We start from the raw sequence: 144,179 nt of genomic DNA, 5'->3' as shown, positions 1-144,179 counted from the left end.
AATAACAATCGGTATGAAACACGGCAAACAGCATTTGACCCAATGCTATGTTAATATGGACAAACTAGATCATTATAACGGTATGAAACACGGCAAACAGCATTTGACCCAATGCTATGTTAATATGGGCAAACTAGATCATTATAACGACCACAGAATTTGCGAAATGCTGACTAAACGATACTGTTAAAACCCCTATAACATCATCTTCTTTGCCAGTAACCTGCTTCGATTTAAAAACTGATCATACACAGAACAAACTCTTGCGTAGTGAATCAGTTGAGAACCTCGCATTGGGTCAAATGCTGTCTGACGTGTTTCATACCGATTGTTAAGCCGTTCTTGGCACACTGATTTTGACTGCGGATACCTCCGTTTACCTGATCAGGATATGGGGCTCACGGCGGGTGTGACCGGTCAACAGGGAATGCTTACTCCTCCTAGGCACCTGATCCCACCTCTGGTGTGTCCAGGGGTCCGTGTTTGCCCAACTATCTATTTTGTATTGCTTGTAGGAGTTATGAGATTGACCACTGTTCGTTATCTTCACCTTGCATAAACAACATATGGAGGTGATAATGGTATATTGAATTTGGCTCCACTTGTTTGGCACGCTGTTTTTGGCTATATTTAGATCTAAAACTTCATAGTTATTTCGGATTTCAAACATTTTGGTTCAGCATCACTGAAGAGACATTATTTGTCGAAATGCGCATCTGGTGCATCAAAATTGGTACCGTATAAATTTTACATATTTATGGAAAGTTGACGATGGAGAAACTGAAATAATTCCTTTTGTCATAAAGTTGAGTTGTTATTTTGCCATTAATATCAATTTTCAATAAAATATATTATCTAAGTACGAAGAAAATGTGGATGACTCCGTTGTGTATTTTAGCTCAGTATCACAGGAATATGTGGAATTGATAGATTGTATCTTGTTTAACGTCCCTCTGGAGAATTTTTCACTCGGAAGGAGACGTCTACAAAACCGATAAAACTGTCACTACCTATTTTAACGACTTGGGTCTGTCGCGGCCAGGATTCGAACCCCGACATGCGAGGCGAACGCTCTACCTCCAGACCACCGCGGAATGGACATATGAATGAATATGATTATTGTTAACACCGAGCGAAGCTTCGGTCCGTCCGTGAAGCAAGGCTCTAAGGTAACACATATGTACAAGAAAGAAGTCAAAACCAGCAAAAGAATAAGAGATAATCTCTATATACGTTCACTGAAATTTTCATTATCCATATGGGAGTCACCATTTATTTTTTCATTACCTGCCTCAACAACTATTCGTGTTTTAATTTTGAATGCCAATAACAGAAGTCTCTGACGTGCAATTCGTAATTTAAACACTCAATTTGTTCAAAGGGAATAGTATATTAATAATTATCATTGTAACAGTTTTTAGCAAATTATTGCATAGAACACCTTTGTCTGAAAATAATGAAAATATAAATACGCTTAATTTTTCACCAATTTAAAGTTATTGGTTGATTTTTTAAATCTTACAAAGATCTTTTAAATTGCAAAATGGGTGTCAATACAAATACTTAAGATATTCCGTAAATAAAAAAAATCATTGTTTTACGATCCCTTTTGGAGTCTCTCTGTCTACGTACATGTAGCAGACATTGGTAGAATCATTTCTCATTGCTATATTTAGGTAAGCGTAAAAGTTACGAGAGATTATACAGTTGAAAATGAAGACTGTACTGAAAACGAAACATTCCAGGTTGTAGATGTCCCTGGAGATGGTGACAGATGGTTTTTCTTCATTGTCTTGGGTTAGGACTGGGGGAAAAGAACACTCTAGATCTAAATATTCTATTCTTCTACGCAAAAATATTTGATCACACATTTTCCAACATTGGGATGCTTATGAACATAATTTTCCCCTTACAAAACCCCTCAAGAAGTTAATGAACCTGCCCAAATATTTCCTCGACTTCCGAGTGAAATATACAATCTTCAAGTATGCAAAGAAGGCAAAAACGATACTTCCAAAACATTTAAAGTAAGGCGTTACAAAGTTCAAACTGCCATCGTGCTTGAAAGCACACACTCCTGCTTATACTGACATCATCATTTCAACTAAAAGATTAAATGATCTTCCAGTTGATGAAGAAATTAATTAGTTCCACCGTCCTGCGACGTCATAGTCAACGATTTGATAAGATTTATGTATGAGAAGACCATAAATTTTGTTGGGAGTCTTTTTCCAGTTACTGAAAAAAAAATGTAAACCATAGAATATTTCAAAAGTCTAAATTATATATGAATAATTAATTATATGTTTCACAATATTGAATTTAAGTGTTATAACTCTCTTTTCATTAAATTACAAATGTATTTATCAAGTCCATTATGCAATATATTTTCTTTATTTTTCACAAACATTTTGTATATCTTTAGAGAAACAGTTTCATGAATTTTTTATGAATACTATTATACCGTTTTCTGCAGTTTTTGTGAAATTTTGATAATGCTTAAGGAAATGTATAATTGATAAAAAAGAATTATTGATACGGCAACATACTCATTTTATCATTTTTATTTGTTATTAACATATATTATTTGAAGAATCAACAATCAAATATAAGATTGAACCTATAATTCTAGGGGTGGAATTATCTTAATATAACATCTGTTCACTATCAAGAAAATGCAGCTCATATAAATCAAAAAGGTCCTGCCCCTGACGAAACTGAGGCTTCATTAGACGATATTAGATGAAGAAACTGTGTCCAGTGTCTGTAGTTAATATTCAAGACAAAATTCAAAATATTCTCCATCACTTGGCCAAAGAAAAGGAAAACAATTTGAAATCGGTAAATAAAACCCCAATCTTTCCATGGTCTACACGGGGTGATAGTCTCGTTTCAGAGTTTAACACCAAATATTTGTTTACATCAGCTTTTCCAGCTCTTTTCCCATATGGCACCAGGGACTTTTTCATAAATCGTCAGATCGCCTATCATTTGAAGATGGTAGGTTTGCTCAACATCAGATCTTTAAATTTGTGATTAATAAAATGATAATGAGGAAGATTGATTGCATCTTGTATAACGTCTCTCGAGAATTTTTCAACCATAAGGAGACGTCACCAATACCTCCAAATATTATCGTCCAATTTCATAGAAAATATCCTTTCTACGAAAATAAAATATCACCTGTTCTCCTTTGTTTTCAAGAATATATGAAAGAAATAATGCCTGAAAGAGTATAGATCGTGCGAACAATAAAATAAGTCGTGCAAACGAGATAATATCTCGTGCGAACGATATAATAAGTCGTGCGAACGAGATATTAAGTCTTGCGAATGACATAATATCTAGTGCGAACGACATATCTCATACGAAATTGTATTTCTACCATGAAAAGTGTGTGATTGCATAGACGTAAAGCAGAGTGACCACCGAGTCTCTGTGGCGGGAAAATATGTTCCTAGTAAGCGAGTGGGAAAACTTACGGTATTATATATTTGCACAGTGATTGTTGACGTGCAAATAAACTTTCCATGCAGAAGTAGCTGTATATCAGTACTGTAGATCGTTAAAAACTGTAATGTAATATATGTTGTAATTTTTAAATCAATATTTCATTAAATGTTTTGAATATATTGAATGTCTGAATTTTTAAACCATGTTGTAGTAGACTGAAACTTTAACTAAAGATCGAATAATTTGGATAGTACAAAGCATGAAATGTGAAACAAAACGTTTCGGCGTACTTTTAATGAAATGCTCGATATCGTTGAATAAACTAGGCATGGTTTATAATTCAAATGCAAATGTTAAAACAGTCTGATTACACCCCCCCCCCCCCTCCCAACTTTCTCGTAATAGGCCTACTTGTCAGAAGTCATGTATCAATGTTTTAAAAAGAATTTACATGACTTCGATAAAAATGATTAATCCCAAATTCTTAAAATCACCCCCCCCCCTTACATAACTGGTACCGATAAACGGTACCATTCCCAAGCTTAAAAAAAACCGTTGATTTTTCCCAATTTTGAAACTAAAAATTCCTAATTCACTTACCGAAAAATAGACCGCTGACATCGTAATTTACGACGACGACGACGGGGGGGGGGGGGGGTGTCCATACCGCATAACAAATAGGCTAGCTTTTTAAAAATTTAAAGTTTCTTCGTGCGTCATTAATCAAAATTTTGATAAATAATTTTAAAAGCTGTCACAATGGGATTGGTAGTACCGTTTGGACAATTCATTGATCTGAAATACACATGTTAAGAGACAAAGAGTGATGCATCATGAGGGGATCAACTTTAGCTTAAACCTCCGGCTGCGAAGACCAGCAATATTTATTCCTTTCGACTCTTATCTGTCCGAGAACTCTCCAATGCCAGTTTAGAATTCTTTTATTTTATTTCTCATGAATCAGCTGCAGTATATAAACAAGAGGTCCAAAGGCCTGATCAGTCACCTGAATACTAGTGAAAAGGTATCACTACTTCCATGGGCTATGAAATCTTGAAAAAAAATTCTGTTCTGAATATCTAAGCTAAATTCTAATATTAGTTCAGCAACAGTATAAAACAAAATGTGTTCTTAAAACTTCAATGCCATCAAAAGTGCATACACTGATGAAAGGCTTTAAATAATAGGTGTATTAACATTAAAAGAATTGGCATGATAGTTATCAAGAAGTTAAAAATGTGTATTGTTCACAAATTTAATAACTGACCATTTTGGCCCCACCCCGATACCAAAACGCCTACCCCTGGGATCATCAAATTTACAATTTTGGTAAAGGACTACCTGTTCTTTCTAAATATCTATTTACTTTCAATTTAGTATCAATAGCACCAAATAAGATGTTATTTAAGTGTTTTACACATAAACACTATATACCAAGTTTGGCCCCGCCCTGGGGTCAGAACCCCTACCCCAGAAATAATGTTAGAGACCTTCCTGCTCTACATCACCATGCATTTAGTTTTTCATACACGTGTGAGGTTCTTGAGAAGATTTTTGAAAATTTTTCAATTTTGGGACAGTTTTTGCCCCGCCCCTAGGGGTGCTGGAGTCCTGAAATTTACAATTTATGTCCCCCCCCCCCCCCCGTCCCAATGATGTTTCATACTGAATTCGAAAAGAATAGGAATGGTGGTTATCTAGAAGAAGTTAAAAATGTTCAATTGTTAACGCACGACGGACGAAAACCAATTGCAATAGGTCACCTCAGTTTACTCAGGTGACCTAAAATATGGGGAAAAAAACCTACCAAGAGGCATTGTGAGCAATGCTCACTAAGAATACCCGCTGCTTACCCAAATCTCCAAAAGGGTGTTGTTAATAGGTATAAATTACCTCTTTCCGAGTGTAACTAAGAAAGGGCATGACAAAACCTTCGATAGTCTCTTCTCTAGGAGTGTGCTTGACCTTTGACCCCAAAATCGATAGGAAACATCTTCGTCCCATGGGTAGTCCATATGTATGATATGGTGACTGTAGGTGGAAAGGATAACTCTTTAGAGCCGGTAAACCATGTTGCTATTTCGATATAGAGTGTTTTTGATCTTTGACCGCAAAATCGATAGGGAACATTTTCGTCCCATGGGTAGTTCATAAGTATGATATGGTGACTGTAGGTGGAGAAGATAACGCTTTAGAGCCCATAAACCATTGCGTCTAGACGGGCAACCTATTTCCAGTATAACCCCCACAACTTTGTTACGGGGGGGTGGGGGGGGGGGGGGTGTGTGTGTTATAATGATAGTTCGAAATTCACTGTTTATATTCCAATACGAACTATTCTGCCAAGTAAGGCAATAAACCTCGACCTAATAAGTCCAAGTGACTGTATTAGTATTAATTTCTATGAAAGGCTGGCATACCTAAATTCCTGCGCCTGTATTTTCCTTGAAATATACGAAACAAGTGTTTTCATACAACGGAAGTTGCTTTCTATAAATCCCGGTGAGGGCGTTGAAATCGAGATACTTTCAATAGAAATACAAGGATGACGTCATCAGTCGGCGGTCCCTTTTGTTAACGTCTATGGTAATTGTTCAAAAAAAAAAAAATAGATTAGGTGTAAATTGTAAATGTAGTTACGTGTAAATTGAAAATTTATATTTTAAAAGCAATTTGTATTTCATCTGTTTTATGACGTTGATTTAAATCAGTTGCATTTCATTGGAAACATTTAATTTATTTTTTCAATTTAAGAAGGAAGTCGATATTAAGATTTTATTGTATTCATCTAACAAATTAATGTGCGTATGTTGGTTACTGTCGTATAATTTTATCATTAAATTCTATTAATTTATTTCCTGTTTATTTTTTCATTCCTCTTTCCCCAGTTCTGCTGCTTTCATTTCTTTCTTTTTTCCTCTGAATTCTTTTCTCCTCTTTGAAGCGTTCTGCCTCATTTTTATTTATCATTCTCCTTTCCCTCCTGAAAAACCACGTCTGGTGTTATGAAAAACCGTCATTCAGTTTTTGTCTTCCTTTTCTTTGCACCCTTTAAAAGCTTTATATTAGGAATTGGAAACATATCCTACAGACAGGTCCGATGGTTCTACAGAAACGTTGTTACCATTTCAAGTTCTTTTACCTGTTCCGTAATATTGGTTTTTTGACCAGACATGCCTGCTGATTCGATGCTTCCTTAGAAACGAAGAAACAATGGCAAGTCTGTCTCACAGATTCCTGTATAGGGACAGTTAAGATAATGTTAATTGTCTCAAGGCTAGCAGGTAAGCTTTCATCTAAGCCTGTATCGAGCAAAGGCTCTAACGGTAGTGTTTGGAAGTCGATTGCGTATCCCATCAGATTTGGTCCGCTGATGTTAGGAGCTGTATCAGTTTCAGGTGGTGATGGAGCCACTTCATGTGTGGTGGGGATGGTGATTATCTCGACAGGGTTACATGAAACTGGGCCATTTTTGGGTAACCTTGTCATCTGCGTACAAACAGATGGTATAAATTCCTCTTCAAGAATTGCATTAGATATCTTTGTAGACAAGACCAACCCCCTACAAATATTTTCAAACACTTTTCATGACCAACCGCTACCCCCGTAGTGTGGATGAAGGAATCTACTTCTTTGTTCCATGCCGATTTCAAAGATTTGACAAAAGAACGGTCTAGTTGTTGAGCCCAGTTGATGGTATCACTGGTTAGCTCCATGATTACAATTTGTTTAAACGTGCTATATCTATACATTCCATGTTGTGTGACCCATGTCCATCGCACATGAGTAATTGTGGTCTTTTATCTCCAATGTTTGATAGAAATCAGATGTCTGTTCAAACCTACATTGTAAGGCGGTCAATTCCATCCTTTGTCCAGCCACTCTCTGAAAATGTGACATTTTTCAGTGTCCAATCTTCTAGGATGTTTTCTAAGCCATATCCTTGTAGGGTGCGCCTGGTCTTCCCTGGCCTAATGATATGGGGAGGAATAATCGTACCGCTTGTGTTTGCAGCTCCAATAACTGACCATTCCTCTAGACCCCCCCCTCCCCCTTGCCATGTTCAACAACCTGTAATTTTCTCAAAAAATGAAGAAAATTAAAATCCTTGCCGCATGCATACTTTCCATACCCAAACAAATACTCTGTGAAATAAGAAAGAAAGTCCTCACTTGAAAACTGTGGAAGGAAAAATAGACAAATCATGTAATAATTCCTCAAAACTGACTAAGTTCAATAACATGTAATTTTCTACAAAATTGAAAATAGAAATCCTTGCCACATGCACAATATCCATACAAACTCTCAGTAAAACAAGATGGTCCTCACTTGAGTTCGGCGGACAAATTATGTACCCTCCATAGAATAATAATTTTCAAAATCAAGGGGCAAAACTCCTACAAGAGGTAAAAATGTAAACATGATCTAGACTGATCCACTAAAAAGCTTCAGCTTGATATGTGACAGTAAAATTGCAATTAAAAAGAGAAAACCCAGAACGGACGGGCGCAGGTAGACATCGCTGTACTATAATACGTCCCTTCAAAAGACGAACTTATAAATAGCCCAGAAAACTATTTGACCTCCTTAGGGTCCATCGGGTTCAGTAGCTCAGTGGAAGTGTTCGCTTTTTAACCGAGAGGTAGTCAGTTTGAGCCCCGTTCGTGTCAAACCCAAGACGTTAAAATGGGTAATCACTGCACTTTCACCAAAAACTGGGAACCGCCGCGATGGACTAGAGGTTAGAGCGTTCAAAACAACTTACGGCAAAGTCGCAAGTCTTAAATTGTATTACACAGTTATTACTTTAAGTGAATGAAGTAAAACTTTTCTGAGGCTTAATTTTCAACAATTTAAAGAAACATTTTGCATTTGGAGTGAATGACCTTACAATAAACCGGAAAATTCCAGTATGTAAAGTTTGTCGTAAGTCGTAAGTTCCTTTGTAAAACGCGCCCCTGGATTCCAATCCCAGCCGCGACAGAGCGAAGTCTTTCAAACTGATAGTGACAGTTCCATCGCCAAACGCTCGGCATCAGGTGCGAATGTCACGGGTCCTCGGAGATTACCTTAAAAACGGATGTCCTGTGTCACAGTAGGTGTGGTACGATAAAGAACCCCCACTGCTCAATGGCCGTAAGCGCCGGGCAAAGGTCTAAAGAAGCCCTTCACTGATCAAGGAGACGTCTCCATATGAGTGAAAATTCTCGTGAGAGACGTTAAACAAAATACAATTAATCATTGAACCAAACGCTCGGTATGAAGAAGCGAGAACCACGGGTATTTCGGATATGACCTTAAAAACGGAGGTCATGTGTCGCAGAAGATGTTGGCACGCAATAGCCCTCACTGCTACGGCCCTGAGCGCTATTGATTGATTGAATAGTTTAACGTCTCTCTTGAGAATATATCACTAACACGGAGACGTCACCGCTGCCGGTGAAGGGCTGAAAAATTTAGGCCTATACTCAGCACTTATGGCCTTTGAGCAGGGAGGGATCTTTATCGTGCCAAACCTGCTGTGACACGGGGCCTCCTCGGTTTTTGCGGTCTTTTCCGAAGGACCGCCTCATTTAGTCGCCTCTTACGATACTGAGGATCTCCTTATAACTCGGATCTCCACAGGAGGTCTACATTTGTGGTACTTCACCTACAGCTAATAATTTCTCAATGTGATTAGAAAACTGTCGATGGAAAGTAAAACAAAGCAAGTCACGGTTCACCAATCAAGTTAAAATGTTACCTGATTATGAATTCCTTTGTGAGGGAAATTGTGACCAAATTACAGGACAATACCTGCATTCATAACGGAATAAAATTTGGGAAACTATCTGGCCAATTTTTACCCCTTTAGTAGGTCAAAGTGCATCAATCCAGCTGAAATGAAAACTAAAATTCCTACGAGAGGATCCTTGTGACTAAAATTAGGGCAATATATGTATCCATAACAAAAACAAAGTTTATCTATCAAGTGATACTACGACCGTGAGAAATAAGAGGCATCCTCCGCTTGGCATAAGGTGTATGTGTACCAGGTTTGACGGTCTTAGCCCTTAAGGTTTGATCTGTATCGCGTTCTCCACTTGTCATGAGGAGTATGTGTACAAGTCGGACGGTCCTAGCTACATTAGTTTGGCCTTTATAATGCTTACAAGTTTTTCCTACTAACTGATACTACGACATTGACCTTGAAAAGCAATAGATCTACACATATTCCGCTCATTGGTGATAAAATATACCAAGTTCGAAAATCTTGGAGTTTACGGTTCAGTCTGTATCCTGCCTACCAAGTTTTCCTACTAAGAGATACTACGACCGTGACAAACAAAAAACATCTTCCACTCACCACGATGATTAACTGCACAAAGTGCATACGGTTTGGTCTGTAATATACTACGGCCTTGACCTTGAGAAAGAAACAATGGGCATTATCTATCATGATGGTGATCACATGTACCACGTTGTAAGATATTTGGTTTGCATCCATCCTTACAAGTCAAGGTTTTGTGATTACGTATCCTCGACATAAACCCTTGACAATTATAGCTATTTCAATTTCGGGCTCAAGATTTCCAATGATTACATGCAAGGTGAAGATAACGAACAGTGATCAATCTCATAACTCCTACAAGCAATACAAAATAGATAGTTGAGCAAACACGGACCCCTGGACACATCCCCTGTTGACCGGTCACACCCGCCGTGAGCCCCATATCCTGATCAGGTAAACGGAGTTATCCGCATTCAAAATCAGTGTGCCAAGAACGGCTTAATAATCGGTATGAAACACGTCGGACAGCATACATATAATATACTAAAAATATATTGTCAAATGAAATTTGCATCGTCTAGAGAGAAAACGGCGGTATTTGCTTCAGTTGATATCATTACATATGCGACAAGAAGTTGAAAAAGAACTTGCCGTCTTTTGTTCACAGTCATTGTTATCGTCTACCACGTGTTTATATCCGAGAACCGCATTTTGATTGGCCACTGTTTAATTAGAATTGCACCCGAGGTGTTGAGTTTCTACTCACCGAGTTATTCGTCGGACAATATGGCGGAAAACAAATCGTTACACGGTACTTCCTTTGCAGTTCGTACAGAAACTGAAAAATAAGTGACCAGAAAATATTCAAAATGTTAAAAATAATTTAAGAATATTGGACACTAAAAGAAATGACATACTCATATCGATTGTTAGGCCGTTCTTGGCACGCTGTTTATGACTACGAATAACTCCGTTCACCTGATCAAGATATAGCTAGGGCTCACAGTGGGCGTGACCAGTTGACAGGGGATGCTTACTCCTCCTAGGCACCTACCTCTCGTATACCCAAGGGTCCGTACTTGCACTGTCCAACTCTCTGTTTTGTATTAACGATATGATTTATGAGATTAAATTAATATTATGATATTGATCACTGTTCATTATCTCCACCTTTCATTAATCACTGTTCGTTATCTTTGCCTTTCATTCATACTTGCTATTGAATCAACAGATTTCAAAGAAATGGAATTTTATCATTTCACCACATTTACGTAAAAAAATAGATTAGGGACACATTCCAAAGTCGAAAATAAATATCAATATTTTCACTCAAGTTGTCGCCCACAGTAATACAACGTGGAAGATAGTATTCAGGGAAAACATACAGCATAAAGATATAGGTATCAAAGAGAATTGTCACGTTTTGAATGGAATTGAAATTCAGTTAATGCAGTGAAGCAATTAATAGTTTGTGAGGGTTCTACCCTCTGGACACACACAGTATAAGCGAAATGACACAAAACAAGACTATTCCACACAAAGTTGGGTCAAATATTGTTTAAGGTGGGTCGATCCTCATGTGACTTATCAATATTAATGGTTAAAAGTGGAAAAACTGTATAAATTTCCACTCAATATAGTTTAATCTAACCAATAACCAAAGAAAATGTGTATGTTGCCACCCTTTTAAAGATGTCAGACATACAAAAACAGAAGCATACATCAACATAAAAAAAATCGCACATTTTCGTTATACAGAATGATAAAAATTAATAAAAACTTATTGAAATGACGTATTTTAAATGTCAACAGTTTACGAAATCTGATAATTCATAGATATATAAAAATTCATTGTGGATATTAGTGAAATCATTGTGTCATATACATGCAGTAGAGGAAATTCCAGTATAGGAGTTATTGCCCTTGACAACACTTTTAAAATCATAAATAATTGATTAATTATGGAAAATAAAAGCTTTTTCAGTATCAAAAGTTTACCAATTTTTTTTATTTTATTCAGTGAATAAAATTCCTCTGAAAGATACATTTCAATCATGCGAAAAATTTAATTTAATAAAGATTTTGCAAAAACCTATGACATCACATGTGGATCGATCAACCTTAACGTGTTTCATACCGATTGTTGGACCGTTCGTGGCACACTGATTTTGGCTACGGAGAACTCTGTTTACCTGATCAAGATATAGGGCTCATGGCGGGTGTGACTTGTCGACAGGGGATGCCTACTTCTCCTAGGCAACTGATCCCACCCCTGGTGTGTCCAGGGGTCCATGTTTGCCTAACTATTTTGTATTGCATGTGGGATTTAAGAGATTGATCGGTGTTCGTTATCTTCACCTTTCATTGAAAGTAGATACCAACGGCAAACTAACAACTTACCTTTATGACAAATGAGTTCAGCTTCTTCATCGTCTCATCATGACAACCCAACAATTCACCAGTACGGGTATTGTGCCAATTCTTTGTCTTAACTTGAGATAACATTAAGGTATTCAATGTGTAATGACCATATTTCATATCTAATAAATGGATGGTGGAATTTTTGTAATCATGGTATCATTTTGAAGGGTTCATCAAATAAAAATAATCCACCGTAGGAATTTTCAAAATTTTGTTTACTGCTTGATTTATTTCACCTAGGATTTAACATTGAAGTATATGGGAAAAGCATGTTTTATTACAATATTTTAAAAAGAAATTATATTTTCACACAAATCTCTTGGTAGAAAGTTACAAACACTTTCTCTTAGTGAAAATATGAAATAAAATTAATCATTGACTACACACATTTTTAGAAAATTAGATTTTTCTTGATTTTACAAAGGGCAAACAACTCTTCCAAAAAGTCTTAAGTGCAAAAAGGTCAGCTTCTAATCATTTACCAGTCATGTGAATTTCATCTGCTTCACTTTCATCATTATTTAACAATAAACATTTATGTTGATCTAAATCCTTAAAAACTGTTCATTATCCTTTCATTATACATGGAATACCTTAAAATCAATCCTAATATACATGTATTTGCATAGTACATTTTGTTTACCAACAGTCTCTTGTAAAAATTAATAAAAGTTATTGTTGAAATTTGACATACCAACTGTTTATTTTACAGTTACCGAGAAAACCGACTTAAATGTTAATCGGTCAATACATTTGCATATAGCTTTTTTGTTCTCGAGTAGTAATTTTCCATGAGTTGTCACCGCCGCGGTGGCTTAGAGGCTAGAGCATTCGGTCCGCGGTGGCTTAGAGGCTAGAGCATTCGGCCCGCATGCGGAAGGCCAGGATTCGAATCTCGGTCGCGACAGACCCGATTCTCTAATACAGGAAGTGGCAGTTCCATTGTCCAACGCTCGACATCAGGGCACTTATTCACAAAATATCTTACGACTAAGATGAGAAAAAGAATTCTGTCTGATAATGAAATACTGATCACAAGGTTATAAGTATGTATTCAACTATTATAAACCATGGATGTACTTTACATATTAATTAAGAAAGTCTACAAGGAATGTAAAATAAGGAAATTACAGTGTTTGTAAATTTTGATCTTAGTCGTAAGATATTTTGTGAATAGGTGCCCAGGTGTGTATGTCATGGGTTCTCGGAGACGACCTTCAAAACGGGTGTCCCATGTCACATTAGGTGTGGCACGCTAAAGGACCCTCACTGCTCAATGGCCCTATATTGGTGACGTTTCTATATGTGTGAAAATCTCTCTCTCTCTCTCTCTCTCTCTCTCTCTCTCTCTCTCTCTCTCTCTCTCGGTTCAATCAATCAATACAATCCATGAGCTGTCTGCACCTTGCATGACTCTTACTCTGTGAAATATGAATAACATTGTTAAAAATAAATTCTCTTGCATTATTGCATCCGATTCTGAATGATAAGTGCGATCTTAGAACAGGGACACAGCATCATTTTCTCGACAAATCAAATTGTATTGTTTAAGTGTTGAAAGTGACACTGCTGTGCACGAATTTCTAAATACAAGTTTCAAAACTACAAAGAAATCTATCACTTCAGATGAGGGCTGGGTTAGACCACTTCATGGAAATTAATTTAGTGTTTCCGTCTGTGTCAATGAGTTTGATCATATGTTTTTTAATATCAAAAAAGGACAATTTTTGTTTGCATCGAAACAAGACGAAGCCTGCGATGTATTGCAATAATATCTCTCCCTAATTCTCTTTTTCTAATTAACAGAAGAATTGGAAGATGGTGTATTTTCTCTAATACTTTCTTCAGCTGTTCTAAGTGAAATGAAAGTTGACAATTGTTGCTTGTTTACAATGGTTTGGAGTTTCTGCATAACATCTGGCTGTCTGAGATGAAAATTATGCCAGGCCTTTTCCTTGACTGCGTTAGAGAAGACTTCATCATGATGGTTTCTCTGCTGAAGAGCTGGAACCAGTCGGCAGTTGTAAAGGACAGTTGTTATGTTAATTTCATACAATAACAAAATTTTAACATTCGAGTTTTAATAAATCGTGGTTTATAACTGTTTGACATTTTAATGAATTATGTGTAAAATATTTACAACCATAAATCATATAAGTATAACAATAAAGATTTGTTATTTATTTCAACTGGTAAAAAGGATACAGAGATTTGTCATTTCCTGCATGTTATTATTCACATTCACTAAGATCAGACTATGTAGATCATTCAAATTTGTAACCATTCCCCATCATGAAGTATAAAAATTGTAGTCAATGATCAAAGAAAAAAATTTAAATATGAAGTCAATTTCTGTACTTTTCTCAGCTACCACATATAAAGAACAAAAACACTTACTTAAAAGGTGGCATGAAAATGGTTGAGGTGAAAATTTTTATAATGTCTTTAAAATGTTCTTGGATTAAAAGATTAACAAACAGTCACAAACCATGGGTGGATATTTTTTTGGCAGTACATGGCAATGAGGTGGTAAAAAAAATGATAGATTTTGGAGATGAATATATTTATCTATTATAAACCACAGCAATGATTTTTGGCGTGATGTTTTTCAATCATGGTTAGCAATGATTCGAGTAATGGATGAAAAGTATTCCATGCAAAAACTCAGTTCTATTCCAGTATGGCATAACACAAATATGTGTGTTGGTAATAAAGACATTTATGTTAAAACATGGTATCAACATGGTGTGAAAATAATTGGAGACTTATTAGATGAAGATGGAAATTTTTTATTACTACAAGATTTTTCACAAAAATTTAGACTAGCAAATGTATGTACAATGCAATACAACAGTATTACCAGTACTATAAGTTTTTAAAGACTTTGTCTGTTAAGAGATCAGATGTTAACAAAAATTGTACACCATTTATTCCTTTTTACTTTGAATTTATACTGTTGAATGATAAATGTTCCAGAGTGTTATATAATATGATAAATAGTAATGATCTCATACCCAAATCAATTCAAAAATCGAACACTGAATTATCTGTACATTTAGAAGGCAATGTTTCTGTCAAAGAGCTGTTTAAAGTGTTTGTTTTAAAACAAGTATTGATACCCAAGTTCAGTGGTTGCAGTACCGAATTCTTTACAAGCTTCTTCCTACGAAATATTACCTCAAGAAAATCAGTATAATTTCAGATGACTGTTGTTCATTTTGTAAAGATAATGAAGAAACAATGCAACATATGTTTATGTCTTGTTCTTATACTTTAGCACTTTGGAATAATCTTATCATGCATATTTTCAGAAAAACATCAAAAAGAATTGGTTTTAATGTTAGTAATGTTATTTTTGGTGAAACACCTTTCAGTTTGTGTAATAAAGTTGTTAATTTCATAATTCTGTATACCAAACAATATGTTTTCAATTGTTCAAAACAAAACAAAATTCCTCATATTACTGGGCTGATACATTATCTTTATTTCAAATACAAAGTTGAAAAATTTGTAGCAATTAAATCATGTGAAGTTTTGAAATTCGACAGACTTTGGGAAAACTGGAAAATTATTTTTGATCTGTAACCTAGAATAAGAAGTTTTCTACCAATAATGCTGAACTAGTAGTGTGAAAGAGTGTGAGAATGTATAAAATGATTAATATGTATCGTCATTACTATTACTGATGATTATGTGAATATGAAAAAAGAATAAATTATAAAAAAAAAAAAAAAAAAAAAAAAAAAGAACAAAAACACAAAGTTAAAGAGACACTACAGCTCATTTTGCGCAAAAATCATGAAATGACAATTTTCCCAGCGCTTTCTCAATTTTTGTTGCATTGTTGAAAGTATGAACTTTGCGAAAATAACACTTATCTAAAGTTAAAAATTATCGTTTTAACGTAAAAATTAATACTTTTTGATGGCCTATACACAAAATATCGAGTCCCCTCCTTTCAGTCTTCAGACGCATAGACAGTAAACAGTGCAGCATGTCGTCCAGAGAGAGAAAGTGTAGTTGATAGATCTAGAATTTTGACAGATTCTGTGAGAAAAGAGGTAAAATTAGAATGAGATAAAACTCATACGTGAAATAAAGTTTACCTTGGTATCAGTTTGACCGTTGGAAAACAAAGAGCTCGGAGAAACACATGTAACTCAGTGGCGGATCTAGGATTTCCGAAGAGGGGTGTGAAAGTCAAAGATTAGCCAAAGTAATCGGCCATTCTGGTGCAAAATTTGGATTTTCATTCACAATCTGTGGGGTAAAAAGGGAGGGGGATCCTGGCCCCCTAAATCTGTCATTGAGACTAGCTGCGAAGACACCACGTTTAAAAGTAGGTGCTATTTTTATCTGAACACGACACGTGTTAGTTGTAAAAACATCGGTCAGTGGGAACATGGAAGGTTTCTGTTGAAATAATGATTTATAATTACTTATTGTAAGAAGCAGGAAATAATCTTATACTTGAAAGGCGAGTGTGGACCCCCTTGAAGGGGAATTTAAATAATTTCCTACAGAACACCTTTGCTGTCATTCAAAACCACGTGATGTGAATAAGCATTCAAAAGTCCGAGTCAGCATGAAGAAACCTTTGAATTCCGAACGATCTTCAAAGCGCAGTTGAGAGTAAATTGATGCATCCCAATTGTTCAAAATTGTCAGTATCGATATGAAATTTATCATTTTATCAATACATGGTTTTAAAAACACTTTATTAAAATGTGGAAAATGAGCTGTAGTGTCTCTTTAAGGAAAAACCACCGGGGAAAAATACAACAGAAATCTCGCAACATCAACAAATAGACGCAATAAATGCAAATTCCAACTAATAGATTCAAGATGTTATTTTACTTCCATGGGCAAAATCATGTCACTGTTAATCTCGAGAATGAAATTGTTGATCAAGTCTAATATACAAGCAACTTTTATTTTCTCCGGAACTGTTGGCATGTGAAGTTCTTGGAAAGTATCATGTCCTGAACCAGTGACAATAATGTTAAAAGAACACTGAGTGACATGATATTGCGTCTTGTCTTCCTAGATATATCGTTCTGTACATGATCAATTATGATTACGATACCAGGGACGCCGTGTATTGCCTATAGCCCTGTAGGTCGTGAACTATTCAACTAGGCCTACTGTATAGGCCTTTCTCTCGCCAGTCATGGTATGGTTGATCGTTGCAATTTCTATTATTATTTTGCTTAGGTGAAATTTAAATATACATGTACCGGTATATGATCATGATTTTGGGTATGTTTTTACCTTGAAAACATCGTCCAGATTTTCGTCACTATATGTCATTTCTTTAACAAGATTGATTGATTGAATATTGTTTAAGGTCCCTCGAGAAAATTTCACTCATATGGAGACGTCGCCACTGCCAGTGAAGGGCTGCAAAATTTAGGCCTATGCTCGGCGCTTCTGGCCATTGAGCAGGAAGGGGTCTTTATCGTGCCAAACTTGCGGCGACACAGGACCTCGGTTTTTGCGGTCTCATTCGTAGGACCGCCCCATTTAGTCGCCTCTTACGACAAGCAAGGGTACTGAGGATCTATTCTAACCCGGATCCCCACGGGACTCTTTAACAAGAAGTTTCACTTATGACTCCCGGTGAGGCCGCTGCGAAAACAAGTAAAGATAATTTGGCGCGTAGAGAAGTCAGCGTTTACTATGTTATAATGTCTATCTCTTCACCTGTCATGATTCTCCTATCTTAAAGAATATCCCACAAGGCCATGAAGGTCTACTGGCAATCAATGAAATGTCCAATTCAAACAGGAAAATATCATATTTCAGGCTTCACTGACATTTCCAAAGAATCAGATTCATTGAGATCTAGTAAAAGAAACAAGAGGTACTGTGAACAATGCTCTCTAAGATTACCCCATTCTCCCAAAGGGTGTTGTTAATAGGTATAAATTACCTCTTTCCTGAGTGTAAAAATATGGTATGACTTTGTAGAAGAAAACGAAGGATAGAACACAAATCCATGGCATAAACCTATAATTTTGACCTTGATATCAAAGGTCAAGGTCATAAAGAGGTCATGAATGTACATGGCACATAGTCTCATGGTGTTACACCTATATCTCATGGTATGACTATGTCAAAAGTTCAAGGTCATATAGAGGTCATGAAGGTACTCGACACATCGTCTCATGGTGATACACTCGTGTGTCAAATATGGTATGCCTAAGTCAAAGAACAAAGAAGTTATGACCCGGACACGAATCTGCACAGACAGACGGACAGTTATTCCTATATCCGCCCCCCCCCCCCCCCGAACTTCGTTTGGGGGATGTAATAAAGACCGGAAAATGTGAAATAAAAACTGGCGACACGTGTGTTACAAATTGTGTTCCTTGATTTATTACCCAACTACATAAGCATCTGTATGTCAGTGAAACCTGGAATACTTTTGGATTTATTGTCAAATACAAAAGTGTAGATGGGACTGAAACCAACGGAGACCATTGCAAAATTTTGATCGGGGATTTCCACTCGTCATCAAAATCTATGAAAATTCAAAATGTTTATACTATGTTGTTGCATAATATATATTTCATCATGGATTACTCTCGTATTATCAAAAAGGTCAGAAATGATATTAGCAAAGGTGGCATGGTTGCTTATAAAAAGAAAAATCTCCATTTCATTAGCTTGAACCATTTGTACTCTGTTCATGGATGGGGGTGTAAATTATAACCTTTCTATGTTCACAAGAGATACAAGCATTTCCCCCTTACAGATGAGATTAAAACGAGAATGACATTTGGCGGAGGAAGTGCTTAACAAACAAAATGTAAATTTGTCAGGAGTGTGGACTTTATAATGGAAATAATAGTGAAAGGTGAAGAGAACAAACAGTAATCAATATCATAACTCCTACATGCTATACAAAAACACGGACCCCTGGATATATCAAAGCTGGGATCAGTTGCGTAGGATGAGTTAACATCTCTTGTCGACCGGTCACACCCGGCGTGAACTCTACATCTTGATCAGGTAAACGGAGTTATCCGTAGTCAAAATCAGTGTGTCAAGAACGGTCTAATAATCGGTATGAAACACGTCAGACAGCATTTCACGAAATGATACGTAAATACCAATCCAAATTCTTACCTTCTGCCTAATAATAAATGCGATACGTCTAGGGCAGCCTAAGGTGTCTAGACAATATAATTCTGGTATGGCAATGAAGGTAGGTGCTGCTACTTATTCCAAGCAGACAATTTCACATGAAAGGTGACCCCTGGACATACCAAACCGCCACCCATTTGCACCTTGTGCAACTTTTACAGACCATACCCTAGTCAGTTCTGACAAAATATGAAACGGTCATTCTGAAGAGCGACCCCAGACACCGACGCTCATTAATTAATTCAAAATAATTATTCAATTACATTTCTACTTTGGCTATTTTAAAAAAAAAAGATATGCCAATTTTATACGTATATTTCGGACCATAAAGACTGAAAACAAATGATTTGTGGATTTTTATGTGTTTGATAGAAAGTTCGGTGAGGCTGTATGCTGGTAATTAGGGAGTATATGTTTCGACTCTTAAAAAGATTTCGTCTCTCTGAATGTATGTTATTTGAGGCATCTTTTCGAAATATTTCTGTGGCCCTTAAAAGGGCCGGTTTTCTTCTCGAGCTTTACTTTGTCAGAAGAGCTCTCCTTATCTGTGCGGCATATTTCCATAGGTTTCCCTGGGAAATATGAACACCATCAGCCGCAAAGTCCTGGGGATATTTCAGTCGAAGTAAAATAAATCTTTTTCCGAGCTTTGCTCGCAGAATTGTGTTAATCCTGTTCCTCTTCCTCCTGAAGATATCCCTTGTCAGACCAGGGCTCTTCTTGAAAGTACCACCCCTGTCTAGAATCTGTCCCACGAGAACAGTTCCAACTCCGCTGTCTTCTAGGACCTGCACCAGTTGTAGGACGTTTTCAGCCACCTTCCTAGGTTGTCCGTCAACGCTAATGTCGTTTCCACCGAGATGAATGAAAACTCGATCAGGGGAATACTGAAGCAGGTTTTGCAGGCAGGTCATGCTGTCATGCCACCAACTCCAAAATATTTTATTCTCGGGTCTGCTTCGGTAGATCTTCCGAGACGCGAGACAAAAGACGATCCAAAGACAGCAGCTTTCATGATGATATTAAACAACTGGACGTCGATACCGTGGCTTTTGTACATACTCGTGAAGCCAGTCCTATCATATTATTGGCTGACTGCAAAGAATGAGATTCACTTAAAGTACTGCTCATTTTTACGTAGTTCCTTGTCATGAATTTGATATAAAAAAAATTGTAATTTTATGATATATAAAAAATGATTCAAATAAATGTTCCTAATTAGAACCAGGATCATGAAAATATTTCAACTTTTAAAGTCATAATTAATATATACATTGTGCTGAAATTATGTACCTTTCAAACCATTTACAGCTTTACAAATTACAAAAAGACACGGCCAATATGTCCATGGGCAAAAAGTTACAATAAGAAATTTTATGAAAGTAGGACAAAATGTCACAGGACAAAAAGTCACAATTTTATAAGAAAATAAGACCAAGTCACAATTAGAATTTTATGATAGTAGAACAAAATGTCATAGGACAAAAAGTCACAGTTTATAAGAAAATAAAAAACTATTGATTTTTTATATATATTTGAAAACATATCTGTTCTTTTTGTAAAGTTTAAGAAAATATATATGCAAACTTTATATTTTCTATGAGATTTTGATAATAATTATAAAATTGTTATTCCTTTTATCATATTTATTGTAAAATATCATTTTGATTTTTAAAAAGAGAGATTTCTTATTTCGATGAAATAAGCTTGATATGATCATTTGGTTTAGTATACTACATATTACATGTAATGATTGTCAAAACAAAATCTGATGACAGAATTATGGTTGGCTTCCTTTCACTCCAGATCATTGTCAAAACAAGAAGTAAGTGAACTATCATATAATAATTGATATATAAACAAGTTAATGATTTTTCCTTTCTTATTATCTGATAATGAACATTTAATAATGAACTGAAGGTGCTAAATGTGGCAAAACAAACATCAATAATGATGACATGTATTCCCTTGTACCTCCTATCCACTGTAAGAAATGTCTGGTGTCTGAACAACAGCTTTAGTGAGCATTTGGGTACCACCTGTTATTATTATCTTAAAAGTATATATGGGGTCTCATTTGCTAAGTCATTTTTGTGACTTTTCTACATATTTTGTGACTTTCTGTCCAGTGACGTTTATCCTGTGACTTTTTGTCCGTATACCAAACATGAATCCTATTTTGACTAATTTCGTGAAACTGAAACGTGTCCTTTGTAAGCAATTATAGTTGGGGCATAAGTGAACAGATATACGTTGACCTTAAAAATAAATAAATAGATATTAGGTAAATAAAGACGAAAAAAGCCGCCAGACGTTAGTTTTGTTGTCTTATGGGTTTTTTTTTGGGAATAAGAAGGATGGCACGATCCCTCATGCCTGCTGGTTCCTATACACGATCCTGCTATATGTACATGTATATAGAGTCTAGTTGGTTAAAAGAATTGTCTCGTAATAGGAAAGTCTTCCACTTTTGTACAAAAACACCCAAAGTAAACCTCCAAGTTGTATACAGTAGATGTGTGGTTGTTCGCATATCGGAGATAATTTGAATTCAGATAATCAGAAAATATATTTGAAATAAAAGAGGGTGAAAGAAGAAACATACTATGCAAAATAGATAAATAAATAATAAAACAATGTTGAATATGTGCCTACGTATTGTTCGTAAATTGGGCGAGTGGTATTTGTACTTATGATTACGAAGGTTGGTCACGGTAGAATAACCTGGTGTTATTTTATTTACAGATAATTGTTTACACCTGCACGTTAATCCAAGTTTAAGGCGTCTAGCTGTGCCTTGTTCACACCTGTTGTCATGTGATTAAAATATAAAAGATGACTTAGGAATTGTTATGGAGACAACACTATTGTAAATATGCTTTGAATAAACAGCCATTGTTTTCAAGTTGTTTATTCGTTATTAGATATCTTAGACATAATTCAGAAATCTTATGCATTAAAATATCAATTTTGGAGTTGGATAATACAAGTTAATTTGTATCTTTCAAGTTATGATGTGCATACGAAACAGAAAACTGAGAAGGGGGTTTATTATTACTATGGATTTAAAACCAGTAGGGCACCGCTTCGAGTTAAATACCACGCATGCGCAGAAGCCGGTGATCCGAGTCGTTCTTTTCCCTATATATTCTATTAAGAGCGACCCTGAACACCAGCGACCGCCACCACGGTTACACCGGGCGCTTACACAAAAAGCAATGCGAGTGGCTCTTTGATGTAGATGGTATACACAACGAGACAGATGGGGGACTTGTGAGTACACTACTAGATCTAGGACGTTTCGGTGTTGGGCAGTAGTTGTCAGCTCCTTCTTCCGATTTAGAATTTGTAGATTTTCTGTCCGAAGCGTAGTATTTGTGTCTACATGCATTGCACAATGTGTCATGTTCATGTTTGACAGAGACAAAAAAGTGTTTTTGTAGAAAGCGAATTTCAGGTTTAGTTATTTTCCTTCTTTCTCGTGGCTTTGTTCTTTTGTTGCATAAAACACATGGAAAATACTTAGGTCCTGTTCCAGGCATTCTAAAATAAACGAATATTCAACTTTATCTATATTTTATGGTTTACGCGGTTTATAATATCGTTCAGCAGCTGTCTTTACATTACACGCATTTCTACACATCTTCGTAATAAAATGTTATAATGATTACTTATAATTAAGCTCAGCGTTTAACATTATATCGGATATACATACTGAAATGTACAGCTTAATTTACTGTACTGTGTACTAATCAGGGAAAGGAGTTGTCACGCGTAAAAAAAAAAGGGGGGGGGGTGAAGAATTTTTACCGGTGGGGTGGGGATTGCAATCCCCAAACAAATCTACCACTGCTTTTGAATTCATTAATCAAAACTAATTAACCAATTTCATACACAGAAAACAATATCATATTTTTCGTAATATACAGATTATTTTGCGTGGTAATCAAAACTGATTTCTTGCTTCTTAAATAACTTTATACATTTCTGGTTACGCGTATATATTGGGGGGGAAAAAAAATTGTCAGGGGATTCGAACTACGGACCCTTCCCTTGTAGATCTAGTGCGTTAACCACTGCGCCACTGTGACTTACTTTTTTGCACTGATAAGTTATATATAAGTCTTTATTAAGCTACAATTTATATATAATATGTCTGTAATATTCAACAAGATTTTTTTGTATCATAAACATTACGGTGTAGGTAAGTATTTTGATATTATCTACGAACATACAACATTAATTTCATATTTATATTTATCTGCACGGCTTAGTTATAGATCTAAATAGGCTCGTCTTGTAACAAGAACTTCAATCGTCTGCGAAATCCTATAGGCCTATCTTTAGGTTCACTAACTCGTTTTAAATGTTATATTTGGGGGATGGTTATTAAACATGGGAAAAATACGATACTGTACTTTACTCAAGATATCAAAGTATAATTCGATGATCATAAAACTAGCCCATGTACTGAGCACGGCATGTTGACGCCCAGTCCCAGCCATTTGTTTACATGTCAGATGTATACATCGGCGATCTGTCAAAACAGTGGCAGATCTGGTATTTTTTTTTAAAGAGAGTGAGTGTTTAAAGGCTTTAGAATTTTATTTCACACCCTTTCCGCAGCATTTCTTCTAAAGGTTGGTAAAAAAAAAAGTTAAAATGGGGGCTAGTGATTCTTGACCAACACTCCAAATTGCTATTCCTAAAACCTAAGACGAAATCTAGGTACCGCAGTATACCGTATAGGCCTATCTAGAGCAAAAAGGGACTGAAATGTTGATCATATGTTTCTATATATAAAGCCAAGTCGTTAAATAATAAATTTAGGTAACAAACTGTAATCACTTACCTATTAACTCTGGAATTCTGGAGGAATTGTTGTTTTAAAAATTCGTGCCGCTGAATCCGGTCCGTTTACGGTTTTGATTTTATAAATTATAACGACAACTATTTAATTAATTTCGATATGAGCAAGATTACAACCACGAAAAGTTTTATACAGAAAAATATTGTGTATTCAGACAACTCATTGTCCAAATATCGTCATGGTTTACGTTATTGCTCGTAGTAAAATAAGCTCAATACAAATGCTATGTTGATCGAATTATCTCCCTATGATTGTAGAGCGCTTTCATGTTTACATTTATGTGACAGTTAAACATCAATGTATCGGCGAAATAAAAGAACACAAGAAGATAATTGGTGTCTTTTAATTATTTTATTAGCATATTCAACATTTGAGATAAATTGGACCTAAAAGCAAAGACATACACTTTCCAAATATCAATCATGTTGAACTGATTATTGTCATCACATAATTCGACGATGATCATCCGAAATCTATATTTCATTCCTCGATCATAGATGTACATAAAACTTTTCAAAATAATTGGGATATAATTATGCTTTGAGATCCTATATGAAAATCTATCATTTTATAATGTTTTATAAGGACACGTCTATTTTTTAAATGAGAAACTATCATCATTCGATAAATTATGTTTGTGAAAGACCTAAAACAAGAAATTTACGTATGGCCACTGTCATCGAACAAATTGAATCCAACATTCATTTGTGCAGTTTTCATTTCTTTACCCATGTCAGAATTTTTAATTTGTTCGTTGAATGTGGCCAAACTGAAATTTTGAATCAAAGTTCCAAAATTTGTCATTTTTAGAGAAAAATGTGCAAACGTCACGTGTTATGACATCTACGGCACAGTTATGACGTCACATAATTAACATTTTGATATGAATATATTTACTACGATGTATATTGACAATATTTAGTGCAATATTTATTTGTTAAGTTTCAGAGAATTTTTCATAAAAATACAGGCCGATTTTGACCTTTCGTGGCTCTAGCTCTTTATGGATCCGAAACTAATTGCGCATGGTATTTAATCAACTTCGGATATGTACCGTTTGCTTACTACCCCCTTCCAACTTTTAAAACTTTGTATCAGTCAAGCCGAAAGCCTACATCAAAGGGGAGGCGAATTTTATTTATATGTGGTAACTTTCACAGGGGCTTAAGATACCATTTTTATACGCCCGTCTTTAGACGGGGCGTATTATGGCACAGTGATGTCTGTACGTCCGTCCGTTCGGGGTTTTCTCTTTATAATTTCATTTCCCTTTCACATATCATGCTGAAACTTGCTGTGTAACTTCTTTGTGGGTCACTCTATATCATACTGCAATTTTGACCTTTTTCCAGGAGTTTTGCCCCTTTATTTGGAAATAATTATTATATGGAGGGTACATGATTTGTCCGCCCTACTCCTCCCACAGTTTTCAAGTGAGAGCCTTCTTATTTTATGGAGAGTTTGTAAGGGTATCGAAGATGTGCATGTGGGATGGATTTTGATTTTCTACAATTTTTGAGAAAATTACAGGTTGTTGTACTTGGTCCATTTTGAGGAAATCTCGTTTTTAAGCTAAGACCCTTTGTTCATATGAACGTTTGTCACAGCCTCATGATGGCTGATACTACCTGAAGCAAAGTTATACAAATTATAGCACAAGAAAAAACACCCAATGTACATGTAAGCATTTCGCGGGCGTATTATGTACCGTTTGCGGTACTCTTGTTAATCAACATAATTGAAAGAGTCCCGAATCGGTTAATACAATCTGTTTCGTTTCGGTAGATTTCGTTTCGTTTCGCATTTTACAGGTACCCAGTATTGAATAGTATACATATGTACTTTAAAAACTCAAAGACAGTTACATTTTCTACAGTATAGTTTAGTATATAAAGAGGGGATTTAAATAGAGATTGGAAAATTCTGTATACATTCTTTAAATATTTACATACATATCTATACTATTAATTACAGTTATGATTTCATAATCTCTGTACAACTTCATAGTAAAGACAACTTTTGTCCTAATTTAATCTAAAGTAAAACAATTTTCAAAATAACATTTCATAATAATGAAAGAATATTTTAACTTAGAAAATATCACCCAATCACACAAATTGCATTATTAGACATGACATTCGAGGAGGGAACATCAGGATAGACAACAATTTTTAAAAATTCAAAAATACCCCAGTAAAAAAATTCCTCACATGCTAATAACGTTCATTTTTTATATTTCTTGTGAATTTTTTTTAAACTTTCTAAGTAATGTTAATATTTTCATGTACTGATTTAGCCAGTCTAAAATCACCCAAAGACTGTATATATGTATAAGAAGAAAGTTGTAAATATTAAATACTTATGACTCTACTGACATGTGAAACTCTGTCTGTATCTTTGTCTGAATGTACAAAGTCTTTGTCCTATAAAAATTTGTCTCCACTGTAGGTTTCTCTGACTCTTTCTGTAATTTTGCGATTTCCAACTCCAGACGCCTGCTGTCCAGCCTGATGTTCTCTAGCAGGGCCCTCTGTTGCTCTTTTGTGTCTGATTTCTTTAGCTCTGCAATAATATGACATGATTGTAGTAATACTAGTATGATGTAGTTGCCTTTCTCATATCAACCAACTGCTTTTTGTTTCAGATCATTCTTATGAAAATATTTTTATATAAAGCAAATAATAAAAATATTAATGTTACAGAACTGATGCAAAGTCTGGGGTTTTTTATGTGCAGAGAATGCAAACACTTGCTCAATGTAAACTTGACACACAATTTGTTGAGTACTTCTTAATGCAAACGTAAGTTACTAATGGCAGACCTCACGTCACACCCTGCATGTACCGTCTCATCGAATGTTGCAGGGGACTCAGCTGCAGCAGGCTCAACACTGTCTGTAGATGTACTAGGGGCTTCTGCATAAGATAACATTATGCATACTTTAAGAACTTATGTTTTGAAAGAATAAGATGTGTTTGTGAAACAATATGCTCCATTTGGTGCACACACACACACACACACACACACACACACACACACACATAAAATAAATGAAAAATGTTCAAAAACTTGGTACGGAATGAAAGGTACTAGTATTGTCACAAGACATTTACATATGAACTACATGTGTAAAGATTTTGTCACTCCCCATTAAAAAAAATATGAGGAAGGTTAAAGTTTCAGAAGGATTGAGAAACAGACTGGACAGAAACAATGTGTCCCCCTACTTTATAGATATATGGGAGCATAGAAGTAAATGTTCTGTGTAGCCACATTAAAAATGTATAATGTCACTGAACAGTGTGATTGTAAAATGTCATTTGGAATTAGAGTTTTGGAGACTAACCATTTCCATTCTTATGTCACCGTATTATACATGATCAATATTGAGACACTGTGTGACATTATACTACTTTTAGTCAGGCATATATTATAGTAATCCACATTTTGAATAAACTATTGCATGCAACCTTTTGAGCTGTTTACAATCACTAGATCTTCAATAAAGCAAACATATCTTAAAAGTAAGTAGAAAATTAGGTACATGTACCATCAGCATCTATCCGTCCTTCAATTCCACCTGCCACGGGCCTATTCTGAAGGGATATTGCAACAGTTTCCTCCCCAGCTGTCGAGGGTGGTGGAGCAGAACCCACTCCAGTGCCCTCTTGATAAAATCAATCTTCTCCTTTGCTGCAATTGGATGTATTATTTTCACATTGATAAAAACAGATACATTTTTAAAAGGAATGACATGAATATTCCCTAGACTAATCTATAGCATGTGTAGGATAATAATTTATTTGTTCAGGATGAGGATGTATTTCAGTGAGATATAAATATTTGCATAAATTTTGATACCTCTCTGCCTCAAGTTGACGAACTTCTGAATTTCCTCAGGGTCTCTTCGAAGACTTATGAATTGCCTAAAATAATACTCATAAAATAAGGAAATACACAGATGTAATCTATATTATATATGTATTTTCTAAAACCTGAGAAATGTTTCAAAAATATATACTACAGCCCACTTTTGGTTTGTTTTTTTATGGAAGTATAATTGGGCCGCAGCAGTATTCTCTTTTTATAACAAATTATCATTCTGTTATAACAAAATAATAATCTGTTATAGCAAATTAATAATTTGATATTTCAAAATACTAATTTGCTATATGACATCATAGACTGAATATTGGAAGACGTCAGTATCAATGCAATGTATACGCAATGAGCCTAATTTTATATAAAATAAATGTCGATATAGAAATCCTTAACATATACAGTGTATGTGTGTATACATACATGTATGTCTATAGTAAAACATGGAGAGGGCTTATATAGGCATTGTGCCTGCTGCCTAATCCTATTTATGTATGCATTCTCTCTCTCTCTCTCTCTCTCTCTCTCTCTCTCTCTCTCTCTCTCTCTCTTATCTATGTAAAACTTATACAGTACCAATTTTGATGCACCAGATGCGCATTTCGACAAATAATGTCGCTTCAGTGATGCTCAACCGAAATGTTTGAAATCCGAAATAACTATGAACTATCTATCTACTTAGGTCTGTAACAGATTGATAATCTAGCTCTTAAAACGAATTAGTGATTGGAATTTACAGATTTAACGGTTTGTTTTAACAAGTTGATAATCTGTTAAAACAGATTATTTTAGCAATTTGAAATAAGAAATTAATAATTTATTATAACAGATTTATTATTTCATATAAGAAAGTAAATAATTTAAGATGCTGTTGCGGCACTGATATTGTGAAAAATTCTTATCTTTAATGATAATTTCAATAAGCTACTAATCAAGAGTAAGGGGAATTGTTTTTAGTTATAGGTTTTTTCTGGATCGGATTATTGCGGACACAAAAGAAGACATGTAAACAATATAACGGCTACATATGTATTTATAGCAACCACAATCGCTGATTGTTTTGAAGAAGTGAAATCGCAGATGTTTTAACACATGTTATAAACACATAACTTTAAATGATAGGTAAGCATATTAAATTAATTATAAAATTAAAAGCATGTAAATATGCACCATATATACATATATAATATCACTGTATCTAAGTCTATGAAAAAAGTATAATTACGAGTTTAGCATTTGACATTTCTCGCCCCATCCCTCCCACTTTAACGCTACCTTTTTCTTTGATCCCACCCCTTTCATATCTCCAAACAGCTCTTCTTTCCTCTCCAAAACATATTGGATGAGGGTAGTTTCCTCATTTTCCATCCACTTACGTCTCTTTTGTTTTTCTTCCATTTTCCCTAAGCCTAATTGTAAATTGCTAACAGCAGACGATGATATATTGTGACGTTATGTTATATTGACATGTAAATTGTAAACATGTATCAAATGTATATGAGGCCCCGCTATAGTACTTTGCGTTTACATGTAAAACAATCTTGCCTTAAATGTCTGAAGATTTCCAATACCGGTTCTTGAGTACAGCATCAATATCCGACTCGGTGGAGAACGTACATGTACTCAAAAAGTTTTAAAATCTCCGTTTAAAGAACGGTACTCAGCGGAGCACAGAGTACGAATTTGAGTATGAGTACGGTAACTTTTATAAACTCCAGGCCTGATCAAGATTATGGGCTCACGGCGGGTGTGACCGTTCGACGGAGGATGCTTACTCCTTCTAGGCACCTGATCCCACCTCTGGTATATCCAGGGGTCCGTGTTTGACCAACTCAATTTTGTATTGCTTATAGGAGTTATGAGATTCATCACTGTTCGTTATCTTCACCTTTCATTCATTAAACCAATCACTAATCTATTTTGATAATAATTTTCTTACACATTTAAAACATTTGCCACTTCTTCACAACCCTGTCTCCTCTTTGCAAAGTCCGATTTCCCCCCTGGACCCTTAAAATCCCCAAACAGGATGTCCTTTCGCTCTAAAACAGCTGATATCAAGGTTGTTTCTTCATCTGAAGATCTCTTTGTCCGTACTTTCTTTTCGCATAAATCATTACCCTCATTTGATAATAATAGCTTCTGTATTATATAATAAGTAAAAAGAAAAAAAGATTTGAAATATTAATAAATACAGTCCAATATGTTCAAGAAAGTAAAAGTTTAATAATAAATAATTCAAAGGAAAATGGTAAACAAACTTCAAATCAATAGTCTTATATTTTAGAAAGATACTTGTTACAAACAATTTAATTGTTTCTAACTCACCAGAACTGGTTTTTTCCTAAACAATAAGATTAATGTATAGTGAAGGTAATTATATAATATCTACCTATAGATATTTGTAATCATTATTGAACTTACATCCATTATTTGGATTTCCATGGATATGACTGTAAGCCATAATCGTAGAGAAGTTCCTCTCCCTGCTCAATGTTTCTATAACAATTAAAATCATCTGTTGAACTTATGAATTGATATGAAGATAAAACCATTTCAAAAAATATTTACATGTATATTCCTACTATAACATTTAAACTGAATCGTTCAAAACAGTCTTTGCACTGCATGAAAATATGCACTTCTTTCATTAGACACATTGTAGACAAGGTCTAGTTCCATGTGTTGTGAATTAAATTGGCAAAATTTTGTATAGGCAAGGTAATAAGTGGCATGATAAATTATTTGACAATGAAATTTTCTTATACTTAGTAAAATCTTAGCATATACGGGGGCCTGAATACAATTATGTCCAAATCACGTGCAAGATTTCAACTGTTTTAAAGACATTTAAGCAATCATGAAATAAGGGGGAAATAAAAAATTTAAAGGCAAACATTTGCATGCAGGTATTGCTGACTTACGGTAGCATCTAGTTTACATCTTCGCTAGTTAAGATGCTTAGTTTTGTGTTACGTAAAAAGATTCATCAATTTTTGGGTTTTTTATCCATTGAATAAGAATAATGTGTTTTGGTGAGAATGAAATTCTGAAACCCAATAGTGTATCTACATGATATAACCAATCATCTTCAAAAAATGCTTTACTATTGTGTAAAATGTACACGGAGTTCTGGGAACAATGTGGTTATTGTATTTTTTAAAGAAGAAAAAAACCCACCAAAACACCCACTTTGCATTGAACATTCCAAAACCTTGATACTGTACATCAACCATGTCTATCAAATGCATACAGATTAACTGGTTGCTACTTAAAATGAAAGAGGAGTTTGAGGAAGAAAAAAAAGTGACAGACAGATGGACGGGTGACACCATTTTGATTCTAGCATCTGAGAATGCTGGATCTTTTATCCTAAAAGTTTTCATGTCTGGATAAATATTTGTGGAATTTCGTATTCACAAACAAAATGGAAATTGTCAATTTGTGGAATTCGTGGTATAATAACAAACAATTATGCAAATATATATCTTGGCTTGGTGACTTTTCTTAGTCACAATACATCTGTCCTGTAAAGGTGCAATGATTAACCATGAGACGGTATATCACGGTAATATTATGCTACAGTTCGATTTACAAATACTTTACACTATACCGTGGTTCGATATTCTCAGTCCAGATTAATTTGAACCGTCCGATTTGTCTTTAAAATTATGTGGTAAAAATGATTTCCGGTAATAAAAAACATGATGCTGACCATGCTGCTGAATGAATTTCTCACCCTGCGACCCACAAATCTCCAATATGGGAGCATTCTGGATTTTGTGCAATGGAAGAAACGGTAGATCATGTTCATGGTTTGATCTTTTTTTAAAGAAAAATATGCAGTTGTAACATAAGGTGCAATTAAATGATACCAAAATCAGTATAATTGTTCATTTGTTATTATACACACCACTCTTAAAATTATCATATTGTCAGGTTTGTATCATGATACATATCGTATGCCAAGCGTATCGTTGCACACCTGCTGTCCTGACAGACACTGCGTTGGTTCCTAGAAACAAGTTTTTCAAGAAGTCTTGCATTATGCTTGCTCAAATACATTTATCCTAAATAAGCTCAAGAGGTACCTTGTAGCAAAAAGACATAGGGAATCGCCACATAGCTTCATCTTGCAGTTTATCTCTCTTTTATCACCATGATTAACTAGCCTGCCTAATCTGTCATCTTCCTGAGTTGCATCAATGCTAGAACATACGAAGTGTACTGAATTGAATATCAAAAATAAAGAGAAATATCAATTTTTATGATATTTAAAAAAAATTTATTATGGTAAAGAGGGCTATTTTTATATTGAAAAGTGCTACCCTACATCACTTCATGGGACAAATATATGACCTGCTGCTTAGCTAGAGCTTTATAGAAAAAGACACAACTAAGTGGCAAGAAAGAACAACAAACAAGATCAGAAACTCTGATACCAAAAGAAAGGTATGTAAGTTTTGGAAATCATTCGATTCAAATTCTATATAGTTTAGGTCACATTAGGCCTAATCAAATGCATTAAAGGATCACAGTCTTCACGAAAACTCAGTGGTCCGAAGATCAAGGCCATTGAATTTTACGGCCGGGTTAGTGAAAATAAAATATCAGGAAGTCTGATGGGCTTGTAGACTTTTTGTAAGTCACGTTATTAAATGTAATGTTTTATTTAGATATCTATTTAAGAGGGTGTCCATTATGATATCAGGCAGAGGTCGGCACATGCTATCTCTCAGATTTTCATGAAACTTTGTGCACAGGTTCCTACTGACCCCAATATGAAATTTGCCAAATAAAAAGTTTCTATCATGTTTAGTTTGGGTTCGACATGGAAAAACAACTTTGAGATAATTTTCGGTGCAAAAAGGTCACGAAATATTGGAAAAAAGTGCTATGTTTGAACAGCTCTAAAATGTCATATAACTAAAAAATAGAGAAAAGCAATATTTTATATGTTAGATATACACTATATGCAATAACTAAGAGGGTTTTTGTGTGTATATTCATCCAATGAATGAATTTATTAATTGTTAAAATTGCACATATTTCACACCAATATATTTTACAAAATAATGATCAAAATATAAGATCTCACAAAACCCAATACAATGTCTCAAAAGAAATAGATTATGTATAACCAGAAACTTGAAGAGGTGTATTTCAAGTTACAAAAATAAATTCAGTGGGAAAAGCAAGGTTTGATGGTGAAAAGTTGAACTGAAATCTCAAAATTTTCAATAAGTGCAAAAAGGTCAACTACTTAAATGAAGATTGTTGAACTACATAAATAGAAATAAATATGAAGTAGATATAACAAATCAATGATTAAATGATTAAAATTCATGAAAAATTACTAGAACATATGAACATTCAGAAATAAATTTCATGTCTTTGTATACATTCTATATAATAAAGGCAAAAAAAATGCCTATGTAATTCATTGTATAAAATTTTACAATGTTGAGTTTTAGAGGTCATTTCTGACACAGGATTTGAGATAATAGTCAATTAATTAACACACATATATGAAGTTAAAATTATCAGTAAATCAAATTTTAATAAATTGCCTATCATGAAGAATCTAAATTCATTCACTCACATTACAAACTTGACATTGGCAGATCCCGAGGAGGTTGGGGGGGGGGGAGGGGTAGAAAACACACCCTCTCCTGGGACATCTAGATAGTTATTTAGCATTAACCAGAAATTTTTTGACTCTCTTGTAAAGCATTTCCCTTTGCATTCATGAAATAACATGTCATATTCCATTTTCTGCCTATATCAGATTGGCAGACTTGCTTTAATGCATGTTTACTCTGATGTTGAAATATATATTGACCACTTCCAGATACACAAAATGTTTGTTGAATTTTACCCAGTGACAGAAAATGTTCATAAAGTATCTTCAACTGATGCATAAAAGGTTACATGTAACTAGCAATCAATAATAAACATATTTACTTTATCAATTCATCGGATATGACCTAATGCAGATTTTAGATCATTTTTCTGCCCCCCCCCCCCCCCCTTCAAATCACTGTCTCTGTCTCTGTTTAACAAATGACAATAAACAAATCATGTCTTAATGCCTGGTACTTAGTAGCATGGTTTGCAAAGTAAGAGCTAGTGCATATTTCTGACATTTGTTACAAACTTTTCCCCTAGAAATTATGAAAATTGGCACTGAATTTATATTGATACATGATTGTATATTAACAATTGATACATTTCACAGTATGGAATCTTATTTTGCCACCCCACCACTCTCTTCTAATTTATGTCTAATGCCATAGCAGTGTTTCTTTTGAATATTGGTTCACAAACAGGAATAAAATTTGTCACTTCAAAAATTGAAATATGCTGCAACCATAGAGTTAAAGTAGTGGTCATCATTTGATTATCTTTGTCAGCTGCAAAGTGTTTCTGTGAAATAACTGTCAACATATCTAGATTGAAGTGGAGCTATGAGTTCTGCAATTCCCCTTATAACTTGACAAGTCTTTTGTCTGTATTAATTCTGTGTTCTCTCTAAAGCCTCTTCCTATCTTGGACTCAGCTGAGATCTAAATAACAACAGTTGTGTAAATTAATGGAAATAAAATGATGAACCTGTTTAAATAGCACTGTAAGCAATGCACTAAGAAAGTCAAGATCATATGTTTGATATAGTCACAAGGTCAAAGGTCATGATATAAAATAAATTCTGGTCATTAGGCATTTCATGTGAAACAAATTAACCCAATACCTATTCCCTCAAGATATAACAGATCTGGTAATAATGAATGTTTTTCAAAAGTAGTTCAACATGGTCAAAGTCAGAAGTTCAAAAGTAAAGCTCTTTTAATCAGTAATCTATAATATGTGAAATCTATATCAAAGCCCAATCCAAAGTGGCTGAGAAACTATATACCAATTTAAAGTTTTTGAAAATCATGCTATTTTAAAGACTAAGGTCAGGTACTAAATTAAAAGTCTGGTAATAAAGAATATACACATTTTGTATATCTTTATGTAAAATATCAATATAATAAAATCTGGGTTAAACTTCAAAACCAAGGTCACAATATCAAACAGCATGGTATCAAATGAAAGTTCTTGCCATAAGATATCTAAATACTAAACATAAAAGGCTAGACTATCTTATATATAATTCAGGAGAATTGGTTATATTTTGTTAAAAGTAGGCCAAGCACAAAAGTAAAAAAAAAAATTGATATCAAAAGAAATGTCTTATTATAAGGAATAAAAATATGAGAGCCTTATTACTAACATGAGCAAGTTCCAGACAGATATTGCCCACCCCCCCCCCCCCCCCCCCCCGACTCAAAAAATGAAAAATGAATCAACACAAATTAGGAACATTTGCAGTTTGAAAGGATTTAGTGTGGCCCTGCTAACCTTGAAAAGAATTTGTTTTAATTTCCTGTATATTCCCACATCATACTTTGATCTCCTCCATACACTAATTCTTTAGCCTCTTTAGCCTTCAGATCAGGTGAGCTAAAAAAAAAAAACAAAAAAAAAAACTATATATTCATTGATTCAAAAATTAAACCACATTCTGATTTCAAAACATCACCTCTGACTTATATATATATATATATGTATATATATACGAGCTAGTATTTGAAATTATCTAAACAAGAATTGTCTGAAGAGAGTTTAAAACTTGTCGAGTGGGTTAAAATCTTTGATAAGTCATGAATTAAAAATGCATGTATGTGTTGTGTGTGGCATGGTGACATCACATAAAACTTCAATATGAAGGGTCAAGGTCGTAAGGTAAAAATGTTACTATCATATGACATGAAGGAACACACATTTCTGAAATATCCAACCCCCATCTCTAACCATTCTTATGTTATTGTCAAAGTTAAAGTTTTTATATTCTACATGTATGTCTGTCAAGTGAGGTAAAACAAAAGGATTGTGACATCATAACATTGGATGCCTTTGGTCAGGATTTGTCTCAAGAATTATACATGTCAAATGTGGAATTAAGCTCATATCTGTAATAGTTCTAAACTTACATAATTTATGAATTATGACAATATGACAAGGTCAGATGTACCATTTTCTGAATTTAAAATCTTTTGATTGAAATAAATAAATATACTCACTGATACAGTCTGATAATTGGCTTGCAGTAGGGGTGATTTGACTATAATTATTTTCCAAATCTGTAATGAAATGGGCGTTGTATTCATTATCGAGTTTTGGTAATTGGTATATACATGTATGTCACACTAATACACTTTAGTACCTGTGTGCATGCAAATAAATCATCAGATTTTGTGTCATGTTAAATCATCTGAATTCTATAATCCATTCAGCTTAAATTTAGAGAAATTAATGATATACATCAACCTGTAACACACACCCCACCCCCACCCCCACACACATAATGGTTCTTATAGTTGCATAATTACATGAATAAATATATATCATTATTTTTTTTTTATATTTATTATTCGGTTTTTGTCACATATATACATGTACATATACTACCCTCTCACACTGATTCATTCATCCTTTAATAGTTATTAAATCTAGGAATCCAAAAAAAAAAAAAAAAAAACACATGTGGAAAGTAGCTAGTAAAAAAAAATCAGTCAAAAATAATCTGATATAATTTTAATATATATTATTTTTTATGCATGCATGCTGATATGTACATAGCTTGCAGGACAATAAATACTTTTCACCACTTTCATCTTGTTTTTGTGTGATTCTATTGTTTCTTAATTCAATGATTTGTGGATAACATTGTGTTGTAGTACAGATTTTTAAAATCCCTACATTAACACACACCCCCTCCCCACCCTCACCCCCCCCCCCCCAAGATTGATTTAATGGTTTTTTTACTGTGGGGATTTATCATTTTAATCATTATTATTTTAAAAAGAATAATTTCATCAAATGAATTGTTTGCATTGACACATCATGAGAACTTGCATCAAAATTGTCTAGCAATCAAAGAAAGTTTTCAAAGAAAAATAACAGAGAAAATTCGACATTTATACTTACCACTTCCAACGGGAACAAATATTTCCCTTGAAACATTGAAGTTTACTGCTCTGTCTGCTTTACACTTTCCTTTGTGTAGTAGATAACTACATTTGGTGGTGGTTGCCTTCAGTAAATCCCAAAAGAATCGCAATGACCTCGGCATACTAGTAAGCATCTGCACCGTGCACGATAGTTTAAACAGTTAAACTTTTACGTTGAATTCGAAGTACCCCGATCTGTACAGCAGGGGGTCAATCTCGGTTGAATATTACACGCAGTTCCAACTTTAAAATATCTTGAATATCCACTTATGTCTTTTGAACAATTATTAAGGATCGACAAGTCCCTAAAATAAGAACCACTCCTAGAAAAACTTCACGTTTCTATCACTTGTCAGCCATATCTGTTTACCCACGAAACTTTGATAAGGTCCGGGCTGAATATTTATTTTTCACCATCAAATTAAAAAAAAAAAATTAATTCCACGTTTACACTTGATAAAAAAAATCGAGATAAGTGAAAATGTTCTAAATAAATACTGTTTTCTTCGAAAATTACAATTTATGCAAGTTTCGGATCATTTTACATTTTTTACGCCAAGGGAGGTAACTCAAATTACTGGCTTTTCGGCTACTTCTGTCAGTAAATGCTAACAACAGCATTGTTTCCCAGCAATTTTATTGTTTCATCTTAATTATTAAGGAATTTCCTTCAAATATTGTTTATACTTTCTGGACAAATTTTATTGTATTGGGTATTATTTAACTTTACAAAATGATCATTTTCTATAGATTATATAGTGTCCTCGAATTTATGAAATAGGCCAAGTTTTGGCATCTAACAATTTTTTTGTGAAATTCACTTTACATACGATAAAATTGGCGTATGACCTTAACTTTTATTGGGTATGAATAAAATTTTGGGGAATTGCATGTGCCAGCCGTATTATAGCTACTGCCTGATATCTCCGTGGACGGCCTCTTAAAATGTCTTATTTGCTTAAATTCAACATAAAAATAAATCGATAAATAGCACATAAAGTAAGTGTTTGAACATCGTGGTTTGTTTATTTTTTAAAGTAACGAACGATAATTATACTTATAATTGTCACGATAGCTTGTACATACGTTAATTACGTGAATATTCAACGAACAACTTGTTGAAACAACAAATATGGTTTTGTTGTGTATCACACTGCACAAAGGTAATTGCTGCTTTATTGCATTGCCCAATTAAAATGAATTTCGTCAATTGTAGTTATCTATGATTTTATGCAATTTCTATAGTTTATATAATAAATCAAATCGTTTACATTTGATGTTGGTAGAGAAGACTACTTCCTAAGGTGCACTCAAGATGTTTTCATGTTGTGAGAAATACATTGATTTATAGTCTTGTTTGTGGGTGAAGAAAGGGAGAGAGAGAGAGAGAGAGAGAGAGAGAGAGAGAGAGAGAGAGAGAGAGAATACCGTGTACAGTGTTGTTTTTCTTGTATCGCCAGAAAGGATATGTCTTAGGGTGGATTCTTTTATATTTACAGACATTATATCTAATTCAACGAATATTTCTTTTTAAAAAATATCATTTAGAACGTTTTAGCAATAACTGGCACTAACTAACTGTTACATGGACTGGAATATTGCTGTGCACTGTTGTCAACTTAAAAATATTGGCGTCGCCATTACGGAAGAAGTAGAAAAAGAAGGGCGGGCGCTTGTGCAATTAAAAAAAAAAGGTTCGAGTACTAGCTGGAAAATTGAATAAGTACTCCTGGGAGTTCATACACGAAATGTTTTAGAATCTGACCACGTACTCCCAGGAGTATGATTTTGAATTCGAGCTAGAGTTGGAGCTGGAGCCCGAGCTAACTTTTATAACCTCTTAGCCCGACTCCGAAAATCGGGAGGTCGTGTGTTCGAGTCCCGTTGTGTATGACCGCGTCAAACATAAGATGTAAACATAAGTAGTAATTGATCCTTCGCCAAATGCCCGGCATTTCGAAAGTGAAAAGTCCTCTTGGGACGCAGGTTAGAATAGGTCCTCTGTACCCCTTACTTGTCATAAGAGGCGATTAAATGGGGGCGGACCTTCAGATGAGAGTTCAAAATAAGAGCCCACGTGCCACAGCAGGTGTGACACGATAAAGACCCCTCGATCCCTGCTCAAAGGCCGTAAGCACCGAGTACACAACCAAATTTTGTAGCCCTTCATGGGCGAAAAATTCTCGAGCGGGACGTTAAACAAATTACAATCAGCCACGTATACATGTGAGAATCACATGTCTTTCGGATATGACCGTAAAAGAGGAGGCCCCATATTGCGGCTTGTAATGACACGATAAAGAACCAGCTGTGCTACAAAGCTGAGCGCTAAGCATTGGGCTAGATTTGTGGTACTTCACCTACAGAGGGTGACGTCTCAACTCAATTGAAAAAATACTGGTTGGGACGTTAAAAAATCAACCAGCTAAAACCAACATCATACATGTATATCAGACGGTTGACCGATGTACATAAATGTAACCACAAGCTGCACTCCAGACACTGTGGTGACATTATGACTAGGGTTATACCTGGTTATGTATATTGTTTGGTGATTTTGATTAAGTTTGGCCGAGTGATTAAATTTACAGGCTGAAGGAACTATTTTCGTATGTTCACCTGTTGGCCCTGAAGTATGATTTAGATTAAGTACGCATTAAATTCTTGATTTTTATACGCCCGTCTTTTGACGGGACGTATTATGGTACAGCGATGTCTGTACGGACGTCCGTTCGGGGTTATATCTTTATAATTTCATTTCCGTTTCACATACCATGCTGAAACTTGCTGTGTAGCTTCTTTGTGGGTCACTCTGGATCATACTGCAATTTTGATCCATTTCGACCTTTCTTCAGGAGTATTGTCCCTTTATTTGGAAATAATTATTATATGGAGGGTACATAATTTGTCCACCCTACTCCTCCCACAGTTTTCAAGTGAGAACCTTCTTATTGTGCCCCCTTCAAAGAAGAGGGACATATTGGTTTGCACCTGTCGGTCGGTAAGCTCAATAGACCGGTCGGTAGACCACATGTTGTCCGCTCAATATCTTGAGAACCATTCACTTGATGATAATGATATTTCATATGTGGGTTCGTTATGAGAGTAGAAGAGGACCCCTATTGTTTTTCAGGTCAAAGGTCAATCCACGCTGGACATAGGAATATAATATCCGTTCAATATCTTGAGAATCCTTTGCTTTAAAAACATCAAACTGAGCACACTGGTACATCCTAAAGAGAAGATTACCCCTATTGATTTTGAGGTCATAAGGTCAAGGATCAAACTGGGCATAGAAATATACTGACCATTCAATGTCTAGTGGACCCTTTGCTTGAAAGACATCAAACTTGGTACACCAGTACTAGTACATCTTCAGAAGATGACCCCAATTGATTTTGAGGTCACAAGGTCAAAGGTCAAACTGGACATAGGAATATACTGTCCGTTCAATATCTTGAGAACCCTTTTTTTGACAGACATCAAACTTGGTACACTGGTACAACTTCGGGAGAAGATGGCCCCTATTTATTTTGAGGTCGCATGGTCAAGGGTCAAACTGGACATTGGAATATACTGTCTGCACAATATCTTGAGAACCCTTTGCTTGACAGACATCAAACTTGATACACTGGTACATCTCCAGGTAAAGATGATCCCTATTGATTTTGAGGTCACATGTTTAAAGGTCAAGGGTCAAACTGGACATAGGAATATACTGTCCGCTCAATATCTTGAGAACCCTTTGCTTGACAGACATCAAATTTAGTACAGTGGTGTATATTCAGGAGGAGATGACTCCTATTGATTTTGAGGTCACATGGTCAAAGGTCAAACTGGATATAGTAATATACTGTCCACTCAATATCTTGCAATTGATAACCCTTTTGCTTGACAGACATCTAACTTAGTACACTGGTACATCTTCAGGAGAAGATGACCCATATTGATTTTGAGGACAAAAGTCAATTGTTGAACTGGACATAGTAATATATTGTTTCCTATATTTTAAGAATTATTTGCTTGATTGACACCAAACTTGGTACACTGGTACAGCATAATGACTAGATGACCCTTGTTGATTTTTAGGTCACATGGTCATTTCACTCTTGACATAGGAAGATATTGTCTGCTCAATATTTTAATTGAATCGATGATACTACTATCAATTAAATAGTGTGTGTATAACCCTTTTCAATTTTGCACCATGGGGGGGATGTGTTTTACAAACATCTCTTGTTTTGTGGAGTGTTTGTATGGGTATTGAAGATGTGCATGTGGGATGGATTTTGATTTTCTACAATTTTTGAGAAATTTACAGGTTGTGGAACTTGGTCTATTTGGAAATTAATATTCTATGGAGGGTACAAAATTTATCCGCCCTACTCCTCCCACAGTTTTCAAGTGAAGACCTTCTTATTTTGTGGAGTGTCTGTATAGGCACTGAAGATGTGCATGTGGGATGGATTTTTATTTTCTACAATTTTTGAGAAAATTACAGGTTGTTGAACTTTGTCTATTTGGAAATTAATATTCTATGGAGGGTACATAATTTGTCTGCCCAACTCCTCCCACAGTTTTCAAGTGAGGACCATCTTATTTTGTGGAGTGTTTGTATGGGTATTGAAGATGTGCATCTGGGGAAAGATTTTGATTTTTTTCCACTTTTGAAAAAAATACTTGGTTCATTTTGAGGAAATCTAGATTTCTAAGCTAAGACCCTTTGTTCATATGAAAGTTTGTCACAGCCTCATGATGGCTGATAATACATGAAGCAAAGTTATACAAATCATAGCACAAGAAAAACACCCATGTAAGCATTTCACGGGCGTATTATCTACCGTTTGCGGTACTGTTGTCTTTTGTGGTATTATCGAGATGTTGAGATATTTCAATCGTGACAATGAGAGCCATTTGAAAAAAACCAGATCGTAATTTCGAGATCTTTGATTTTTCTTGTTATATCGAGATCAGAATGTAAGAAAGCTGGGGATTTTCACATCTGTGGTGCATATCACCTGAATGATTATTGGTTTTTGGTATCAAATGTTTATACAATTATAAGCAAACGTTTTTCCACTAAATAGAAGTTGGACGGTGATTATTTTTTGTTATACTAATAAACTAGGTCTAGTTTAAATTTTTGTTTTTTTGTTTGTTTGTTTTTTTGTTTGTTTGTTTTTTGTTTTTTGTTTTTTTTTACATGTAATGTAAGATATAGTAAGATAATATTTACTTCATGTTTCATTTCATTTATGGCATTGATACTTTCCTATAAAAGATACAATGTACATATATATCTTAGATTTTAATAAGTGATTTTTTTTCCAACCATAAGTATTTGAAAGTAGTATAGAATGCAAGGTTTATTGAAAGAATATACAATTTTAGAAAAAAATGCAATTTCCTGTTGGTTTGTTTAAATGAATAAAAAACTCTACTGATTTGAAAAGGGTGGGTTTATTACAAGGACATAAAATATGAAATACTTTGCGCTTCATAAACTGCGAAGCAGTAGTCGGTGAATATCTTTTATGGACTCGGGATTTTTAAATAAAATGAGCAAGAGGTTTAATGGCTCACTTCGCTAACCCGAGGAACGTTTCTACCTGGTTTTTTATATACTTGAACTGAAATTAGCATAATGACTTTTATATTACAGGTGATAATTATCGCACATGCATGTATCATAGTCGCTGTCGCTTTTTACTAATTACCCTCCGCCGAACCCGTGGATCAGCCCCATCTACAAATGAAAGCGAAGGAACATACCGCGGTATAATTCGCTAAAAAGCGTTTTTCTAATTATTTTATGTCAAATGGTGTTTTTCTCTTTCTGATATATTTAGAACTTCCACAACGAAGAACTAATCTCCAATGTATTCACGACGTCATAGTCTATTGTTATTACATGAAATGCACCATTAAATGACATTTTTGAATGATTTCAATTATTGGGCAATGTTTTATTGAATTTTCAAGTAAAAATTTTCAAATAATACAAACATAAAGGTTGTTTCATAGGTAATATTTAGGGGTAATTATTGACTTTTTTTTTATAGCAATATTCAAACATTTACAATGTTTTGCAAACTTCTATTACATTCTTGTTTTTGTATTCTATGTCCTTGATTAGGTTCTTTGCTTTTCAATCTAATGTGCACGTCAATGCCTAAATAAGTAGGTAAATCCTAAATAAGTGGGTCAATCCAAAGATGGGCGGTACGATTGCAGATTGATTTAAATTATTAGAAAGTCAGCCATTGGTTTTTATTTCAAAGCATGTAGATTTTAAAGCAAGACTCTCAAGTAGATCTAGGAATACTTTGTTTCATTTTGTATGTAGGATATTGTTACTTGCATTGGATGGCCGAATTTCCTTGGTTCAATTTGTTTGTGATGTGTGTGTTTTTCTTCTTTTGTTTTTTTTCCCTTCAGAATATCGTTTACCATTCTCTCACCAGAGGGCGCGTTATGCAAGCTTTTATTACTTATACCTATTTCAACACTTGGAATCACGTGACATTGTAATCACATGTCTGATATAAACAGACATTCTCGTTTAATTTTCCTCTAAAAGTTCTGGCAACAAGTAATACAGCAGGTTCGTTTCGTATAGCCGAGTGACACTTTGTTAAGCAAATATTACCATTTACCCGTTTGTCTCCTATTAAACAAGTTTTATCGTATTTACAGCCTTTCTTACTTTTGATTCCATGTTTATATTATATCTCCACCATGTGAATGTCCTACATTCATACGCATTTTACGAAGTAGTTCCAAATTTAGGATCAGAAAACAGCGATTTTAAATAATTTACAGTAAGCATCAAATTAATTGCAACAAAGACATGTTATGACATGACTAAATATTTTAATCCAAAACATAAATGTTGGATATTAGAGACTTGCACATGATTTCTGTAAATTGAGCGTTGAATGAGGTATAAAAGAGCGAGCAGCACACGGAACTCTGGTTAGAGAATGATCGTTTACATCTCTAATCATGCTCAATATTTGTAAATTTCTTGGGAGCTGATTGCCGGGGTAAGTAGTCGTTTTTTAAAAGAATGTTTTCCAATCTAATTAATTATACTGTACATGTAGAATTAGATCCTTTGATCCGCTCACGTATATCGCTATGCATATTCATCAATAACAGAAAACTCTTCATATTTGCATAAACGTTTGGGAAAACAACAAATACGGTGAAAAGAGAGGAACAGAAAGGTGTGTTAATAGCTTCCTGAAAAGTGAAGTCTATATGGCAGTTTTTCCTACCCTCCACGCGCTGTGGTTAATTAATGACCTGTTGAATCACATCAACATTTTCCTCTGCAAGTTTTAATTTCAATTCATATAACTCCTTGATTGTTCCGAATTTACACCGTGGATTTTTAATAGCCAATGCGCTGATTGGTTAGGCTAAAAGGTCACTAGATTTGACCTTCGTATGCGGTTTCGTTAGATTAATTAGATTGAACGTTTTCCGATATAGTGCGATGTAAAAGTCTGGTAAAAAATACCTTAACGTGGATTCATGCTTATCCTTAATGTGTAACAAACATCTACATGGCATCATTTAGATACCCCTGAGAATCTGCAAGGGTAATTTTCATAAAAAAGCAACCGTTGTAGAAATATACATAAAAGTAGTTTCAAATACGATCTGTGATTTGACGCACTTTTCCCCCAAACAAAAACGAGTGTTCATCACGTGATTGTCTTACTTAGTGCTGTTTTCCCACCAATTCTTGGATCTGTACATATCTAACTACCTTTAGTGTTTTACACACATGATCTAGCACAATGAAATTAGTCTGAGGTCCTTGTTCTGGTGATATGGGTGTTAAAACTCACCGCAGCCATTGTTAAAAAGGTGCGCGCAATGCATAAATTATATACTACGATCAACAGAAGATGTCTGAGACTTGAATTAGTCAAGAATTTACTTAAAATTTCGATGACGTGTGCCTTTCATTTGGGATAAAATCAAATACTTAATAGTTGTTACATATAATGTTTTTATAAATACAATAATCATTAGTGTATATAATTAAATTCTGTGTAAAACTTGACAACCTTGGAACGGTTTCGAAGAACAAACTTGAATCTTCATTATGTAATAATTTTCATAGAATTGGCTATTCTAGTTCAGTAATTACCACCGTCATACTCTTGGGAGGGGGGGGGGTAAAAAGATCGATTGAATTTGGTCCTTTTGTACATGTAAGGAGGTCGAAAATTTGAAAATCTTACAGCAGGACAATATACACGCTTCAGAAAAAAAATCTTATTTCAACTTTCAGCTCAGGTAAGCTAATATCATATAAATGAATGTTATTTTGATTAAAGCGTTTTTAAAGTTTAACCCTTTGATGTGTTTAAAATGCAGAACTGGTCGATTGTATATATTTCTTTTCATCTCTGATGCATATTTAACTTCAATGTCTAATTACCATTACCTGTAATACATTTGTACCATAACACTAGTCATATTGACTTCCATCGTGGGTGAACAGATGGTCAGATAAATCATTTACCATTCATTACTTTAATACCATATTAGGAAATATGATTGTACATGTGTAAGTGTTCATCAGTATCGCGCTCCATCTGATTTTCAATATGAAAAACATTGATAACGTCAAATAAATCCAGTTCTTGTTTATTCGTGCATGTACATGCAGCTTTGCATTAATTCTTGCGCAAGTGATTTAGCACAAGTATGCATAATAATAATTACTTAGATCCAACTAGTTTCCCCGTTCTATCAAAAATAAAAAGTAATCGTTTATAAGTAAAAATGTCTGATCTCATACTTAGTCTACAATGTGATACGTTTTGTGCATGTGATACAAATTCTGACCAGGAGGTTATGAAACTTTGAATTGTATTTTGTACCCAATATCGTTCTCGGAAGTTTGTGAATTTTCACGTGTTGTAATAATACTCCGATTTATACATACTTAGGTTCTTTTGAGTATCTTCAAAATCGTACTAGAATATGGCTGCGATCAAAAGCCCTCGATCACTTGAAATAGTTTTTTTTTCTATTTTATAAAGATATTTATTTTCTCCCTTAAATACTCAATACATTGAATACAATTTGTACATGTACCATCAAAAATTAGTACGTTTCACACCTCGGTCAAATTGATTAAAAGATAAATATACGGGAAGGTAATAATGCATTAAACAGAAACTATAAAGAGTTTTGATTTTTCAGTATGTTGATCAACTTTTAGGTACTCGAGTACTAACATACATATTCCGCTATATTCCGTTTGGTTATATATATATATATATATATATATATATATATATATATATTTACTTAGACTTACTCCTCCTAGACATCTGATCCCACCTCTACTGTGTCCAGGGGTCCGTGTTTGCCCAACTATCTATTTTGTATTGCTTGTAGGAGTTGAGATTGATCACTGTTCGTTATCTTCACCTTTCATACATGTAGTAATACATTGAGGACGAAACACGAACACTGCGTTAATAGTAAAGGTAAGAAACACTATCTAATCAAAATGAGCTTGTTGTAAGAAGCAGTGGCGGGTTAAAAACAGCTAACTTCAATTTGATTGAAGATATACACCCAGCCAATATCTAACGTCCATCTCGAAAATATTTCACTCGTATGGAGACGACACCATTGCCGGCGAAGGGCTGCGAAATTCAGGCATATGGTCGGCGCTTACAGCCTTCGAGAAGGGAGAGTTCTTTATCGTGACACAGGGTCGTCTCATTCAAAGCCCCCACCCCCTATTATGTCGCCTCTTACGACAAGCAAGGGGTACTGAAGACCTATTCTAACCCGAATCCCCATGGGACGCCATTTTCTGAAACCGTCTGGATATTTTCGCAGTGTACGCGAATGATTTTTAATTTTATCAGACATTCGGTCTGGTAAACAATCTACCTTTACCAGACCTAAAATAATTTTACAAGACCAAATTTTCTAATATGCAAAATCAGTCTGCGCTTAACGTTTCTGACTACAAGCCTAAAGGGTAAGTGAGAGTGCAAAATTTGGTGGCCCAAAGAAGATTTTACTAGCCCAAATGCTGTGTAGGAATGATTCAACATGATTCAAAATTTCAAGTTGAAACATTTTTAATAAGTATAATAAAATAAGTTCAGCTTTCTTTCAACTCCTAATTCTGTCATTTCACAGTCAGTATCTTCAGAATCCTCCAATTCTGATTTTTCTAGTTCTTCATAATCACTTTCATCCTAATAAAAGTAAAAACAAGGGTATATTCACTAGCTCAGTCACATATTATGAACGTCTGAGGCGGTCACTTGTAGTTATCAGCTGTTTATTACTTTGGCGCAAAGTGGTTACACCATTTACTACTTTCGTGTTCTTTTACAGAATCAATTCTATAATTATCAGAGCCAGACACGAACTTACAATTTGCAGTGTTTTTCTTTCTGCACCAAATGAAAAATATGAGACCATTGTATTCAAATCAGGACCGGTTCTCCTGCCAAGCACGCTAACATTTTCTTTGTCGCTTTGTTTCCTCACACTTCTTCTTAGCGTCAACTTTCTCTGTAAGAACGGGTTGCTTCACGGATTTCCTACCAAGAATCGCACATTCTTTCTATTTCAGTAGCCGAGTAGGGGATCATAGTCCCCGCCGGAAATATATTACTGGCTTACAGGGCATGCGCGTCAATAATACTTGGTAGCCCGATTCCGATTTTACTAACCACGGTTATTGACGGGCCTACTGCTTTATTTCGAAGGCTGAACACATTTTTTTATCGACTGAAATTCATATATTTACCCTGATTTACCTTGCGTACACGTTTATTTGGAAAATCTGAAGTAGTATAATACCGGAAATACTATAAACAAAACAAAAACACAATACCGGACATTTGCTCAGGAACTATAATACAAACTTTTACCGGACCGATCCATTTTTTACCGGAAATGTCCGACGTATTTCGCGTACTCTGTTTTCGCTTAAATTTTAGATTTCTTAAACAATTTGGCGGGATAAACTCGATGTACATATAGTGTCGTGTGTAGATCATCTGTTATATGTGCAATTACTTTAAATTGCTCCAATCCCCAATTAGACTCAACAGAGAGCCCAGTGGCATAAAAAGAGGGGGTCAGGAGTCATGACAGTCCTCTAAATAAAAACGCTTCTAGTTTTAGAAAGGAGTAATCTAGTATCCTTGACAACATAATAATTCTGCAGTTACATAATGTATTGAATTGTAAAAGGAGATTGTCTTGTGCTTTTATTGGTTTTAAACAGGCGTTTTACACTGTGTGCCGTAGTGGTTTGTAGTGTAAAGTTGTTAAGAGTGATATGTTCTGGTAACTTTTTATACACCCGTCATTAGACGGGATGTATTTATGTTATGGTGCTGTCCGTGCGTCTGGCTTGCTTATCCGTCCGTCAGAGTCATGTTTTGGGACTTTTTTCGGAAACAGATGCATGTTCAACTTCGAAATTTTGTCCCAAATTCTGCCTCCAGAAGTGTAAAGAGTGAGTGTGCTTTTCAGCTGGATTGGTCCGTCCTTGACCTACTTTAGGGCTATGATTAAGTCAAACAGTTTTCCGGACTTTTTTTCTGTTACAGACACACATATTGCCCTGAAATTTACACATAATCTTCCTGAAAATCCTCTCAAAGCAATACAAGTTCAGTTTGCATTTCAGCTGGATTGGCCCATGACGGACGGTCCATGATCTACATTATCTACCTAAGGCTAAAAGTAGGTCAATCAATTTTTCATTACGGATACAGATATTGTCCTGATATTTAGTCAAAGGCTTCCTCTCGTAGGAAAACAAGTGCAGTTAGCATTTCAGCTGGATTGGTGCACTATGACCTGCTTTAGGGGTAGAAGTAGGTCAAACAGTGTTCCAGATTTTTTTTTATATGGTCACAGGTATTGCTCTGAAATTTTGTCACAACCTCCCTCTCAGAGAAATACATCAACAGTTCACATTTCAACTTAATTAGTGCTCCATGACTTACTTTAGGACTAAAAATAAAACAAATGGTTTCATGGACTTTTTATCATCATAAACAGATATTGCACCGACATATTGATAGAACCTCACTCCGAGAAATACATATAATCAATTCACATGTCAGATGGATTGGTGCATCATAACCTACTTTAAGGCTTTTCTGTTCAGAATTATTGATTGAATGTTGTTAAACGTCCCTCTAGAGAATATTTCACTCATATGGAGACGTCCAAACTGCCGATGAAGGGCTGCAAAATTTTAGCCTATGCTCGTTGCTTATCGCCTATGAGCAGGTAGAGATCTTTATCGTGCCACACCTACAGTAACACGGAACCTCGGTTTTTGCGGACCCATTTGAAGGACCGCTCCATTTAATCGCCTTCTTCGACAAGCAAGGGGTACTAAGGACCTATTCCCCACGGGATTCTATTCAAAATGTGTATTGTATACACACACACACATACATCTCTGTGTGTGGGTGAAGTTAACAATATGAAGGAGTAATAAAACCTCAGTTGTTGTCTTTTGTAACCTTTTGTACGACAAGGGGATTTTATTCTTTATTCTCCAGATAGATAAATAGATTGATTTTTATTTGTTTGTATCACTTCCCTTTGAGAATATTTCACTGATATTGAGGTCACGAGATGTAGGCTTAGTACCACATATTTAGACCTACATGTATGCCTAACGCCCAGCACGTATCAGTCGGGTGTTCTTTAACGTGCCAATTCAGTGAGTATCCGGATTAGAAAAGGTCCTCAGTACCCCTTGCTTGTCGTAGGAGGCGACTAAATGGGGCGGGCCTTTGGATGAGACCACAAGAACTAAGGCCCCGTGTCGCAGGAGGTGTGGAACGATGCTCAATAGCCATAAGCGCCGATCATAGGCCTAAATTGTGCAACCTTAACTTTATTTTATATACACTTTTTTACATTTTACTTTCATTTCTGTGGGAATATTCCGATCCCTTAAAATAGTCGTACTATATATACCAAGATTCATACTCCCATTATTCGCATTGATGAGGAAATTGTTGTCATTTCAATTGGTGAAGATATCGAAGGTAAAAACATTAGAAATGTAAATACACCACTAAACGTTTCAATGCTCTATTGCTCCTTTTGATTATTTACAGGCACAGGTACGTGTATGAGTATTTAAAGCTGACATGAATTAATAAATACGTACACCTTTTTCATCTTATCCGCCATATTTCTCTCAGGTAGCCTAATTTACTCTACCCGTATATACCCCAAATGTGATTGTCACACCTGAGTGATTTTTCTAGGTGGACTCGACCAGTGCACATCTCCGATAGTAATATATAGGGAAATGCGAAACAAATAAAATCACATTTTAAAACATTATGCTTTGCTCAAAATTACAAAATATTTATTGTATACCAATGCAACATTCCGAAAGATTAGATAATTTAGAAAAAAAATGCAAAAAAAAGTTTTTCTTGCATACTTGCAAGTGCAAGCAAGTATTTGCAGTTTCTTATGAAATAAATGCGAAGAAATCATTTGCCAATTACATACTGATAGAATGGAATAAGCAAAGAGCATAAAATATATTATTTATATAAATTCTTGCAAAATACAGGTCCATGCCATATGCATAATATGTAATGCACATGGCATATTCGCCACAAAAAACACCGTATCAAATACGGACGTCTATTCAACAGGTATCGGAGATGTGCACTTACCGAAAATATTAGATTCTCTTTATTCTGATAAATCCACGAAACAAAATGATAAACTCCATTTGTAACTCGTTAGAACTTTACAACACGTTGTCATTCCATTATACAGACTGCGACACACTTCACCCGTGCCAAATAGGGTGTCTTCAATCAGGGGAGATGTCAGAGTCGAAATTTTTTCCTGCATTGAATGCTTGTCTGGTCGAGGTTATGCAGTTGATAGAAATCGGGAATCTAATCATATACACTGAGCATCTGGTTGGATATATTGCGTGCTCAATTCAAAATTTATCGATGATCATATACAAATTTGGATATACAAATAAGGGAATAATGATCGAAAATATACATCTGTTTAAAAATGCGGGTATTACATTTGCAATCCATAATAAACAGTTGATTACACAAAGACACATATAAAAGGAAATGTATAAACGAAAATATAGTTTTATTGTTTCATTGGGAACCACATAATTATTTACGGTCTCTGTATGTCCATATTCATTGATTGAACAGGAGAGAGAGAGAGAGAGAGAGAGAGAGAGAGAGAGAGACTGTCCTACATCGATGTACAATATCATTTCACAGAAGGAAAGAAAATTGATCACTGATATAATGGTAAGCTTACAAGCATTAAAAAAATTCCAGCTATTTAAAAATTTGTTATTGACAATATATTAAAAACTTACAGGAGTTGATGCTTATAATTGAATTCATTACAAATTTAAAAAAAATATATAAACCAGTTTAAACTGCATGTAGAAAATACTGACTTTGTATGTTAGAATAACGGGGAAAAGTAAATTGTCAAAAAAGTGGGGAGAGCAGACCAGTCCAGCCTCCCTGCCCACCCCAACCCCCTGTATACGTGCCTGAAACAACATATCAATTCGTGTTGAAAGAAAGGAGCATATCTGCATTTCATTAAATTCCAAAGGAGCTCGAATTTATGTGTTCCCCTATTAATTATTTTGTATGCAAGATTCGTTCCCGATTTTAGAATCATGCCTTCAGTCAGAGCAGAAATGAATTAATTTTGAAGTACATCTAGTTTGAATGCAAATGTGGGGTTCCTTCTTTTAATTTCATCAGACTCATTAGAACCCCCTCCCCCAAACTATGCAGCTTTGTTTTTATTGATATCTAAACGGCATATGAATCCGGATACAAATTATATGATGTTTTTTCGTGATCATATAGATATCGATACTAGAAAATGTTTATACTCTGACTTTTGCATATCCTACTAATGCATTACAGTAGATTGACACTGTACCATATCAAATAAAACCTCAACGCGAATTTTACTGATTTATGAATACTAACATCTTATCGAATACATTTGGATATGAAATTTCGACGTACAGCGGTATGTCTATTTTCAGAATATATCCATTGCGCCAGATCTACGAAATGAAAATAATCATTATGGCATGTTACATAAACGTTAAAACACACATGCTATAGTCCTGCAATGCATGCATGCGATTTTTCTGAATACATGTATTTTTGAATGAAGTTCCTACGCTTAAAACTATCTTGGCCTTTATGCATTTTGTTTTGTGATTTTGGTTTACCATTCCTTACACTGTGTAAATGAAGGAAAACTTGGTAAAGGGTGCAATTCTACACCATACAATTAGTATGCATGCATGTGTTGAAAAGTAAAATGTACATGTAATAACCAGATATGTATCGTCATTTTTCATGGGGGGGGGGGGGGGGGTACAACAGGATGAAAAAAAAAAAATGGAAAATTGGATTCTTCAAAATTTCTTGCCATTCAAAATAATAATTAAAAAAGATGAACGAAAACAGCAATAAAATAAAACAAAAAACCCAAACAAACCAAGACGTTTTATCCAATGTTCAAAGTCCTAAAGTGTGGGTGAAGGGTTAAAAGAGTCTTTTACTTTGACTGCCTCAATAATTTCCCCCTACACTTCATTTTCTTCCATCGTTGGGGGTGGGATGGGGTGGTTAGAGTCCTCTACTATGAGTGCCTCATAATATCTTCATTTTCTTAATTGGTGGTGGTGTGTGTCTTCTACTATTATATCAGAACTTTCAAGCTGGGGTCAAGTTTGGGGGGGGGGGGGTTGTCACCCAATATATTTTTTACTTGCATTACAAAATAACGGCCTCTCACTTCTGTCGGCGCGGGTTCGAAACCCGCTCGCGCCGGTTAGTGAGAAAGTTTCCCAGTTTACTTTCGGAAGGTCGGTGGTCTCTTCCCAGGTACATTGTATCTGGTTTCTCTCTTCCACCAACAAAAACTGGGTGCCACCAGATAACTGAAAAATTGTTGAGTGTGGCGGAAAACATTAGAAAAAAAATGGATATTGTTATCATAAGTGGGGGACAGACACTCTTGTCCCCTCCCCTTGATTCTAAGTACTTTGTACTTGACCTTTGTATTTGGGAGAGGGCCTACATAGGCTATGCCTGTTGCCCAATCCTGTTGAGCTTCTCAATAAAATATGTTTAAATAAAAAAACAATTCTATGTGCTTGATAACTACGCATATGATAAACTCTCAATTATTACATTTTGCATTACTACAATTTGCATCGAGTTCAACGCAGAATGTAATAAAGCAAAATGGCATAGATATATAAGATCTATTGAGCGCCGAATTAGCATAAAATGAAGTAATTGAAAATAACATTATTTAAAGATATGTTTAATTTTTAATTATTGCGTGCTTTAAATGAATCAAATAAATCTGTATTATCAATTAATGAGAGCAATATTGAGTTACTGTTCTCTTATATTGAATTAACGATATCATTTGTCTTAATAAGAGCGCGATTATTACAAGATCATCGTTTGAATCTCTCTCTCTCTCTCTCTCTCTCTCTCTCCATACACTCATGCAGTGTTGTATATGCAAATTATCTATGCACAAAGGATTTATGTACCTAAATGATATCCTGATTTATAAATCTGCAATACTCTGACAAGTAAATTATACAGTATAAGGATTCATGCACAATACAGGGTAACTATTCTACTCTGATACTTCCCCTGATTGAAGATAGCTGATCGGCACGGGCTAAGTGTGTCGCAGTCTGTACAATGGACAATGTTGTTTACTGTTGGAATACAAATGGAGTGTATCGTTTTGTTTCATGGATTATGCTAATAAAGGGAGTTTTACTACTACTTTGAGTATTTTCGACAAGTGTACACGTACATCCTCGGTCCTTTACAGATATTACGAGTAGACCCAGGTAAATAGTCATCCGCATTCGATGCTTTTTCATGACGAGCGTACATGACCATGTCTTCTTTATACGTACAGTAGCATCTATGTATTTGCATTTTGCTTGAAGTAAGTGTGAATGGTATAGATTTTATACTCTTTGCTTATTCCGTTTCATCAATAGATCTAGATAATAGATGAAATATTTCTCCGCGCTTTTGTATAGTTTTGACATATTTATTGCAAATGTACGCACATTCACGTAAAGAAAAGGCATTCTATATCTATTTATCCAAAGCTTTTAGAATGATTTACTACTGTACGATATGTTTATTGTAATTTTGAGCACTGCATGGTGTTTCAAAACGTGATTTCATTTCTTCTTGATGTCCTATAAATTAGTATCGGAGATGTACGTGTTACCTGTCGAAGCTACCCGCACAGGTAAATCGAAGACACTGATGTGAAATGAAGCGTAGCAAAACTCGTCCCCTTATTTACCATGCGAACCCTGATACATATAACAATAGAATATCCAACTAATATGGCGGATTAGCAAAGAAATATGGCGGACATATAGAATTATACTATATTTATTAATTCATGTCAGCTTTAAATATTTACGTATCAATGAAGCGAGTCCTACCCTATAGCTTTCATCCAATACATTTTGATTCAAGAAAGTTTAATAATTTATGTACACATCAAATACTTATGATGAACATTATTAAAGATCATATGTTTTATGTTTGTTTCACTTTAAAGAGATTCAGAACATGTGGGCGAATAGCAAAGCACTTTCCCATACTTTTGCACTAAAACATAAAACCAAGAGGACTTTAAGATCCGCGGTACTTTTTTGCTATACATGTATGTGATAAATATTGAACTTTAAGGAAGCAGTTGGTTCTTGGTGTTTATTCTGCTCTGATTACTGGGTGGGTTTTTTTTCCATTATTAATTTTTTTAATCAAATACAAGCTTCATTGCGCAGATGACTTTGACCTTTAAAACTTTTTATAAAGGCTAATCGAATGAACACATTTTTCAGTGCATATTTTGAGAGGATCTACGAGAGGTAAGCGACATTGCTTTATCTATACAATTGATGAAGACATAAATAAATAAATGTAATTCCAAAAATCCCATAAACAATGCGTGAACCAATCAATTAACAAGACATTAAACTGATCAGATTATTATATCTAAGACCAATAAAATAGGAAATGATATACAAGGCATTTATTTAGTTGCGGTCCTTCAAATTGACTTTTGTCATGTTTCATGATCTTTGGTAAATTCTTGATATTAGCATACTTAAATAAGAAACGGAAACCAAAAAAAACAAAAACGTATTTCATAGAAATAAATCTGTTTAAATTGATACAGTGAATAAAGAGGATCCGTATTGACTGGGCAGAATGTGGCTGTTATGATTCGTAACGCATGCACAAGCTAAAAGCCTTCATTACTCACTGAGTACCGGGTATGTGATCTGCAAGTCACATTTCTTGTTGGCGAAAATACACAAACAAAATATTTTGGAAAGGACTACCAGATCCAGTTGTTGAGTGTCTGTGGTGTTAAATGTCGGAGACTATACTTTTACATGTATTTTACAATCGTCGAAAAGCGGAAAATTTCCCCCCAGAAGCTGTCGACATTTTAAAGGGACTGGTATTATAACTCATTTAATGTTGACAACCAAAATTTTGACCTTCTGAATGCAAGAATAAAAGCTATATTTTAGCCTTAAATATGTGTTATGTAAACAAAGACTCGAGTCTTTTTATGTAAACAAATAAACAAGTGAAATATTAATTTTGTAACATAAAGCATCTTAATTTTGCATGGTTGTACATTTTAACTTTTAGATGACACATTTTACCCGAAGAATGCTTGAAATGTGAAAGTTATAATAAACTTAGATCGATATCCATTTCTTTTGAAAATTTCGTAAACAATAACGTACCGCAATCTTTGTTTACAAAATAAATAATGAACTCTCTAAAATGAGCTTCTGTGATAATGTATAACCTTAATTTTTGTGTGTGAAATTTTTAAAACATATTAGACAGTAGATTTTGATCATTAAAAGTGAAAAATAAAATTTGGGGGAAAATCGTGAATCAGTCCCTTTAACAACGTAAAAGGTGGGTTTTTTTTTTTTTTGGTTTTTTTTTACCGAGGCAGCTGCCTCGGTTGCCTCAATGGAAGCTACGCCACTGCATGCAATAGGATCCATAAAAAATAATGTAGGCCTAGGGCCACACCAATTTGTAAAATAGTTCTTCGGATTTTCAAACAAAAAAAGTGAGGCGAGAGGGCGAAATTATTTTACAAATATTATTTTTAATTTTGGAGATAAAAATTATGAGGCGAGCGAATACAAGAAATATAAATATTTTTAATTGAATTAAGTGTGATTTTAAAAAGCGGGCGCCTAAAAATAAAGATCTAAAATCATCAGATATCATTTGTTTATCACATAAACTTAATATTTTTCAACTTTGTTGATATAGTTTACAATAAATAAGAAGTATTTCAGGTTTCAAAGACTTATTTTCTTTATACCTAATACATGTACTTTGCAACATTAAAGTAATTCCACCCTCCTGTGATGTCATCAGATTTTACAAAATCAATTATTTATTTAGATTTATGCATGATAGGAACATAAATTTTGTTGGAGTATTTTCCAATACTTATTGTAAAAAATCTTGTTAGAAATAAACTATTTCAAAAGTCTAAGTTATAAAGGAATAATCAATGATACATGTCAAAATATTGAATCCAAGGGCAATAACTCTGTTTTATTGATTTCTTATCTAGTCTATTATGCGATAGATTTCCTTATTTTTTTTTACAGACATGTTGTATATTTTTGTGAAGATATAGTTTCATGAAATTGTTATGAATGTTACTATATCGTCATAACCAGTTTTTATGAAAATTTGATCACGTTGTTTAAGGAAAATAGCAATTTTCTGACGGTGATATATGATTCTGTTTATGTACGTCTTACATCTTAAAGTGTGATGACATATGTATTTTATTTGATAATTTGTTAGTTTTAACTCTAATGAATGGAAATAAATACACTTTTCAAACTTGTATCAGATAAAACTGTGAGTATAGAGTCACCTTAACTGATAAGGTCTTTTTGAAGAATTTTATTTAAGTTTCATTTCTACAAACTTTCGATTCAGAGATATGCATATTGCTAGGGACACATCCAGTTTTGACATTCATTGCAAATGCAATATCCATTGCATCGCTTTGAGCATTTTCTTGAATTTTGATATGACATCACCAAACCTTTTGTGAATTTGTCATTAACTGTCGGTCCGGTTTAAAATAGTCATCGATCAGTACCCCTTGCTTGTTGTAAGAGGCGAATAAATGGGGCGGTCCTTCAGATAGGACTGCAAAAACTGAGATCCTTGTCACAGCAGGTTTGGCACGATAAAGATCCCTCAGTGCCATAAGCGCTGAGCATAGGCCTAAATTCTGCAGCCCTTCACCGGCAATGGTAATGTCTTCATGTGAGTGAAATATTCTCAAGAGAGACTTCAGTCAATATATAGGCTAATCAAACAATCAATCATACGCTATCAATGTTCTCTAAATAGTGGCATCGAATAGTGCTTCAAAAGTTTCATCGGCTTCCGGTTCGATTCCAGCATAAGGAACAACTTCCAATCCAGTGTTATGAAGTATCGTACATATTAAGATAGACATCATGAATAACTTAACCGTATTACACTGTTAGGAAATTTCTCGAGAGCCCGCGCTTCTGTCATTTGTCAGCATATACATCAAGGTTATTTGTGCGCTTGTTGTAAAAACTAAAAAAAAATATTTACGGATATTTTTGAACACGCGGGCGGGTATTATTTTTTGATAATATTATAATTTGGATTTGTTACAAATAGAAGCGGCGAATCCGACGAACTAGATTACAAATTGGCATGGCCTAGAATTATTATGCAATATTTTAGTATTTTTATTCTTTTTCCTCCGAGATCATTGCCCCAAACGATGCTTCGTTTTGTTCAGTTCATGCAATATAGCATGACTGAATATCATACACAAGCTAATTCGTAGTTCAGAACGACTGTTGTAATTCGAATCATTTATATCAATACAAAAATAATCTTTGTTGAATATATGAATTTACGTCATCTGTGGTTGTCTAAAGGCGTGAGGCTGTCACTAGATCACCGGACACTATCATGGTATATTCCTTATGCTTTTCAAACTTGAAAAATATTAATTTTCAGGTTAAAATTCGTGGTACTTCACCTCAAGCTGATGACGTCTCTACACGAGTGAAAAGTTTTCATAAAACTACATGTACAAACAAAACACAAAATTTATCTGGATTAGTATCGTGATTTTCTTGGAAGATTGTGCTTTTGCTTCCTTGTTCTTTTACGTCCCATTCCAGAATTTACGAAGACGTCACCAGCTTTAGGAGATATTACCTTTGACCTTTGCATGGCGTTCAAGGTCTAACAGTTAAGAATATTTACCTGGGCGTCCGTGGGGATCCAGGTTAGAATAGGTCCCCAGTATCCCTTGCTTGTCGTAAGAGGCGACTAAATGGAGAGGTCCTATGGATGAGATCACAAAAAAAAACCAAAAAACCCCGCGGTCCCGTGTCTCAGCAGGTCTGGCACGATAAAGGTCCCTCCCTGCTCAAAGGCCGTAAGCGCCGAGCATAGGTCTAAATTTTTCAGCAATTCACCCTCCATATGAGTGAAATATTCACGAGTGTTCCGCAATACCTTAGAAAATAATTAATCAATTTTACCTGTGAGACGTATTTGTATATCCATAATTACTTAATGTTTAGAATGGGTGTCCAGAATTCCAAGGATGGGGATGTAGAGAATAACTGCAGACCAGATGATGACAATACCAAAAGTAAACACATTGAAGAAGCCCTGCAGCTTGACGTCGAAGATAGCGAAAGTGATTGTGACGGAAATGTCGAAAGTAAGAGGAATGCACATGCGCAAGATATCGCACTTTGTAGTCTCGCTTTTCTTAGATTCTTGCTCTCGAGACTTTGCACGAGCGAGAGTCTGGTATGATTCCTATTTTATTTTTGTGATTTCAAATCGTGGCTTATCGGTATTGTTTCTGATTGGCTGATAGAGAAACGTGGAGTGACTGAAGTTCGAAGCAACTGACAAAGTTTGTCTAAGGTAGCTTACTACACTAAAGCTTATATTCTGTATGACACCACGTCACAAGATGGCGATTTAAATGTGTTGTGAAATTATTGGTATCGATCGATTTGTTTGTCTTTCATTGTAACTCAGTAGTTAAAGCATTGGGTTGGAGAACCGCAGATCTCGAGTTCAAATCTCCCAGTGTTCTATTCATATGTGTTGAAATATTTTTTTTTGAAAATCATATTTTAATCCAAATTTGTATATATTGTTTGCCTTTTTGGCATATATCTTTATTGTATATCATCATATCTTTTATAATTAAATCATTTGAACTGATTTGAGAAACTATTTCTGGGTGTAGGGAGCCACCTTAATTACAGTGGCGAAATTTAAATTTTCAACTGGAAGACCCTCAGTTATCAATACCAAGATATTATGGTTTAACACAGTAAATAAAAATACCTTTGTTTGCTGTTTGATTTATAAGGAATAAAAACAGCATTTTTCTTTTCTTTCTTAGGTTTAACGCCCTCTACTGGTCACAAAATTGAAACAGGAATCAGACTTGAGCTCGTACAAAGTGTCATGAGCGAAAGTCTAGGGAAAGTGAGACTACACACACTTTGATATAATTTCGTACACTGTGACATCATCCTAAAAATCCAATAAAGATATCGCTATTAAACTTTAACATAACACTTATAGATATTATGACTTTGACCTTGGTTCATTGTCCTTTGACGAAAAAATTGATTAGAAACTTTTTATACCCCAGCATGTGAGGCAAAAACTTGGTAGATCTATGTTACTTTCGATATAGTGTCCTGGATAATATCAATATCTGGACACATACCCATACAAACACATTACATCGCCAAGTTACATGTGAAGTACTTGCATCATTGTTGCGAGAGGATAATTATATTAACTTCGATTTTTCCGTATGAATTACCATTACCTTTGACCGATCACAACACAGTTTTCATGAAACGTGCGTTCTGATAAATTTTATTAATTGTATTGTAAAGTAGAAAATGACAGCAAAGAACAGGTGGAGTGAAAATTACGATGCATTTGCTCGTAATGACGCATGCAATGCTTCTTATATTAATAGTAACATCTGAAATGGAGCAACTTGCCGAGTCGATGGATCCAAGAAATTACATCGAGAAATATCCGTTTGAAAACCTCGTCTTTGAAGGAGGCGGAGCAAAAGGAATAGCCTATCCCGGGGCCCTCAAAGTGAGATATTTTGATTGAGTTAACATCTGGTTATTTGTAAAATACTGTTATTATAACATTACAGTTTTCTTTAGTCATCCTTTGTTTAGTTTGTAACTGCCCGTCCTCGAAAATTTTACCGCGAACCAGAGTGTAGCATATAGGGTTTCACACTTTACCGACTACATGTGGTGTTTTTCTCCATACGACATACATGTTTATTTTCAAATCTTGAGTAGCATACCTTGATTCACGGCATCGGTTACTGTCGAAAACAATTTAAATCATGAACGGCATCATCAAATGTAAGAAATTTTCGACGGTGAACACGAGCACTAAAACGTTTCATTGTGAAATACCCCGAAGTTAGGATTCAACGTCATCCGTACGAAACTTTGAGCTAATTGTTTTGACTGACTATTGTCCAATCCAAACTTCAGGGTATTTCAGAATACATCTTAATTTGAGTTATTGATGGGATAGATTATTTCTATATTTGTAATCCCAATGCCGAACAAAAAATGGCATTGACGTGACATTTGCACACTAAACAATAACGTTGAACTCCTAAAATAATTCCTTTAATTTTGTTGAATAGAGGAACTCTGGATATTCCATGACGGTAACAATTTGATGACTAACCGGAGTTCTAGGAGAGAAGGATTTACTATGATACAGTTTCTGAAAACTATACTATGTACCAATATAAATTAAATTTAGCTACACATCTAAGTGTATCAACACATATTCTTTGTGAAAAAGATATTTGTTATGCACATGTAAATTGAACAATGGAATTGAAAATATGGAATTGAAAATAAGAAATGGAAAAACTTCTGATTTTTTTTTTAAAGAGTCGAGTCTCTTTAAGGTAAATATAATACATGTGGGTTTCTTCATCTATTTTACAAGGCTTTAGAAGATATAGGTATTCTCCAAAATATAAAACGATTTGCTGGCACGAGTGTTGGTTCTATAGTAGCTCTCATGACGGCCCTGGGATACAACAGCACTGAAATAAGTCAAATCACAAGAAGAGATCTGTCCGAGTATTATGGTACGGTATTAGTGGGTGATAATGTTTGATATATAGTTCAGGGTAAAAGATACATATAGAACTCAAATTAATTAAACCAGCTAGCTTTGTTGTTATCTCTTTTCCCCTTCTCTCTTCTTCTCCGTTTGTATCTAGTTTTATATATTGTGAATAGACGCCAGGTGGGGTAAGCTAAGTTTGATTCCTAACCTGTTGCGGTATTTGGGCTGGCAGCCATTCCACTCCTTGTATGAACACCTAGGGGAAATCATCGAACGGAAACTGGGCGACAAGGATGCAACTTTCGAACAGGTATTTATCTAAATATACCGAGTCAAAAGAAATTTATGTATGCTTCAATACACTACAATGAATATCTATCTAGAAATTAGAGAGATATTTTCATACACCTTCCAAAGTCCTAGACAATGTCGATAGCTTATTGAATAAACAAGAATTTTTTACTAATTTTTGAAATAAATGTTTCTGAACGTTACCAAATTTAAACTGAATATTTTCATGGAAACATGTTTTTATGACGATTTACTAGATATTAATGATGAATGCTTATATTTGTCTGAAATAAATTTCATTCTCCTATGATAGGTCGGTAACTATCAAAGGAATCGGTACAACTTTTCGCTTAAAATAGCAAACTTTCACATGCATGACGTCATATACGGGGGAGTGGTGACATAAAATTTTAATAATGCATACCAAAATTAAGATTAATTAATTGTGGCAGCATGTAACGATTATTTAGCACATACGGATGTTATAAAATATTTTGTTGAAGGATGACTTCAACTTCTTTGTCGTCTATTTCTCATTTTAATGTAGCAATAATCCATTATCTCCTGCATATGGTGTTCTACCACTCAACCGATTCAATGCGTGAGAGTGTGTCTGCGTATGATTAATTTTTAAATCGAGGCAGACTACTTACAAACAATTGATGTTGCAGTGATTTCAACAGTCTAGTTTATAAAGTCAACAATTCGCAAATCCTATGGCTGTTTTAATTATCTAATTTGCAAATACAACCTGTCAGGAGATTGGATGCTGTCTGACTGGATTCATTCCAATTGTTAGACCGTTCTTTACGTAAAGAATTTGACTACGGATTACTCTGTTTATCTGATCAACAGATAGGATTCACGGCGGATGTGAGCGGTCATCAGGGGATACTTACTCCTTTTAGGCACCTGATCCCATCTCTGGTGTTTCCAGGGGTCCGTGTTTGACCAACTCTCATACTGTTGTATTCTTGATGGGTTGTATGAGATTGATCACTGATCGCTATGTTTACATTTTCAATGTTCAGAATACTAAAGATGGGGTTGTTCCTAACACAGCAATAGAATTCGAGACTGAGAAGACGAATATAGCGCTGTTTGATGCGACGATAAATTAAAGACGTTTTTGTTGGCAGATGATCGTCGACATGCTTTGAATTAAAATTTAAGAAAAACGCGATAAGATTAAAATTTTAAGACTGGGCATGATCCTAGCAACGTGTTTAGATATAATAAGTATGTGTATTTTTTTCAATCGTGCATAAACTATTAATGTTATATTTTGCACACAGATAGAATAATAAGCAAACTACTTGAACTGAGGATAACACATGCACTGCTATGAAATAATTACAGAATTCTATTTTTATTTTAAATTGAGAAACTGAGTTGTATCATGGATCCGGTGTGTTCCTTGCATAAAAAGTGTAAAATAACGAAAATTTCACCAATGGGTGGAGCTAGCAGTTGCATGACACACTTTTACAACTCTATCGTGTAAATTAATTATTAAACACTTAGTATAAAACTCTCCGAAGTGTAATTTTCATTTGAAAAAGATTTACTGACAATATCTGTGCTTGCAATGATAGTCTTCCAAATTAACCCGGCAATGAACGTTGGAGATTTACATGATATGGACATTTTATCTCCCGCGGAGGACTACATTATCGCACGTGTGTGATGAAAGTGATTGATTGATTGACTGTATCTTGTTTAAAGTCTCTCTCGTCACTCATATGGACACGTCACCAAGACCGGCGAAGGGCTTCTAAATTAGGCCCTTACTCGGCGCTTACAGCCATTGAGTAGTGATGGTTCTCTAGCGTGCCACACCTACTGTGACACGAAACATCCGTTTTTAAGGTAATATCCGAGGAGCCGTGATATTCACTCCTGATACCGAGCGTTTGATGATGGAACTGTCACTACCTGTTTTAACGACTTAGGTTTTTCTCCGCAGGGATTCGAACCCCGGCCTTCCGCATGGGGGGCAAACGCTCTAACCTCTAGACCAATGCGGCGGTCTCTTAAACGACCAACTTTGTTGATATTAATGTAGATAATATTTCCGATATCATGGATATTACCTAAACACGTTTAATGATTATATCTTTTACTTCAAACCAACATGTGTCCCTTTGGGTGTAACGTGTGTCCCCTTGGGTGTTCGAACAGATTCGGTCTCAGTACGTCCAATTTAAAATTAATATTAGAATTGTATGGAATATCATTTAAATCAACTTCATCAAAGATGCGATTCATTTCTGTTTCATCATCACAACGCTGCGATCCATAACATGAAGTCCTCCTCGGTTGATAAAATCTCCAAATCATTGTACAAATCCATTTCGTTTTGAAGACTTGCACAATACGGCTAACAACGGTTAATGAAATGTTCCGAGTGTTTTGTGACAGACGGTTTTTCAACTGGTAAGATTTACAAACCGAACACGTCTTCTCAATGTTTGCATTTACATTTGCTCGACAGTAACCGATGTGAAGTGTGGCGGTCGCTTTAGGAGCACTTTAATCGATTTACATGTATTTGATTTGCCTTTTTGGTTTCCACAATCCGCACATGTGACATCGGTAGGGCTAATCATTGTTTTACATCTCATAGGTAAAAATCTTGGTCAGGCCTCCGTGGCCGAGTGGTTAGACCATCGCGCTCAAAATCACACGGCCTCTCACTTCTGGTCTCTTTTGAATCCCGCTCACGCCGGTAAGTGAGAAAGTTCCCGAGTTTACTTTCGGAAGGTCGGTGGTCTCTTCCCAGGTACATTGTATCTGGGTTCTCTCTTCCACCAATAAAAACTGGGCGCCACCAGATAACTGAAGAATTGTTTAGTGTGGCGGAAAAACATCAATCATCAATCAATACAGAGACGTCACAATTTTAAATTAAAGTGCTACAAATTAAACGATCATGGTATTTTTAAGCAGTGAGGGTTCTTTATCGTGCCAACGCCTACCGTGACGTGAGGGCTCACTTCAGCGAAGGAACAGTAACTACATGTATGTTAAACGCCTAGCGGTGTCGCGTCAAGAATTGAAACCGGGAACTCCAGGTTGCGAAGCGAGTATCCTAACCTGGATTAAATTTGGAACACCGTTACTTCTTATTATGGAAGCTGTTGTGGTTTTGGTTTCTTTTGTTCTTTAACGAAGGTGTACACAAGTTCGTCTTCCATGTTTTAAAAATATCTTTGAAGCTTTACAAGAAAACGGGAAAGGAATTGTGTGTCGTAGTGACAAATGTGAACAATATGGAGGAGAACTACCTACATCCCAAAACTACGCCTAAAATGCCGCTCAGAAAGGCAGTTCGTATGTCTATAAGCATTCCAGGTTAGCACCAGTACAGTTTCTAATTGTATGTACAGTAAAATGTGGTTGTTTTTTAAATTGGCGGTATGATACGCAGGACTTTGAGGAGGGTGTTTGTTATTCTTTTGAATGTTGTAAATTTGCCAGGTTTGATGCAACCCATTAAGCATACGGAATTCGATGTAGAAAATATATATGTAGACGGTGGAGTACTTTTCAACTACCCTATAGAATGTTTTGATGGTGAGTATGCCTGCGCTTTTGGTGAATACTAGTAAACCATTACTTACTTAAAAACAAATACATATACCTATTTTATATTTCATGACTATTCACGATTTAAAATCCGTACAGACAGTTACTGTCTTAAAATGCAAGTGACATGGACAGAGGAAGTGTCTCGCCGTATTTCTTGTTTTCGACCGGATCTTGGGTATCATTATTTTATTTCAAGACCGTTTTGATGCAATTTACTGACCTTACTACAAAATGTAGCTCTGTCTCTGGCGTTGCAATGCCAACTTTGAATAAAATCCGTCAAAGAATACATGCGATTATATTGTGGTATAATTTTTATTATGCCCCCCTTTGAAAAAGAGGGGGCATATTGTTTTGCACCTGTCGGTCGGTCGGTCTGTCTGTCGGTCGGTCTGTAGACCATGTGTTGTCCGCTCAATATCTTGAGAACCATTCACTTAATGATATTTCATATGTGGGTTAGTTATGAGTAGAAGAGAATCCCTATTGTTTTTCAGGTCAAAAAGTCAAAGGTCAAGGGTCAATCTACTCTGGACATAGGAATATAATGTCCGCTTAATATCTTGAGAGCCCTTTGCTTGAAAGACATCAAACTTGGCACACTGGTACATCCTAAGGAGTAGATGACCCCTATTGATTTTGAGGTCATGGTTAAAGGTCAAGGGTCAAACTGGGCATAGGAATATACTGACCATTCAATGTCTAGAGAACCCTTTGCTTGACAGACATCAAACTTGGTACGCCAGTACATCTTCAGAAGAAGATGACCTCCATTGATTTTGAGGTCACATGGTCAAGGGTCAAACTGGACATAGGAATATACTGTCCGTTAAATATATCGAGAACCCTTTGCTTGACAGACATCAAACTTGATACACTGGTACATCTTCAAGAGAAGATGACCCCTATTGATTTTGAGGTCAAAGGTCAAGGGTCAAACTTGACATGAGAATATACTGTCTGCTCAGTATCTTGAGAACCCTTTTCTTGACAGACATCAAACTTGGTACACTGATACGACTTCAGGAGAAGACGACCACTATTGATTTTGAGGTCACATGGTCAAAGGTTAAGGGTCACACTAGACAGGAATATACTTTCCGTTCAATATTTTGAGAACCCTTCGCTTGACAGACATCAAACTTGGTACACTGGTACATCTTCAGGAGAAAATTACCCCTATTTATTTTGAGGTCACATGTTTAAAGGTCAAGGGTCAAACTGGACATATGAATATACTGTCCGTTCAATACCTTGAGAACCCTTTGCTTGACAGACATCAAACGTGGTACACTGGTACGTCTTCAGGAGAAGACGACCCCTATTGATTTTCAGATCACATGGTCAAAGGTCAAGGGTCAAATTGGACATTGGAATGTACTGTCTGCTCCATATCTTGAGAACCCTTTGCTTGACAGACATTAAACTTGGTACACTGGTACATCTTCAGAAGAAGATGACACCTATTGATTTTGAGGTCGCGTAGTCAAAGGTCAAGGGTTAAACTGTACATAGGAATATACTGTCCGCTCAATATCTTGAGAACCCTTTGCTTGACAGACATCAAGCTTGGTACACTGGTACATCTTCAGGAGTTGATGACCCCTATTGATTTTGAGATCACATGGTCAATCCACTCTTGACATAGGAAGATATTGTCTGCTCAATATTTTGAATTGATGATACTACTCTCAATTAAATGATATGTGTGTGTATAACCCTTTTCAATTTTGCACCAGGGGGGGGGGGGGGGCATATGTGTTTTACAAACATCTCTTGTTATTTATTGGATTAACTTTCCTTGGATACACAAAGAGGGTGGTTGCAGGATGAATCCATATATCATGATATTCATTTTCATACAGAACAATGAAATTGTACACGTACCTTTATATATATGAAAAATAATGACACTGGGTGAATTGTAGTAATTTAGATAGTGAGATAGTGGATGGAAGGTCACCATACATGGTCAGCCATGACGGAAGGAAGCCTGCTGCTAGTAATTTAGAACATAATGTAATTAGATCCATCTAAAGGGTTTTAAAATCTTTAAATTATAAAATATACATGTGTAAGAATTCAGTAGGATATTTTAGCACCGATTTCTGTTAAAGACATTGATTCAAGTACGAAATAACTGTATGAGCAGGATGGTGGCTTTCAATGGAGAAGGAAGACTCGTTTTTTGCGAGATTACAACCTATTGAGAAGCTTCCTGTGATACTGGACAGACGAAACCGATTTGCAAGTGACGAGAAAAAATCAACGAAAACTCTCGGATTTTTATTGGTACCTATAATTAAACAACTCCAAATGTCAACTCTAAAATCCACTTTTGGGTAGAATTCATTTTACACGAGAGAAAACTGTAAGCTGCATGTATGTTTGCTTCGTGTAATTTGAATAAAGTTTATATTCTGAATAATAAATCATAACTAATATTTGCAATGCCAAAACAAGGCAGAATGCGTTATTGTCTTGTGGTTACAAAATTTGATAGAAACGGTTCAATTCTTAAGGAAGAGAAAATTAATCAATCTTCTGTAATATATTTTTATTTCTTTTTATGATAAAAACTGTATTGTGTTTATATCTAAAGAAAGAAATCAATGTGTTGTTATGGTCACATATTGGTAGATATCGCATGCACTATGTAGTACAAGAAACCTTGTTCAGTTATTTATTTTTATTTTTAATTAGTATTCTGATGATGAGCTGGAGACATTTAAGATAGCATTTGAAAGCAGACGGAGAACGAAGATAAAGTACCCCGACACACCGTTGGGAAGGTATATACAATAGATACATGTATGCATGTGTTGAGAACATATGACCAGATACTGAAAAATTGTTGAGTGTGGCGGGGAAAAAAGCATCAGAGAACATATGAAGAGCAAATATGAATATAAATTGTACTTCATTCTACACATCGTTTATGTTTCTTCTCCATGATTTAATTAAACCATCTCTATAGCTGCTTATATCGATGCGAACGACAATGTCCCGGTAACACGATGCAATATTATACAATTATTGATAGTCAGTACGATGCTTTAGTAACCTTCAAACTACACATTTACCCGCCTTCTCTGGGCTTCATATTGTACTTCGAGGGTATTGACCGAGAAAATGTCAATAATTATTTTATATATAACTTGATAATTCCAAACATTTAAAACGGGCTACTAGAGCCTTGAAAACGGTACCTGTTCGACCATGTTTAATTACAGCGTGAGTGCAAGACGTATACGAAAGTCATAAGGGATGCAATGTTTTAGGAAGTCATAGGGATACAATGTTTTTAAAGGTGATAAGGGATGCGATGCTTATTATATACCGAATAATTCAAAACATCGAAACCAGCTTTTAGAGCTTATCAAACGACACCTGACCGGTGGTGATAAATGTTTACAGTTGGAGTGTGAGATTTAGCAAAAATAACCACATATTCGAGTTTTCATTAGATGCCGAAAAATGATAGCCAATCTTATGGATTTGGGAATTCTCAATTCAATTTTTGTCTGATGTTGGGACAAATCAAATGTTACTAGTTACCGGGGCAGGCTACTGACAAATGGGTTGATGTTACAACGGTTTAAACAGTCTCGGTTAAAGTCAGCTTTTTGCAAATTATGTCTGACGTGTTTCATACCAATTGCTAGCCATTCCATACATACTAATTTTGATTACGGATTACTCCGTTTACATGGTCAAGATAATAGGACTCAGGGCGGATGTGAATTGACCACAGGGGTGCTTACTCCTCCTAGGCATTTCTCTGGTATGTCCAGAGGCTCTTGTTTGCCCTACTCTAAATTTTTTTTTTTTATAGAATTTAAGTGATTAATCATTTTACCTATTTTTTTTTTTTTTTTTTTTTTCATTTTAAAGAAAGTCGATTGACTTGTTGTCCTTTTGAAATATCGTCTAATCTGGTTTGATAACGACACTGTATATTCCCTGTATATGTTCAATATTCCATGATAATAGTACATGTAATTACATGTATGATCACGTAATATACCTGTATAGATGATTCTACCGGTATATACATCTACATCTATCTTTTTCCCCCGAGTCCTGAATATTTTAAGAGAATTTCAGGCATTGTGTTGTTATTGTTGTTCATATTCTTTATCTCATTCAAGTTGCAAATATCATTACAACAGAAAAGCTGCCCAAAATCAGAAGGACCGGCAGAAATTGAGAAGAGAACACAGGGCTACAGTTACGTCTGTAAACAAATTTTTAAAAGTATGTACACTGTGAATATGCATCCTAACTTAATGTAAAATATTTTATTTAAACACATTTTTGTAGAAACCTTAGAATAAGACCGGCGAACATTAAGTGGCAAAAAATGAAATATACAACATTCTTGATGTTCATATAGATCTGTTAAAATATTTGACGTCACAATGCTAACGCAGCAGTCTAGGTGTTTCGACGCGCGCGGATGGGAAATATTTTCAGCACGAACTCCCTTAAAATTGAAATTTCCAAAGTGATTTTCAATCAATTTACTCCTATCGTATTAATGAATTAGAATGTAAAACGTTTAGTAAAGCGTATTCAAAACGAAAGTATGAGGTCTATAAGAGATAAAATACACGGGAAACATAATTATTAGTTCCATTTTAATAATCCATTTAGCTGATCACAGAACAATGAGCGGGTAATAGAAAAACTGCAATTCCTGATTTCAATCAACAAGTGGCTTCCACTTCAGGTGCAAAATATTTATGTAAGATCAACTTTTTAAAATTGAATTCATCCACACATGTACATGTAACTCGTATACTCATTAAAGCATATTTGTACGGTTAACATTTCTGTAAAACGGTGTATGTGTACATGTATATAACACTCGATTTACGAAGAAAGCTGTCCTCCTTTCTCATCCATATAAAATACATATTTTATTGCTATCGCAAAAACGTTAATTACTAGCAGCGCTTTCATAGTTTTGAACAAGACTGCGTTAAATTATATGTGTACATTGTATATATGATATACATTAAATTTAAAAAATAAAACCCACAAAATCAAATTTCATTGCAAGCGCGTTGTTAGTACAGTATGTTCTCACCTGTGCGCGGCGATACGCTTTGCGCTGAGTTAGCATCCGCTCATTGTATTGTGACATAAATTGTTTTGATAAGGAACAGATGAACATGATTCATTTATTGCTTTCTTTATTCAAGTTATAATACATTAACAATATTAGATGATTATTCATATTTGTATTTTCTATATTTTCAACAGATATTAAGTGAACACATCTTAGATAAAGATGAATTCATCGACAGAAAGGAATTGGAGAAAACACTTGAAAATGTATTCAATCTAATACTCTCTCTCTCTCTCTCTCTCTCTCTCTCTCTCTCTCCGACCAAACCTACTACACTGTAAGTGAGGACGTCCTCACTATGTGTAGAAGAGAATACACACATATATTATTCTAAATGCAAAAAAGTACTATGTTAGGTATAGCTCTAGGGATATCTATAAAAGTTTATCTAATACTCTCTTTCGAATTATGAAAAAAACTGTTTTTGAGAGAGAATATTAGTAAGGACATGTCTTCACACCACTTGCCCTCACTAAGCTAATATTTTGTATCTACATCTTTCACTTATGTAGGTCACATTTATGAGGACATAATTGTGAGTATTTTTTTTTGGTGTCCTCATTGTGCAATTCTGTCCTCACAACTTCTGTCTATTGGTTGAAATTTGTTCTCACTTTACACGTTTTACTGCCCCCATATAAAAGTGGAGAATGAAATTTCTATTCACATCAAAGCAATATTAGCTCTAAATCTTAATTTTATTTTGTTTAAAAATATGCTTTTATGAATTTTGTATGTAAGTTTAACCATGTTCATTAATAAAATGAAAACTAAGTTTAAAGTTTAAGATATTATCAAGATAAAAATTTCAGTTCTATTGAATATATAGCAATAATGTAATTTTGTTTCATTCAGAGCCTCTGAGTGTTTTTTACACGATTATTACTACCAAAAGTTTATAAACCTTATTTGGGGTGGGGGCAATAGCACGCATAAAACGCAAAGTCCATTCTTTGCCGCGGAATTAATTCAAACTTTGTATTGTCCATTCTCACTATTCAAAATCATTACTTTTTTCTAATTGAATTTGCAACACACTACACCATAACATTTTTGAATACTTAAAACGTAAGATTTTACACATGGAGTATTCTCTTTCCAAGGTAAAAAGATCGTACTTCTAACAATAAAACTACATATAACTATTCTATCATATTGATATATTAATTCAACATTATATAGATAAAGAGAGACTGGTACTATAGGTTGCATACCAAAGAAACAAATTTTACTTGTAGTTAATTATAAGTGCAACCTTTTGATAAGGGATCAAAAACCACTAATTTTCGGCTATTGATCATGTGTTATGGGTGCTATGGTGATTTGTAAACATGTGATCCAGTAACATAAATCCAATCTATATTTTAGGAGAATCTTACTGACTGTGACAAGCATCGCCTGTTTGGGAAAAACGTGACTTTTGACGAAGTGATGACGAAACTAGACAAAGACGGAAATGGAAAGGTAATTAGAATAAACATACTGCTTGGGTGCGCTCGATTGAGCTGTTCTGGAAACGCTTCGAACACACTGTTTACTATGCTTTTATTGTGAAGTCGTGGACTTTGAACTGTCATATTGAAGTAAAAATAAATATCCAGTAACATCATTTCTATAGTTCAACATAGGTTACATTGAACTTTAAAAATAATAAACAATTCAGATCAGTCCCCTGAATTCCAATATCTGGAGTAGACTGTAATTCCGATTATTTCCGTAAATTGGGTGAAGCATGTTGATAAGCATGGCAACACTGATCATGTATTTAAACGTTTTAAAAAATGATGATAGAAATACCAATGAAAATACAAAATTTAAAAAATTTATTTCCCCACTGTGCACATTTGGAACAATTAAAATTTCATAGTCGCAAATACCATATTATTGATTCGTCTGCAACACCTATTGGACGGGTACTCTTCACTTGTTTTGGGAATTCCGATAATTCTCCCAGAAAAAATGCCAATGGGGTGCAGAGATACATGTATTTCCAAGGATTATTCAAATTGCGAGATGAAACTTAAAATCCAGTTACTGTACTTTATAAAAAAGAAACATTTAATTCAGAAAACAAAACTATTAGACTACTTTCCATGTAACATTCTTTCTTTGTTTGCTTTTCACTAGATCAGTTTTCAAGAGCTGGTTTCATTTATCGAAGAGAAGGGGATTTCGGTGTTCCATAGGAGACTGGGATTCCGCAGGCAGAATGTGGACACAGTCCTGTCACTTTTACAAACCTTGTACACGATGTTGTCGATGAATATCGTACGAATATCAGCCAGTGTAAGTTTTCTAAAGGGCTTACAAACAGTCCCCTCGACAAAATGAACAAGAACCCCATGGACCATATTGCTCATCTGAGTCACCTTGGCCAAGCCATTGTTCAGCTGTTGTGATTCATAAAAGTTTTTCTTTTATATCAATCTTTATTCCCATGGAAAAAATTTAACCCCATATTGTCGCCCCAACCTATCACAACATAACTGAAAACGAATTTACATAACACAGAAATGCCTCAACACCAATATGACTAACATGATCTTGCTGTTCTGGACAAGACCAAGGTTAAAATGTGATAGATCATGATATGATACGAAAGACATTGTCATAAGAAAGAAATCTATATAAAATATGAAATCTATATCTTAAATAGTTCAGGAAATATCGAATAGGTCAGGCTGTTTAAGAAAGTAGTTCAAGTTCACAAGATCAAATATGATTGTATCAAAAGGTCTTCTTGCCATAAAGAATATATACTGTATACAAAATATGAAAGTCCTACCTTGAATGCTTCAGATCTGCAACTATTTAATGTGTTGCATTATTTCAAAGATAGGTCAAATTTCAAGGTCACAAGGTTAAAGTTTATAGTATGAAATGAAAGGTATTTTTGTCATAAGAAATTTATATACACAATAAAGGTTTGACTTGAATGGTTCTAGAGATAGACGTCGTTCCATTTCATACCAGACGTACTCGATCGGCGATAAATCGGGGGAAACAGCTGGCCAAGGCAAGACATCGACATTCTGTTGAACAAAAAAGTCCCTGACTACACGTGCAACATGTGGCCTTGCGTTGTCTTGCTGCAGAGTGATGTGATTTTGCTGTCTCTGTATGAATGGTATCACATGGCGCTGAATAATTTCGTCTCGATAGCGTACGACGGTGAGATTTCCATTGACAATTTGTAGAGGGGTCCTCCACGTGCTGTTATTCCACCCCACACCATAACACTACCTCCACCTAATTGTCGACGTTGTACAACACAAGCGTCCTGGTACCGACCCCCCCCCCCCCCCCCAACCAACGCGACGATACACTCTACAACGGCCGTGCTATCCAAATGAAATCTGGATTGATCAGTGAACAGAATATTGGCCCAGTCCTGTATTCTGAATCACAGATGTCGTTTGCACCACGCTAGTCTAGCGATACGATAACGTTGAAGCAGTATTGGGCGCACCGCTGGACGTCTTGGTCTGATGTTGTGCTCGGGCAGACGATTACGCACAGCTCTTGGACTGATTGGTCGAAGTCCAGGATTGCTACGAACAGTCAAACTTGCTGTCTGGAAACGATTTCTCAAGTGCACAGGTCTAATGTGGTTGTCCTGTCGACGTGACGTCACACGAGGATGCCCAGAACGTGGTCGATCCCGAGTGTTACCAGATTGTTGGAAACGTCTCCATAATGACTGGACGGTGTTCCGATGAACTCCAAAGTGTCTTGCTAAGATAGTTTGTGCCATTCCAGCTTGAAGCATCCGAACAGCACGATTACGTTGGTTTTCGCTGAGTCGTGGCATGACAGAAGGATAAATTTTACAAACAAACCTTTTACACTTCTTACTCCAAACAGTATTGGCCAGTAAAACTCGTGCGTGCGAACACTTCAATAAACAACATGTGTTCACTAACCATGAAAAAGTCTGTGCATCTGAGTCGGGTACTATCCGATATTGTTCAAAAACATCACCTTTATCGATTGTTTACATTTTATAAATATAAACAGTAAATAAAGAAAAATTATACTAATTTTTTTAATGCAGTTTCTTTTTTCCGCTAATATACATGTAGATGAAAAGGAGAAGAAAAACAATGATATTCAAATTTTTATTCTTATATTAAAGGGGAAGGATTTATCGCGAACGGTGGGCCTTAACACTCATTTTGTGGAAACTTTGACAGTTGGCTTAACCGAAGAGGACATCAAATTCATTCAAAAGGTATTATTCTCATCATTGAAATTGAATAACTAGTCGCAGCAGCCAAGTATCTACGGTGCTAACTATACAACCAAGAGGCCTGGGTTCAATTCTCGAACCCGGCGATCTTCGGATGAGACCGTAAAAACCGAGGTCGCGTGTCACAGCAGGTGTGGCACGATGAAGATCCCTCCCTGCTCAAAGGCCGTAAGCGCCGAGCATAGGCCTAAATTTTGCAGCCCTTCACCGGAATTGGTGACGTCTCCATATGAGTGAAATATTCTCGAGCGTGACGTTAAACAATATTCAATCAATTGAACCCGGCGTGGCCTGAAACTTAAGACGTTTAACATAGGTAGTGTCTGTTCCTTCGCCAATCGTCCGGTATTACAAGTGAAAATTACAGGTCTTTCAGATATGACTGGCAACAGGTCTCATGTCACGGTAGGCGTTGGTACGATAAAAAACTCTAATTGCTACGGAATTAACAATCATACATAGATCAAAATTTGTGAGACTTCACCTACAGCTAGTGACGTCACAATATGTGTATTAAAATTCCAGAATTTATATGTAACTTATTGTGATTGCATACAGTGTGCATACTCATTTTCGTAATACCAATAACTTTTTTTGTAGGACAGTTACAATACCACGATGACATTTTTGAAATCATTTGCCGCAAAGATGGAAAAAAACACTTGAAGTTTTCTCAGTGCCGTAAAGAACGAAGAAATGTCTGTCTCGGAAGAAGCATGTCATACCAATTTTCCGGAAGCATCACAAATGAAAGTGTATTCTTTATTCTATGTTCGTATTTATTTCACCGTTATACAAACTAAACGAACTATGAATATATTTAAATGTGTTTACTACTATATCACGTATTTTGTGTAACATGGAATGGCTGCATCATTACAAAAGTTTGAGAGTCTCTATAGGGTGTCCTGTATTTTTAAATCTACGACTGATTACAAAACAAATCCATACAAAAGATCATGTGCAACTTCTAATACAATATCCAAACCTATCTACATGTAAATATTAGTTCGACAATTTATTTAAGGAATGACTTTAATTCTGGGGCAAGTTATACGAGTACAACCTGGTTTGGGTCAGTTTACGCTTTATAATCCGCGAAGCGGATTATAAAAAAGCGTAAACTGACCCAAACCAGGTTATACTCGTATAACTTGCCCCAGAATTAAAGTCATTCCTTATAATTTAATGCAAGAGACAAAGATGCTAACCTTCGTTTATCAAAATGTACATAAACTCGGAAAAAATACAAGTCAACCAAGCAGCGCAATGATTTACTTAACAACAGCGACACGAAGCGTCTAGCTGCGAAGCCAAAAGTCGCCATCTTTAATCTTAGTTCTACGGACCCTAGCCATTTATCAAAATATTGTATCGAAAGTGAAGTTTATCATGATAGAAAATATGTGTAGACTATCCATGTAATGCGTATTTCGCTGCCCTTTAGAGATAGAGATCGACTTTCAAGTCGCTCATTTCCGACAGATTGAGAAAATACGGTAAATTGCATTGTTTAAGCCTACCCAAAATAAATCTTCAAATATCTGAAAATGCAATCATTTACGGCTTTCAACTCTGTGAAAACTTCTACTAAACGAAAACTTACCCTTGTATGCAATGTTGTCGCTAATAGTAAATCCGACACAAGAAAATATGTAAGCAAGTAACAAATAGCGATCCACATGTCAAAGTGTCTGACGTCATGTGATAAAATGTGATGTATGAATTTTTGTTTGCTTTGTTGAAAGACGGATCAAGGAATGAAACAACGCACCCCCTCCTTTTCCCCAGTGAGAAATGTATTTCAAAATGAACAGGGTAGTGATTACTTGGCAAATCATTAATTCGAATATAATATCTTTGTTTTAATCTATTAATAGTATTATTCGACCATACAATTAGAGAAAGATGTTTTACAAAAGTGATTTGCGTACAAGTAGGCCTAGTTGCTAATATTGACAACGAGAAAACAACATGTGTATCAAACCGAAGTATCTTATTGTGCACGTTGATTTTCTATTCCACAGAAGGCTGAAAACAGTGCTGCGATATAAATTTAGAGAGAGAGAGAGAAAAAAAATAGTTCCGACATCTGGTTGTCAAGGGGGTGTGTCCCCATACCAAACCAGGTTATACAAAAATAACTTGCGTTCCTCAATTGGAATTTGACCAATCAGAGACAAGGATACAATAAGAATTAAATTATTAGACAATAGAGATGTTGTCAATAATTACATGAGAATTAATTTACTGATTGCTGGAATACTGGTCATATTTGTTCCTTTTGAAGAAAACGTAAAAATAAGGAAGATATGGTCATGTTCTTCAATAGTCAACATTGTTATGGAAAAAGAAAGAAAATACGCTTTTTAACTACATCAGAAGTAAATAAAAATGTTTTAAAATTTGTGCTATTTTTGTTCAATGTTGCGGTCTATGCCAATTCGATGAGGTCTACATCATCTTGTTTTGGCATAGACCCATGGTCTATACTAAGTTTTAAAACAGTTTCGAACACTGCGTTTCTGTTACTATAATTCAGAAAAATATACTGACACCAGTATATTTCAGTGGCGGATTGTGTGTGTGTGTGTGGTGGGGGGGGGGGGGATCGGACCCTCCCCTCCCCCGCTCTTCTTTTTTTTTTTTTTACCACACCCGACCCTATAAAAGATGTGTTGACTGCAAATGAACGGAAGAAAGAACAAAAATTTCAGTCGAAAATGCAATAAAATGCACCATTTTAAATCATTCTTTTTAGATGGGTTAACCCCCTGCCCTTTGGGCCTCAACCCCACCCCCAGTAAGGTATAGATCCGCCACTGTATTTGAGTTCACCCTGGTGTGGAAAATAGAACATATGTAGCTCAAAAATTGCAAATTCACATGAAATTATGCGACTCTAAAGACTTCTTCGAAAAAATGTATAATTCAAATACAACAAAAAATCAACAGACTGATTGAAATGGATCGCAAATTAAAATGTATCACAATGAGGGAAATTGAATCATGGGTTTCAGATATTTTGGAGAATTGACAAATTTCAATGCAGAAACAATTAAAAGGATCAGTAAATGATGTCATAATACTTGCCTTTTGACCTCTAAATTTCGCATTAACCTTTAACGGTACATAAAGCATGGAGAATCCTTATACACATGTCCAAATATCAGGGCTCTACAATAAAGAAATCTAATGCAAATGATTAAGCACATTTTAAATGTCGGCTCGAGAATGCCCAATATATAGGATGTTTCATTTTTTTCCACAGAATAGGGTAAATAATTCATATTTTTCATTCCAAAGAAAATTGATTATTGCATTAGTATAATTTCATTTTTTTTCTGGCATGTTTTCGAAGAAATGAATTTAAACTAATTTCACGTATTTTGTACTAAGTTAAGTAAATTACTTTAATGGAGTACGAACTCCCCATCTCCGCTCTTAACAATAATTAATCATATCCACATTTTCGAATACTGAATGTCTGATATCATCATCGAACAACACTAGATATCTATAGATACATGCATGATGTCTACCTAAAATGTAAACCTGAGTCGGTCAAAACGGGCAGTTATCATCTTAGTCAGGTTAGTGTTACAATACTATGATAACATTATTGGATTGTCTAGTTATGATTATGATTACAAATGAAAATTAGTCATGGGGCATCGATTATTCTGACCACAAACTATGTTGAAAATCTGCTTTGAATTCATAACTTAATTGCGCAAAAAAATTAAACCAAATACCTAAGTATTTGAACACCTATATAAAAATATCTCATCGACATAGTTGATATGAAAAACGTAGGCCTAATTGCTTTTGGATATTAAAAAAAACCACAGTAGAGGAAATTCGAGTCACAACTTTCGTATTTATTCATACTAACAATTAAATCATCAACAATAAATACAATAATTTTTATTTTATGTTTTTAAAACTCTATCTTTTAACGTATTGTTAATAATCATAATAGTCGAGACTCGAGTGTCCAACACGTACAGTAGTACATTGGTGGGATGCCGATCTCAATGATTCTTGCATACAAAATGAATAATTATTAGTAAGTTTCTGTTATTGTTGTTTTCTTTTTCAAAAGGAATTGCACTAGTTATATAATTTAATAAATTAGTCAAACTGCACATCTCATTAAAATACGTACATAAATGAAGCCCAAATGCCGATCACAATTTCAGATGTAGAATTAAAAACCAACGCATTTTCGGGATTAAAGTAGCTGCAATAATGTAGCCCTCTCTGATTTTTTTTTTTTTTTTTAGGGAGAGGGCTACAACTCCTTAGGATCTCCGTAATGGTGCAAATGCGGGAGTGATTCACTCCCGCAACATTTGCGCTCATTCTAAACATTTCCTGACTTTCTTTACGTAAATAAAATGATATTCTATGTTTCTTAGTCAATATATAAATTTACAACCTGCAACTTTAGATTTGTGAGGCTCTATTCTACCGTTTTCAACAATTTCGATAAATTCCAATTTTTCGATTCATATTTGTGCGCCATGTTTGATGTACTGAAGTTTCAACTTCCGGTTGTCAAGTCATCTGCATATGCCATATAAGGTAGTATTTACATCAATGGACAAGTATGGAGGCGAAAGCTATTTCGTCGGTATTGAAAAGGTTTGAATTTAATATCAAGTTAAAAACCGAACATCAGAGAGTAAATTCTTTCTGCAACAATATGATTTTCCTTTCTTTGTCGAAGTGGCTCGAGTAACTACATTTTCACGCTGATTGTCAATGTTTAGGCTTTTCATTAGATCCACCTACGAGATCTCGCGATAACAAGCATGGCGGAGCAGACGAAGAATTTTGCATGCTGTACATTATATTTAATGAAAAACACCTTTATTAGACATGCCCGAGCACAAAGTTGGTACTCCTTTTGGTGTAAACAACATTTGGGACTAATACACAAACTTTATTATCGGTTATTCATAAAATTATTTTGCACCATTACGGAGATCCTATGGAATTGTAGCCCTATCCCGAAAACGTCAGAATAAAAAAAAAATTGGATAGGACTACATTATTGCAGCTAGGATTAAAGTAGAACTATACACGGCCTACGTCACAATCAAATGTAAATACGGAACCACGCGTCCGTTTTCCGAAATGTGGTATTTTAAAGATATCACTTTGATTTTTACATGGTGATATGATTGTCCGATATTGATTCCTTCCAAGGCGTTCTTGTCACCTGCGGTCAAATTTTGTATTTAAAAAAAAAGGGGGGGGGGGGCTAAAGATGATTCAAACTTTAGATAAAAATCGGTTGGAGAACAGACAACATTTTGGCGGATGAGGGCGTCCGTGAGATACATTGACTATTCATGTATGTAAAAGTTTTACAATGATCCATGTTCAACATATGGAATTACGCGGGCATTAGAAAGTTGGAGAGACGGATGGGAAAGGGGGGGGCAATTTATATTTCAACCAGCAATAATAATAATAATATTATTTCTTGTGTGAGGATCCGGGTTAAAGTAGGTCCTCGGTACCCCATGCTTGTCGCAAGAGGCGACTAAATGGGACGGTCCTTCGGATGAGACAACAAAAACAGAGACCCCGTGTCACATCAGGTGTGGCACGCTAAAAATCCCTACTCAAAGACCGTCGGCGTCGAACATAAGCCTAAGTTTTGCAGCCCTTAACTGGCAATGGTGACGTCTCCATATGTGTAAAAAAAACTTCGAGCGTAATAATTGCTAATTCAAAACTACGCAGCTGTTGACTCCAAATTATCATGAACAAATACATGGTAAGCTTGTGTAAAAATAAAAGTTCACACTTCACTGCTCCAGTGACCACAGATATCGTAGTTGACTTCTGTTCGCTGCTCCAATGTTGCAGATATTGACGCAAGCTTCAAAGAACGGCTGCAAATAATTTGTTTATTTCACCGACCGTCTGTCATTTTTTCCTCATCCCCTCTCCTTTTTAAAAAAAATTATTGGGGCGGCATCTGTATAACGCGATTACAATTGTAGTTCCTTAATGAGATTGCATCTACATAGATCGACGTAAGTGGTGTACATGTACGTATATCCGATTTATGTACATACAAATGATTCCATGATAAAAGATATAACACAGATTACACACATGCATTATCATAATAGCAAACCTATCAAAATTCAGTTTGTTACTTTCGTTTTACATTCACATTGTGAATACCCTCTTCTAGAATGATTTGTATTCAGATAAAATGTAAAATCTAATTGCAAACCACATGTATCTATAATACTTATAGTTTAACATAGTTCATATTATTATCCAAGGTTGTAAATAAACTCAAATTTCACATGTCGTATGAAAATATGATAATGTATAATTCAAGATTTTTTTTGGGGGGGGGGTGTACTTGTTATAGAGCTTATAGCTTTTAAAATGATACGTCAACATATGATTTTCTTACGCAAATCCTTTTTCTGAGATAATAATCTGTAAATTAGAAACAATTTATTCAAGGTTTAGTCTATAAAAATTGGGGGGAAAGACCAATATTGACATCAAATTGCATTTTCAACAGTATTTCTTTTAACATGTGTGGGCTCACAAAGTGTACATTATGAAAATAGTTATTCAAATATATTAAAATAAATTATTTTCAGCCCATTTGTTTTGGAAAAATAATAATTATTAAGAAAAATAAGAAGGAGGAATACATTTTCATTAATGCTGATTATATGTGGATGGGGTACTTACTTTTGAGAAGCAATAACAATGAAATTAGCATGTTGACATATATATATTTCAATGTTTATCTATTACTGGAATATATATCTATCTTATAAAGGCAATTTTTTCATGATTGAGTCCATTTAAGGTAGAGACGGATAGCAACCACGTGATCAGTAAAAATCGTGTATATTCACGTGAATTTATTTTCCGGAATTCCGTACACCGTCATAGAGTAGTTGAAAAACATAAAGGGGTTTCGAAAGTACAAGTTGTTGCTGTGACTGACTCGATGATTGAGGGGGTCGTCTCGACGAAAGATAGAGACAGTTGGCCATAGTTTAGATTAGGAATACGTCAATGTAATAATAGTGGACCAAATGTTTCGTCCGTGCAGAATGGCACTTTTTACCTCACGACCATGCATAACTGCGCTACGTAAACAATTTTACAAAGTTCTTGATGTAGCGTGATCGTGATGTCCGACTCCGAGTGCTGCGAGTTTCAATACTGTTTATGTAGTCATTGAGATTTTAAACAAAGTTTCTTCTGAGAAGAGGAATTCGATGGATGCATTCAACGTGGACAACGAGATTATAATTTCGTTTGGTAAGTGAAAAAAATATTGCAAATTAAATTTGTATTCAACCCACTTTTCCTCTGCTATTTCACAACGTGATTTTATAATAACATCTATAAACACACAACTTGGAGATGTTTCATTTTCTTTGTATTTATATATTCCATATGTGCCCAAAATATAACTCCTACAAGCTCATCTAATTGTAAATGAATATCATGTATATGCCACATTTAAAAAAAATAGGGCTCTCACAAGTTTTTTTTTGGGGGGGGGGGTGCACTAAATTTCTATTTGGTATACATGATAGTACTTATAGTATCTTGAAATTTCATTGACCTAAGAGATATTTCAAATCTGGGGTTTCATGTTTCACACAAGCATGCAAGTCTACAATTTAAAATATTTTTTTTAATTTTTTTTTTATATATATATATTATTCATTTATTTCCCAGAGCCTACTCTATAACAATTTTAAAATAACTAACTAATATAATAGGGCAGCTGCCAGGGATGGGGCCCTGACTAAGCTCCCTCAATATATAACAAAGTTTTTACTAAAGTACCACGCAGGGTACATATTAACTAATTTAGATGTACATTCATTGAATACATAAATTTCATTGCATGTCAGAGTAATATTGTCATAGTTGACATTTAAATATATAGGTTATACAATATTCATATTGTATGATGATCAATGTAACAATGAGTTAGTAAATTACAACAATGCCATAATGTTAAATATAATAAAGCTAGGGATTTTCTTAAAACATAATACCACTCATGCTGCCTCAGGGTCCACACACACACAAACTAGAGTCCAGAGATGACCCTAGGACAGCCTAGCCGGGAGACCATTTTCTCCCAGTAGAGGTGGATTTATATCATACGTAAAACTACATTTACATAATTAAATACATTTTGTACGTGAACATATCGATTACAAATAAATACAGACATATGAATAGTAAGAAATATATGTATATTAATTAAAAGTATGTTACAATACTGTTAATGTCTCACACATTGATTTAATTTTATTAAAGTTTATCCGAAATTCCTAATATAATGTCTATCTAATTCGAGTTATGAGTGTTACATTTCTTAAGTACTTTATGATATGTTAGCAATTCATATTTTATATGTTGTTTAACTCTTTCTTGTGTTTCATTTTTGCTCTTGAGTCTACATAACATTTTGAATTTGTATATACGATAAGCAATGAAAGAAATTAAAATATTAAGAACTGATATTTTGTCATTTGTTTCCTGATAGAAGCCAATAACAATATGTTTCCAGCTAATTTCAAATTTTAATGAGGAACTTATCAAATTCCAAATATCTTTGACATTTGAACAATCAAATATTAAATGTTTACAATTTTCTGTTTCATTTGGACATGAGTTGCATTTACTGCTTATATCTTGGCAGCATTTACTTAAGAATAAATTATTGCTGAGCAAGTTGTTCAGAAGTTTATAGTTGAACTCTGCAACCTTTTTATCAAAAATATTTGCAATTTTATGTCTATATATTTTTACCCATGATGATTTACACTGAATATGAAATTCTCTTTCATAGAATGACTGATAAATAGGTGTACGTGATTTTTTATTGCATAAAATTTTGTAAATTTTTTTTGAAATACCTTTGCTTAAATTTAATAGTTTGTTACCGTACTGAAAGCGAGGGATTATTGAAGAGTTTGTGATAAATGGAACAATTGAAAGATCATATTTGTTTATAAATTCTCTAAAGACTGAATATAAAATCTTATATTGGCAAATCCAATTACTTTTGTATTTTAAATTATCAAGAAACCATTTAGCAGGTTTTAGACCACTTGAGTCACATATATCTTTGACATAGAGCAGATTACTTTTAATCCAATCAGGGAAATATAGTGTCTTACCTTTATATGTGAATAATTTATTATTCCATATTGGTTGTTGTAAGAATTCTGTAGCTGATAAATGCATTTGTCTCTGTTTACATTTATTGTAACATATAAAAATTTGTTGATAGAAAATTGGAAAGTTTTTGATTAAGCCATAATTTTTCAAATCTGTTTCATTGGTAATTAGAATATATTTAAAGTAAATATTATTTTTCAGACATAAGGATTCTACATATGACTTTAATTTTCCCTTTGAATTTAGTAATTTTTCAACCCAAGATGCTTTTATTGACATTAATTTTGACTCAACGTCTATCACACCAATACCTCCTTCATTAATGCTACGTATTAAAGTATTTCGTTTTATACGATCTGTTTTATTCCATAGGAACTTAAATATAAGTCTATTTATTGTTTTTATTTCTTCATTGCATGGTAAAGAGAGAACAGAGATTCTATATAAAATCTTAGATAGAGCTAACGTGTTGATCACGCAAGTTTTTCCAAAAAGAGTGAGGTTTCTTGTTTTCCAAGCCTCAAAAAGTTTTTCCATGTCTTTTATACAATTCAAAATATTATTTTTATAACAAAGTGTTTTATCATGACCGATGTAGATTCCTAAAGTTTTTACACAAGAGGAATTTATATTTATTCCACAAATATTATCCGTATAATTATGTTTTAGGTTTCCCATTAAGATACTTTCCGATTTGGATGTGTTAAGAATCATTCCCGAAACGGAACTAAATTTATTTATGATATCTAGAGCATTATTCATTGAGACTTCATCTTTTAAAGGGAGTGTACAGTCATCTGCATGTTGGACAATTCTAATTTCATTATCTTTGTCATTATTAACCATGTTAATACCTTTGATGCTATTGCTTTTTCTAATCTGAATTGCAAGAATTTCAGTAACAAACAAAAATATTATAGCAGAAATGGGACACCCCTGACGGATGCCCCGGGACATTTTACAGGTTTTTGATATCCACCCATTATTTTTCATTCTGAATAAAGGCTCTGTATATAAAATGTTCAGCCACTTTAAGAAATTAATACCGAAATTAAAGGATTTAAGTGCTTTAAACATAAAATTCCATTCCACTGAATCAAAAGCTTTTTGAAAATCAAGAAATAATAATATTCCGTCCTCATTACAATTTTCACAATATTCAAAGGTATCAGCTATTATTCTTGCGTTTAATCCTATAAATCTACCTTTAATATATGCAGACTGGTCATTTGATATTAAATTATTAATTACTTTTTGTAATCGTCTTGCAAAAGTAAATGCGATGATTTTGTAGTCAGTGTTAGTCAAACTAATTGGTCTGTAATTTTCTAGCAAATTTTTATCTCCTTTTTTGTATATAATGGATAAAACTGACAATCTCTGAGAAAGTGGTAATTTATTATCATCAAAAGATTTTTGAATGGTAGAAAAGAAATGTTTTTTAAGTTTAGGCCAAAACATTTTATAAAACTCACTTGGTAGTCCATCAAGACCAGGGCTTTTATTATTTTTCATTGCAGAAAGTGCATCTGAAAACTCTTGTAATGTTGGGAATAGTTCAAGTATTTGTCTATCATTTTCATTCAGGATATTTTCAACACTTACTTTGGAAAAATATTCTTCTATCTTATTTTCTTCAATATCGTAAGATTTATAAAGATTTTCATAAAAAACACTCATTTTGCGTAATATTTCATCGTTATCAGTAGTTAAAGTATCATCTTCATTTCTTAGCTGTTTAATAGTATTGCATGTTTGCCTTTGATTCTCCAATCTTAAAAAGTATGAAGTATTTTTTTCACCCTTTTCTACCCAATTTGCCCTTGATCTTATTTGCGCTCCCTTTGATTTCTCATTTATGAGGTTTGATAAAGATTCCTCTAAGAAACGTTTTCTGTTCATATCAATTTCACTAGAGTGTAATATTTCAATTTCATTTAGTTCATTTTCAGCTTCTTTAAATTTTAGATTATATGATTTTCTGATTCGTTTAGAAAAGTTTATACAAAATGTTTTAATTGAGGTTTTTAATTTTTCCCAATGTGTATGTGAGTCATCATCACTATCTTGAAAGTTTTCCAAAAATGAGTTCATCGAATTTATAAATTCTTTATTTTCAAGTAGAGATGTATTAAATTTCCAATACCCTGGCCCACGTATGTTACCTGATATATCTAATGTAAGTTTTAAACACATGTGATCAGACATTCTAATACCATTTGAGTGAGAGCCTGGAACTCTCCTCACAGTTACATTATTTGGTATAAAACATAGGTTAGAAGATATGAAAATGTAGTCGATTCTAGAGGTTGGTATATTGTCACCATTGCACCATGTAAAACCTTCTTTATTATACAGTGATCTCCATACATCACTTAATTCAAAACTATTAATAAACTGTTTGAGTGTATATAAACTCTTATCTGCACTATTTTCATTGTCTAACTCACAATTAAAATCCCCTCCTATGACAAAATTTTCTTTGTTAATTGTATATTGATTACACCATGTTGAAATTCTTTTTAAAAAAGCATTTCTTTCTTTTATCTGATTTGGTGCATAAATATTAACAAAAGTGAAAACATTTTCTTCAAATTTTAGATTAACAAGAAGTCTCCTACCATCATTCGATCTATGTACATTTAAAATTTCAACAGGTAATTGTTTTCTAAACAGTATTGATACTCCTCTCTATACTGAGAATCTGAAAAACTATGAATACTTTTTCCATGCCATCTTGAGTTGTAAATATGTTCATTTTTTTCTATGAAATGTGTCTCTTGAATAAAGATTATATCAGCGTTTATATCATTTAACCATGTAAATAGTTTAACCCTTTTTTCATAAGTGTTTAAACCTCTGCAGTTAATTGAACGAATTGACAAATTTTTCATTTCTAGTATGTCAGATACAAAGAGAGATAACTCTTACATCCAGTTACGATTTTTTACCACGCTGAGAAGCCGGGGCACTTGGTGTTTGGGTGCTTAGATTACGGCCGATCTTTCTGTTCTTGATTAGGTCCATGAATATTTTGCCGAGAGTGTTTTTCCCTGGCCATTTCCTCTGTGTGGTGTGTAGAGTGCCTGCTTTGTCCAAGCCTGACCCCCAATAGTCATCATACACGGCTTCGACGATGGTGCTCTGCTTTCCGATTTTTAATAGTTGTTCTTTAAGTTCACTGCATTGATTGATTTTTTTTCCAATGATTTCACGCATCACCACATCTTTTGTGTCTTCCCACTGGTCTGTCGTGGTCACTTGTTTTCCGATCCGTTTTGCCTCAAGTGGGGTGGCAGCTTCTCTAATGCTCGTAGCTCGCAGCATGTCTCCAGACCTCATAGCCTTCGCATATTGAAATGCGTGTTCGGAAGTAGGGTGATTGAATCCAAAAATATCTATCTCACACTCATAAAAATTAGATAGAGGGTCATCTTTTCCGCCAAAAGTAATCACATCCTTCTGTCGGTTTTCATGATGTCTACAATCCTCGGACCCCGGCTTGTGTCCAGATTCATGACAAACTTTACAGCAGGATTCGTATTCGCATTGATGCCTCATATGGTCGTCTCCCCAGCAGTTGGTACAACGCAAATTTCTCTCTCGTTTTGGTTGGCCATGATGAAATATAGAGCACTTTAATCCAGCACAAAAACTTGATTTTGGTAGGAATTTGCCATCAGGGAAGGGTCGCATGTATGCGAAGCGGTTTCCGTTGAGTATGTCCGTCATTTTCCTAGTGGACGGATTTCGTATTTTCTCATACTTGATTTCTGACGTGAGCTTAGCGCCTAGTTTGGTTAACATGTCAGTAACACATTTGTCATCAACAGATAAAGGGACTCCTCGGATTGTCACTCGGAGTATATCCTCGTCGGGCTTCTCTGTACCCGCGGAAAACGGATTATTTTCAAACACAAAAACAATTTAAAATATTAATATTTTGTAAAATCACAAGCCCCCTCATAGGCAAATGTATGTATTGTATGAACATAAGATATGTATGTCCTTCTCTTGACCCACACTCCGTAAAGGAGACAGGTCTGATAAATCTAGAGTTGACTTGTTTTGATATTATTAGAATGAACTGGCAGTTTATCGTATGAAAACATATCTGTCATCTCATATTGCAATATGATAATCATGATGTTTATTCACCTGATTAAGGGGGTGGGGTGTATGGGGTATGTACAGTTTAAATAGAAGTTAGCTATAACAATATAAAGTAAATAACAATCATTCAGATGTACTACTACTGCAAGAGTTCACATTGCTGCACTGCACACATTTAACATAGTGTTACATATGTAATACTGATTTCAGACAAGATTTTAAAAATTAACATAATAAATGTAATTTTCAATATATCAGTATTTTAAAGTTCACTGAAGATGCATTGAGACACACAATTTTAAAATTGACATTGTCTGACACAGTATAATTAATGATTAATACTGACTGTGCAAATATTAATTATGATGATTTTTCCCTAAGTGTCATCCTAAGGACCAGTGCAAGTTGAAATGGGCTTCGAGTCAACAACTTCAACAGCAATTTGCCTTGAAAATCAGCAAGAAAGGTACAGTATTTTCTAAGATAGAATTTTTTATTTTAACACCAGACATTTGTATTTGTAAAGACAATTCTTAGTATATTAAATAATCATATTCATTTTTTTTTTCAATATTTGAATATACAGAATATATTTTAACAGGTACTTCATTTACATTGATGATGTCATATCCCCTGGACCCCACAACTTTACAGGTTACAGAGAAAATTCAAGAACTTCTGCACAATGTGGGACTTGGATAGAATCAATAATGTATTTGTGAGCCCAGATATATTGTGCAACATACTAAAGTGTGAATTTAATTGAAAACAAGTACATGTACTCATGTATACTATTATATGTCTTTCTTAAAGACAATAATATTACATAAATGTAGATGAAGTGTCATTGTTGATTATTCTAAGTTTTTGATATATCAAAATCAGTAAACATTTCTAAATGAAAATAAAATACCAATTTTATAACTTTTAATTAATGTGTTTGAATTTCTCATTTTCTAACCCCCCCCCCCCCCCCAACACATTCAGTGCATATATACCGTGAACTGGGAGAAATTACAAATAGATAATGCAGTATGCATGCATTCTGAGTTATCCAATAGCGAGTTTTTGTTTCAGTGTGAGACTACAAGTAGGACTCATAAACTTATGAAGATACATATATATTTGTGAGAGCAAGATAACTGATATGGGCCTCGAGATCCATGGGTCGAGCCACGGTGGTGGTCTAGAGGTTAGAGCATTCGCCCCGCATGCAGAAGGCCGGGGTTCGAATCCCGGACGCGACAGACCTAAGCCGTTAAAACAGGTAATGAAAGTTCCATCGCTAAACGCTCGACATCAGATGTGAATGTCACGGGTCCTCGGATATGACCTTAAAAACGGATTTCCAGTAGGTGTGGCACGCTAAAGAACCCTCACTGCTCAATAAGCGCTGATCAAAGGCCTAAATTTGAAGCCCTTCACCGGTCTTGGTGACGTCTCCATATGAGTGAAAAATGCTCGAGAGAGAGAGAGAGAGAGAGAGAGAGAGAGAGAGACGTTAAACAAGATACAATCAATCAATCGATGGGTCGCTTGGGTTGAATTTTTTCTATTGATATTGAATATAAAGTTGTTATTTAAACATATTTGGTGCACTATGCTGTATAATCATATCAATTTCTTCAAATAGGTATAATAGGTAAGCGTGTCTGGTTATTATAGAAAATTGTATGAAAAATAGCTGAATATTAATGCAATCATTGTGAGTGCTAAAAGGTCAATTGCAAGAGCACATACATAAATGCATTGGGTGATTTAACGGGGAGGGGGGGGGGGCAACCAGCGCGTGCCCCCCTAAAATTTTCAAGTTTAAGGTAAATCGTGGTATGTTGTTTAGAAAAATATATACGATAAAAGAGCAATAATTTCCTCCACTCTCGGAGAAATAAATGTCTGACAAAACGTTTTGATTTATTGAATTACTTTTAGACCCCTGTCTCATACAGTCCCCCCCCCCCCCCCCCCCCCCCGATTACAGTTCCCGGTCCGCCCCTGATATAGCTTATAGAAACCTTCTTATTGTCATGTTCAATTCTCAGAGGTAATTTGGGATCGAATGCTTAAACATTTTAAGTTATTAAAAAGTCAGTAGTTTATCTCTACTGGCTAAATCCTTCTTCTCAATGCGCCGAGTGCAATTCATGATGTCTATGTTCCTGCTCATTCTTTCTCCTCCATACCATGCAGTATATTAAAGGGGTTGGGATGTAATGGAGACATTTGTTTTAACAAATATAAATTGTATTTCTATTTTTTGTGGGAATTTTTATGTGGGAAAACTCTAATATTAATCATCAAATGTGATGACGTATGATAAATTTATATTCTGAGTGTAAGTGCACAAAGGTCAACAACGAGAACTACAACAAAGTATAAGCTAAAATTTGAAATACATACTTTCTGTATTATATTTATTAATTTAAAAAAGGTATTACAAAGAATCTTCGAATTTCAGCAAGCTTTTTTGATGGATTGTTTACAACATCTTTTAATAATCCTTTTTCTTACGAAAATGTGTAGTTTGTAAAAAGGGGGTGGGGTTAGGAATTTTTTGCTAGTTCCATATTGAACCCCATTATGGTGTATAATTTTTTTCTTATATTTAACTTACTAATAGACTAACCACTTAATGAAATAAAATAAGAAATTTGATGGGTAATTTTTTTGCAGCTAAAGCAAAAGTATGACCCTGTGTGCAAATATTGTGCACTATTTTAAGGTAATAGGCCAATGTAGCTTTGTTGAAGTAATGTTGTTGCATGTTAACAATGATTGCTGAACTTGAAATTGATGTGTAATATACTATTATGTGATAGGTTGTTTGAAACCATATATGACAAGTTATGATCCTTTTTACAATAAAAATGTTATAGCTCTATTTGTATATTGCTCTCTACTTATTTTTCTTCACTTTTTACGCTTTGCAAAGACTAAAGAAGGTGCTATTAAAATTGCCATATTTCTTAAAAACAAGGTCGATTACCAACATTGATTTTTTAATATGTTTTATATCAAAGCTTCATCATAAACATATATCGAAATTTAAAAAATTCAATGGTTAATTTTTTTAGCATCAACCTATCAATCTCTACCTTAAGGCCGAGTATAGGTCTACCTTAAAACAAATCAATACAGATTTTTTTTATTGTCTTTTGTTTTTCTCCATCACCATTCTTCATTTGAATTGTTGATACCATCCATATAAATATGTTTACAACTACCCATGGGTCTAATTATGCGAGCGTCGAACAGCAGGGCTACCGCTAGGTAATTCTATTTTTAGAGCGACCCTGGGCACCAGCGACAGTTATAGCTGGTACACCGCCCTTAAACAGCACACAACGAACGATAACTCTAATTTTTTGTTTACATCGAGGTCGCCGACATTTTACTGGGGTATAGGATAACTAGAACGTTTTACGGTTTTATACTGAAATGATGAAATTTTGTTTCTTCATTTTTTGTGCTTCTACTTTTCTCCTCTCTGATGCAGAACAACCCTCAATACAGACACGTGAGTAGCCATATTCATTGCTGTGCTAGGCTTAAAATATCACTAGGCTATAACATGGACATATTCCCTCTGAACTCATAACACGTAATTATCATCCATAAAAAAAATCATGTACATGTAAATGCATACCGCTATTCAAAAGTTGATGACTATGATCGTAGTGAAAAGGTAAATCTATAGCGGTCTACATCCACGAATGTGAATGAACGAAAAACATTCCGTGAATTTCGTTTGCAGAAATTTCATAGTTCACTGCCCAGGGTCAATGTGACGTCCGAAATATCCCAGTTGTAATCATAAAAATCTATTCTCTCGCCTAGCAGTAGCAGATTTTTCACAGTGGATAAATCCAGCGTACACGAAAACGGGGTGTTGAGGCCCAATGAGGGTTAACCTAAATAAAAGATGTCCGTAATAGTTGTATTATGTTAATTATTATTACGGTCAATATGAATTAGGCCAAATCACCGTAACGGTGTATAATGCCACATGCGGGGACCGTGATCGGTGTAGCGCGGGTATGTGAATTCGAAGCGAAGAAAGTAGGTCAATAAGTATTCAGAGACTGATTGTGTTTAATCAAAATAAATCTAGATAGCCAAAAGTGTTGCACGGAAGACAATGGTTATTGACAAGCTAGCACTAGCAATTGGGGAGTCTAGAACTCTTTGGGAATACTCAAACACTTCGACAATATACAAGTAGGGTAGGCGCTGGGTATATTTTTCGGTGTATTTATCGAGAAATCTTCATTCCTACTGCACAAAGTTCCAAGTTTTTTTTTTTACCAGAAACATTTCCTTTGCATGATAACTCAATATTCGACTGAAGAAACCAACACAAAAATCATAATATGCCGAGTATTTGACTAAAAACCCTATGTGGCGTAGAGGGGTGAAAATCTTGTGGCGTAGGGGGACCGAGATTCCTTTAGGTTAAACAAAGTTTCTTACCAAACTCCACATTTTGAACACAGTGAATATATAAATATCAAATTCAAACTTGTTCAAGGTTACTTTGATATTCGTACGATAAACCGATAATGATGTGTCTGACTTTTTATGCCATTAAATTTTCATTTAAAAAACATTCAGATTCTCTAAAATATATTACCACAATACCAGATGATTAAGACAGTTTCATATTTTAATGAAATTGATATGAACTATTGATAATTTCAGATAATGCAAGACCAGAAAGAAAAACAATCTTTGGTTAAATAAACACATGGACACCTGAAATATGGATACTACTTAGCCCCCCCCCCCCCCCTGATATTTTTTTGCACGATAATTTCTCCGGAGAGTATTTCCAAAGAGTTCTAGACTCTCCAATTACTAGTGCTAGCTTGCCAATAACCATTGTCGTCCGTGCAACACTTTTGGCTATCTAGATTTATTTTGATTAAACACAATCAGTCTTTGAATTGACCTACTTTCTTCGCTTAAAATTCACATCCCCGTGCTACACCGATCACGGTCCCCGCATGTGGCATTGTACACGGTGCTAATTATCATTTTCACTAGCCAAGGGTTTTTATAGGACGAGAGTGGACCGAAAACCCTTGATTAGCGAAGATGCATAATGTTTTTATTTTAAAATATTTTGGCTATTGAACATGGTAAGTGAATGTAAATTAAAGTTCTACACGTGAAGACCCCTTTCCAGTATTTGGTAACGATATATTGAGATCAATTTAAGGTGGTTCATGACATTGAAATTTTATTTAATGGCTCGTTTAAGCACCTTGTATGAAGCATGATTTCCCCCATCGAAAGAGTGATACAGGCTTTCAATTATTTTATATGAATTTTTTATTATTATTTCCCCGGAATGATAAACTCTTCAAAATAGAATAATGATAATAATAATAATAAAAAAAACATGGTCATTTCATTTCAATTTCTTTTTAAAATACATTTGTCTAATATAATTATCCTTTTTTTTTCTGATTGACATGTTTTTTGTTTGTTCTTTTTGAGGATTTTATCTGTAGATTTGAAGAAAAAAAATATTAACAAAAATGTTTTCATAAATAGTTTTACATTAAACATTTAGAACGTTTATCTGAGTTGTTTAGGCACGTTTTATTAGATATTTTGTATTGCTTACAGGAGTTATGAGATTGATCACTGTTCGTTATCTTCACCTTGCATATTCATGCACCAAATCACAGCGAAATTTGGACTCTATGATCCATTATTTGCAAACAAAACACCTTTTTACCATTCCGAAAATAACAAATAAAATCATAATATAATTGAGAATGTACCACTGTGTATGGTTAAATCATGCTTCATACGAATTTTAGTGTAATGAGTCGCCTTAAACATGTTTAAAAAAAAGTTCTTTATGCATTTCAGTGTTAATAAAAAAAAAAATGTTATATATGGAGTCTAATTGATTCATTTATACAGAATTATATGAATACATATTTACCCCGGCAATGCTCGTCAAAGGAAGTAATATTTTGTTGTTCATAACGTAGGACAAATAAGAGTACAACGAATCTCATCTCCAATATCAGAACTGCAAATATTACATTTTCTTTGATTTCGATCTATAGTACAGCGTAGTAGTAGTTTGATTTAATTAATAAATTAGATATCTCCAACAGGTTGAAAATTATGAAAGCCCTTGGAATACTGTGTAAACTGAAACTGCTGTGATTTTTTTATTTAAAATTTTATGAGGGTGGTCCCTGTAATGATTTCAAATGGACTGTCTTCATTTCACAACTGAAGTCCAGTTAGCTGGGATTTTCCTATAGAAGCTAGTAGTAGTACATGTAGTTTATTTATTTATAGTGACATGTGTATATTCACAGACATTATGTTAACAGACAGTATAAGAATACATCAAACACCCGGCCCATCGGGCCTATATGCCACTTTAAACACAACACTTGCATGCAGTATATAAAAAAGAAGCACAGCGTTAACTAAAAAACTGACACGATCAGCAAGGGTCCCGCTTACTGTTATTAGAGAAAAGTGACATCTGTATTTGATATAGCAATGTTTGGGGCTGGTATATATGTTAGAATTAATAATATATAAAGATACATTGGAATGCCAATTTGTGAAAAAGGAATCATAAAGCATATTTATGAGAGACTTATGCAATTTAAATTACTTCTGTTTGACACAAACTCATCCACTCAAACATAACAGAGTGCAACAAAATCCCATTGTAATAGGGGATTCAAAATGGATAATTGGTACAAAATATGGTACATACTATTCGAAAAGGATTATGAATTTGACATATTGATGTCTTGGAAAAGGACATTCTGACATCGGGGCTCTAAGCGTTTTGAAACACATTGTCATTTGATAAGTTTTCTACATTTTTAAAAATAAAGATTAATATGTCTTTACATACATAGGTGAGAAAGTTTCCATTATTCCTAGCCGAGACATACACTGTACCATGTAAGCGCAAAAAATTCATAAGCAAATATCAAAATACTCACGTAGAAAATGAGGACCTTACCGTCAACAAGCGCAGTGAAACACACCATTTCGAGATTTACGCCGACGAATGCTGGGTAACAGTAATGAATAAGGTACACTCATTTTGTATCTATTTTGTGACTTTCTTTATCAAAAGGAGCAGTTCTCTAATGTATAACGTGCAATTACTACATAATTCAATAACTTGAAGCATGAAACAGTTTCACTTTGCAACCGGATATAAGAAATTTTATTTCGTATTCCGATCCCTATCGAAAGTTGTTCACTGGGAATGACGTGTTTTAATTCAATATACATATAACATCAAGCATTTTTTATATCACATTAAAACAAAAACCAAATATATACACATACACAATGTTGTAGAGTTATTTCTTGTAAATTTTCTATATCAATACAATGCATATCATAATTCAAATTGAATTTATTTATATCCCTTAGACAGTGGTAAATAAATACGGTCTTAATAAGAAAGATGATAACAGTCAAACAGACAAAGTGACAGGACTCCAAAATCTATAGGTATCTTCATCTTATTGTAAAGTATTTCTGTACAAAATTTGAAAACTGTATAATGAAAACTGTTTGAGTTATCGTGTCACAAAGAAAGTGTTCATAATAACAAAGATAATGACACACACACATACAGACAAAGTGACATGATCCCAATATCTATAGGTGTCTTCCTCTTATTGTAAAGTATTTCTGTACAAAATTTGAAAACTGTACAATGAAAACTGTTTGAGTTATTGTGTCACAAAGAAAGTGTTTATAATAACAAAGATCATGCCATACAGATAGATAGACAAAGTGAAATGACACCAAAATCTGTAGGCTTCTTCCTCTTATTGTACATTTCTTCTGTACAAAATTTGAAAACTGTACGATAAAAACTGTTTGAGTTACTGTGTCACAAAAAAGTGTTAACGGACAATGTGATTACTATAGGGCTTCCCGCATTTCATGCGGGCCCTAATAAATAAAGGAAAAATACATGAAAATATATACACAATTATTAGAAATACATGTACATACATGTTGTAAGTAAATACCTGCATTACCAAGTTCATCAGTATGTTTTATGAGATATATAGCCACCTTTAACTTCCCGTTTCAATGGGTAATTTATGATTTTTAGTTCTAAACCTGGTTAATATACGTTGTTTATGTATTGAAATAGTTATGGTAAATGTAAAAATATCGAAGGTTAAAACATTGGCTTAAATCTAATGAAACATTTGCATTTTTTAAGACTTTAAAAATCTGCTTTAAAACACATTTTATTTTAACCTAGACTATTGATTTTGATAGAAACACATGCCTCTGGTCCAGGTATTGCAGTCCCCTTTTAAAGGGCAGCAATTTGTTTCTATTTTTTATTGTGACATTGTAATGTGAACACATCAAAATTTTGGTTTGCAATCATGGACGATATTTACCAGAATTTTGAATTTTTCAACATATAAAATCAACGAAATATTTTTCATCTCATTTGATGAAGTCACACATACATGTATATCAGACACGTAGCATCGTTTTTCAAAGTAGGGAGGGGTGGCAGCTGGAGAAGATTACTTAACAATTCAATTGTCTTAAAGTCTTGACAAGTAAAACAACAACAAAAAGAGAAAATTAACCACAAAAATATCCAACATATTCCCCGCCGTAAAATGGCTGAAATATTGCCAAAACGGCTTAAAACCTCAATCAATCAATCAATCCAACATATTCTTTTGACCGATCTTCAAAGTCCTAATTAAGGGGTAGGGGTATGGTAGCGTACTACTTATTGTCTGTGCCCCAAAAATTCCCCAAACTTCGATTTTTTAAATCGGGGAGGGGGCTTCAATGTATTGATTCAATTCTTAAATTCTACCTTATATTCTTTTCAATCGTTTCTACTATTTAAATAAGTGGTGGGTTTACCAAAATATAAATTTTTAAGTGCAGAACAGGAAATGGTGGTTGTTGAAAAAAAAGGACAGGCCCACAGCCCCCTCCTCCTTCCCGATTCTACATGCTTGTATATGTTTAATTGATGGACGAAACTCGTTGACACAATATGTCCAGTACATATCCATTATACAGGAGTAATATTTATTTATACAAAACGATCCCTGATTCAAGTAAGATATGAGGAAAATCGAATTCATTCATTAAGGGGTTGGGGGTTCACTCTATTGTTGGTTTGGGGATATGACCAACCTTTCCCGCTCGGATAGTTCTCACTATAACGGGGAAGTATCACCATTGTTGGATAGGTGGAAAGAGTCATTTTATAGTCAGTCTTCCCGGAGAAAAGGGGAGATCTCACTATATAACTTCAGCGCTTTTTCTCCCGAGATAAAATGTTTGAGTCAAACCTGTTCTTCAGCAGTCGATCAACATTAAATGTTCTATGGTCGTTATAACGATCTAGTTCGTCAATACAACCTCGCATTGCGTCAAATGCTGTCTGACGTGTTTCATACCGATTGTTAAGCCGTTCTTGGCACACTGATTTGACTGCGGATAACTCCGTTTACCTGATCAGGACATGGGGCTCACGGAGGGTGTGACCGGTCAACAGGGGATGCTTACTCCTCCTAGGCACCTGATCCCACCTCTGGTGTGTCCAGGGGTCCGTGTTTGCCCAACTATCTATTTTGTATTACTTGTAGGAGTTATGAGATTGATCACTGTTCGTTATCTTCACCTTGCATGTGCATAATTTGTCATAGAACATGTTGAATAAAGCTTTCACTTCTCATGAGCCCATTACTTCTCATCCGTGTTGCTAAATAGCACATCATTCTCAATCGTGGGGTAAGTATTTTGGAAGTACATGCTTTCCATGTATAAATTAAGTAATATGCAAATTTACCCCCCCCCCCTCTCTCTCTACAAATGTACTGTATATACATATATATTTGCAGTGACGTTTCCAGATCATAGATGTTATGGACCGTTTTATTCGACACCGAGAGAAAGTTTTAAAGTCAACCATACCAGCGAAGAGTTGGGTTATATTTGTAAAGATATGTCGTTTAGTGGCTGGGATCAGGTTGAATCGGTGGAAAGGGAAGTCTGTGTAAGAGTACAACAGCTTAGCCTATATTGTTCTCAAAAATTGGAATACAGGACAGGCAGCAGAAGGAGTCGCCCTGCTAAGGTAAAGATTGATTGATTGTATATTGTTTAACGTCCCTCCCGAGAATGAAGACGTCATCACTGCCGGCGAAGGGCTGCAAAATTTAGGCCCATGCTCGGCGCTTACGGCCATTGAGCAGGGAGGGATCTTTATTGTGCCACACTTGCTGTGACACGGGTCCTCGTTTTTTGCGGTCTCATCCGAAGGACCCCTCATTTAGTCGCCTCTTATGACAAGCAAGGGTCCTGAACCTGGATCCCCACGGGATACTAAAGATGTCCAATAGTACTTCAATATGTTTTAGTGTAAATATATAGATTAGATGGTGTTCATATTTGTTTTTGAATTTGGAATGATCAGTTGATAAATCGTTCAGTCGCATGTTCGATTGGTCTGTTCATCCATCTATGTATGATGCCACATTTATAATATTCAATCAACTTTTGCCATTTTTGACTTGTCAGTTAAAGCACACACATCAACAAATGAATTTTGATTTCTTTTCAGTCCTATGATTGCTATGACACTGCCAAAGACATCCCAGTATTCTGTACATTTGATCTGTTGTACATACGGGTACAGTCAGAGAAGGAGAATGATTACTCAAAAGTTGTTTATACAGTGTTTAGTGGCAAGGGAAAACCGTCATATAAAGCTGACAGTGGTAAATCTACAGAGTAAAATAGAATATTTGGTAGTCTCGGTAACATTTTATCAGAAGAATGAAAAAAAAATGTCATTGTGGTATCTAAAGTACATGTAAAACATTCACATAGTTATTTATGCCAGCTGTATTGATTAAAGAGAGAGAGAGGGAGAGGGGAAGAGAGAGGTGATACAGTCATTGTATATTATTATTTTATTGATATTTGTATTGTTTTACAGGGAACATGTCCTCACTGGTCCCTGCAATAGGTGCAGTATTACTCCTACTATTGATCATTAGTATCGTGTGTTTCATACGCGCGAAAAGAGCACGTCAGATGCAAATGGAAGCAGTTGTCACCAGACGTAATCAGCAACCTCCTGCAAATATACACCATCACTATCACCAAGGTAATCATCACTATCACCAAGGTAATCATCATTATCACCAAGGTAATAATCACTGTCACCAAGGTATTCATCACTATCATCAATGTAATCATCATTGTCACCAAGGTAATCATCATTATCACCAAGGTAATCATCATTATCACCCAGTTAATTTCATATCATAATTATCACCAAGGTAATCTTAAATCATTATCACCATGGTAATCCTATATTATTGTTATCACCAAAATGATTTTTATATCATCATCATGATCATCACCAAGGTGATTTTATATCATCATCATCATCATCATCACCAAGGTTATCTTATATCACCATCACTATCATTATCAAGGTGAATGTACACCATCATTATCACCAAGGTAAATAAACAACACCATTAACACACATAGGTAGTTGTCACCAAAGTAACGTTTAACCATCATTATCAACAATATATATATAGCATCATTATCACCAAGGTAAGTATACACTATCATTATTACCGAGCTTTATAATAATATATAACATCACTATCGCCAAGATAATTATATATCATCAATATCACTTAGATAACCATATACCATCATTATCATCTAAATAGTTATATGTCATTACTGGTGATGTTGATATAGTTGAAAATGAGGACCTCAAATCACTTTGTCTAAAAGGTCCTAAATACAGAGAATCTCGGTCTTTTAATTGGCGACAGAACTTCATCTCTATTATGAATTCTGTCGAAGATTATGTCAGACGATGGGATAAGTATGAAAAAGAACTTGATACATTGTCAGAATGGGTTAAAAGCATAAGAGGAATATTAAAATCCCGCATTAAACTTATTAAGGTAACTCCATACTCGCAGTTTTATCTGATACAAGTTTAAAAAGTGTATTTCCATTTATTAGAGTTAAAACTAACAAATTATCAAATAAAATATATAGGTCATCACACTTTTTAAGATGCGAGACATACATAACAGAATCATGTCACCGTCAGAAAATTGCAATTTTCCTTAAACATCATTATCAAAATTTCATAAAAACTGGTCATGACGATATCATAGCATTCAAGGCAATTCATGAAACTTTCTTCACAAAAATATACAAAATGTCCGTAAAAAATAAAGAAAACGTATCGCATAATATAGACTGGATAAAGAAATCAATGAAAACAGAGTTATTGCCCTTGGATTCAATATTTTTAAACTTATCATTTATTTTTCATCTATAATTTATACTTGAGATATAGTTTATTTTAACAAGATTATTTACAATAATTATCGGAAAAGACTCCAACAAAATTTATGTTCCTATCATGCATAAATCTAAATAAATCATTGATTTTGCAAAATCTGATGACATCACAGGAGGGTGGAATTATTTTAAAACAAAAGTACGTACCATCTATCCTTCTGTGTTTAGTAATCCAGAAGTGATAAAAGAATTAGATAGGTTACATGAGGCATATGTTTTGGTTTCATCTGACAAAGCTAGTAACCACATTGTTTTTGTTTGTAAGGCTCATTATTACAACTGCATTTTAAACGAACTTGGCATTAATTCCACTTTTGGTAATCGTACTTATACTCCAACTGCCCTTTCAAAAGATGAAATTCTTAAAAACCATGCTTCAGTTTTAGACACATTTAATATCTCAGTCAATGGGTCGAATGAATATGAGTTGCCGTACCTATACTGGATTCCTAAATTACATAAAAACCCTTACAAACAGATACATTGCTGGATCCAGTAAGACTTGGTGCTCTACCAAGCCCCTATCTTTGCTCCTCACGAAAATATTAACAGCTATGAAGGAGAAACTTTAAACTTACTGTGCGACTATATATGCCAGAAATGGTGTTAATCAATTGTGGATTCTAAAAAATTCAAAAGAACTTTTAGTAAACTTGAAATCGCAAAGCTTTTCCCAAATCAATAACATCAAAATCACTTTTCAACACTATACACGACCATTCCTCACGATAAATTAAAGACTAGACTTTTTGACATCATATACAGTTGCTTCTTCAACAAAAATAGAAAAAGGAAATATTCATATCTAGTGATCAGTCATTCAAAAACTTGCTTTGTTAAACACCACTCTGATTCCACGCACTAGTACACTGAAGTTGAAATAAAAACTATGCTAGAGATTTCTTCGTGGTATTTGGTGATCAGGTTTTCCAACAGTCTGTTGGATTTCCCATGGGCATGAATTGTGCTCCTTTGTTAGCTGACATGTTTCTATATTCATATGAAGCAGAAGTTATTCAAAAACTTCTACGGGAGAAGGAAAAATCTCTTGCTGTGGCCTTCAATTCGACATTTAGATATATCGACGACGTTTTGTCTATTAACAATGATAACTTTCATTCATATTTCAATTTGATTTATCCCTGTGAGCTCGAAATAAAAGACATCACAGAGTCGTCCACTTCTGCTTCATACTTAGATATCTTATTGAAAGTAGACATTAACGGCAAACTGACAACTCAACTGTATGACAAACGGGATGATTTCAGCTTCTCCATCGTCCACTTCCCATATTTATGTATTAATATTTCATTATCACCTCCATATGGTGTTTATATCTCTCAACTGATTCGATATGACGAACTTGTTCTGCGGATAGTTAATTTTTAAATCGAGACAAGCTACTGACAAACTAGTTGATGGTACAGGGGTTTCAACAGTCTCCATTGAAGTCGGCATTTAGCAAATTCTATGGTCGTTATGACGATCTAGTTCGTTAATACAACCTACCATTGGGTCCAATGCTGTCTGACGTGTTTCGTACCGATTGTTAGGCCATTCTTGGCACACTGATTTTGACTACGGGTAACTCCGTTTGCCTGATCAGGATATAGGGCTCACTGTGGGTGTGACCGGTCGACAGGGGATGATTACCCCCCCCCCCTTATGCACCTGATCCCACCTCTGGTGTGCCCAGGGGTCCGCGTTTTCCCAACTATCTATTTTTATATTGCTTATAGGAATGTATGAGATTGATCACTGTTCGTTATCGTTACCTTTCATGCCATTATTATCCCCTACACTATTAGTAGATAATTATAGCTCATCATTATCACCTACTACTAGTAGATAATTATAGCTCATCATTATCACCTACTACTAGTAGATAGTTATAGCTCATCATTATCACCTACTACTAGTAGATAATTATAGCTCATCATTATCACCTACTACTAGTAGATAATTATAGCTCATCATTATCACCTACTACTAGTAGATAATTATAGCTCATCATTATCACCTACTACTAGTAGATAATTATAGCTCATCATTATCACCTACTACTAGTAGATAATTATAGCTCATCATTATCACCTACTACTAGTAGATAGTTATAGCTCATCATTATCACCTACTACTAGTAGATAATTATAGCTCATCATTATCACCTACTACTAGTAGATAGTTATAGCTCATCATTATCACCTACCACTAGTAGATAGTTATAACTCATCATTATCACCTACCACTAGTAGATAGTTATAGATCATCATTATCACCTACCACTAGTAGATATTTATAACTCATCATTATCACCTACCACTAGTAGATAGTTATAGATCATCATTATCACCTACTACTAAAAGATAATTATAGCTCATCATTATCACCTACTACTAGTAGATAATTATAGCTCATCATTATCATCTACTACTAGTAGATAATTATAGCTCATCATTATCACCTATTACTAGTAGATAATTATAGCTCATCATTATCACCTACTACTAGTAGATAGTTATAGCTCATCATTATCACCTACCACTAGTAGATAGTTATAACTCATCATTATCACCTACCACTAGTAGATAGTTATAGATCATCATTATCACCTACCACTAGTAGATATTTATAACTCATCATTATCACCTACCACTAGTAGATAGTTATAGATCATCATTATCACCTACTACTAAAAGATAATTATAGCTCATCATTATCACCTACTACTAGTAGATAATTATAGCTCATCATTATCACCTCCTACTAGTAGATAATTATAGCTCATCATTATCACCTACTACTAGTAGATAATTATAGCTCATCATTATCACCTACTACTAGTAGATAATTATAGATCATCATTATCACCTACCACTAGTAGATAGTTATAGATCATCATTATCACCTACTACTAGTAGATAATTATAGCTCATCATTATAACCCATTACTAGTCAATAATTACATGTATATATCATCACTATCACCTAGATAATCTTGCATATACATTATCACTAATGTAGTTATACAACATCATTATCACCAAGGCAACTCTATACCTTCATTAACACCATGATAATTAAACATATAGTAAATTTCAACAGGGCAAATATTCTCCTGTCATTTCTACTATCACGGATGTTAAACATTTTGTACGTAATTTATATTATTTAAAAAAAATAATTTTGACATCACTGTTTGCCAGATAATTTCTGTGATTTATACTATAATATCTTCAAGAGTAATTGATATTTTATGAGCTATTATGTTCTGGGTATAGTCAGTTTTTAAATCGAGGTAAGCTACTGACAAACAAGTTGATGGTACAGGGATTTCAACAGTCTCGATTGAAGTCAGCATTTCGCAAATTCTATGGTCGTTATAATGATCTAGTTCGTCAATACAACCTCGCATTGGGTCAAATGCTGTCTGACTTGTTTCATACCGATTGTTAAGCCGTTCTTGGCACACTGATTTTGACTGCGGATAACTCCGTTTACCTGATCAGGATATGAGGCTCACGGCGGGTGTGACCGGTCAACAGGGGATGCTTACTCCTCCTAGGTACCTGATCCCACCTCTGGTGTGTCCAGGGGTCCGTGTTTGCCCAACTATCTATTTTGTATTGCTTGTAGGAGTTATGAGATTGATCACTGTTCGTTATCTTCACCTTGCATTATGACATTGAAATGAAAATTTAACTAGAATGCAATTTTCCTTACTAAAACTTCACCTTCAATTTCATACTTACATGTGTATAATGCAATTGCCTTCGATTTTATACTTACGTGTGTATCATGCATTTACATTCGAATTTATACTTGCATGTGTATAATTCTATTTTATAAATGAAAGAGACTTCTTACATTGTGTACATGCATATTTGTGTGTACATGTAGTGGTTTGTTGACCTATGTGGTTTTTGAATCAGTCACGAAGACGCCACTTTGGGGAGAATATGGCTTTGGTCCAACATTTACTTGGAGCACACACACACATCCAAATCATAAAAGCATGGATACGTCTCATCGTTTACACATATTATTCATTTGATTTCTATTTGGTTTTGAAAATGTTTCCAACAATACCTTAAACTTTTTTTCTTGCTAATCTGTCAGGAGACCAGGGAGCAACATCTCATTTAAATCAGGGTCATTTTCAAGGACAACCTCTCCTTCCTCAAGGATACAATATGCCACCACAGGCGCCTCCTCAGTTCCAGGTTTACCCTCAGTATCCATCCGGGCAACAGATGATACCAAACTATCCACCACTGAATGTACAAGAGCCCATAAATGACATGAGCGGACCTCCGTCGTATGAAGAGGTCACAAATCAAAAACGTTGATATTAACATTGAGTCCATTTAATATTTTTAGCATATTTCTACGGTTGTTTATGGTATGGAAGTACTCATGAATGCATGTTTATTGTAGATAGCTATATAGCCTGCTACATGTATTTTCTCCCAGAGGATAAATCATTTTAATGCTGCTGAATTCATTTCGAAAGTTATCAACTTTCCCTACATTATATGCCTGAAACCATTTGCATTAAAAAAAATGGAGAAAATTAGAATAAATACATTGAGCCAACACCATGAATATGCAGGTTATACAAGAGTTACTTATAACACCATACAAAGTAAAAACCCTTAATGTGTTTGTAATTTATCCTATAGTAGAAGACTGATAGCTGTGAATGTTTCTGGATTGTTGTTGTATTTTTTTTTTTTTTTTTAGTTCTTTCTTTTTTTATTTCTTTACTTCTATATATTCAGACATTTTTCATAGAATTCTTTTCTAAACTGATAATGTTTTATTCATATTGAATGGCATTGTTTTTATTTGTTATATGTAAACTGTTAAACGTTTTGAAGTCTTTAGAAGTTTACTATGATATATGTAATTTTTATGTTCATTTTTATTGTGGCTGTAGGTTGTATGAGTTCTTTTAGGATTCAGTGCGACTTCAGCAATACTCAATTATGTTATTTTGATAGTCTGTATTTATTTACATACAAATAAATTTGTTAAACGTATTGTGTGAATAATGTGTGTTACAAGTGCAATGCTATAAGCTTGGACGCAAGGAAGAGTACATTGTGTAAATGCAATCCCTGACGTCATTTACCTCCTATCCATAATGTAAAAAGATGTAACATAATGCAGTACTGTTACGCATTATTATTTATTATAATTATACATTTACATGTATATATAGCGCTTTATATAACGTATCGTTTTATTCAGAATGAATGCGAGAAATAAAATGGAATGCCTTTTAAATGATAATGCCAAGGCAATTTAAGATATATTCTAAAACCTTTTTAAAAGTTGCATAAATCATACATGGAAGATGGGACAAAGATGGATACATGTACATGTAATATCATTGTGGATCCGGGATGATGAGCAGTGTCGTTAACTGCAGTAACATTACTGTAAGACCAAGTTTAAAATATAAGGTCATCACAAGCAATTGACGAACAAATGAATTTCTCACTAAAACCACCAACCCAAAAGCTCAGTGGGAGAGAAGGTAAAGATAAAGATGATGTACAGATTTTCAAAGTCAATTTTTTTTTCTTTTTTAAAGGTCAAAACACATTTTCCCCTCCCCTTTTCAGGTCAGACAAATCTAAGCCGCAATCTTGACATCACAAAATGAAAATCAGAGAGCTTCATTAATCTGTAATTATAATTATTTTTGATAATGTATTAACATAATTAGAAGTCCAAATGATAGTGGCAATTTTGAGAATATGTACAATATGACTAGAATTATGTGTTCAAGGTCAGAGCCTTGTAAAGAGGGAGATAAGTGTATCTCAATTAATTATACAACAGATATTGTCTCATTAGGTGATTGACTGATGGATTTTATAATTATTGTTTAACGTCCCTCTCGAGAATATTCCACTCGTATGGAGACAAATAAATGGAGACGCCACCACTACCGGTGAAGGGCTGCAAAATTTAAGCCTATGCTCGGCGCTTATGGCCATTGAGCAGGGAGGGATCTTTATCGTGCCACACCTGCTGTGACACGGGACCTCGTTTTTTGCGGTCTTATCCGAAGGACCACCCCATTTAGTCGCCTCTTACGACAAGCAAGGGGGTACTGAGGACCTATTCTAACCCGGATCCCCATGGGACTCTCATTAGGTGAGTATTGACAATTGGGCTATGGAATCTGATTATACTGAGGATTTATTCTAGATTCATGTGCATGAATCATTCAATTTGTCCATTCTGTCTGGACGGAATGATTTCAAGTGATTCATCCAGGATTTCTCCGTGCTTTTTCTGTCTGCATCGGCCCATGTCGGGTAATGATCAATAACAACCACTTGAACATGTCTTGCCAAACTTTACCTTCTTTGTTGAAGTGTTTTCCTACACGTAGGTTCAGTCACGCGTTTGGTTTTGATGTTTGATCGGTGGTTGTTAATTCCAAGTCTATACTTGCAGTTTCCCCAACATTTTCGTGGCCTAACTATTTACATGTGGTGATTAGATTTACAGAAGAGTTGACCCAATATTTTATATCTTTTGCTGGTAGTGCAACTTTGGAACATATCTGAATCCTGGATAAATTTTTAAAACAAACAGTGCTTCAACTCTCCCGTGAAACCAACAGTTGCATATATTACCTCATCACATGTAAACAATGTGGCTAACAATATATTGGGGAAACTACAAATAAAAAATTCCCATGGTAGACTTAGAATCAACAATCACCGATTATCATCTTCCCATCATTTTTGTTTTTCAGGCCCGTTTTGTGTTGTTTCTCTCCTATTTTGCCTAATTTTCATGATTTGGAAAAATTATATACGTACTCTAAAACTTCATTATTTCGGATTTCAAACATTTCGGTTGAGCATCACTGAAGAGACATTATTTGTCGAAATGCGCATTTGGTGCATCATAATTAGTACCGTATAAGTTTTACATACGTATTCTCATCCCGACCCAGTGATTGTAGAACTCTATACCGGCGTCTGTATTGGTATCAGATGGGCTGGTGAAGAAACAGTACATGTATTAACATTCCAGTACACTTTTATAGTTACAGGTTGGTTTTTTCTTAATTTAGTCTATTACTTGGTGTATCATTTTTGTTAGCGATGTAGATTTATTTGCGAGTGGTTTTTTTCCCGTAATGTATTTTAGTACTTGTGTGATATTTGTTTACGCAATACAATGTATACGTCTCTTGATAGAAACGTGGGTTGCGTTAACTTGCGTAGAAAAACTGAGGTTTAAACAACCAACAGTGGTGGCCTTTTCAGTAGTTCTATAAATTTCTTATTGGCCTTGCACACGTATCTTTATAGATCCGATTCTTTAAGAGAGTATGGTATTGTGGGAATTTACTGATTAGATAGATAGATATAGAGATACAGGAGAGAGGTCGCTGGGACCTCGATACATTGACGGTGCTTTCAGATTTGGGTACGTAGTAGGCGTAGCCATTACGATTTGGTTGTACACTATAGTACAAGAGTTGAGGATCAAACACGGCACCTATCTTTTTGAAAGCATGTTCTTAAAAGTAACAGTAAATGATTAATTATACAATTTTTATCTACATTGTATTTCTCATTATTAGCTAATTTCATGTATTCAACAAAAGGGGATTATTTTGATAGTAATTCATATATCTACAGGGAAATTAACTCAAGATCTACTGAGAATATTTCACAGTGAGAATTAAAATTAAAATATATATATATCGTCGACTGACCAGTTTCGGTGACCTTAGTGATAAACCGCGATTTTCTCATCAATCGCTTGGATTTAATAAATAAATAATACTCCTACCTTTAAAGTAATTAATTTTTTTTACTTTACTTTTGGTATACTTTATATCAATTTGAAGATTTGCTTGAAAAAGTAATACATATATTAAGTAAATGGGCTTATTTTTGGAGTGCTCGTGTTGATGTTTTTGCATACTCTCCTTCTAGTAGTTCATTTTCGGAAGAACAAAAATTGAAGACATACTCTATATATGTTTGCATATATGTCACCGAAATAGGGCAGTCGACGATATATTGGATTTTGCAATTTGCCCCACTTAGTTTTCAATAATTGAATGACATACATTGAAGCATATATCGAGATTTTAAACACATTGTAAATGATCTGCATGCATCACATTAAAAAACACAATAAATGCTTGAAATACATGTAGTAAACATAGGAGATCCGCGCCCAGAAATACGACATAATGAACGATAACTCTATTTGTTTACATCAAGGTCGCATATAGATGCAGTTTCGCATTCCTGGCGAGATATTTCTTGGGATCGAGGGAATAATGATAGAGGAACTTGGGCTCGTTTTACACATCTAGAATTATGAAATTGTATTTCTCAGTGTTGTGTATTTCAATATTATTCTCCGATTCGGAATCTCTCTCCACACGTAAATGTAAGTACAATTGTGTAATGATTCAATTCAAAAGCACACAAGAGGGCACCACAGCAACAATGTGCACTGCCAAATAAGGTGGCAGGGGGACAGTTTTTTTGGTTCTGAAACATGTGGGTAGGGGGTATACATCAAAGTCAGATTATGGCAGACTAATGAAAAATCATATTTTCCTTTTATGTCAATACTTGTATTTCATATTGGTGTAGTTAATAAATTATGACCCTAAATTACATGTAATCTATGACATATAAATTCTGGTGCTGGTGCCCCTTTTTGCTTTGATTTCTTTCATGTGGGCTAATCCGCACCACCCCACACCACCACAGTACCAAACATGGGGATTTAGACACTGTGCACAATCAAGAACCCTATCTGCCCTTCTTAAAAACCTACCTTTCATATGGGACCTTCCCTCTCAGCTACAGACCTTCCCTCTCAGCTACAGACCTTTTGCTGGACCATGCGTGTTTTCACCGGAATTTCTTCAGCAACTAAACACGTGTTTTAGTTTCGAATTTGCACCCGTCTATATGCTAGGAATAATGGTGACACCTATGTGTTGTATATCAACATTTTTATTAAGCACTCAGCTACATTTAACATGCATCCTAAAATTATTGTATACATTTTTACACATGTAATATCACTTCAAATATGGGGTATTTCCATATGTTTTTTTCTTTTCTTTAAAAGTCTTGCCCACTCAAGATACTAGTGTTTCAAACATACTAAGGAAACAGAAAAAACCCATAAAAACAACAACCAAATGAACCAACAATATGCTACTCTATCTCCAGGGACTAAATATTCTAAATTGATATTTTATATATTTACAGTGACGTTCGAAGATGATAGATGTTATGGGCCGTTTTATCCCACGTCGAGAGAAAGTTTCGAAGTCACCCATACAACCGACCAGTTAAGTTTTCTTTGTAGAGACTTTTCGTTTAGTGGCTGGGATGATGGTGCATCATTGGAAAGGGAAGTATGTGTCAAAGTGAAAGAGTTCATTCTGGATTGCTCTCAGACATTGGAGTACAGGGCGGGAGGCAATAGAAACACTCCCGTTAGAGTAAGCTAATTTTACGACTTAGGCAAGATATCTCTCACTTTCTCTCTATGTTAGAGGTAGATAAGTACATGTAGATCTTTATTTTTAAATTTAAAAAAATTAACAAATGGGTATCATTTCAGACGTATTCCTGTAGTGACAGTGCTGAAAACATCCCAGTATTTTGTACATTTGAATTACTGTACATTCGTATAAAGACAGAGAGGAAAATAGAGAGCTCAAAAGTTGTCTACACTGTGTATGCAGGACGCGAAGACACATCAAATAAAAAAAGTAAATCTTTAACACTACATGTATTTTAAAGTGTTGTGCATTTTGACTTACTTTTAAAATGTAAACAGCTACTAGTCACTGACTACTTAACAAGCGAGACGTTCGCCACTAGTAGCCATGCCAGTTACGTGAAACTGGAAACGTGAAGAAGTAGTAGATGACAACTTCAAATGAGAAATTTTGTTACTAGTATCCAGCTACAACTAGACAACTGTTTCAAGGGAAACTCATTGTTTTGATAGTTTGTTTTACCTCTCTTTGAGAATTTTCCTGTTATACTGGTATACCAGCAGTAGGTGAAGTGTACGAATCTACGACTTCCAGGGCAGTAACAGCGAGGGTTCTTTATCATGTCGGTGCATGTCGTGATGCAAGAAGTTACATCAGGAAAATCTAACTTTCCGCCACACTCAACAATTTTTCAGTTATCTGGTGGCGCCCAGTTTGTGTTGTTGGAAGAGAGGGCCCAGATACAATGTACCTGGGAGGAGACCACCAACCTTCCGAAAGTAGACTGGGAAACTTTCTCACTTACCGGCGCAAGCGGGATTCGAACCCACGCCGGGCTACAGTGGTACATGTAACTAATAGCTTACACCTTGACACATCCATCTAATGGTCAACTATCTCTGCTAGACCTTGTTGATTTGTCATTTATTCTGTGTAAAGTAATATTGAATATTCTGTATAATTTTCAATCCATCCATGTATACCAAATCTTCATTCCCTGACTTAGTTTGTGGGAATAACAGATCTCGAAAGATTTGATTTTATTCAAAACAAGGATATTTTCTCGATTTTTGAAACTCTTGGTCATGATATGAATTTTTCAAAATTTGATTATCATTTAAATGTTCTTTTAACATATACTAGTCAAAAACATCTCACCTCCATATTTGAGAATCACGTGATCTATCTGTACAGCTACAAAAGAAAACTAAAAATGGAAAAAACAAAATTGTCAGCACGTGCACTAGTGAATGCTAATTTTGTGTATTGTGACTCTTACGACAAAATAACCAGAATTTTTTTTAACACGAATCAGAATGCATATAGTGTGCAAATAAGTACAGCATATACACATATGTCTACTACTGTTTAACTAGTACTCTTTTTCTCTATTCTAATTTTTTTCCACCGCAGGCTTTGGTGTTTTGTGGTAAAGAATGCATTTTTCTGTATTGCAGCTGTTGAATGGTTATAGGTGCCGCTTGAAGTGAAAAACTAAAATCGAAGCTTAAATTGAAAGATATCATGATTTGTAAATATAATATATACAATAACTAACTATTTTAACTTTCTAAGTCCCATTTTCATGTCTTTAACAGGTTCTCCAGTATCAGCGATAGTCGGTGTTGCCCTTTCCATAGGATTCATAGTTTTCATCGTTTGTATAGTGATGTGCATACGCAGAAGAAAACTAAATGAGATGCAAAACCGGGGAGCGATGGTTGCTTACCGACAAAATCAGCAACCCAGTGTTAATATACATCACCATTATCACCAAGGTCACACCAAGGTCACTTATTGTCTCTCGAGTTGCACACCGTTATTTTTCTTGGCAAAACTTACAAAGTTTGATTATGATCACTGAACTCTTCATTCATTCATTGCATATTTTATTCCTCATTGCAAAGATTATATCAAAAATACATATTTAGTGATGAATCATATAACAGATATACAAATATGAAAATGTGAGAACAAAGAGCAAAGGAAAGAACATTACATAATTATATCTAAATGAATAAAAAAGAAAGAAAAAGTGAGGTACAAGGATTTCAGTGTATTACTAACTTTTAGTTAAAATTACATTTGTTTCTTCTGTATATGGCAAATACATTTATTAATTAACCCCCACATATAATTAGTAGCTGTTTTCCGCCTGCTCCGACAGTGGATAGATTGGGGCTGATCAAGATATAGGGCTCATGGCGGGTGTGACTGGTCGACAGGGAATACTTACTCCTCCTAGGCACCTGATCCCACCTCTGGTATATCCAGGGATCCGTGTTTGCCCAACTCTCTAATTAGTATAGCAGTTATAACTGTTCGTTATATTCACCTTTCATCATGAGCATTATTCAAGGGATGCTATTAATGTCAAAAATGAAACCTAGAGGTCATTGAATTCACAAATGAAAAGTTAATCCATTTAATCCCCATGTGCAGTAGAAGTTATGCTTATCAAAATGTTTTTAGGAATAAATCATTGAAAAAGAATTTTTGAGTAAGATGAATGGGATAAATACCGTTCGTGAATAGAAATACATTTCAATTTTCATTGTTAAATGAAAATCTTTAAAGGCTTAGAAACATGCATGTTTACCCAGCTTTGAATTTAGAAAATTTAATTTTTCAGGAAATCAGGGAGCGAATACAAATCAGGGTCAGTTTCAAGGACAACCTCCCCTTCCTCAAGGATACAGTATGCCACCACAGGCACCTCCTCAGTTCCAGGTTTACCCTCAGTATCCATCCGGGCAACAGATGATACCTCCCCATCCACCGGTTAATGTACAACAGCCCATAAATAACATGGGTGCACCTCCGTCGTATGATGAGGTCACCAAAGGATAACTGTGATATATCGACCATTTGATTTCACGTTGGTTGGTGATATATTATAATGGTTGTATTAAGATTTTATTGCTTGATTTCTTTATTAACATTTTTAAAAAAAAAAACCCACATCATTACAGAAATTATGGCAATGGTAATGTTGAAGGGCAGTTTTCGTAGCAGTTTTGCGATTTTAAACATTTGTGCGATATGATGCAATTGTGGTGAACAATTATACCTAATGTTGAAAACTGAGTCATACATTTTATTATCATCATATACATGTAGTAACTTTCATTCACCTGCACTATTTCTAAATCTTATAGAATATGGATGAGTATGTATGAATTTGGAGAGTTACTGAGAGAATTCAACCAAAATTATCATTTCATGTTAACTTTATGCTTGCAATTTTTACGTCTATTTTATATCATAATTATATTCATAGTCCTGAATTCATGTTATGAGTTGTGGTTTTTTTTTTTTGGCCGTATTTTTAATTTTGACCCATTATTGTTTTCATCATTATTATTATCTTTACATTTCCAATGTTTTGATATCTTTACATTTTTTAGCGATAGTCATTTCCTCATGAATGCGAAGCAGTTGTGACAATTGCATGTTAGAATCTTAATAAACATAGTATGAAATATTTCTATATGGCTAGTAGTTGTTCATGAATTCTATTCAATCATATTATTCCAGCAATAAATACTTCGTGATATACTATATGTACGTTTGACGTTAATGATTTTTTTCCACTATTTAGCTCACCTGAAATTAAAGCTGAAGTGAGCTTTTCTGATCACATCTTGAGCCGCATCCGTCTGTCCATCAGTCCGTCAGTAAACTCTACATTTCGACTTCTTCTCCAGAGGAACAGGGCTAATTTCAACCAAACTTGCCACAACACATGCTTGCTTAAAGAGGATTCAAGTTTCTTAAAATGAAGCGCCACACCATTTTTCAAGTAGAGATAATTAAGAATTAGTGAAAATTCTGTAATATCTTTTAAAAATCTTCTTCTCAAAAACCACTCGACCAATTTAATCAAACTTGAGACTAATCGTCCTTGGGGAAAGAAGATTTTAAGTTTGTTCAAATAAAGGGCCATCCTCCCTCCGTAGAGGAGATAATTAAGAAAAGGAAAAACTCGAAAGAGGTTATTTAAAAATCTTCTCGAGAACCATTGGGTTAAATTCAATGCATAAAGTAGATTCATGTTTGTTTAAATAATGGACCACAGGGGTAAGATTGGGCTACAATAGTGGATCAAAGTTGAACATGCTGGTATATAGAAAAACTTTTTTTCAAGAAAGGACAATGGTTATTCATAATAATATGCAAGCATCCCCAGGTAGTGCATATTCAAGTTTATTCAAATTATGATCCCCGGGGGAAGGTTCAGGCCACAATAGGTCAACGTTTTCATAAGAATTTATAGGGAACAACCTTATAGGTGAATACATGTATGTAGGGAACAACCTTTAAAAATCTTCATCTCGACAACAGCATGGCCATGAATAATCGTATTGATATGCAAGCATCCACATATATTTCAGATTCACGTTTGTGAGCTACGGTTAGGATATTTCCCTCCTCTCAGGGGTCCAAGGGGTAGGGTGGGACCATATTTTTTTTTTATATAGGAATTAAATGGTATTCTTTTGAAGAGTAGCAGGACCACACTAAATCATATCGAAATGCAAATGCGCCCAAGTTGTGTGGATTCAATTTTCATCCTCCTGCGACTATAGTTGAGGGATATATTGTTTTTTGTCCCAGGCTATCTGTGCATCTCAAAGTTTAACCTTGCTCATAACTTTTGCATGGTGAGTGATGGGGTTTTCATATATATATATATATATATATATATATATATATATATATATATATATGCATTCCTTGTTGCAAAACCTTTTATATTGCATCAAAGTTTTTAACCCCTTGATCTTGCAGGATAATATACTTTTAAGAATACCCAGCCTACTGAATATCTCTTGAATTTTTTAAGTTAGACGTTTCATATTTTGTATATGGATATTTTAATGAGTATATGGGTATTTTAGTGATTTGATATATCTCAGTGATCTTATTAATCAAATACAACCAGCCATTATATAATCAGGCTGAGTTCTGTTCGGCTTGTGTCATACCGATTGTTAGGCCTTTCTTCACATCCTGAGTTTGGCCATATATTGCCCCGTTTTTCCAATCAAGATAGAGGACTCACGGCGGGAGTGAAGGGTCAACAAGGGATGCTTACTGATGTTTCAATGTGTTGATGTTTCCCTCCTCTCAATTTAATTTTGTGTTATTTAATGAGGGGACTTTTTAGAGCAACACAAAATACAACCTAGAGCTGGTCTTTTTCGCATCCAACAATACACGTAGCCACCGCTTACATCGAGTCTTTTGTTTATCCGATGACGTGAAACATGGCGGAAGTCTCATCCCCCATCATTGCTTTTAAGTTTGTTTAGCTTTCACACACAAGGTGAATATCAACCATGCCACTTTACTTACTGTGACATAAATTTTAGTTATCTATCTGTAAGCTTGACATGAAGTGAATATGATTAACTGTTCAGTAGATTTCGATGTATCGTTTCCAACAAGAAAGGAGAGGAGGTCTGACAAGTAATAATTTACATTTATTTACTAGATAGAAAAGCGGAAATATTTCATCATCGGGCTAAAGAGTAAGTTGCTGTAAAATATCATAATGTTTTACGCCAATATTGCAACTAGGATTATTACATGAAATTGAAGGATATCACCATTTACTCAATGAAGTTATTTAATGAGAATGTACGGAGATTTTTTTTTATGATTTGTTCCTTATTACACGTACATTGTCAGATACTATATCAGGCCCACCTGTACAGGGAAACTAAGAGTCCAGAATCAACCCCGTCCTTGAGTAATTTGAGTAATGAAGTACGAAAAATTACGGTTAGATAATATGTATAACAGACTGTCATAATTGTGTGTTACATGTAGAAGATGATTTTACATATGCAATAGTATTTCAAGCCTCTAGTGTTCCTATCAAAAAGTAAAATATTTACAAAGGCTAGGTATAGGAAAATATTCCTTCATCAATTTTCAGACTTGTTAAAATCTTTACTATTAACGCCTTAAACGGGGATAATGATGCACTAACCGTTGCAGATATAGAAAATATTTTTTTATGATAGAAAAATGTATTTTTAACATGTTATAGATTCAACTCAGCTTTTAAATTGAACTTGCACTTGATTAGAAATGATATCATATTATAAGGATTTATATGTATTAACACAAAATTTTGACTCGATTTTTTTTATATTGTCATCATTTTGGAGTTTCACTAATTCTGTTCACTTGTTTATCTTGTATGCATGCTCAGCATTTATTGCTCTATACTGTTATCACAATGGGTAACGGGATATGTCTGTCAGCGTCCTACACTAGTGGTCGCCGATGTTCTCATGGGAATATAAGGGTTAATTGTTTATATTCCTGATTAAGGTTAGCCATTATCGGTGCTTTATGATTTTGGCTGGGAACCTTGAAGTTTGAGGGGCATGCCCAAGTTTGAGTCAGTTCTGTATTGGTGTTTAATACAGATGGATGTCAGTTCTGCTCCGTAAGCAGATGGACTGATGTGTATATTGAACTTCAACTATTTGAAGTTGTTCAACATAAATGTTGTGTGTAAATATGTGCATATTTGTAAATAAACTGTAAATATAACATCTGCCTTATTCTTGGACAATAGCACGTTACAATTTTGGTGGCAGCGGTGGGATTATTATTACAAGTGATATGGCAGAAAATTTAGATACCCCAACTGTGCTATTAGGAATAAGACGTAATAGGTCAGATACAGGAATAGAGACGATGACATCCACCCCTCATGAGATCCAGCGTATAGAAAGAGAATGTGCAGCGCTTGATCGAGAAATACGCAATACTACAGCGGCACTCAGAAACAATAGTTACAATGATGATCATCAAAGTAACAGGGATTTCATGAAACCTTTAGTACGTCCAGCTGCATATGATGGGTCTGAGCCGTGGGATGATTATAAAGTCCAGTTTGAACTCGTGGCGGAGATAAATGGATGGGACGACATAAGGAAGTCCATGTTCTTAGCGTCCTCGTTAAGGGGTGCTGCACAAGGAGTGTTAGCTGATCTGGAGCCAGGAAAACGACGTTCCTATGTTGAATTGTCAACTGCACTAAGTCGCCGTTTTGGATCCGAGAACAGAGCTGAACTGTTCCGAGTTCAGCTAAAAAACCTTGTCCGGAAAAGAGACCACTCACTTCCGGAGTTAGCTCAATATATAAAACGATTGAGCAGAAAAGCTTACCCTAATGCTCCGCGAGATCTACTGGAAACATTGTGTCGGGATCATTTCATAGACGCCCTTACTGACTCCGACATGAGGCTGAGGATTCAGCAAGCGCATCCAAAAACCATTGATGATGCTACAAAACTGTCCGTGGAACTGGATGCATTTAATATGGCAGAAAAACAGCGAGGAAAACGAGCTACTACAGGGTGCGGAATGTAACTGTCAGTGACTATGCAAATGAAAAATCATTCAGTGCTGATGTCATTAAAGCATGTATGGGAGAAATTTCAAAGGAACTCGTTGAAATGCGCAAGGAAATAGCAACAATGAAAAAATCGAAAGATACATGTGCTGCTAATTCAAAACCATCAACAAAAGAAATCCGTTGTTGGAACTGTGGTGGGAATCATTTTAGAAGGAACTGCCCGAAAGCCAAAAAATCATCAAGTTCTGGTAAGGGAAACCCGCGATCTTGTCGAATATCGAAGGACGGGTCTGGTATGTATGTGGATGGATGTATACATGATGTCGAATCTGTACGATTTCTTGTAGATACAGGTGCCAATGTCTACATTATTAATACCAGTGTCTACAGGAAAATGAATCCACTCCCCGAATTACAACCTTCTAAAATGAATATGAAGATGGCTGATGGCAAATGTATTCATGCAAAAGGGATCGCGACAATGAACGTGACTCTCGCAGGCATTTCTGTACAGCACGAATTCTGGATTGTTGACATTGATGAGGACATCGAGGGATAGCTCGGATTTGATTTCTTGAAGGCACATAAATGTGTTCTTGATGTAGGAAATAGTCAGTTTAAATTGAATGGGCATATTGTAAAATGTTCAACATTCTCGTGCAACTACATGCGATGTTGTAGGGTTGTTCTGGAAGATACCAGTGTTGTTCCAGCTGGAAGTGAGATGTTGCTTCAAGGAAAAGTTTTGGATACCGATTCAGTGCCTAAGACCGGCCTTGTTATTCCTACGGAGAAATTCACTGAAAAGTACAAACTGATTGTAGGGAAAGCTGTAGTAGATTTGTCGAAGGAAAAAATTCCTATACGTGTGCTCAATGTGTCAGACAAATCAATCAAACTTTATCCGAGAACAGTAGTTGGTCACTGCGAAGCTGTAACAATAGACCGAAGTGAGGAAACTTGTTCTTATCCAGATGGCAAAATTCCGGATCACCTTTCGACTTTACTATCTGAATCATGTGTCAATTTGGATGGAAAACAATCAGAAATCCTAAAACAGTTTTTGATCAACAACAAAGATGTGTTTGCATCCGACAAATTAGCACTTGGTCGCACAGGAGTAATCAAACACAAGATTGACACTCAGGGTGCTACACCCATCAAACAACAACCCCGTCGAATGCCATTTGCTAAGAGATCTGAGGTGTCATCACAGATCGAAATGATGTTATCTCAGGACGTGATTGAAAAATCAAACAGTCCTTGGGCTTCGCCAATTGTATTGGTGAGGAAGAAGGATGGTTCCCTTCGGTTTTGTGTAGACTATAGAAAGTTGAATTATGTTACTAAGAAGGATTCATTTCCGGTTCCCAGAGTTGACGACAAACTGGACGCTCTAGTTGGTTCTCAGTGGTTTTGCACCCTTGATTTACAAAGCGGCTATTGGCAAGTTGAAGTGGAAGATCAGGATCGTGAGAAAACTGCCTTTGTGACCGAAAATGGACTGTACCAGTTCAAGGTCATGCCCTTTGGACTGTGTAATGCACCCGCCACCTTTGAAAGGTTAATGAGTAAAGTCTTATCGGAATTATCTTGGAAAACCTGTTTGGTTTATCTTGATGACGTGATTGTTTTCGGTCAAGACTTTGAGACAACGTTAAATCGTTAAGAGGAAGTGCTTTTGCGACTACGTACTGCGGGACTGAAATTAAGTCCAAAGAAATGTTTCTTATTTCAAAAGCGAGTGACATACTTGGGGCATATTGTAACCCCGGACGGAATTCAAGTGGATCAATCAAACATTGATGCCATAAAATATTGGCCTGTGCCCGTTAACATTAAGCAGCTTCGTAGTTTTCTTGGATTATGCTCTTATTATCGCAAGTTTATTTTGAACTTTGCAAAAGTTGCTCGTCCATTAAATTCCATGACAGAAAATAAACCATTTTTGTGGACGGATGAGTGCAACACGGCTTTCCAGCAGCTAAAATCTAAACTAATGCACAGTCCGGTACTGGCATACCCGGATCCTCAAGGCTCAGAGTTCATCCTAGATACAGACGCTAGCAACAAAGCCATTGGATCTGTGCTTTCTCAAATTCAAGATGGTAAGGAGAAAGTAATAGGCTATTTTAGTCATGTATTAGGGAAATCCGAGACAAACTACTGTGTAACCCGCAAGGAATTACTCGCGATTGTAGAGTCCATAAAACACTTCCACTGCTACTTGTATGGCAGGAAGTTTCGCCTACGCACAGACCATGGGTCACTTCGGTGGCTTATGAATTTCAAAAATATTGAAGGACAGTTAGCTCGATGGCTGGAAGTTCTTGGCACTTATGACTTTGAAATAGAACATATTAATTCTGACTCGATGTCGTGCCGACCTTGCCAAGACTGCTCATATTGTGAGCGAACTGAACAAACTTTTCGTCAAGAAGGAAAATGCAATGTTGTCCGTAAAAAGACTCAACCTCCCTGGATAAATGGAATATCACAATCTCAAATGGCCAAAACCCAAAGAGACGATACGACAATAGGTGTTATTTTCTCAAAATTGCAGCAAAGCCATACCAAGCCTAAATGGGAGGAAATCTGTTTGGAAAGTGTGCCAGTGAAAACTTTGTGGTCTCAGTGGCAAAGACTGGAATTCAAGAATGGTGTCTTGCATCGGAGATGGGAAGATGATACAGGGAAGCGAATTTCGTGGCAAGTGATTGTGCCAGAAATATATCGTGCAGATATATTAAAATCGCTTCATGATGCCGTTACAGCTGGTCATCTTGGAGTCAACAAAACTTTGTCTCGGATACGAGAACGGTTTTATTGGCCGGGTGTTGGATCTAGTGTAAAGGACTGGTGTCGTAAATGTGAACAGTGTTCGGCAAGGAAAAGTCCGTCTAAATCCTACAAGGCCCCTATGAAGATCTACAATGTGGGAGCTCCAATGGAGAGGGTGGCCATGGATATCACGGGTCCCTTACCTGTAACAGAACGCGGAAACAAATACATTCTTGTTGTGGGAGATTATTTTACTAAATGGACTGAGGCATACGCGATCCCAGATCAAGAGGCTGAGACTGTAGCCAGGAAGCTCGTTGATGAGTTCATTTGTCGTTTTGGGGTCCCTTTACTTATTCATTCCGACCAGGGAAGAAATTTTGAATCTGGACTATTCATCTCGATGTCAAAACTACTAGGAATGGAGAAGACTCGAACTACAGCTTTACACCCCCAATCTGACGGAATGATTGAGCGTTTCAATAAAACGGTTGGAAATATGCTTGCAACATTAGTGTCTAAAGATCAAAGAGACTGGGACGAAATTATCCCGATGACAATGATGGCATATAGGAGTGCTGACCAGGAATCAACGTCATATTCCCCGAATTTGATGATGTTAGGTCGGGAAGTACGTTTACCTGTGGATTTAATGTACGGAAGTATTCCTAAAGAAGAAACAAACAGTGGGCCTGAATATGTTGCAGACTTGAAGGACAAAATGTGCAAAGTGCATGAATCGGCTAGACAACATATTAAAAGTGCAAGTGATAAACAGAAGTCCGGATACGATTATTCTGTGAAATTTAACCCATATAAAAGTAGTGACCTCGTGTGGCTTTTTGATCCTAAACGCAAAATCGGCGTGAGCCCAAAATTACAATCTAATTGGGACGGACCTTATCGTGTAGTTACGTCAATTAGTGATCTTGTGTACAGAATCCAAAAGACACCAAATTCCAGACCTCGTGTTGTGCATTACAACCGATTAAAACCATTTTATGGCCAAAGTGACGCGTGGCAGCCGTCAAGCGATCAGCAGTCTGGTGATGATGACGAGGTACGTTCTATTGACAATGCGAGTTATAATGACGATTGCGAAGCAGGGATTGATGCAGAATACGGTCGCGGTAAACGAATCCGCCGTCCTGTGGAACGATTGGATTTATAAAGTGACAGTGTAATTAACTGAGAATGTACATTGAGAAAACTGTCAATTTTAATTTGTAAATAACATGTGTGGGCACATGTCTTTGAAGGAGGGAGCAATGTCATAATTTAGGAGTTTCACTAATTCTGTTCACTTGTTTATCTTGTATGCATGCTCAGCATTTATTGCTCTATACTGTTATCACAATGGGTAACGGGATATGTCTGTCAGCGTCCTACACTAGTGGTCGCCGATGTTCTCATGGGAATATAAGGGTTAATTGTTTATATTCCTGATTAAGGTTAGCCATTATCGGTGCTTTATGATTTTGGCTGGGAACCTTGAAGTTTGAGGGGCATGCCCAAGTTTGAGTCAGTTCTGTATTGGAGTTTAATACAGATGGATGTCAGTTCTGCTCCGTAAGCAGATGGACTGATGTGTATATTGAACTTCAACTATTTGAAGTTGTTCAACATAAATGTTGTGTGTAAATATGTGCATATTTGTAAATAAACTGTAAATATAACATCTGCCTTATTCTTGGACAATAGCACGTTACAATATGTATGTCATAATCTACATATTTAAGGACTTGTGCCTAACCCTACTGTATATTGTATATTATGGATACAATGATATATGTTCAAATCAATGTTAGTCCCTAATGTATATGTTGAAGCCCCTAACAAATCATTGAGTGGAACCCATTCCCCATTGAAAATTTTGGGATTCTCGCATGCATGTGTAAAAACGTTTGTACCGTTAACATATCAAATAATTAATCAGTTAGGATTCAGGTTTGATATGGTTTAATCAAATAACATTTTAAAGAAAGGTATGGCTTAAGTATTACTTCATACACCATTATTATTTTAGCCCATATTTGATAATAAAAAAAATAATAATACTATTTTAATTGGAGTCTATTAACCTGAAACATGAGAATTCAGAACGCTGAATCATAAAATAATTTTTCCTGAAAATGAAAGTTACGACGAAATATTTTTTACTGCTTTCGCTATTTTATCATTATCATGAAATCATTATTTGAGCATGGATAAGGAATTCACGTAAATATTATCCTTCAATGCGTTCTGTGTCAAAGAGCGGTAACTCTGTTTGTTTACATTTCTGGCAGAACAGGCGTATGTAGGAAAGGACGATGAGTAGCAGTGTGGAATTTTTACTACAGGTTTGATCCTCATGGTGCCATTATATAGATGTCCAGGTACAAGGTCAGGGATTCGATGAAATGGATACACTAAGCATTGTATTATTGATTACGTAAGATGGAGTTTCTCGTATATTTGATCTGTGTGTGTTGGATGCTTTTGCCTTCAGAATCACTTTCAACACATACATGTAAGTCGTTTGTTTAATCTATAAATTGTAAATATTTTGTATGAATACATGTACATTATCATCATTGATGTTTAGATTGATAAAGTATGAAATATCGGTACCTATTTTGTTTGTACATTTCTACGGTGTCGGGTGGTTTCGTCCCGATTACATATTCGCACCTAGTGGATTCGTACCTTTACCTGTACCCAAGTGGATTCGTCCCGAGTGGTTTCGCCCCCATTGAGTAGGTAGCAACTGTGGTCGGAACGATTGATCAGTGCATACTCTCCTTTAACGATGAGCAATTGAATTGAATTGAAATTAGGGGATGAATGCTATTTATTAATTTACCGACGCCCAAGATATGTTCATTTTGATCATTATACCAACAGTTTTTGGATATTTATATACGGCAACAGTGGTCGGGACGATTGATCAGAGCATACTCTCTTTAAATGATGAGCAATTGAATTGAAATTAATGAATACTAGTATACAGTATATTAATTTACCGACGTCCAAACTATGTCCATTTCTATCATTATACCAAGAATTTTTGCCATGGCAAGTTGCATTCATTGTGGAAAATCAGTAAGTAAAAATTATCATATAAAACAGAATTAGCATTATGTAGATAAAATTAGTGTGTCTATTATGTGATTTTATTAATCTTAGGTATATTTATATAAATCTCAAATTGAAGAATTCAATTTAATAGCATAAACGTAAAGCAGCAATGTAGTAAAAGTAGTTGATCATTTTAAGAAAGTGAATTTTGAGATATGTTAAATTGTTATAATTTTAAGATATGTTAAATTTTTATATTATTTTATGAATGTAAGCTCTCTGAAAAGGGATTCTATAAAGATAATGTTAGAAGCGATAGCAGAAATGAAATAATTAAATGTTTCATTGCTTTTTCACCACTTCATATTGTAACATTAAAATTTCGTGTAAGAAATCACAAAGACGTCTAGACAATAATCAGCTTAATCAGGATTTAGAAGTTCTGGGTTTAAAGAAATACACGTAAAAAACAGAAATAAAATATCATTACAAAATTGGGGCGAAACCACTCGATTAGTACATTGGGGCGAAACCACTCGACTATAAGGCAATGTTCTACCTTAAGTTATCTGCATTGGAATTGGGACGAAACCACTCGGTGCGAATCCACTAGGTGCGAATATGTAATCGGGACGAAACCACCCGCATTCCATTTCTACCTCCAATAGAAGAGTTCCTCATATTCATTTAGTTATAGTAGCTTATTGGAATTTTGCTACTTGCGGCAAATTGGAAGTGTGATTATAAAAATATCTGCGATAGATATTTGATCAATATATTACAAGACTCATTCTAAGAATAGATCTATATGTTGCACAATAATATCGGTTGAGATTCGGTTCGGCTGAACATTTGAACTGACGCCTTCACCAAATCTCGGAGCAGTCCTTCGTAATTCATGTCTCGAAATTTATTTTCAGTTTCGGCCAGTTCTAGCAATTAATGTGCACTTAGATGGCACTGTTGTTCGCTTCAAATCAGTTAGTTGATTATTAAACCAATTCTGTATCACTATCAATGCTGTATTACTTACCGTCTCAGTCTGTAAATTCCATGAAATAAACCATCACTTATTTTTCCGTTCGAATGAAGACTTACTTCTATGGCGCAATATTTTATCTCCCAAAAGTGAAGAGTTCCTATAGTTTGTTTTTTAAATTAGCGAAATGCAAGTAGGTATGTAGATCGACATACAATGTATCAGTAACTAGATAAAGTAGACTAATGGAACTCTTCAATTCCAGGAGATAAAATATTGTGTCACGGAAGTCTTCATTTGAACGGAAAATTTAGTGCCTATTTTCAATTTGGGATTTTTATACCTAGGCGGTAAGCAATGCAAAATAAATAGTGGTAAAGGGTTAGTTTGATTGTCAAATCGCTTATTTGAAGCGAACAGCAGTGTCACTTAAGTGCACATTAATATGCTAGAACTGGCAGAAACTGAAAGTAAATTTCCAGACATGAATTATAAAGGACTGCTCCAAGATTCGGGAACGGCGTCAGTCCAAATATTCAGCCGAGCCGAATCTCAACCGAGATTATTTGCACAATACTTCCTCCGGTGTCATGCGTTGTGCCTCCCAACTGGATGCTCTAGTAAAGATTAACTTTTGCTAATATATAAATATTGCATGTAGTTGAGGGTAACATTGAACATTTTCACCCCGAGAAAACCATTGTCAAGCGAGGCGTAGCCGAGGTTGATAATGGTTTCTCGAGGGGGGGGGGGTCATTGTTACCTTTAACTACATGCAATATTTGTTTTATTATACTGAATGTCATATAAACATCAAAACAGAAAAAACTTACGTCTGTTTACATTTGATCGATCACTGTCATGCGATATCTCGTATGTCGATACAGGTATTCCCGTTTATTACAAACGCTGAAACGACGTTGTCTAACAATCTACGGCGAACCGTACGCGCATAAATTTGACCCATGTCATATTTTTTCATAATATCATCCATTGTCAAGAACTGTTACCCGTTGCAATATACTATCACCCTGGAGCGCGTGCTTTTTGTTCTCAGGAGGTAACAATGTTTTTTTCAAATGCTTCTCGACCAGTCAGATTCGAGTATTTTACATGAAAGTATAACAATATGTATTGGGTATTTCGCGGTTTATATTTCCACATTGTCAGACAAATTACAAATCATTATAATCTGATAGTCTTTTTGTGTGCTTGTTTTGTTGCCTCTCGTAAATAACTAATTGCTGGTGTTTGTTCTGTTGCCGGCCTTAAATAACTAATTACCAGTGTTTGTTCTATTGCCTGCCTTACATAACTAAAATTACCGGTAGTCTAAGCGGTTAGAGCGCCCGTTTCACATTCGGGAAGCCAAGATTCGGTTCTAGATCTTGACAACGAATGTGTAACATTGGGGACTTTTCCTTCGCTATAAGCCCAGCGTTAGACGTGAAAGTTATGTTTTTTTGTCATGACCGCAGTACATATGTATACAGATCTTTAATGACTAAATCCGTTGTATGTATCTATTTTATTTTCACTTATTTGAAAACCGTAATTGTTAGCATTGATAACCTAAGACTACATACATATGATCAATTTTGAATAATTGCTTTTATTGCAGTAACATATAAAGATGATCTTTGCTATGGACTGTTCAAGCCCTCTCCTGACGAAAACTTCAAAATCATTTATGCTGGTGAGAAGACGGGCATCATCTGCCGTGACATGGGGTTCTTTGGGAAGGATAGTAAATGGGAAACATGTGTCCAAGTTGAATTTTTTCAATTGGAAACTTGTTCTCAAAGATTAGAATACAGAGTGGGCAGCTCAAGAACAAGCTATGCTTTTAAAGTAAGTACATGTATTTGCTACTGTTGATACGTGATGCTACATAGAACATAGGTACGTTTAGTTTGCATTTTATACATATGTTGTGAATCATAGGCCAGCTTTGAGAAAAAAATACTTGGTAATATTTGGTAACTTACTAACATTAAAACTTGACAAACGCTTGGCCAGTACGCTGTAAACAAAGTTGTTGAAAATTGCTTCAAAACTAGTTGGAAAATTCTCATACCTTTCTCCCAATTTCTTCTATGGTGTAAAAACACAAAATATGAAGAATTTAGATGATGCGTGTATTAGAGCACGGGTAACCTCCTAAACCATTTAACATAAATGGCGTTGTACTAGATAACACACATATATTGTCCTTCTTTCCTACAAACTCCAAAAGGATGATGGGTAAACAAGAAAATAATCCAGCGATACTTACAGGCAGTTGTAAGAGGTATTGATTTTAAACATGAAAGTACATCAATTCCATCATGAAAGGTGAAGATAACAAACAGTGATCAATGTCATAACTCCTATAAGCAATACAAAATAAAGAGTTGGGCAAACACGGATCCCTGGATATACCAGAGGTGGGATCAGGTGCCAAGGAGGAGTACGCATCCCCTGTCGACCAGTCGCATCCATGACATCATAAATAAATAACTTATTTTGCTTTGAAATATAAAAATATACTCTATTGTCATGTATTTGGTATATGTTACATATTGGATAAACTATATATATAACTTTATTCAACGCTCATCGATCAAAAGTACTTTGGTTGTTGAGCGCAAGTAATACATGTACCATAATGTATTTCAGTAAAGTTGGATGGTGACATTAAGAAAGGAATCATGTACATGTGTATGTATTAAATTGATAGATGAAATACATGGTATAGGTGTGCAATAATTAGAGATACAATTCCAAAGATACCGGTCAAAATGTTAATTACAATGGGTGTATGATTTACCTTGTGGCTCTCCTGAGTGTAACATAGTAATGAACAGAAAGATGTGACGTTGACGTCGTTATTGTAACGTCATAGCATCACAAAGGAGAGTACGGCACCAAAATCAATATTCTATGAAGATGTCGATATTTTGTAATCAGTTAAATTTTGTACGGAGAGTTTTGCTGTTTGTGGCATTTATTGCATTTTCATTTGCAATCACAAGTATATCCAATAGGGTGTCGTCAATACGTATGATTAAAGGATTGGATGTTTTAGTAGTGCATTGTTAAGTGTTCTGAAATGATGTTGTTTTCAGTCGTATGATTGTGATGACACTGTCCAATCTATCCCGAATTACTGTACCTCTGGTATATTGTATATACGGGTGAAGACAGATCAAGAAATGGCGAATTCAAGAGTTGTGTACAGGGTTTACGCCGGAAGGGAGCGAAAATCGCCACACGGTACATTGTAATGAGTTATTATGATTTCGTAAGCATTACGAGTAAACTGCAACTTTTGGACACAAAAATGTAAACGGGAAAGATTTTTTCCAAATTTTGATTACATTGTTATTGATAAGAAAACTTAATATTCAAGTCTCCTGTATGCATTTTAAAGTCTTGTAATAAAAGAATTAAAACCTCTACACATGCCAGAAAGGAGTGGTTTTGTTAATGTACTGTAAACCAACGTTTAATCGCATGCAAAAATTTTTCACAAGAACCTCATCATCGTAAATATTTCTTGCCGCAAGCCAGTTCTTAAATATTTCTTCTATGTTTTAATTAATCTCGATCGCGAAAGTTACCGTGAACCAGTTCATCACTACTAAAACTTTGCGGTATCAGTGAACTCTAAACTACAAACTGTGTTCATTACAGACCTCGAGTCCACAGATTTATCCTACTTGATAGCTTCCTTGGTGTTTGGAGGTGTCTTCTCTGTCTTCGTGGCTACATTCTGCTACAGGAAGTATGTACAAAAGCGTAGGCAGGAACAAAGACAAGAAGAGGTTGTTTATGACCCGAACGATCGACCATACGTCACCATAAATCACCATCATCACTACAACACCGGTAAGCCAACATATCTGAAATCCATTTTTGTTTCCAAAAATAATGCTTACTCCTATATTACATAATGGAAAAAAAAGATGTAAGTATCACACTTTTGCTGATGATATACAGTATAGCCGTATTGGATTTCTACAATTCATTCAATATCATACTATATGCGTTCCACTTTTTTGTAGCTGATCAGTCAGAGGAACAAGAACAAAGAAGACGACTTTCACCAAACTACAGGGATAGTTATAGTACATCACAGGCGAACAATATGTCCGATCAATTAACATCTCCCGATACTCCTGAACAGTGGAGGCCAAATTCTGTGGCAGGTCCACCACCTTCCTATGATGAGGTGGTGGCACAAAAAACGTAGACCACATTTCATATAAAACAAAGAAAAACGAACACAGAATGAACGAAAAAGGAAATGAAAATCACCAAAAAAGTAATTTTTGAAAGGAATGAAAGATAGAATAAATTTACAAACCTACATATTTCTCGATAATCCTAATCAAGATTAACATTCCTATGGCTTATACATGTAATATGTCGTAGTGATGATGTGATATTTGTTATTATTATTGTACGTTTATAGAGCGCCTTATCTAATCAACACAACTGCCTTATAGGACATGTCCCACGTTCGTAGATTATTTAGAAACTGAAGTAGGTTTTTATCGCAATACATATAAAACAAACAATCACTCAATTTTTAATGCAAAATTTTAGATTTAGATTAACATTTCAATCCACTTAAATCGACATCCTGACTTCAAAATTTTTGCTTATGAGAAAACGGATCACGTGATGCCGTAACGTCATATGCAACAATCGCATTTCGCGCCTATCAGCTTATTGTGAAGCAACTTGTTATTACTTAACTTCGTTTCTTACCTTATACACACACACACACACACACACACACACACACACACACACACACATACATATATATATATATATATATATATATATATATATATATATATATATATATATACCAATCAATGACGCATTTGCCTTACATGTACTTATAGGACTTATAGGACTTTGTATGGGAAAATATGACGACTGAGTTTTTTGGCGCGTAGACGGACCGAGCTTGCGAGGTCCGTTCGCGACAAAAAAACGAGGTCGTCATATTTCCCATACAAAGTCTATAACCTTTTTATTATATACTTTCAATTTCATTTAGAAACTAACAATAATTTTATTTTTAACAATAACTTTATCGGTTTAACTGAGTAAAAGATGAAAAACACGAAAAATTTCAAAATTAACGGCGTAGAAATTTGATTGTGACGTAATGTTTGCAGGCCGGAATGTTTCCGGGCATATATCGTGTGATATATGCCCGCAGACTTTTAAAGAAAAAAGAAGAGATGAAATTGAAAGTATATAATAATAGATATTATTCCTTTACATTAAAATTTTCAACAAGAAAACGACGAATGGAATTTATTGATATATCTTAGCAATTTATTTTGTCTATGCATATGTTTTATGACAATTCTTGGGTGAAAATTTCGTAAGTTTTAAGAACTTTTGTTCAAACCCGTTGTATATATATATATATGTATGTACATATATGTATGTATGTATGTATGTGTGTGTGTGTGTGTGTGTGTGTGTGTGTGTTAAATAAAGAAACATATATTGTAAAATAGAAACAACTTTAGTTGCATTTCTGGTTAGAATATTAAGACATGATTAAAGTATTTGAAATTAGAAATTTAACCGTAATGGGATTCAAAGATAAAATTATACCATTACATGATTAAATTATGTGAAATTGAAAATTTAACCGTAATGGGATTCAAAAATAAAATTATACTATTACATTAGTAATTGTTTGAAATAACCGTGGTCCGACCGCCCGAGACGCATAAATATCATGGGCGAATCGTGGTAAAGACTCCCGATAGGATGTGATAAATTTCCGCTAAATGAAATTTAGATGAATTAACTTCATTATTGTACCTGTAACAAACATGATTAAATTATATGAAATTGAACATGTTCCACAATTCTACAATTCATTGGATTGGTTATTGAGGATTCAGGGAGCAGCAGTCACATAATGAATATTTGGGGGAATACATCAATGCTATATTTGTTTTGTACAATTAAACAAATAAATCACTTAAAGAATACAAAATTAAGGGTAGGGAAAACCTGACGTCTGAATAAATCGGTTAAAAACAAGAATGAAAACAAGGTATTACAAAATTGATTTTCTGGTATCATTTACTCTGCTTTGTCTAATCTACTAGATCTGTACAAGTATGGAGAAAGTGTCCATTCTTTAGAGTCTTTGTGAAATTGTGAGTTTCAAGCAGACGTTTCTTGATGACGAAGGTTAATGGGGGTAATGATGTAATCACTTTTCAATGCTTTTCAGGGTAGGTCCCTATTCCATGCTCATAGCACCCTACATTGACAAGAACCTCCACATATTTTCGTCATGTTTGTACTGAGGGTTCTTTGTACTAAGATTTCACAACAAATAAATTTCTAATACCACTGCCCTGCTTATCCTGATTACGGCAAGATTTTCATTTTTCTGTTATATTTTGCTCTCCTGAACCAAAGGTGCAAGTGACCTTTTCTTATCAAATTTTATCCGTAGTCTCTGGGCGTTGTAAATTTTTCCAATTTCATATTTTCTCCCCAAACATTGGATAGATTTTAACCAAACGTCAGGATAATTTACCAATATAACGGATTACTTCGTTTACCTGATCAAAATAGAGGGCTAAATTAGTCACTGTGGGGTGTAACCAGTAACAGGGGAATCTTATCCCTCCTAGGCTGATCCCTGTCTGCCCAACTCTTTATTTTGTTTTGCTTATAGGAGTTATGAGATTGTTCATTGTTCGTTATCTTCACCTTCACTATTATTAGGTGAAGGGGTTGAAATTTGCAAATGAAAGGTAATATCCTCTTCCAAGTGGAGATAATCTAGCAAATGCCAAAAAGGGTTGGGGTCGATAGAAGATTCTTTTCTAGAATCACTGGGCAAAACAAGAAAACGAAACTTATGTTAAAGCTTTCTAATATAAAAAATTATTTTAACTACCGATTGCTCCGCTTACCTTCTCAAGATATCGATCTCACGACGGATGTGACCAGTCGACAGGGGATGTTATATCTCCTCCTGGGCACCTGATCCCATCTCTTGTATGTCTATGGGTACATGTTTGTCCTACTCTTAATTTTGTATTCTTTATAGGAATTATGATATTGATTTAACCCTTTTCATAAGAGAGGTCCGAATTTGTCTAAATCATGCCCCCAGGAGCAGGAAAGGGCTATGGTATGGGATGAAAGATTTGCATAGGAATATGTAGGGAAATCTTTAAAAATATTCTTCTAAAGAAAAGCAGGGCAATGATACCTGTACGAGCTTTTAGTATTCCTCATGTGCACTTTATCCATTATGACAAAGAGTGAAGATCTTTCCATTCATTGTTATTGCATCATCTGGCAGAATCTTCCAACAAAATCCTATCAGAGATGATGAAGTTCTGTGGCTAATTGAAAGATTGAGAGTATATAAATCTTGGACATTTTAGAATAAGTGATTCCAGTTTCCAACTATCTTTATATCACCAATTGTCCAATTGGGCTAATATGTTACGGTGTGAGCGTTGGACCGAACGAAGCGTGCAGTGGTCATTGGCGTGTCCCAAGTGATAATCATAATTCCGTTAAGTACGATAAATCATAATTCATTTTAAAATATATTTTATTTATGAAATTCCACGTACGCTAAACCCCCAGTAACATCTAAAGATAAAGGATCCGCCTATTCATTTAACGCGGGGAATATAACGGCAGCCAACGTAAACCGTGCATTGTGACGTCACATTTAGCCTCGACCCTTTTCTGTCTTTTAAATCAAACAATTATTAACAACAATACATCCCGTTTGCAATTTAAAATACAGTTAAAACTAAACAAAACTAACCAACAAATTCAAAGTGGTAAAAACGTAAGCGTAAATATAGTGTATATTTTTATTTAAAGAAACTCGTGAACTCGTTCATCTATTTAGTCGTCTTACTCTTTTCCTATTTGATGAGTGGCTAGAAAAAACAACACTGCAACAGTAATAATTATCCCATTCATTTTTAACAAACTAAGTGTTTTATTACAAATTGCACGTCAATCTTGTATTTTTGGCATTCCAAATTAAAACACGAATAACCGTAGAAGCAAATAACAAACAAAACAATATGGCGACGCCCATATGGATCTAGTCTCGTGCAACCAGACGCTCTGCTTTCTCCGTAAATCTCCGACGAGCAGAGGGTCTGGTAAAGACACGCGATAACGTTTGTAACGTCAGAACGAAGCTTACCGTACCAAAATTTCCGTATTTGATTTCATTGGTTGATTCAACAAACCGTCAAATTAACGACTACCGAAGAAATTTATAATAGATTGAATTTGCCGTTTAAGCTTAAGGATTTACAACTAGAGTGTTATAAAAACTTCTGTAAAAGGAAAGGATTTATTTGCTGTTCTACCCACGGGATATGGTAAAACCGTCTTATCAAACTTATTTAGGAGGCAAAAGTGAAAGTACAATTTCCAGCTGACAAAGACCGCAATTTCTTTCTATTGTACATTTAGTAATGATTTTGCCATTATTGTCACTAATGAAAGATTAACTAATTAGCATCAAACTGACTGTTTATGTCAGAGAGAATCAAACCGAAACAAAATTAGCACTCACCAGTAGTAACAGTTATTATCGGTGTCTTTACCAGACTCTCTGCTCGTTGGAGATTTGCTGAGACAGACGAGTGTCTAGTTTAACGAGAATAATATGGATCACAAAATTTTCAGTGAACATATGTAGAGATTATATCTATACCTTTGCTGATTTTCTCAACTTTTTTTTTTTTTTTTACATACGTGTTACCTTTAGAGCCTTTCTTCGCTCGGTATAATCGGAAAAAGGGCACGCGACTTTCTCTATCTAAGGACTGTAAAGGTTGTGTGGGGTTTACTTTCTTTTAGTATAATTTAAAAGTTTGGATGCAATAGTAGAAACGTATTTGAAGAACATACACAATGTAGACTTGAACTTGGAATGATTAGGAATGTTTTCTTATGTTTGTTGGCAAATGTCAGATCAAACAATCAACCGTGTGATTCGTAAGAATTTTAATTTGCCAACGAAAAGAACTAGAATTTTGCCCGAATTTGTTTGGCATCTTCATATACTCTGAAACATTCAAACGATAAGAGTATAGTTTTGTGCGGATATGATGAAGCTATGTTGTTTCTTGACATAAGGTAAACCTGATACAAATTAAGAATCATATTCATTTTGTTATTTGTATGACCAATATCCATAACTACAATAACGTCTTGGTATATTGTGGGGAAAAAATCCTTCATATTCACGTTATCATCATGAGAATTTGTAAGATTTCCGAAATTGTCTAGCTTATAATTGAAACAATATGGAAATACTGTTCCTAGTGGTCAGTTTCTGACTGACACTGAAGTCGCCTAGATAAATTCCAGTATCGATGATGCCTTGGTAGTTTCGTACCAGATGGTTAAACAAAATGATTAATAAAATTGGGTATCCTGAACTTTAACAGGAAGTGATAATTTTATGGTGTAGCTTGATTGCTCTTTTATTATTGATAATTGTTTGTTTTTTATTACATATGTGTATTTACGGGGGTCACATAGATAAAATAAAGTCACGATAATATATCTATAGTTTCACACCAGATGTAGATACGGGATGGTATACATGTATATATACGTGGGTATTCGGAACCTTACTTTACAAGACTGAGAAGCTCTCGTGGTAAGTATGACTGTAAATGGACCTTAACATAAGAAAGAACAATAATCCCGATACAATATTTAATGCACTTGACGTAGAAATATTTCTGATAAATGTTTTGTTAATGTTGGCTCCTGGGTATGAAAGTTATACGTTCTATACGTCGGTAGTGGATATCAAAATCTACTGAAAAATCTATCATTATACTTATTAATGAGCTAACACTACTGGATGAAAAAGTACTGAGAGCGTCATATTTACTGATAATTACTGTGAATGCCCTGTTGGTACTGATAAGTTCATATGATTACTTATATTTTACTGTTGTTCTGATAATGTATATCTTTTCACATTTTCGTCTTCGCCAGACCTACTGCGCCATTTAATAATACTTAATACAACTTATCTCTGAGTAAGGGGAATCACATTTGTTCAAATGATGGACCATATCCCCTTTATGGAGCAGAAAGTCCAAAATAGATGTGCCATTTAAAAACCATCTTCTTAAGAACGTCTGTGCCAAAACAATTGCAATTTACATAAAAGCTTCTTTGCATAGTGTAGCTTCAAGTTTGTTCAAATCATTGTCCAGGGGCGAGGTGGGGCCATCATATGGGATAAAAGTTTTACACGGGAAACATAGGGAAATATTTTTTAAATTATATTAATCTCAAGAACAGAATCTCACCATTACTCTTACGTGTTTCATTCCAATTCTTAGGCCGTTCTCTTTACACATTGTTTCTTTTTACTGCGGATTGTTACGCTAATCTAATTAAGATATAGGGCTTAAGACGGGAGTAAGCGATCAACAGGGGATGTTCACTCCTCCTAGGCACCTGATCCCACATCTAGTATCCCCAGGGGTCCGTGTTTGTCCAACTCTCAATTTTGTATTGTTGTATACTACTTGCATTCAATTAACACTGGTGACCTAGTATGTTCTAGAGCTCGATGTTTACTTCCTGTGTACTGCTTGCACTCAATTGATACCTGTGACCTAGATTATTCTAGAGTTTGATGTTTACTTCTTTCGTAAAAAGATGACGTAATGGTTGCATGATTGTCCTTTAAGATTTTACTAGAAAATTAATTTTTATGAAAAATACACAGTGAATTTTCATGATGAAAAAGCTCTGATTAGACAAGTACTTTAGGCAATTTTGGATTATTTTCATAACTGGAAACTATGATTTTGGAATGAATGTGTAGATTCACTTCGGCACAGATTTTGATATTTATTGTTCAACTACTGTAACTTAGTATTTTGCTATTGTTACGAATTTCTTTCAATTAATGATTGTAAATAAATATAATTAATTGTTTGATTGTCTTTGTTAGTAGATTATGCTGTGCTATCAAAAGGGTTTGTTTTGACCCATAACAGTATTCTTTATTGGAGTTTTGAGACTGATCACTATTCGTTAACTTCACCTTTTCGTATCAGTATACAAGCATATTAAGTTACATGCAGTTCAAATTCAAGTTTGTTAGATTTAGGGGATCCGTGGGGATAATTTGGGGTATTCATTATCATTAGGAATCCAAACAATTGTTCAAATGTAGAATTAAACTTTCACGCTAGCTGTCGAAGTTATCTGAAGGAAGGAATTTCAAAATATGAAGTTTTGCGATAGGAATAGTATTTTGCGGGGGAAAATAGAATCAAGTTTAATGGTTGCAATTCTATTTAAATTAAAAGCATATATACTCGTTCAAATGTTTTTCTCGTTTGGAATATGATATACAATTATGTTCATAATTACGGATTTAGCATCGTTTGGAAAATGGTATATAATTTTGTTCATAATCACGAATTTAGCAGAACTATACCTCATTCCATTGATGTCGACTGACCGATATTGTTTTATCATTAAACCAAAGACACACACACACACACAGGCACACACACACACACAGGCACACACACACACACACAGAGAGAGAGAGAGAGAGAGAGAGAGAAAGAGAGAGAGAACAAATTGAACACTTTTAACTTTTGGGCTGTGGCTATGTATAAAGTCTGACTGAATTGAAATATACTTTTCAGAAGAAGACATGATGAAATACATTGTTTTCTGTGGTTTACTGGGATTCGCATTTGGTTGCAGTAAGTAATTTCACAATGATATCACTACAATGGAAATATGAAGAAATTAAAAGAAAACTTTACATACAGAACTTGTAGTGCAGGGAATATAAAGAAAATTGCATATCATAATATAATCACGACATTCGTAATGATTTCATGTAAAATACTGGACTATGATCCTTCCGACATTTGATAAAATTTTTCTCATACGCAAAATTGAAAAAAAAATACAAAGCAAATCGAAATTATTTCATCAAAAACGAGAGAAAAGTAAAAAAAAAAGTCTAAATTAAGAAATTGTGATATATACAAATCAATAAACCCTTACCTTTTCTACAGGAAACATTACAAACAGGACCTATGGTTTGAATACTTAGCATTTTATGTTTTGTTTAGGTCTGTTATCAAATAAATAATGCATGTCGTTGTTGTGGGCAATATTGAAAATTGTCACCCATCAAAAGCTGTTGTCAAATTTTCTCGAAAACATAAAATATTTGAAAACATAAATTCACAAAAATGTACAATGTATTGATGTATAAATTATGTTTTAACAGATAGTACAGGATATGGAAATGTTGCCTTCACAGCCCTGGTGTCCAAAGACATAACAGTAGCTTCTATGGCTGTTGTAAAGTATGATCACGTGTTGACAAATTTGGGAGGAGCCTATCAACCGAAAACTGGGGTTTTCACCGTCCCCTATAACGGCATCTACACCATCTCCTGTAGCTTACTGAGTCATCCAGCTAACTACGTTCATCTAGATATCATGAAAAACAAAGCTGTATTGTCTACGTTGTTTGCTGCAGCCAAAACTCACCCACACTCCGGTCAGACATTGCAGCTGGTATTAAAGAAAGATGACAAAATATGGGTTAGGAACGCTAACAACAAACCAAGAATGCTCCATGACCGTAAAGTGTATAATATGTTTTCTGGTGTTCTAATCCAAGAGTGTTTTGACGATCAATAAAACAAAACTATGAGAGAAAAAGCATTTTGAATTTGTCCTTTTCTTGTTGTTTAATGATACATCTGATTATACATTGGAGTAATTGAGTACATGTAACTAGCTCGATGTGATCTTTCTAAAATTGTTATTACAATCCAACATATTCATATGTAACATAAGATGACAAATAAGTTGATGTTACAGGAGTTTCAAATAAAGTTTCCGTGTTTGCCCAACTCTTATTTTGAATTCCTTGTAGGATTTATGAAATTGCTGCTGTTAGTTTTCACCTTATAAACCTATACATTGCCTTTTGTCTTGTAAGTACCTATTTACGGTGCTACATTTCCCCAAACATCTGCCACCATGCGAGTCTCTTTTTGGCGAAGGAAAGTAAGGTTTTTGGTACAATGTATTTATTATTGTAAAAATCATTAAATCTAAAGAGCTCCAATCCCTTTTCCTGCAAGTGCCCTAGTCATTCGAAATGAAATTAGACACATTTCTGATTTTCTCAAAACACTTGAACACAACTTTTGAACTTTTCCCTTGTTGATGATTAACAGAAATGTCATAACGTTATATTGAGCATAGTTTCCGAATATAACTTTTAATCTAGTTTTCGGTGCCAATTCAATGCGGAACTTCTAAATTAACAACAAATCTACGATTAACAGTGACGGATTTAACGTAGGTCGTGGGTTTGCTTACGTCATCGTTTTCAGGTACGGAAATCCTACGACTCAACGTCTTTTTACGTGTACATTCAATTGTGACGTAACAGTTGTCTGAATAAAGTATACATGGGTCATTGACTGAATATAAAGAACGTAATACTTTACATATATCACATAAATATTACCAACAGTCATTATCGAAGTAGAACATGCTTCGTTTCATTTTGTTAAGTCTTCCTTTCGTTTCCGGTGCAAAATTTCGGCTAGTATTATGTTTTATCCTGTTAATGTATAAAGTTTAGCAGCGCACAACTTTGGGAAGTGAGACAGCTGGTGATATTGGGAATGCTTTTATAAGCGTTTTTAGAACCCGGGCAGAAATCGGACGGAAGTTCCCCAGTTCATGAAAGTTTTATTCAGAGATTTAACGCGTTTATGGCGGAGATTTGAAAATGGCGAGTTCATAATTTTATTCCTACCCCATCATACAAATTTCGCGAAGTTCGGACAACATTGAATAATTAAACGCTTTAAGCAGAAAACATTTCCAGAACCCCTGGAAAAAATGAGCAGGAGTTGCTTAAACATTGAAGCCCCCCCCCCCCCCCCCCCTCGCCATAAATTTGACGTGTATTTGGTGTCGAGAGAGAAATAAAGAGATAATCGATCAAATTCACAAACGAATGCCGGTATTGGGGAACAGCAAGTAAACAATACATATATTCTAGTAAAGTTGAACCTTACAACTGTCCACCTCAAGGAGTGTTTGAAACTCGCTGTAAAATTAGCTAGATATGCAGGGATGACTGCTTGTAAAAGTCGTTAGCCTTACCAAAGACCTACTAGCCCTGAGAAAATAACTGCATTTTTAAAAATTATTTTTACATGTATTACTGCATGTATCTATCTTCTAATGAAATACGATGGACTTAATTCGTTTCTAGTACATGTACATTATATTTTATTGAAATTTTGATATACGGTAGAATATGCAGTAAAATGTACTAAATTGACGAGGTCTGTCCATTTTGTTACAGGTACAATAATGAAGTTGATTCATCTAAATTTCATTTAGCGGAAATTTTATCACGTCCTATCGGGCGTCTTTACCAAGAAATTTATTCGCCCGTGATATTTATGCGTCTCGGGCGGTCGGACGCACGGTTATTTCAAACACTGCAACTGGCTGAAGACTCTGAATGTAAAAAGAACAAGAGCGTGAAGTTGGTCGAAAATTAGAAAAAGTAGTTGACGTTCCAAGTGAATCTGCAATACAAGTTTAAAATAATTATAGTTTTAGACCGCGTTCATGTTTTTGAGGGGTTGTTTGGCTTGGGAAAGAAGCATTTCTATACATGTATGTTCGTGATTGCGTGTGTGTGTGTGTGTGTTAAATAAAGATACATATATTGTAAAATAGAAACAACTTTAGTTGCATTTCTGGTTAGAATATTAAGACACGATTAAAGTATTTGAAATTAAAAATTTAACCGTAATGGGATTCAAAAATAAAAATTGCACTATTACTTGATTAAATTATGTGAAATTGAAAATTTAACCGTAATGGGATTCAAAAATAAAATTATACTATTACATTAGTAATTGTTTGAAATAACCGTGCGTCCGACCGCCCGAGACGCATAAATATCACGGGCGAATCTTGGTAAAGACGCTCGATAGGATGTGATAAATTTCCGCTAAATGAAATTTAGATGAATTAACTTCATTATTGTACTTGTAACAAACATGATTAAACTATATGAAAATGAAAATTTAACCGTAATGGGATTCAAAATTAAAATTATACTATTACATTAGTTTATTCATTGTTACTGCGATCATGCGATCGCAAAATAAGAAAATAATTTCAATCATTACCCGCGCAACACAATTAAGATATATACACTGTAGCATTATATATATACACATTTACATGTATATATATATTAAGACATTTTGCGACATTTACTTTGTAAATAATTGATTATTTTGTCCATTCATATTTGATTTCCCCTTCAAAACCACGAGTCAACGTTGTTTTGAGTTCTTTTTAAAGTGATGCATGAAAAGTAAATGCATAACGTTGTTGAATGACGTCGCGAATATTTGTAACGTTACTTGTTAAAAACTGCACTGCTTTGGTGGGTTTTATCAAACTGACGTCTTTTTCTTTTAAAAACGAACTCAATAACCCCATAATTTTTTTTTTATAAATATTTTTCAAAGTGCTTTTGTTTCGCTTTGATATCAATATTATCAAGATGAACAGCACCAAATTCTCTCTATTTTAAGTTGAATTATGCAATGAATAAAGTTAATCACTATTATTTTCTATATAATTCAACGGAAAGCAGTGTCGCCACTGTTAAAACAATGGTTTGTTGAAGACGTAATTACTAAAAAAAAAACTGTGTTGTTGAATGAAAAACAATTTTCACAGAGTAGTATATACATTGTCAAGATACATCGGTCAAATTTTCAGGCAGGGTTTTCGAGTGAGAAGAAAAGGTCAGTAAACCCGCGACCCACGTTAAGATATGCCTAGTCAGGTTCCTGAGACCCCTCTGCAGATATGCCTAGTCAGGTTCCTGAGACGCCTCCGCAGATATGCAATGATACAGTAGGAGTGCCCCGCTATACAATTTCAAAACATTTCATTCCAAAATCTGACCCATTCCCATTCCAGACGTTCTACATATATTTTAAACATTAATTCCACTTTTGGTAACCGTACTTATACTCCAACTGCCCTTTCAAAAGATGATGTTCTTTAAAACCATGTTTAAGACACATTTAATATCCCACTCAAAGAGTCGGATGCATATGAGTTACCGTACCTAAACTGGATTTCTGAACTTCATGAAAACCCTTACAAACAAAGACACATTGCTGTATCCAGTAAGTGTTCTACCAAGCCCATATCTTTCCTCCTCACGAAAATGTTAATAGCTGTGAAGGCGAAACTTCAAACATACTGATACCGTGGGGATCCGGGTTAGAATAGGTCTACAGTATCCCCTTGCTTGTCGTAAGAGGCGACTAAATGGGGCGGTCCTTCGGATGAGACCGCAAAAACCGAGGCCCCGTGTCACAGCAGGTGTGGCACGATAAAGATCCCTTCCTGCTCAATGGCAATAAACGCCGAGTATAGGCCTAAATTTTGCAGCCCTTCACCTGCAGTGGTGACGTCTCCGTATGAGTGAAATATTCTCGAGAGGGACGTTAAACAATATTCAATCAATCATGCATAATGTGCGACTACATATGCAAGAAGTGGTGTAAATTAAATGTGTATTCTAAAGAACTTTTAATAAACCTAAAATCGCAATCCTTTTCTAAAATTAACAACATCAAAACGTATGACTTTTAAACACTTTACACGACCATTCCTCACAATAAATTAAAGACTAAACTTTTTGACATCATAGACAGTTGCTTCTTCATCAAAATGGAAAACGCAAATATTCCTATCTAGTGACCAGTCATCCAAAAATAACTTTGTTAAACAACACTCTGATTCCACGCACAAGTACTCTGAAGTGGAAATACAAAATAACTAGAGTTCCTTATTAACAATATCTACGTGACCTTTGGTGATCAGGTCCTCCAACAGTCTATTGGAATCCCCATGGGCATGACTTCTGCTTCTTTCTTAGCTGACCTGTTTTTATATTACTATGAAGCAGAATTTATTCAAAACCTTCTATGTGAGAAGAAAAAATCCCTTGCTGTGGCCTTCAATTCGACATTTAGATATACTGACAACGTTTTATCTATTAGCAATGATAATTTTCATTCATATATCGATTCGATATATCCCAGTGAAATCGAAATAAGAGACACCACAGAGTCGTCCACTTCTTAATCATACTTAGATGTATTTTGAAAGTAGATATTAACGGCAAACGAACAATTCATCTTTATGACAAACGAGATGATTTCAGCTTCTCCATCGTCAACTTTAGCAATATTCCATTATCACCTGAATTTGGTGTTTATATCTCTCAACTGCTTCGATACGTAAGAGCTTGTTCTGCGTATGGTCAATTTTTAAATCGAGGTAAGCTGCTGACAAACAAGTTGATGGTGCAGGAGTTTCAACAGTCTCGATTAAAGTCAGCACTTCGCAAATTATATGGTCGTTAAAACGATCTATGTAGTTTTCCAATACAAAGTATCATTGTGTCAAATGCTGTCTGACGTGTTTAAAGCCGATTATTAGGCCGTCCTTGGCACACTGATTTTTACTACGAATAACTCCGTTTACCTGATCAAAATAAAGGGCTCCCGGCGGGTGTGACCGGTCGACAGGCGATGTTTACTCCTCTTAGGCACCTGATCCCACCTCTGGTGTGTCCAGGGTTCCATGTTTGCCCAACTCTCTGTTTTGTATTCCTTATAGGAGTTGTGAGACTAATCACTGTTCGTGATCTTCACCTTTCTAAGATACCACAAGACGCAGCTAATAAAAGCTGGAAGGAGATCTTCAAAGATAAAAATGAGGACTGCTCTTTTTTACACAGTTAGAACAGTAACTTATACTTAATGGTGGATAACGAGTATTGGACAATGTTTAATGACAACTGAAACATAGCGTTACAGTCTGACATTTGATATAATACTTCAATTTTTGAATATAGGTAAATCCTAGCAACCCAATAACTCATTTCATAGCAATCACCACTTTACAGTTGTATACAGCCATATCAGTTCAAAAAAGAAATAAACAGATGGTTCATGCAAAATAGCGATTTTGACATGCGTGATTCAGTTGGATATGATTAAAATTTGAAGATAACAGTTATAAATCTCATAAAATTCCTACACGGAATACAAAATGATTAAGTGTTGGGTAAACACGGACCCCTGGAAATATCAAAAGTTATAGCAGATGCCTAGGAGGACTATTCACCCCCTGTTGACCAGTCACACCCACGCTGAGCCCTATTTCTCTATCATGTAAACAGAGGAATTCGTTGTCAAATCCAGAGTGTAAGAATGGTCCCAATTGGTGTGAAACATGTCAGACAGCATTTTACTCAGGTTGCATTGGTAATTAGATCCTTATAACGACCATAGAATTTGCACAAAATCACTTTAAACGAGACTCTTGAAACCCCTGTAACATCAATTTATATGTTTTAAAATGTTTGTACCAGGATATATACCAGAATTTCGAAACATCCTATCCTTGGTCGGAAGTTTAGGCTTTTGTGTAAGGTCAATATTGTAATTCTATACCCCGGCGTTAGGACTGGGTTGCTCAAAACCTTGGTTAAGCTTAACCAGTGGTTAAATCCCTTGTCCACCGGTTAACTTTTAGCCATTGGTTAAATTCTGTTGCTCAAAAGTTAACCAGTGGTTAAATTGCCTAACCAAGGGGGAAGGGGGGGGGGAGTAAATTGAGCCCCTTAATCCCTAAGTTTACTGCCGCAGTGCATCAATTCCTAACCATGCCTTTATGTTTGCCCCCATATATCAAATCACATTATTATTTGTTTATTTTCAAAAAAAAAAAAAAGACAATACAACTTTAAAAACTACACAATTTTTGATAAATTGATAATTAAATCAATTTAAGCTAAATGGAGTTATTAATCATGTACACACATATTTTGTATTGTACATAGATATTTATTTATTTTATCAGTTCCATTTATTTATCTTTAATATTTTAAAAAGAAAATTAAACATTGATTTTTAGGATTTTATTTTAGCGTTTAAATTAACTGAAAGCAAACAAGTAGTCTTAGTATAATTAAAAACAGGTTATACACTTGTGATCATTTAATTATAGGTGTAAAAAACACAATGTGGACAGGTGGAGTTGAGAACTTGAGAATTTCAAGTCGTTTGTCTAAGTTAAGTAAACCAACCCCTTCTCTACCGTACCGGTCAATTTGACCGGTGGCGTGTAAAAACAGGGCAACGCAAAAGGAGTGCCTCTAAATCTTTGAAACTACGGAAATTTTCTCTATTTTTTGACTATGTAAAAATCAATAAAGTAAGTAATGCCATTAGATTTTAAAAAAGCATTTAAAGTGAAGGGTGGCTTCGTCTAAATGTGACGCAACACTTTTTCGCAAGGTCATTTTCCCCCTCGATATGATTTTTTTTATTTTCCTTATGAATTCAATATTTTTTATATTTTTGAAAAGCATATATTCTCTGCTTTCAGAAGATATAAAAATTATTTTTAATGCCTGGCAAAGTTATAAGAAAATAGCAATTTTTTTGCACATGTACGTTTTCTTATGATTTTATTTCTCAATGTTTAAACATATCGGCGTTTTATCTATATTTATATATAGAAATAGGGAAAAGTAAATAAGCCTGTAAAAGTAAAGGAAATTTCCTTTTTGATGGGCCCTTATTCGTGTTATAATGCTCGGTGGTTTTTATATTACGATAAAATGAAATTGGGACGTGCTGCGCGGTTTTCTTTAAAATTAACGACAAAACGTCGTCGCTAAAAGCGATCGACGTGCGCACAATATTTAAAGTGGTGAAAACTATAAAAATTTGTATTGTCCTCTTTTAGTAAATTCAGTACCTTTTGATGCACTAAAACAATATACACATATGTATG

At 34.9% G+C, this 144,179-nt stretch overlaps 5 protein-coding genes and 2 long non-coding RNA genes across 16 annotated transcripts in view; 5 read left to right on the top strand and 2 right to left on the bottom strand.

Annotated features, from left to right (window-relative positions):
- Positions 1–59, bottom strand: part of LOC125679332 (toll-like receptor 1) — a 19,307-nt gene extending 19,248 nt beyond the window's left edge. For 2 of the 4 annotated variants that reach the window (XM_048918471.2, XM_056153986.1), the window contains exon 1: positions 1–59. This exon is cut by the window's left edge and continues 704 nt beyond it. The gene's annotated coding sequence lies outside the window, so the exon portion shown is untranslated. The other 2 variants (XM_048918476.2, XM_056153987.1) reach the window with 2 other exon arrangements.
- A 24,210-nt stretch (positions 60–24,269) lies between these two features.
- On the bottom strand, positions 24,270–38,996 carry LOC125679333 (uncharacterized). Of its 2 annotated transcripts, XR_008799942.1 has the most exons (9): positions 37,074–38,996; positions 35,445–36,226; positions 32,135–32,251; positions 30,468–30,542; positions 29,983–30,185; positions 28,026–28,090; positions 27,715–27,857; positions 26,986–27,079; positions 24,270–26,726 (listed from the first exon to the last, which is right to left on the bottom strand). It is a non-coding gene; the product is annotated as an uncharacterized LOC125679333 (long non-coding RNA). The 2 variants fall into 2 exon arrangements; XR_008799941.1 differs by lacking the exon at positions 37,074–38,996 and having other exon boundaries at positions 35,445–36,862.
- Positions 38,997–53,813: 14,817 nt separating this feature from the next.
- LOC125681450 (uncharacterized) lies at positions 53,814–75,815 on the top strand. 3 transcript variants are annotated; one of them, XM_048921554.2, is made up of 16 exons: positions 53,814–54,056; positions 55,080–55,106; positions 58,887–59,029; positions 60,326–60,453; positions 61,345–61,489; positions 61,644–61,780; positions 64,980–65,115; positions 65,242–65,337; positions 67,505–67,644; positions 68,056–68,144; positions 69,525–69,609; positions 70,621–70,692; positions 71,855–71,950; positions 72,614–72,772; positions 74,622–74,717; positions 75,336–75,815. In XM_048921554.2, the coding sequence occupies exons 3-16, from the start codon at positions 58,888–58,890 to the stop codon at positions 75,399–75,401; spliced, it is 1,587 nt and encodes a 528-aa protein (XP_048777511.2). In that variant the 5' UTR covers positions 53,814–54,056; positions 55,080–55,106; position 58,887; the 3' UTR covers positions 75,402–75,815. The 3 variants fall into 3 exon arrangements, with proteins under 3 accessions (XP_048777511.2, XP_048777512.2, XP_048777510.2); XM_048921555.2 differs by lacking the exon at positions 55,080–55,106; XM_048921553.2 differs by having other exon boundaries at positions 53,814–55,106.
- Positions 75,816–81,908: 6,093 nt separating this feature from the next.
- On the top strand, positions 81,909–88,986 carry LOC130051669 (uncharacterized). The gene is made up of 3 exons (XR_008799940.1): positions 81,909–82,055; positions 88,437–88,521; positions 88,657–88,986. It is a non-coding gene; the product is annotated as an uncharacterized LOC130051669 (long non-coding RNA).
- A 2,422-nt stretch (positions 88,987–91,408) lies between these two features.
- On the top strand, positions 91,409–105,512 carry LOC125679398 (uncharacterized). 2 transcript variants are annotated; one of them, XM_048918617.2, is made up of 5 exons: positions 91,409–91,572; positions 97,964–98,199; positions 98,686–98,842; positions 99,064–99,255; positions 104,589–105,512. In XM_048918617.2, the coding sequence occupies exons 1-5, from the start codon at positions 91,494–91,496 to the stop codon at positions 104,816–104,818; spliced, it is 894 nt and encodes a 297-aa protein (XP_048774574.2). In that variant the 5' UTR covers positions 91,409–91,493; the 3' UTR covers positions 104,819–105,512. The 2 variants fall into 2 exon arrangements, with proteins under 2 accessions (XP_048774574.2, XP_048774575.2); XM_048918618.2 differs by having other exon boundaries at positions 91,411–91,572; positions 99,064–99,234.
- Positions 105,513–108,714: 3,202 nt separating this feature from the next.
- Positions 108,715–113,552, top strand: LOC130051668 (uncharacterized). 3 transcript variants are annotated; one of them, XR_008799939.1, is made up of 5 exons: positions 108,715–108,911; positions 109,751–109,986; positions 110,109–110,259; positions 111,588–112,253; positions 112,622–112,737. XR_008799939.1 is itself a non-coding variant. In XM_056153981.1 (5 exons), the coding sequence occupies exons 1-5, from the start codon at positions 108,839–108,841 to the stop codon at positions 112,837–112,839; spliced, it is 858 nt and encodes a 285-aa protein (XP_056009956.1). In that variant the 5' UTR covers positions 108,715–108,838; the 3' UTR covers positions 112,840–113,552. The 3 variants fall into 3 exon arrangements, 2 of the variants coding, with proteins under 2 accessions (XP_056009956.1, XP_056009957.1); XM_056153981.1 differs by having other exon boundaries at positions 111,588–111,767; positions 112,622–113,552; XM_056153982.1 differs by having other exon boundaries at positions 108,740–108,911; positions 111,588–111,778; positions 112,622–113,552.
- Positions 113,553–128,428: 14,876 nt separating this feature from the next.
- Positions 128,429–136,958, top strand: LOC130046523 (complement C1q-like protein 3). Its single transcript, XM_056153985.1, has 3 exons — positions 128,429–128,496; positions 135,917–135,976; positions 136,516–136,958. The coding sequence occupies exons 1-3, from the start codon at positions 128,463–128,465 to the stop codon at positions 136,932–136,934; spliced, it is 513 nt and encodes a 170-aa protein (XP_056009960.1). The 5' UTR covers positions 128,429–128,462; the 3' UTR covers positions 136,935–136,958.
- Positions 136,959–144,179: the final 7,221 nt, after the last annotated feature.

The sequence above is a fragment of the Ostrea edulis genome, chromosome 2 (genome assembly GCF_947568905.1).
Source record: "Ostrea edulis chromosome 2, xbOstEdul1.1, whole genome shotgun sequence".
NCBI classification, from domain to species: domain Eukaryota; kingdom Metazoa; phylum Mollusca; class Bivalvia; order Ostreida; family Ostreidae; genus Ostrea; species Ostrea edulis.
Note: the sequence above shows the minus strand (reverse complement) of the source record. Positions and strands in the feature narration are given on the sequence as shown.

Bases quoted from the DNA above. Each gene is read 5' to 3' on its own strand.
- LOC125681450 (XM_048921553.2), top strand. From the start codon at position 55,063: ATGAACACATTTTTCAGTGCATATTTTGAGAGGATCTACGAGAG. The intron at 67,645-68,055 runs GTACCTATAATT...ATTTTTAATTAG, and splicing joins AAACTCTCGGATTTTTATTG to TATTCTGATGATGAGCTGGA. The intron at 74,718-75,335 runs GTATTATTCTCA...CTTTTTTTGTAG, and splicing joins ACATCAAATTCATTCAAAAG to GACAGTTACAATACCACGAT.
- LOC125679398 (XM_048918617.2), top strand. From the start codon at position 91,494: ATGATGAAATTTTGTTTCTTCATTTTTTGTGCTTCTACTTTTCTCCTC. The intron at 98,200-98,685 runs GTAAAGATTGAT...ATTTCTTTTCAG, and splicing joins GAAGGAGTCGCCCTGCTAAG to TCCTATGATTGCTATGACAC. The intron at 98,843-99,063 runs GTAAATCTACAG...ATTGTTTTACAG, and splicing joins GTCATATAAAGCTGACAGTG to GGAACATGTCCTCACTGGTC.
- LOC130051668 (XM_056153981.1), top strand. From the start codon at position 108,839: ATGAAATTGTATTTCTCAGTGTTGTGTATTTCAATATTATTCTCCGAT. The intron at 108,912-109,750 runs GTAAGTACAATT...ATATATTTACAG, and splicing joins ATCTCTCTCCACACGTAAAT to TGACGTTCGAAGATGATAGA. The intron at 109,987-110,108 runs GTAAGCTAATTT...GTATCATTTCAG, and splicing joins ATAGAAACACTCCCGTTAGA to ACGTATTCCTGTAGTGACAG.
- LOC130046523 (XM_056153985.1), top strand. From the start codon at position 128,463: ATGAACGAAAAAGGAAATGAAAATCACCAAAAAA. The intron at 128,497-135,916 runs GTAATTTTTGAA...TATACTTTTCAG, and splicing joins AAATGAAAATCACCAAAAAA to AAGAAGACATGATGAAATAC. The intron at 135,977-136,515 runs GTAAGTAATTTC...ATGTTTTAACAG, and splicing joins GGGATTCGCATTTGGTTGCA to ATAGTACAGGATATGGAAAT.